Below are 144,179 nucleotides of genomic sequence, written 5' to 3'. Positions count from 1 at the left end.
CAGTTTTACAATTGTGCAGTAGCCATTGTAGGATTACCCTTTTTCTTGGGTTGACTATAGATATCTGAGGCTTATGAGCTCTATTGACGTATACAAGGTTGTCTGCACAAATATTGGTGACATTTCTTCATCTCTTATTATTTATTTCAGACAATTGGAATGTTAGAAGTAGTCACAGGACTATGTTAATCATGGAAAATAAAACTATAATGATTTTCTATTACTCTCTAACTGAAGTTTCTGAACATTTAACAGACACTATAACTAAAACCAGGAATTCCTAAAAGCACAATGGCCAAATAGAAAAATGGAAAAGACTGATTGATTTTTTTTTTTGAAGGCACTGAAAATATCAGAGATGGCTTATCCCATCCTGCTATGAACTGGGATATCAGAAATGGTGATCTGGGTTGGTCTTTTGGGGATTTTGGTGAAATAAGGTCAGGTTTTCTAAATCTATCATCATTTTTGTTGTCCTCTGGACTTCCGCCAATGTGTCCACATCTTTCCTAAAGTGTGATGATCGAAATTGGAAGATTACCCCAGCTGAGGTCTCACCACTGCCAAGTAGAGTGGGACAGTTACCGTCTATGTCTTGCATAAGACTCTCCTATTACTACACCCCAGAATTGTTAGCATTTTTTGCAGCTGTATCACATTGTTGACTTCTATTCAAATTGTGATCCATTATAACCTCCAGATCTTTCTCAGCAGCACTGTCACTAGCCAGTTATTCCTCATTGTGTAGTTGTAATTTTGATATTTTTTTCCTTCCTAAGTAAAGTACTTTGCACTTGTTTTTCTTGAATTTCATCTGGTTGAATTTAGACCAATTGTCCAATTCGTCAAGGTGGTTTTGCATTCTAATCCTGTCCTCCAAAGTGCTTGCAACCCCTTGCAGCTTGGTGTCATCTGCAAATTTTATAAGCATACTCTCCACTCCATTATTCAAGTCTTTAATTAAAATATTGAACAATACCAGACCCAGGCCTGTCCCCTGTGGGTCCCTATTAGATACATCCTTCCAGTTTGACAGTGAACCATTGAAAACTACGCTTTGAGTACGGTCTTTCAACTAGTTGTTCACCCTCCCTTTATTAATTTCATCTAGGTCACTTTTCTCTAACTTGTTTGAGAATGTCATGTTGGGACTGTGTCAAAAGCCTTACTAAAATCAAGATATATCATGTCTACTGCTTCCCTCCATCCACTAGGCCAGACAAAGAAGGAAATTAGATTGGTTTGGCATGATTTATCCTTGTTGTTGACAAATGCTGGCTATTGTTTATAACCTATTATCCTCCAGATGCTTACAAACTGATTGTTTGATCTATCCCTATGGAGTGGTACTCCAGTGGGAACAGAGTTAGGCCACTGCTGACTGCTTTCAACTATCCCACCTTATACTCAGATATGTTCATGAGAAGTGTGTCTTACCAGCCATCATAAATGATCCAATCTCACCTGAGTCTCTTGGAGTTGAAGGCACCGTCACCACAAATTGAGACAAGACATATTTACTGGCTGAGATTCTCTACCCTGTTTCATTCGGGAGTCAGACTAGATGGTCATAATGGTCTCTTCTGGCCTTAATCTGTGGCACTATTTCAGCTTCTTTGAACAAAAATGACCACAGTCACTCTTCAGCAGGTGACTTCCACATCCACAGCAGCAGATGGACAAGTCAGTAACTCAACCCAAACCTTTCTGCTGAAAACGTCTGGTGACAACTTCCTCCTTTCATCTTTTGTTCCCCTGTCCCTTCTCCCTCCCAACAATTGCTCAGAAATTTTCTGGATCAATCCAACTTACATTTCAGGCTTCTGATTGGTGCTCCATGACCAGAGATGGAATTGCTGATAGCCCAGCTGGTCCTTACTAGAGAGATCATGAGAGAATACATGGTGTGGGGTGGTAAGAAGGATTGTGTTAGCACTCAGTTGAGTTCACTGCATTACATGCATGTCAAAGGCATGAGTGGGGCAGGCCGGTCATTCTACTCTAAGGCCAGTAAAACACCATTCCATAATGTATTCCATATCTGCCATGTAAGTTTTAGAGAGTTTGAAAATTCCACTGGAACTATATTCTTTCCCCTAGGAAGCCAGAAGCGTTTGTTACCATAAGTCCAGCTAAACAGGACTCAGGCAGAGCGGAAAAATTGTAACTAATACATCATAGAAACCCTCTAAAAATTATGTAAAATAGCTTTTTGAGAGGGGGAAAAATACTCCGACTTGAAAGTCTGATTTCCCAGGACTGTCTGGCCTTAGGGTATGTCTACACTACAAGAGTAGTTCGATTCAACTTAATTCGAATTTGTGGAATCGACCTTACGAAGTCGAATTTGTGTATCCACACTAAGGACACTAATTCGACTTTGTGATTCCACACTAACGGGGCCAGCGTCGACTTTGGAAGCGGTGCACTGTGGGAAGCTATCCCACAGTTCCCGCAGTCCCCACTGCCCATTGGAATGCTGGGTAGAGCCCCCAATGCCTGCTGGGGGAAAAAATGTGTCGAGGGTGGTTTTGGGTAACTGTCATCATTGAACCGTCAATCACGCCCTCCCTCCCTCCCTGAAAGTGCCTGCGGGCAATCTGTTCATGCACTTTTCTGGTCAGTGACAGCGCGGACGCCACAGCACTGCGAGCATGGAGCCCGCTGCAGTTATGGCCGTTTTCACCTCCTCGCACCTTATCGTCCACCTCTTCCACAGTCAGCTGCTGAGAAATCGGGCTACTTTTCAATGGTGCTGCAAGCACTGGTGGAGCATAGGGGACATTTTATCAATGTCGGGTGGCCAGGCAAGGTTCATGACGCGCGTGTTTTCAGGAACTCTGGTCTATTTAGACACCTGCAGGAAGGTAGTTTCTTCCCGGACCACAAAATAACTGTTGGGGATGTGCAGATGCCTACAGTGATCCTCGGGGACCCAGCCTACCCGCTAATGCCCTGGCTCATGAAGCCCTATACAGGCGCCTTGGATAGCAACAAGCAACTCTTCAAGTACCAGTGAGCAGCGTGACCTGTGACTGTTCAGTTTCTTTACAGAGAAGCTGAACCTGCCCCTGTTTCTTTACCCGGTTACTGTTGACTATTCTCTGCAGTTACATACCCCGTTCACCCCGTTTCCCCCACTTCCAACACATGTGTAAAAATAAAATACATGTCCCATTGTAACTTAACAAAGGTTTCTTTATTAATGACTTTGCGTTAAAGGGTTGAAACTGGGATGCAGACTGTGCTGGGTAGGGTGTGCGGTGATGTAAAGACCGCCTCTGAACTCGAGGAATGACAGGCTCCTGCTCCTAGAGCGGTCCGCAGTGCCGGACTGGTTGTTTCAACGGAGCCTGCCATCCCTCCTTTTTGGGATTCTGTGTGCGGGGGCTATGTGACCTTGTGGCGGAGGAGGACGGATACAGATTCCTCTGCTGCGTGACTCAGCGGTCCAGGACAAGGACCGCTGCATAAGATCTGTAACCGCCCTCCTCCGCTACAAAGTCGCATCCCCCTCACCCACACAGAACCTAGAAACCACCTCCCATACCGACCAGGGTGCCTACTGACTGCACTGTGTGTGTGACCTGCTGCTGATCCTGCCCCCATGTCTGTACCCTGGTAAAGGTGACCGTCATATGCAATTAACACCCCCCTTCCCCACCCCACCCCCTTCAAACACAGTCTTCTGTGAAAAAACATGACGGAAACAGTAATTAACAGCAAAGTATTTTTAATAATTAACTAGACAGTTAGGGGATGAAACTGGGATTGGGGCTTGGGTGAGTCAGGAAGGGAAGGACTTCTCAAAATTTAGGGTAGGAGAGCTTTTGGGTACTTGAGCACTCTGCTGGGGTGCAGTGACAGTTTTCATGGCCCCTGGCGCCCCTCCTTCTGGTTATTTTGGGTGAGGGGGGTATGGGACTTTGTGGCGGGGGAGGGCGGTTGCAGATACACTGCAGGTGGGCTCTGTCCTCCTGCGGTCCTGCAGAACATCCACAAGGTGCCTGAGCGTGTCCGTTTGATCCCTCATTAGTCCAAGCAGCGTTTGAGTCACCTGCTTCTCTTCCTCACGCCACCTCTCCTCCTGTTCGCTGTGTGAGCACTGGTACAGAGAGAGGGTCTCCCTCCACTGGCTCTGCTGGTCCGCCTTGGCTCGGGAGCAGCCCATAAGTTCAGCGAACATCTCGTCTCGTGTCTTTTTCTTTCATTGCCTAATCTTTGCCAGCCTCTGTGAGGGGGATGCTGTGGCAGGTCTGGAGACAGTCGAAGCTGTGTGATGGGAAACAGGGAGTGAATTCCTTGCAAAGATACATTTTTGCGAACAATGAACACTGTCTAGTCTGTCTCTGTGAATTCTGGGTTGAGATCCCAGTGCCTGATGGGGCAAAAACCATTTTCGCGGGTGGTTCTGGGTAAATGTCATCAGTCATCCCTTCCTCCAGGAAAGCAACGGCAGACAATCATTTCGAGCCCATTTTCCCTGGATTGCCCTGGCAGACGCCACAGCGTGGCAACCATGGAGCCTGTTTTGCCTTTTGTGACTGTCACCGTATGTGTACTAGATGCCGCTGACAGAGGCGATTCAGCAGCGCTACACAGCAGCATGCTTTTGCTTTTGCATGACAGCAGAGATGGTTACCAGCCATACTGTACCATCTACCATACCATAAATTGGTAATAAGATGATCATGGTTACCAGTCCTTTTGCACTGCACCATTTGCTGCTGTCATAAGTGCCCCTGGCTGAGATCAGCCAGGGGCGCAAAAGCCAAAATTGGGAATGACTCCCTGAGTCAATCCCTCCTTTTTGGTATCTAAAAATAGAATCAGTCCTGCCTAGAATATGGGCAAGTGTACTAGAGAACCACTGTATCATAGAACCAGAGAGCACAGCTGCTCTGTGTCAGATCCTGCAGAAATTATGAGCTGTATGCTATTCACAGGGGGTGCTCCTGCAACAACCCCACCTGTTCATTCCGTTCTTCCCCCAGCCTTCCTGGGCTACCATAGCATTGTCCCCCCACTTGTGTGATGAAGTAATAAAGAATGCAGGAATAAGACACACTGACTTGTTAGTGAGAAATGAGTGGAAGGCAGCCTCCAGCTGCTATGATAGTCCAGACAGGACATTAAGCAGTGTGGAGGAGAGGAGCCCAGCATCCCTCTGCTAGTCCAGGGGCAACTGAATCTTTTCTTTACACATGAAGGGTGGGGGCTGATGGAGCTCAGCCCCCTGTTGCTATGATGAGGATGGTTACCAGCCATACTGCACCATCTACCAGGAAAAATTAGGACCAGGCGCCCTTGATAGACCTAATGGATGCTAGTCGGCATGGTTACCAGTCCTTTTGCACTGCCCCATGTGCCAATAGGCTGATGATGACGATGGATATCAGCCATACTGTCCCGTCAGCCACCCATGGGGGGGGGGGAGCAAGGATATTGGTGTTGAGTGCTGCAGCATCACATCTATCTGCAGCATTCAGTAAAGATAGGGTGACATGTAAAAGAGTCAACAGAGGATTGTTTTCCCTTTCACTTCTGGGGGTGGGTGGGTGGGGTGCGTACATTGCCGAGCTATGCCCTGATCCACCGCGGACACTGTGTTTGACCCTAGAAGCATTTGGAGCTCAGCCAAGAATGAAAATGCTTTTCGGAGACAGCAGGAACTGTGGGATAGCTTGCGTCCTCAGTCCCCCCTCCCTCCATGAGCGTCCATTTGATTCTTTGGCTTTCCGTTACGCTTGTCATGCAGCAGCGTGCTGAGTCTCTGCTACGCCATCTGTCTGGAGATTTTTTAAAAATACTTTGGACCAGGCGTAACATTACAGTAATTCCCCTAATTAGATGCAGGAGTCTCCGAGCGAGATCACCCTGAGGACGGTCACTGAAGAAGATAGAGAGCGCATGCTGCGTGAAAGCCGGCACAAACCAGGGGCCTATGCAGCCATGCTCGGGGAGGCAATGCTCCCTGAGTACCTCATGAAAGCCTGGCGCGGAAAGGTGTGCTACCACGGAGCACCCAATAAGGCAGCTCTCCCCAGGAACCTCCTGTGGAGGCTTTTCGATTACCTCCAGGAGAGCTTCGTGGAGATCTCCCAGGAGGATTTCTGTTCTATCCCCATATATATAGACCTCCTTTTCACATAGTTCAGATTCCTGTTCCATTAATAATAAAAGTTTACATGTTTAACGCACTTACCGACTGATCCTTCCCCTGATTCAGGGTCTGGGTTAACGGCCGGGAAGGGTTGGTAGGGGCTCTCCGTGAGGGTGATGAAGAGATCCTGGCTGTCGGGGAAACCAGCGTTGTAAGCGCTGTCACCTGCCTCGTCATCCACAAACCCTTCCTCATCTTCCCCGTCTGCGAACATTGCCGAGGAACTGGCCGTCGACACTATCCCATTGTCAGAGTCCACGGTCACTGGTGGGGCAGTGGTGGCAGGCTCCGGAGCGTCCGTTTGCCGCTTTGGTCTTCTGGTAGCCTTGTCTCAGGTCCTTGATTTTCAGGCGGCGCTGCGTTGCATCCCGGCTGGATCCTCTGTCTGTCATGGCTTTGGAGACCTTCTCGTAGGTCTTTGCATTCCGTTTGTTGGAGCGCAGCTCCAAAAGCACAGATTCATTGCCCCACACAGCGATCAGATCCAAGACTTCCCGGTCAGTCTATGCTGGGGCCCTCTTTCTATTCAGAGATTGCATGGACTCCTCTGCTGGAGAGCTCTGCATCGTTGCCGGTGCTGCTGAGCTCACCCCGATGTCCAACCAGGAAATGAGATTCAAACTGGCCAGACAGGAAAAGGAATTCAAATTTTCCCAGGGCTTTTCCTGTGTGGCTGATCAGAACTTCCACGCTCGGACCGCTGTCCAGAGCATCAACAGAGTGGTGCAGTGTGCTCCCGGAGCTACTAAGGTCGATTTCCGTCCACACCTAGCCTAATTCGACATGGCCATGTCGAATTTAGCGCTACTCCCCTCGTCGGGGAGGAGTACAGAAGTCGAACTAAAGAGCCCTCTAGGTCGAATTAAATGGCTTCCTGGTGTGGACGGGTGCACGGTTAATTTGAATTAACGCTGCTAAATTCGAATTAAAGTCCTAGTGTGGACCAGGCCTTAGAAGCAAGTACTGTGTCTCCTATGGAAAAGCTGGAAATCTCCCCTTTTGTATGGCCTGGAGCCCCCAACTCTAGGTCTGGGTGTTGTGAGAGCTTCCACCCATCAGCATGATAGAACTGATTATTGCCCATCCTGCACCATAGGCTAGGATACCTTTGGTGGGAGAATTCTACTTTTGGTGGGGAAAGAAGGAAACAGCTTCCTGACAGGAGTCTACTTTTTTATTTTTTTTTTCCCCAAGAGGAAGATTAAAAATTGCAGCTTTTTGGTGGGAGGAAGGGGCACCTGGCTTTGTCATGCCGTAATATGCTGCAAGTGTTGAGAGAATGTGGTTACATAACACCATATTTTTTAATCCGACTGACAGACTGTCTTGAGATTTAACTGGCTTTTGACAGTTTTTATGCACCTGTTAATTCAAAGCTCTTAACATGTGCCAGTTAAAAGGAGCCAGGCACTAAAACATCCAGCATTAGGATTTGAATGTGGCTCGGCTGCCGAAGTGTAGAGTTTGCACTCAAGATGGAAATTGGCCTCCTCTATGTGTCCAGAGGAATAACCAGTGGAGCAGCTCTGAGCCCTTGCACCTCCCATCTCTCTGATAAACAGCTCATCATCTCCACACGCCTCGGAGGAATAGATGCACGCATGCCTATCACTGGCAGTATGGTCTAACAGAAAGAGCTCAATGATTTAGGCCACAGTCCTGCAGGAGATGGCATGTGTCATAAACAGTTAGTTAAGGGTTAAGGTCTCTTTTACCTGTAAAGGGTTAACAAGCAGTACCTGAGGAACACCTGACCAGAGGACCAATCAGGGACAAGATAATTTCAAATCTCTGTGGAGGGAAGTTTTTTTTCCCTGTGTTCTTTGTTTTGAGGAGAGTCTCTCTTGGGAGCTAAGGGAGTCCAGACATCTTAATCAAGTCCTCCCAGGTTTCTGCAGTATTTTTCATCTATTCAGTCTAGTGAGTATTAGAAAGGCATACTAGTATTATAAGTTTATTTCTACATTTGCAATTGTGTGTTTTGCTGAAGGAATCTCTTTATTTCTATTGCTGTTACTTTGCTTTTACTGAGAAAGAAAGGGGGAGGGGGAATTCTCTCCAGGTTTATAGGTTAGACTCTGTGTATTGTTCCATCCTGGTATTACAGAGAGAGAGTACTTTCTTTTTGTTCTTTTTAATAAATTCTTTTCTTTTTAGGACTTAATTGATTCTTCTCTTGTTTGCATTTTCAGGGGAGGGGGAGGTAAGTCCCTCTTTGTGTTGAGTCAAGGATTTGACTCGGTGTGTATCTCTCCGGAGCAGGCTGGAGAGAGGGAAGGGGGGGAGGGGAACTGGCTATTTCTCTCTCTCTCTGGTGAGATTCAAGGAGTTTGAGTCTGGGTTCCCCAGGGGAAGTTTGGGGGACAGGCAGTGTGTTACCCACTTTAAACTTAACTGGTGGCAGCAGAACCGGATCTAGACTAAGATTAGTTTAGAAGAGCCCATGCAGGTCCCCATCTTGGAACCCAAAAGCTCCAAGTGGGAGAGAAGACCTATGACAGCATGATTGCTAGGCCTGCATGGAGCCATGTGAATTTCAACAAGCCTCTTTGTGGGCACAGTAGTCAGCATCTGAATTGCAGGATCAGGGCCTTAGATTGCAAGCTCTTTGGGACAAGGAATATCTTCTGTCGTGTGTGTACAGCGCCTAGCACACTAAGACCCTGATATTGGATAGGTGCTAATTATCAGTAATAATTCAGTGATCTGCTGGAAATGACTCCCAGGTGCCCCTTGTTAAAATTCTGCCACCTATTTTAAGAGGTGGTATGGATGGTTTCCCTGTCTTTAATGGAGTTCAGGTCCCTCCAGATAATATCATACCCTTTCCCAGCAACTTGAGCAATACTGTAGTGAGCAGCTAGGATTGATCTTCTCTGACCTCAGATGTCTGAGGATACTAGGAAAGGAGAAAGGTAGCCACAGCCAGTGTCAGACCCTGAACACGCTGCCCCCAGAGCTGACATGGTGGATCAAAGCCCTTGTGTGGATGACCCTCAGCACCTGTGGATCTGCTGGGATATTTGGGGATTTGCCAGGCTTGAGAGTGGGTTCCATGAGAGATTCCATGAGAGGGGAAAACTCAGATCTCCTTCCACCCCCATTGGAATGACTGAAGAGAACATAAGAACAACCATAGTGGGTCAGACCAATGGTACATCTAGCCCAGTATCTTGGTTTTTGACAGTAGCCAGTGCCAGATACATCAGAGGGAATGAGCAGCAGGGCGTAATTGTCGAGTGATCCATCCAACGTTGTCCAGTCCCAGCTTTGGGCAGTGAGAGATGCTAGAAACACCCAGAGCATGGGGTTGTGTCCCTCACCATCTTGGTTAATAGCCATTGATAGAGCTATCTTTTGATGGACTAGAGGAGCTTCTTAAGTGACCAGAGGAGCTAGCAGACAAGGAGTCTAGAGATGGAGGGTGAGAGACAGATACACCTAATACACATTTTCTAACCTTAGGCCAATAAACATCCCTCCCCCAAAAAGAGCAAACAACCCTGCAAGAGCAAATTAGAGCATGCAGAAGTCCAGCAGCAGAGTGGGCTATCCAGTTTATTGCACTGTACGATTACCTGCCTTGTGGGCAGGTGGTGTGTGTACATTCGATGCAAGCAGCTCATGGCCTCAGAGACTGCGTATAGGCTCTGGATACCAGAGTGACTGAACTGGAGGAGCTAAGGGAGACTGAGGTACACAGAGGAGACTTTCAAGGACATAGTAGAGTGGTCCCAACCCTAGTCTGACACCTCTGTGCTGTTGAATGTCTCAGGGAAGGAGACGATCAAACTGGAGTGGAGGGAAACAATTCCATAGTTGGGACCCTCCTTCCAGATGAAGTCCTGGTATCCTCTCACATTGAGGACAACTTTTGGGGGGAGAGGATTCCTGTTATTAGGACGAGACAGGTAATAGTGATGGGGGATTTGATCATTAGAAATATAGATAGTTGGGTTTGTGATGACCAGGAGAACCACATGGTGAATTGCCTGCTGGGTATGAGGGTTGTGGATCTCTCAAGACATCTAGGCAGGCTTATGTGTAGTGCTGGGGAGGAACCGGTGATAGTGGTATATGAAGGTACTAGTAATATAGAGAGATCCTGGAGGCCAAATTTAGGCTGCTAGATAAGAGATTAAAGTCCAGGACCTCCATGGTATCGATCTCTGAAATGCTTCCAGTTCCACGCCTAGGGCCAGTAAGCCGGCAGAACTGCAGGTGTCTCAATGCATGGATGAGACAATGGTTTTGGGAGGAGGGATTTTGGTTTATTAGTAACTGGGGAACCTTTTGGGAAAGGAGGATCCTATACAAGAAGGATGGGCTCCACCTAAAGCAAAATGGAACCAAATTGTTGGCATGTAAAATTAAGAAGGTTGTAGAGGAGTTTTTTAAACTAAGGGCTGGGGAAAAGCCAGTACAGAGGAGCGCACAGTTCAGACAGACACATTCCTTAGGGGAGCATTTATTAAAGGAGATTCTCTATATGCTAGTAAAGAGAAGAGGATAGAAGTTGGTAAAATATAAATAGGAACTGAAAACAAACAGTCAAGCAAAAAAGATTCCCATTCAATTATATCACATGAAGTCAGAGAGCTGAATATTGACAAATGTTATAAGTGCTTGCATACACATGCAAGAAGTCTAAATAGTAATATGGGTGAACTTGAGTGCCTGGTATTAAATGAGGATTGGGAGTATTTTTTTTCCAATGTGCACTACTTTGTGTTTATTGACATTGAATTTCATCTGCTGTTTTGTTGCTGAGTCACCCAGTTTTGCGAGATCCCTTTGTAACTCTAATTTTGTGTTGTCAGCAAATTTTGCCACCTCACTGTTCACCCCCTTCTCCAGATCATTTATGTATATGTTGAGTAGTACAGATCCTTGGGAACACCACTATTTATCTCTCTGCATTTTGAAAACTGACCATTTATTCCTACCCTTTGTTTTCCTATCTTTTAACCAGTTACTGATCCATGAGAGGTTCTTCCCTCTTCTCCCATGACAGCTTACTTTGCTTAAGAGCCTTTGGTGAGGTACCTTGTCAAAGCCTTTCTAAAAGTCCAAGTACACTGTATTCACTGGATCACCCTTGTCCACATGCTTGCTGACACCCTCACAGAATTCTAATAGAGTAGTGAGGCACAATTTCCATTTGCAAAAGCTGTGTTGACTCTTCCTCAACAAATCCATGTTCATCTGTGTATCTGATCATTCTGTTCTTAAAATTGTTTCAACCAACTCTGTAATCTACTCTCCTCTCCCAGCCAGATTACTGTGGAGGGGGCAATCCAGCCCTCACTAATCATGAGCCTGTTCACTTTGTACATATTTGTCCCATTGAAGCACATGGCCCAAACTCCATTAGCAGTAGATGAACCTGCCCCAACGTGACAAATCTAGAGAATAGCAGGAAATGTCTTTACTTTATTCAGCAACTTCCAGAAAACAAACAAGCAGGAGTCAAGGATTATTTTCCAGTGGCATGGAAATGTCTGAAAACACCATAGAGAACAGCTAGGCAAGCTCCTAGCTCACAGAGGGAAGCAAGCATCTTTGCCAATGCTGCACGTCTGTGAAGCTGTTAAACTCCTAATCCTACCTCTAATATCCCACCAATGTGAAAATTCCTAAAAAAAGAATGTGTGTGTAGCCAAAAGACATTAATTAGTTGGGTCTTTTTTTGAGAGGAATTTTGATGGCATATAATATTTTATTTCACACTTTGTAATTTAAACGCTACAAAACTTACAGCTTTAGTGGAGGAACTCCAAAACCAAATAAATCTGAAAACCACTGAAGAAGTCCAATTTACTGATCACGAAGTTCTAGTATCCGCCCCCCCCCGTCAATATACTTAGTTAAAATTTATATCCGCTGCAATGTTTATGCATCTTAAGCTTTGTTTATTTAAAGGATATGTAAATTGCAAGACCAATTTTAATGAGACCTGTTGAAATCTGTAAGGCACAGTGCAACATTTGTTCCAATGAGCACTAAATCTCTTCTCTTCACCTCTTCTGAGTTAAAAACAGTCATGTTGGTGAGGAAGGGGCATGTGTATATATAATATAACAGGGAAAGCATTGCATCTGATTCTTTATTGCCCTACAGTCATCATTTACATCACTGGAAACTCTTACATTGATTTCTAGGATCTGAGCCTCCTATAACAACCACTGATTGATTTTATCCATGCATCAGCCCTGTGAAATAGGGAGGGAAACTGAGGCAAAGAGCTAAACAGAAAAATGTTCAAATGTCCAAATGGTTTAGAAACCTCCATTTTCAAAAGTGACTTAGCCACTTATAAGCCTGAATTCCATTGGCTTTCAATGGAACTTAGGTTCCTATGGCCCAGATCCTCAAAGGTATTTATGATCTAAATACCTTTAAAAACCTGGCCCTAAATTTCATTGAAAGCCAATGGAATTCAGGCTCCTAAGTCTCTAAGTCACTTTTGAAAGCAGTATGCAGCTTCCTAAATCACTTACCGAAATGACAGTCACCAACATATAGGTAAGGAAATGTATTATTCCCCCCCCCTTTTTTTTTGACAAAACTGAAAAATGTTCTTTTTTTATCTACGTTTCTCCAGTTTCATTTGTAAACCATCAGATTTTCAGTTTAAAAAAAACTCAGTTGCCAAAAGCTGAGCACAAATTGGTTTCAATTTTTTTTTAAATATTTGGGTTTTTGTCAATGAAAAGGGAAATTGCCTTCCACAAAATGATCAAAAAGCCTTTTCTGGCAGAATATTCATCAGTTTCTCCTGAACATTTTCAGCCACCTCTGCTCAGACCCCTTAGCCTGGCCATATTGTTTGGAAACATGTGCTAAGTTTTCAGATCAGATATCCTAGATTTTCCCCACCCCCCTTCCTCAACACACGAAACCATTTCTCTTCCCTATAATTTCCAGGTATAAAAATTCCTTGCAGAGTAAAATGAATTCTTTGGGGGCGTGGGGCACGATGGAGTCTGTGGCAGTGAGAATATTTGCTTTAGAATGAAAGGCACTTGGAGAGAGGGAGTGAAATGGGACCTGGAAGTGCCTGATCAAGGAACTAAAAGGGGGGCTTGACTGAAAGGGGGAGCTGAATAATAAAGCACAGATTTACTCTAACAAACTCCAGCACTCGGCAGATTTTTTTTTTAAGACATATGGAAATCAAGTTAGAAAGAAAATTGCTTGCAGCAGCTAATAAAGGCCTAATCCAAACCTCATTGGAGTCAATGGAAAGACTCCTGTTGATTTCAGTGGGCTTTGGATTAGGCCCATATAGGAACCCAGATGCCCATTCAGCAAAGCACTCAGACATGTGCTGAATCAGGGGTCCCTTATTCACTCCAGTCAATGAGATTTCACTGCTGCCTGAGGAAAGGCAACTCAAGCAATTAAAGGGGTAGAAGCTCTGACTCACTGCAGCCATGACTAGCAATAAAGCCCCAGATCTTCAAAGGTCTTTAGGCACCTCCTAGTGCTTGGTTTTGCTGGAAGTTGAGGTTCTGAGCTCATGGGCTCGATTCAACACCTATGGGCACATGGATCACCCCAAAGCAATGCTGCCCTCTCTCCTCCTTCCATCCCTGTCACACTCCCTCACTCCTATCCATGGAAACCGTCTCACTCGAACGTGGCAGAGAAGAGAATTTGGCTGTGGTGTGATGTAGCTGTATGGACCTCTGCATTTTACTTCCAATTGATTGTCTGCAAATCAGATAACTAACACCTCAGCTTTGAACTGCTGGCTATGTTATGTTATCTGGGTGCATCTGGGCCTTAGCTTGGAGTCAAACGCAGCTTAAATCACGTCAGCATGCCAAGTGTATCCCCCAAGAAAAGCCAGAAAGAATGACTGCCTGTGTTCTGACAGCCAGAGGCTTTATTTATTGCTGGCTGTAATTCTTCGACTTTGTTGTGTAATTGAATGTATTGGACGTGCTTATCTGGTAATCAGCCCCCTTAGTCTGTTACTTCGGCACAAACACTCTGCTAATGTTGAATTGATACTCAGGCAATTGGGGGTCATGGGGAATCTAGCAGGGATATTTTCAGAAAGGGAAAGAAATAAGTTCTTTTGGAGTGCCCCATCCTGCCCTGCTCTATGGAGGCCCTACTCCCATTGACTCAGCAATAGAGCTGAGTCAATAACTTGATTTTCAGTTTGGTGCCAGGTTTTGGGGCAAAAAATGCTCAGGTTCGGGTGGAACCGAATCTGAAAATTTTGGGTGATTCAGAAAAATCCATTTTGAGTCTGTTCTAGAGCAGGGATCTGAACCAAGGTCTCCTACATTACAGGTGAGTGCCCTGCTCTCTGGGCTAAAAGTTACAGCACGGTAGAGGAGTGGGGCAAGGAATGTATGGTAACTCTCCCTTCTCTTCTGGCTCTTTTGTGACTGGCTGAAACTATTCATGTCAAATTTGAAAATAGTCTCAGGTAGACTGAATCTGCATTTTTCATGGAATAAACTATTTGTCCAGAAAATTTCACCCAGTTTTACTCAGGAAGCAGTAAGGAAGCTACCTAGTCATTTTCATCCCAACATTTCCTACCTCATCCCACCCATATCTACAATCCCTTCCTCTTTATTGTTGCAAATGGATTCCATCAGAAATAACTCCCTTTAGGATCCAGGATTCTTTATCCCACAGTATTTTAACCGCATCTTTTTTGCATCCAGGTTTCAGGAGGTTAAAGCAAAGGATGCAGGAATGGAAAATTACTGTAACTTTCAGGGAATGCTGATTTAGCTGGAGTTTGCATGAAAAAGAAATCTACCAGCAAAACACAAACTATGAGAGACTCTTTTAATCTGTGTCACAAGAGAAAGGTTAATACTAGGGCTGTCAATTAATCACAGTTAACTCAAGCAATTAACTTGAAACAAATTAACACAATTAAAAAATTAATCGTAATTAATTGCAGTTTTAATCTCACTGTTAAACAATAATGGAATTTCAATTGAAATTTATTATAACTATTTTTGGATGTTTTTTCTACATGGTTTTTCTCCCAGAATAATAGCATGTCCTCTGGAAGGGTGGTCAAAGCATGAAGTGGCATACAAATGTTTAGCATATCTGGCACGTTGGTACCTTGCAACACCAGCTACAACAGTGCCGCGTGAATGCCTGTTCTCACTTTCAGGTGACATTGTAAATAAGAAGTGGGCAGCATTATCTCCCATAAATGTAAACAAACTTCTTCTCTTAGCGATTGGCTGAACAAGAAGGAGGACTGCGTGGACTTGTAGGCTCTAAAGTTTTACATTGCTTGGTTTATTTTTGAGTGCAGTTATGTTAAAAAAAAATTCTACATTTGCAAGTTGACTTTCAAAATAGAGATTTCACTATAGTATTTGTATAAGGTAAATTGAAAAATACTATTTATTTTTTACAGTGCAAATATTTGTAATAAAAATAATATAAAATGAGCACTGTACACTTTGTATTCTGTGTTGTAATTAAAATCAATATATTTGAAAATGTAAAAGACATCCAAAATATTTAAATAAATGGTATTCTATTATTGTTTTAAGTGTGATTAAAATTGCAATTAATTTTTATCTTGCAATTAATTGCTATTAATTTTTTTAATCGTTTGATAGTCCAGTATTAACCTAATATACGCAGAAATGACAATTTCATTTGACAGTGCAGGAAATCGATATTTGTACCTTGTTGGGAAGTAATCACAGATGTGGAGACAGGGGGTGATAGGACACTGGACTGGGAGTCAGGAGTCCTGGGGTTTGTTCCCAGCTCTGTCGCTGACCTGCTAGTTGACCTTGGGCAAGTCGCTTTCCCCTATATTTCCCTTCCCACCCTTTGTCTGTCTTGCCGATTTAGACAGTAGGCTCTTTGAGGCAGGGCCTGTTTTTCACTGTGTATGTATACAGCACCTAGCACAACATTGTCCCCCAAACTTGGTTGGGATCTCTAGATGCTACTGGAATAACAATGTAGCTGTAATCTTCTATTCCTACTTTTCGATAATGCTGGGTGTGTGGGCACTTTTTTTTTTTTTTTCCTCGACCTCTCTGTAAAGTTTGTGAAGTTTTTCCCTGGCCAGTCTGGACAACCAATGTGTTCATTACAATGGAATTAAATTATCCACTTTAGAAATAAAGCGGTGTGGTTTTATCCTCATTACAAAAACAAACAAGGCTGATATTTATTACACTACAAGGCTATTCAGCAAGGGTTGGTTTGGACCCCTAATAAATTACTGAACAAACTTTGCAGCCATAGTCCTAAAGATGGGTTAGATTTCTGAGAGCCTGGGATACATTATTTGTTTCCTGTTTTATTATTTGAAAGATGAACCCACAGCATTGGGCGTTGTTAACGTTGTCCGTCCCGCTTTAACATGAATTCACACCATGCACATTCATCCAGGTCTGAAGCAGTTAACAGTTTCTAATTAAAAACATACCTAATTATTAGCTTGAAAAATGTGGGATGGATTTTCACCCTTCCCACTCTGAGACTGGTATTTAGTTGTTTTTGCGTCTCATTCGAGCCGCTTCAAAAAAAATGTGGCAAGTACTCCTTTTTTTTTTTTTAAACCAAATTCAGTTCCAGGTCTGCCAAATGCTAGCAATCTAAGATTCTGATCCACAACGTTTCATGCATGTACTTCTGAACTTGAAACGTGGGTGTAAAGTTGAGCATATTCATAAGTCTTTGCAGAATTGGGACCTAAAATCTAAGTATGCATTCGGCTCGGAGCCAACAAAGCACTTAAGCACGTGCTTAACATTAAGCACGCGCTGAAGTGTTTTCCTGGATTAGGGCCTTGGTATTTAAATATTTGCTTTTAAAAGAGCTCTAAATGCACTGAAAAGTTTTTGGTTTTGTTTTTTTCCCTTTTCAATTCATTAATAGCTTGCAAATGACATCATTCATTTGCAAGGTCCAAATGAGCATTTAAAAGAGATTTTTAATTAAATTAGATGCTATTTAATGGCCACTTACACCAGAGATTTATGGAGAAGCATAAACTCGCTTTCTGTGAGTGAAAGCTGAGCTTTTAAGAGTTACCTTCCTCTGTTCCCCCACCCCCTTGCAATATAATACCCCCAAATATTTGTAAGTTGTGACTAAACTCTGAGGGCTTAGTCCTCGCTTGGAAAAAGAAAAAAAGCACTGGTGCCAATTTGTCTGCCCAGGCTCTGATTATGGGATGCATTTTTTGTCGGCGAGAGGGGTTTGGTGGGAAGGTTTCTTCCTTCAGGGTTAGCGATATCTGATATCCAGTCTGAAAGCCACTACAGGGCCAAACTTTCATCTCCAATTGCAAAGAGCGGGGAGAAAAAATGTATGTGGACAAAAATTCTTGGCTAAATTTGCAGTTGGTCTGTAATTCCTGCTGAGCAATTACAGCTCTTTTAGCATTTCTGATTGTAAAGAACACTGATTTCTTTAAATATATAGATCACTTGAAGCGGGGGTTTAAATGCACTTATTTTATTTATTTGGTTTCCCTCCCCACTACTCCTGTCTCCTGTCTCAGAGTGCTATCCAGTGACCCCTGGTGCTGATGAAAGTTTCTGGATGACCCCTGAGTGCTTTTGCAATGCTGGCTGGTAATAAAAACTGTTTAAACTGCTGGCTTATCCAAACTCTGGTTTCTGCTGCAGAAAGCTTCCAAGTCAGTTTCAGGTCTCAGCCAAAGGGAATACGCAGAGCAGCTGGAGTGAAACGGGAACGGGATTAATTCTGCTCCCTTTTCTCACACCCAATAGCACCTCACTGTGCCATTGATTTCAGGGAGACTCCTTGTGGAGTCGGGTCTGACTCAGCGCAAGTGAGGCTGGCAGAATCAGGTGCTCAATGCTCACCTACATCAGAAATATAAAGTAAGGGTGGGAATTTGCCTCCCTTGTTCAGGCTGAGTAGTAACTTACCACATATGTCACCCTAGTGAAGTCCATAGTAAGGTTCCGCCCAATGAGAGTTAGAATTAGGCCTCCTGTGTAATCTGGGTACTGGAGCCCCTTCGGTTGTACTTATACACTCATCTTGTATTCTACCCCAAGTCTCTGATGCTCTCTGCCAGCTGACTATACTACCAATGACAAATCAAGAGACCCATCATCTCATGCCATGATCGGTGCTCAGCTTGCACTGATCCACACTCCAGCAGCTAGACAGTGGCCAATAGGGAGGCCATGCTTATGTCCCCTCTACAGCTTGTTGTCATAAAGAAGCAGATTTTCTGTTTTGGCACTTCCTTGTTTCGGGTTTCATCCAACTCCCATTGAAGACAATGGGTGTTGGGCCCACTATAGTAACCACTCCCAACTTGTGCTCCTTTGTTTTAGCAGTGTTTGTGTGCCTTCCCCTCATCCCCCAGGCATTTCTTAACGCTGAATGGGACAAGTCCTCGAGATTTGGGCTCTTTCATACAGAGATCCCATCACAGTTCTTTTCCAATGGACAGATCAGCTTGTGTTGAGGCTTTAAGGTGTGTGTGTGTGTGTGTGTGTGTGTGTGCGCGCGTGTGTGTGCATATTGGCATAGATAGACTGTTTCCCCTTTCCCCCCTGCCCAGCTCTACTGCTTTGCATCAAGTGTGTCTTATACCTGACTAAAAGCCCTTTTGTTGAAACCCCTAGGAAACAATCCATTATGCTCTCCCGCCTTAATTTTGGGCGGAACAGACAAGTGTGTGTGGGCGGGGGGGGATTTTATTTTAACATTGCTTTAATGCAGGTGTAAGATCCTTGGAGACTAAGGCCTGGTCTACACTAGGACTTTAATTCGAATTTATCAGCGTTAATTCGAACTAACCGCTCAACCGTCCACACCAGGAAGCCATTTAATTCGAACTAGAGGGCTCTTTAGTTCGAATTTGGTACTCCACCCCGGCAGGTGGAGTAACGCTAAATTCGACACGGCTAGCTCGAATTAGGCTTGGTGTGGATGCTAATCGAACTTAGTAGCTCCGGGAGCTATCCCACACTGCACCACTCTGTTGACGCTCTGGACAGCAGTCCGAGCTTGGATTCTCTGCCCAGCCACACAGGAAATGACCCGCGAAAATTTGAATTCATTTTCCTGTCTGGGCGGTTTGAATCTGACGTTCTGGTTGCACATCGGGGCGAGCTCCGCAGCACCTGCAACGATGCAGAGCTCTCCAGCAGAGGAGTCCAGGCAATCCCAGAATAGAAAGAGGTCCCCAGCATGGACTGACAGGGAAGTCATGGATCTGATCGCTGTGTGGGGCGAGGAGTCTGTGCTCTCAGAGCTGCGCTCCAGCAAGCGGAACGCGAAGACCTTCGAAAAGGTCTCGAAAGCCATGAAAGAGAAAGGATACAGCCGGGATGCGATGCAGTGCCGCGTGAAAGTCAAGGACCTAAGACAAGGGTATCAAAAAGTCAGAGCGGCAAACGGACGCTCCGGAGCACAGCCCCAGACATGCCGCTTCTACGAGGCACTGCATGCCATTCTAGGTGGGTCTGCCACAAGTGCCCCACCAGTGACGGTGGACTCCGAGGACGGAATAGTGTACCGGGACAGTTCCTCCTCAATGTTTGCCGATGGGGAAGATGAGGAAGGGTCTTTTGAGGACAGCGCAGGCGACAGCGAACCCACTCCCGCTTTCCCTGACAGCCAGGATCTCTTCATCACCCTCACAGAGATCCCCTACCAACCCTCCCCTGCCATTAACCCGGACTCGGAATCAGGGGAAGGATCAGGCGGTAAGTGCTATACACGTATAAACATTTATTTTTTATAACATTGTTATAGAAAAAATAGAAACAGTATTTACAAAATTCTAAATATTAAACTATATGAAGAGAAGGTCCACACAAATGGGGATAGAAAAATAATCCTCTCGCGACATTTCCACGAAGGTGTCATTCAGTTCCTCGCAAAGCCTCCGCATGAGGTTCGTCGGAAGAGGTGCCTTGTTGGGCGCTCCGTGGAAGCAGACTCTTCCACGCCACGACATCCGAATATAGAGTGGAACCATTGCCTCTACTAGCATTGCTGCATATGGTCCTGGTCTGTGCAGTGCGTCCCGTAACATCCTGTCTTTCTGGGCACGAGTGACCCGCCTCAGGGTGATCTCGTTCTGCAAATACTGCATCTAAGTAGGGCAATTAGTGTAGTGTTACTATTGTTAATGGTTTAAAATTAGGTTGCATAACAATGACCCTCGCCTAACAGCCACGTGCGAGAGGCCACAGAGAACAAGCATCCATTGATCGTTCCCGTGCACTGGCGGGAGGGGCTGCAAAAGGCTCATCCTTTCTGCTTTGCACATTGCCTTTAGCAGGAGAGCACAGCTAACCACTAACTGATAAGCAGTATGTACTGTAAGGCTTACCAGGACTTTGTGCAAGAGGGATGCAGCTGTCTTTCCTCGCTTGTGCGCTCTCCAGTGCAATGGCGCCGCCAATGAGAGCGTATTCCGAAATCTCGGACTAGTTCTGAGATCTCCTGAGACTTGGTGCCCTCTTTGGTCTTGTTAACTGAAACTGACTAGACTGTGTTCACTGTTGGCAAACATGTATGTGTTCAAGGAAATCACCTACTTTTTCGCATCACACAGCTTCGGCTCTTTCCTGGACTGCCCCAGCATCCCCCTCGCAGAGGCTGGCTCAGATTAGATGCCGAAAGAAAAAGACTAGGGACGACATGTTCCAGGAACTGATGGCCTGCTCCAGAGCGGAGGCGGCAGAGCAGAGACAGTGGAGGGAGACCCTGTGTCAGCAGCATCGCACACACATGGAACGGGAGGATAGGTGGCGGCAGGAAGACCAGCAGGCGACTCAAACGCTGCTTGGTCTAATGAGGGAGCAAACGGACACGCTCCGGCGCCTTGTAGATGTTCTGCAAGACCGCAGGCAGGAGGAGAGAGCCCCCCTGCAGTGCATCTGCAACCGCCCTCCAACGCCAAGAAGTCCTGTCCCCCCCTCACCCAAAGTTACAAGAAGGAGGGGCGGTAGGGGCCGTGAGAACTGTCACTGCACCGCAGCAGAGCGCTAATGTTCAAGACACCTCTCGCGCTGTAAATTTGTACAAGTTCTTTCCTTACAGCATCAACCAGTCCCAACTCCAAGTTTAAACCCCCCACTGTGTACTACATTATTAAAATCGGTTTGGTGTTACTCACTGTTTCCGTCACGTTTCTCGTGTCAGAAGACTTTCTGTGTGTGTGTGTGGGGGGGGGGGGATTGTAATTGCAGTGCATAGCCCACAGTACCATGGTACAGACTTGGGTGCAGGGTCAACTGCAGGGCACACACAGACTGCAGTCACTAGGCACCAGGGTCAGTCTGTGTGGTGTATGCTGCCCCGGGTCTTTCGTTGATGTGTATGCTTGTCCAGGGTCCTGGTGCCTGCCATCCCCGAATGTAAAGGCAGGCTTCCCTTCACATGCACTTCGACCATAGCCACGATCCTCCCCGGTGCCCTGAGCCCCAAAAAGAGCCCTCATCCAGGGGCAGATACTCACCCTTCCCCCACACCCCTCACCCCTTCCAACGCCCAAACCCACAGCCCACAGCCATCATGTAAACCCCTATCCAAAGACGGCACCCCTCGCCCCTTCCTGCAAACCCACCCATTCCTGCAACCCTCCCCCTACATGCACAACCACCGTAAACCACCCCCACCCCACAGACCTATGTAGGAGCAGGAGGCTGTCCGTCCTGTTTTGGACAAGCGGTCTGTACATCAGTGCACACCTTACCCAGCACAGAATGCTTCCATGTTTCAACCAAGAAACAGAAATGCAAAGTCAACGAAAGATTTATTATTAATTACTGTAACATTTCATTAGTTTTAAAACGTGCTTTGGAAGTGGGGGAAACTTGGAGAACCGGGTTTGTGAGCTCAGATCTAACTCGACACATACAGACACAGGCCCATGATCAGGCTCTCTTAAAATCAAGTGGACAGTCACAGGTTACCCTGCTCTGCGAGGAAACTCGCTTTCAAAGCCTCCCTGATGCACATCGCTTCCTGCTGGGATATTCTCTCGGCACGGGTGTCTGGCTGATCGTAAACAGCAGCCAGGCGATTTGCCTCAACCTCCCAAGCGGCCAAAAAGGTCTCGCCCTTGCTCTCACATAGATTATGGAGCACACAGCAAGCAGCAATAACTACGGGGATATTCTTTTCGCTGATGTCCGAGCGAGTCAGTAAGCTCCGCCATCTCCCCTTGAGACGTCCGAAAGCACACTCCACCACCATTCTGCACTTGCTCAGCCGGTAGTTGAAGACTTCCTTCTCACTGTCCAAGGCGCCTGTATAGGGCTTCATGAGCCAAAGCATTAGCGGGTAGGCCGGGTCCCCGAGGATCACTGTAGGCATCTGCACATCCCCAACCGTTATTTTGTGGTCCGGGAAGAAAGTACCTGCCTGGAGGCGTCTAAACAGACCAGAGTTCCTGAACACACGCGTGTCATGAACCTTGCCCGCCCACCCGACGTTGATGTTGGTAAAACGTCCCCTGTGGTCCACCACAGCTTGCAGCACCATTGAAAAGTAGCCCTTTCGGTTAATGTACTCGCTGGCCTGGTGGGCTGGTGCCAGGATAGGGATGTGAGTCCCATCTATAGCCCCACCGCAGTTTGGGAATCCCATCGCGGCGAAGCCATCTATGATGACCTGGACATTTCCGAGAGTCACTACCTTTGAGAGCAGTTGCTCAACGATTGCGTGGGCTACTTGAATGACAGCAATCCCCACGGTAGATTTGCCCACGCCAAAGTGATTCGCTGCTGACCGGTAGCTGTCTGGCGTTGCTAGTTTCCAGAGAGCAATGGCCACTCGCTTATGCACACTCAGGGCTGCTCGCATGCGTGTGTCCTGGTGCTTCAGGGAAGGGGACAGCAAGTCACACAGTTCAAGGAAAGTGCCCTTACGCATCCTGAAGTTTCGCAGCCACTCTGTGTCATCCCAGACCTGCAGCACTATGCGGTCCCACCAGTCTGTGCTTGTTTCCCGGGCCCAGAATCGCCGTTCCACACCATGAACGTGACCCATTGCCACCATGATCTCCACTGCCCGGCGTACCCTGCTTTCTGAGAGGTCTGTGCCACTCTCCTCACCGCGCTGCCGGAGCCTCCTCGCCCGGTTTCTCAGCAGCTGACTGTTGCAGAGGTGGATGATAAGGTGCGAGGAGTTGACAACGGCCATGTAGGCGGGCGGTACTCACCCCTGCCGCGCCTCCTGCTGGTTGGCCGCAGAATGTCCCTCGGTCCGGCCCTGGAGCGCCCCCGGCAGGCTGGTGACCCGCCTGTTCTCTGGCCCCGGCGTCCCTTCCTGGACCCGGTGCCCACTATCTATAATTGGGTCTCCCCCTCCCAGGGGAACCCCACGCTACTATCCCCGCCTTGCCTCAGTAGTGGCTACTGACAGTCATGGTCTAGCCCCACACCCTGGGGCAGACTGCAGCATCAGCCCACTCATCACAGGCAAAGGGGGTTTGGACCTGCTGCTTCGTCCTACCCCTGGGCTGCCCTCTGCAACCCACAGTACCTATGGCCCTTCGCTAGGCCACAGCCTGGGGCTGTCCTGGCTAGAGCTTCCCTAGCTCCCCAGTCTGTCCCCCAGCCCTGCTTCCCTCAGGTATCTAGCCTCAGCCTTTAAGCAGCCAGGCCCATCTCTCTCTGAGGCAGAGAGAGACTCTGTCTGGGCTCTGGCTTCCCTGCCTCTTATAATCCCCAGGGCTTCAGTTTGGGGCGTGGCCCCAGCTGCAGCCACTTCTTTAATCAGCCCAGCTTCCAGAGCCACCCCTCTCAAGCCCTGTCAGGCAGCATTTCAAAGCCCTCAGGGCCGGAGCAGGGTCCCCCTGCTACAGGCCATAAGTGCAGCGATGATCGCAGCGGGCTCCATGCTCGCAGTGATGTGGCGTCCGCACTGTAACCGACCAGACAAGGGCGCGAACAGATTTCCCGCCGGCGCTTTCAGGGAGGGAGGGCATGATTGACAGTTCAATGACGACAGTAACCCAAAACCACCCTCGACACATTTTTTCACCCAGCAGGCATTGCGAGCTCTACCCAGCATTCCAATGGGCAGCGGGGACTGCGGGAACTGTGGGATAGCTTCCCACAGTGCACCGCTTCCAAAGTCGACGCTGGCCCCGTGAATGTGGACTCAGAAGTTCGAATTTGTGTATTTAGTATGGATACACAAATTCGACTTCATAAGGTCGAATCCACAAATTCGAATTAAGTAGATTCGAAATAGTCCTGTAGTGTAGACAAGGCCTAAAGCCCTTTGGATAGCCACGAAACAGACATAACACAGATAGCAGCAAATCCCCCCATGTCAACATGCCACAGTTCTGAACCACAGCAACCACTCTTAGAGAGCACACAAGCCAGAAGACTTCTTCAGTAGAAGATAATACCTCCCAGGAGGCACTCAGCACCTGGCAGAGTCAGTCTCTTACAGGGATGATTCCAAATGCATTTAATTCTTGGCTGCGCCATTGAGGTTGCTGAAGAAGCTGCTAGCTAGCTGTCTGCTGTAATGGCAGTTTTCTTGCTGGAGGCTGGGCTGAGACCACCCAGACACATTTCACACACAGTGTCACCATCTCTTTTGATTTTTGATGATTGGTGAGGAGAAGAGTATTAAAGTTCCAGCTCCTGGAGCCCTGTGATTATGTGAGAATCTCAGCTGACATTTTTTAAAGTATTTTTCTAGCCCTTGGAAAGCAATGGGGATTGAAGATCTCACTTAGAAGGCACTGAGTACCTCAAAGGGTTAAGACCTAAGAGTACAGACCAGTAATATGATTTTTGTTAAGTAGGGGGAGGAACAGAAGAATTTTACAGCTTTTTAAACAGGATACCATGGCCATGAAGAGTGATCTGCTGCCTCATCCTGGCACTTTCTGCAGGCAGCATTGTCTAGTGGATTGGGCCCTACACAGGGAGTACAAAGACCTGGGCTCTAGCCCTGGTTTTCCCTTGAAAGTGTGACTTTGGGCAAGCCAATTTCTGGCTGGTTCCTCTTCCACCTATTATCTATATAGATTGTAAACTCTTTGGGACAAGGACTGTCTCTCACTATGTCTGTACAACCCATAGCACAACTGGGTCCTGCTCTCCTCTGGGGTCTGGAGGTGCTACTGTAATAACAGGGCAGGAGAAAGTGGGAAGTTTCCCCTACCACTGTCTGAGCTGTGCTGCTTCTTGTCTAGCTGTAAGAGGATCTTCAAGTGACTTCGCCAATGCCGAGGTTGTCAACCATCACCTTCTGTCTTTCACAGTCATAACAGACATGTAAAACTTCTGCTTTTCTTGGGATACCAGACCATCTGGTGGTGATTCCAGTGTAACTAGCTCTTTCTTCCTTTTCCTAGTTTACCTGTGATCTTGACGGATAGTATGAGTGCTGGAATTGAGTGGCTCTTTGATTGGCGAGTTGTGTGTCCATACTAAGATGTTTAATCTTTTACCTAGGGCAGGGGTGGGCAAACTTTTTGGCCCGAGGACCACATCTGGATGGGGAAATTGCATGCAGAGCCATGAATATAGGGCTGGGACAGGGGGTTGGGGTGCAGGAGAGAGTGTGGGATGTTCGGGGGTGTGTGTGTGGAGTGCAGGAGGGGGCTCAGGGCAGTGGGTTGGGGAGCAGAAGGGGTGTGGGGTGTGGCAGAGTCTCAGGGCAGGGGGTTGGGGTGTGGAGTGCAGGAGGTGTTCAGGGTGCAGGCTCCAGCCCGGTGCATCTTACCTTGAGCGGCTCCGGGGTGGCAGCGGTTTGCTGCAGGGCTAAGGCAGGCTCTGTGCACTGCCCTCGCCTGAAGGCACCACCCCCTGCAGCTCCCATTGGCCGCGGTTCCCAATTTCTGACCAATCGGAGCTGTGGGGGACGGTGCCTGCAGGCGAGGGCAGCACGCAGAGCCCTCTGCCACCCCCATTCCCTCAGAGGCTGCAGGGATCCTGCCTTAGCCCCACCGCACCATGGGGGTGGCAATCCCGCAGGCCAGATCCAAAGCCCTGCCGCAGTTTGACCACCCCTGACCTAGGGTCTCAGGTAGTTGTGCTCCTTTAAAATGCATCCTCATCATTTGTAGTTTTGGCTAACAGATAATTTTTAACATTCTTCTAGAACACAAAACTTGAACACTCTGAGTCATCTCTATTCCTTTGTAAGTGTCCTGCTCTCACATCCATACAGGAGGGTTGACCACTTCAGCAATCTAGTGTAGCTGCATGCTTTTAATTTTCTGGGACAACCCAGAAGTCTTTTAACGTTGTCAAATACACTTTTTTATAAGCTGTATCCTTCACTTAATTTCTTTGTTGCATCTTCTGGCTGATGTTACTAGACTCCCTAAGTAGGGGAAACTATTCATTTATTACAGCACTTGACCCTCCAGGTATAGATGTGGCCTACCTTGTGCATTGTTCTGTTTTCTTATTACCCTACTTTTGTCTTTGTAACATTGATCATTATTCTGTATTTCTTGCTGCTATTGTTCACAGCAGCAAATATGTTCTGAAGCTCTTTCCTAGTTGAAGCGCTGCCAACCAGGTTGTCGTCGTATCTGACTCAGGACAGGATAACGATTATTTCTGAATTTGTGTAACTTTTTGTATTCCTCTTTTCTATCTTTGCATTCTTGTCTTTATTTATTAGGGTTACACTTTTGTTAGTCATCCAGGGTTGCTTAACATCACATCCTTTCTCTCCTAGTACCAACATAGTGGCTATACGACTCCTGTCTTAAACTTTTTCCGGTTTTCTTCTACAGTGTCTTCATTGTAGTCATATGAGACATCCAGGTGTGGTTGACTTTTGAAGCGTGTTCCATGCATGAGTCTATCCAAATCAATCTGTAGTCTTTTGTGTCATTTAGGTAGCTTTTGAAGCATCAGTCTCAGATTCACAGCAAGCAGATTGAGATCACTAGTGCAGTCTGCCAGTGGAAATGTTCTAGTATCTAAAACTGCACTGTGAAATCTCTTTTGGATATTAAAACACAATCTATTAAGAGGATAAGAGTCTCAAAAGACATCAGTCTCAGGCCTGTTAATCCAGTACCTTTCACCAACATTAAATCTGTTTTTAAATAGAGTTTTTAAAAAGGGATTTAACTTAGAAAAGGAAAGGGAAAAAAAGTTTCCCTCCCCTGTTCCAATACAGGAATAATTACAGTAAAACAGGACTACTGTGCCATTATTGTACAATATTTATGGCAATCAGCTCAAGAGAGGGATAATAATCTTCAACGATAGTCTAGGATCTGGCCTGGGACTTGAGATCTGTTTCATTTCCTGGCTCTGCCAAAGAGTCCCGAGGCCCTGATCTGGTGAAGCATGTAAGCATGTGCTTACATTTAAGCACCTGAGTAGTTCCATTGACATAAGTGCTTTGCTAGAAAAGGGCCGACTGACTACAGGCTCGACTGCATCTTTTAACATGTGGCAAGTCCCATTGACGTTGGCAAAATTACACAAAGGCTCCGGGATCACACCCAGGAACAACAACAAAAAAGGGGGACACAAACACAGAGAACCACAAAACCCAGGCAGCCTTCCTAGGGTTGCATGGCTGTAAACTTCTGCCCAGACTCTGGTGCACTGAATTCAAACTGTATGATTGTGATTTGGTTCAGTGGCTTTCTCATTTTTGCATTTGTTAGTCTCCAAAGCTCTCTGTATTTGTTATCCTGCCTGCCCGACCCACAAAGCTAGGGACTTTGAAAGTCATTTAGCTTCAGTCTGCAGTAACTGAAAAATCTTTCCCAACCAAGTGTAGCCACAGTCTCCTAGAAGCACATATTTAAACAATAAGAAGAGTCAGCAGTGCATTTCTGAGTGATTATAATACACCTCAGGTAGTGTCATAAAACAGGAGGGCTCATTTTTACTACTTGACAAGTGCAGTGCCTGGAGTGTATCTTATTGCTGGTTTGAAATGGAATTTATATCTATAAAAATACAGGAATTAGACCAGTCAATGGGCATTATAGACACGGCTATGACATCACCAATGACCCATCAGAAGGCTCCAATTCTGTGTTCCAAAATCAAGGCAGGGTATATTGTTATCCTTCTGACCTCATCTTCTGCAATAATATATCACTTTTCTTCCTTTTCATTAAGATCACACTGTCCAATAATGCGCTATAAAAAACTGTAATTTATAAAGTGAAATCTAGGCCTTATGTTTTAAGCAGGGTATGCCATGAGGGTGACTCTAGATATATCATTTCTTTCCACTAGGTATTGATGGACTCAAATTTACTGTGGGGGCGGAGGATAGGGGAGTCAGGAGCGAATTGCAGTAGCCAGTGGCAGTGTTCCCTCTAATTTTACCCACCTATGTGCGGAACGAATTTTGTTATGTGCACCAATATGGAGGTGATGTGTGACACCTCACCTTCATATTGGTGCACATAACAAAATTCATGTTGTGGGGGTGAGGCCGAGGGGTTCGGAGTGTGGGAGGGTGATCAGGCTTGGGGCAGAGGGTTGGTATGCAGGGGGTGAGTGCTCTAGCTAGGGGTGCAGGCTCTGGGGTGGGACTGGGGATGAGGCGTTTGGGGTGTGGGAGGGGGCTTTGGAGGGGAGAGAGGACTCTCCCCAGCTCTCTCTCCCTGCAGTGGCACCTGGGTCCGGGCTGGTCACTCCAGCCATGCCTGGGTCCGGGCTGGGCTGCTCCACCTGAGTCTGGGCCGGGCACCCCAGCCATGGCAGGTTGGGGGGGGCGGTCTAGGCTGGGGAAGGGGTGGCAGATCCCCAGGCAGCTTCCCTGAGTGCCTGTGAGGTGCTAAATAGGCTGCTGTGCAGCCGCACAGCTTACAGGGAACTTAAATCAGTGGTACTAGTAAAAATATGAGCCAGGCCACTATTCACTGGTGACAACTGAGAGGGGACAGGCAAAATTGACTGCAGATTAGCCCTACAGTATCTGACTCCAGACAGGACAACAATTATCTCCGGGACCCTCCGTCTCTGCCGTGTGACACCAGGGTGGGTGGAATCTTGTGCTGCTTACATCAAAGCCACTAGGAGTCAAGAGTGGGCAAGGATTGCAAGACATCTTAAGATATAAGCCCAGATGAGTGAGAGGATGTACTAATCCAGGTGCTTAGTCTTTGCTGAAGGATTCTTTTATATCCAGGAACAGTATAGGTCTTGGGAAAGATTGTGGGAGATGGATAACACCAAGAAAGAGGTAGGACCTGCACTTTGCAAGGCCAGCAGATGCTGATCTAGTGGTGCATGAAGGCATTAGCCAAAGGACCAGAAAAGCAGTCTGGGAAATATGAACAGAGGAGAAGTGGACCTCCAGAGAGGAATGAATGGAAAGTCCAGGACTGGAGGAAGGGTTTTAGGCAGAGCTGCATTTTTACAACCCAGGAGTAGTGGGAATGAGGGGTGAGTTGGACAGTGAGCTGTCCCCGGCCCCGCTCAACTGACAGAGGCAGCTCCTGTCCCATGGGGCTGGGCTCGGCTCCCACTCTGGGCATTGTGAGCTGCCAAACAGGGTCATGGAGCCATCCAGGTTTGGCCCAGCCACCTCTCCATCCTGACCAAATTTGAATGTTGTTGCGATATGGTCCATGGGGTCACCACCATGACCCTTCGTACCACGTTGCAATGCCCAGGCACAGCTCCGTGAGACAGGAACTCCCACTGCCTGGTACTTGCAGCACAGGGGGGTCCAGCCCATGTGAAAATTGGTGTCCTACACCTCCTTTGGTCAATTGCATTTGAAAAGCCCACCCACACAAAACACGCAGCCAAAGCCCTGCTCCTGGTTTTAGGTGTTTTCTGGGCAAGATGGCAGCTGAAGACAAGGAGGGGAATCACGTGTTCAGCTGGAAGCAGGCTAGTGATAAGTCAATAAGTGCTGAAATTACATGTTCACGACCAGGCAAGTGTTGAAATAACCTGTTATTTCAGCATTTGCGGTGTCATTGTTCAATTACACCATATAAATCCTGTTATGTTCTCCATACTGCCGGGGAGCACACGGGGCAGGAGAGTCTTAGATTAAAGCTTAGGCGTCAAGAGAGCTGGGTTCTGTTCCCACCTCTGCTATTTGCTCATTCGTTTACTGAAGGCAAGACAGGTCACTGCCCTCTGCCTCAGTTTCCCCCACCTATATGGCCCACGGGGCTTGTGTCAATTAATATTGGTAAAATGTGCTGAGATCATTGTGCCTGGCCAGCGGCTTTATTCTGATGTATTATGGCAGAATTCGATTTTAATGTTTAATAATTATGCTTAAAATAATCAATATTATCTCATGTTTTTCAATTTGTATCTATTCAAATGTTCACACTTATGTGGAATTATGGATTTTAAACATGTATTCTTTTTATCTATTTAAATTTTCAGTTGCCGGAAATTAGGGGGAGGGGCCAGATAGTGGAAGAGTCAATTATTTAATAACAATGGATGTTGAGATTCAAAATGTTAAAGATTTCTTACTACAATAAAAGATATTCCCTCCCGCACCTTGTCTCTCTAATATCCTGGGACCAACATAGTTACAACCACACCGCAAACAAAATGCAAATGAAACAGGCAGGTTAAGCTACTCTGGTTTGTTTAGCCTTGACTCAAATTAACAGAAATGGCTAAAGTTTAGGGAGAGGAAAGAAATCAGGCTCATTTTTTGAGGTCCAGATTACATATGTAATTAGGTCTGTGGGCTGAGACTATAAAGTTACCGCCGTATATTCATTCCCCTCAATCCACAGCAGCCAACCAGAGAGATAAAGAGAGATGAAATTTGCTTGTCTGGTCCAACAACAGTTTGTAGCCCTTGGCAAGCTTTGAAGCATCCCCTGGGCAGGGCTGGGGTATAGAAGAAATGCAGGCAGGATGTGGGGGTGGAATAGACCTAGCTTAAACGAATTAGCTTTCACGTTGTGATGCATGCACAGAGAAACAAGCCAAAGCCAAAATAACTGCGCTGCCGAGGGTTTGTGAGTTACTTTCGTGAACTGGAGCGGAAGACAGGTGAAAAGAATGGGATGCCTAAATAGCTCCTTTGCACGCTTATTAGTTCGGGAGGGTGCTGTTTTCCATCAATTTACTTCTATTTTTGTACACTTCTCTGGAAAGTTTTGAGAGAGAACATTCCTTTCACATCTCCAAAGTTGTTTTGTGGAATTTAATGTTTCCATTTATAAAGGCTTCATTTTTGTTTCTTTTGCTCAGACAGATTTGAAAAGATTAATCTCTAGTCCGTTAAACGCGAAGGAAAAATAATCAGGCGTGTAGGTTAAATTTAAAGAAAAAAAACGGTGGGTACTGTTACAGTGCAAATATTAAATTTATATGAATTAATACACGGTGTTTATCCCGTTGAATAGGGTTTTGGTGTAGAACGCAGGACAAAGTTCGTAATAGCTTATTGCAATATGGGCAGAAAATCCCGAATAAAAAACCACCTTGACATTGATTGTATGTACATTTAATTATTGCATGTACCTGTGCCATGGTACTAACATGTCAACATGTTACATAGCTACGTTTACTTGTATTATCAGCTGCTTTGGTGAAAACACGTAAAATAACATTCAATAAATGTACTTTAATGAGGTAGGTTTGCGTGTTACCTATACAACGTACACCAAGATTAAATCTATACCTCGTTGTATATTATGGTATCAACCTACAACCATTTTAACTCACTAAGTTACGCCAAGTTTATTGCATACATGCGGCCATACATGCAAACATTAACATAGCAACATCTACACGTATGTATGCTACATGTTACAGATACACAACATACCATATACGTCTATGGGGCGATGTAAAACGTTTTGCATGTTCTTACCAGGATAAACGTACATTTGACATAGCACCGTGCACATTTATTTTGCAGGCTGGGGCTCATGGTAGCAACGTACAACCATTCGACCCCGCTACGTGTCCACGCCCGGCAGAGGTAGCTTAGGGAAACCTTTGCTCGTTCTCCCCGCGCCAGCCCCACTGTCCTATCTGGCTGGCCCGCTGAGGTGTCCCACCGGCGGGGCTCGGGCCGAAGCGGCTCGTGTTTAAGGGACGCGGCACGTGCGTAAGGCGCTGCAGGAACCCCAGCTCCTGCCTACTGGGGGGGCGCTCAGCAGCCGCGGGGAGCGGGGGATGTTCAGTTTCCCTTCCAGCTACGCTTGGGCTGGAAGTGGTCTCGAGCTGAGGGCCGAGCGGAAGGGGGTGATGGCCCCTTAGGAGAAGAGATCGCAGCAGCTCCCCCATCTTCAGCTACCCCCAGGCCGCAGCAGGCACTAGGGCCTCTCCCTCGGACCCAGCCGGTTCGGTGTGTTCAGCTCGCAGCGGCCCGCTCTCCTGGAGCAGCGATCACCGGGGGGAGCGTTCCTGCCACCACCCGCCCCGATTTCAGCTCCCGTTCACACCGCTTAACTCCGGCAGTGCGCACAGCTAAAACGGATCTTCCCTCCTTCCCACAGACACCCACTCTCCTTCTCTCCATCCCTCTTGGGCAGCTGGGGTGAATTGCCACTGTGAAACGCCAGGGGCCTGTGCCTAATACCCATTGATCCCCAGCTGAGGCTTTGGCCGCTAATATCTGCAGGGCTTGATTTGGTACGCATGAAATGAGCTAATTTCTTGTCTCTCCCCTCTGGCCTGTGTGCAATTCCAGCCCCCTTCGTCCTTCCTCTCCTAGATTAGGTGTGTACCTGATAGAGATCCATCGCCTAGATTTCTCTTTCCTTTTATTTACCACCCTCTCTAATCACAAGCTGGGGAAACCTGGGGCTGATTTGGGTGTCTCTAGCCCTGTTCGTTTTAAAGGGCGGGCCGGGACAGCGGGCTCTCCCACGACTGGTTGTTTGTCGCAAAGAGCTGGGTTAAATAAATCCAACTCGCCTAGGCAGTTGTTTGAGGGATTAATGAAGATTTCGGAGGATCGTCTTGTTCCTCTCCCGCGTGGGGGAATTTAATTCCGCGGCGGGGCATGAAAATCGCCCCCATTTCCGCTCATGTTATGCTGGCTGTGGGGAGCGGGTCACCTGGTACTGGTTCTGAGCCCTGGGAGGTCTTACAGGCCGCAGCCCGATCCCTGCGCGGAGCTGGGTGCGGTTTATAGTCCCCTGTAAATACAGATAGGAGCGAGCCCTGGGGCTGGGCGCGGGGACTGGACACGCCATCACTCAGATCCGACTGCAAACCAGCTCTCCTCCCGCATCCTTCCCATCTGGGGCACTGCGGGCGGGGCTGACCCTGCAGGTCCGGCGGAGGATCGCAGAATGGAGCCCAGGGCTCGGTGTCCCGGCCCTGTGTATCTGCTCTGGTCACAGGTTGGCTGCCGGCCCTAGGCAGGGGTGAGCTCCTCCCGGCATGGGGGTGGAGGCGACAATAATTCATCCCGAAGGCACCCGGCGCGGAGAAGCTCCAGTGTCCTATTCCCCTCCCCCCACCCCTGCTCCGTACTTTAAGGATCCCTCGTTTCTCGCAGCACCCACGCTGGCTCTCTGGCCTCAACCCCTTCGCCCGGTGCACCAGGCGCAGCTGCTTGGACCTAGCGCAGCCGGGATACTGCCCCTCGCCCGCAGCTGTCCCGGCCCGCGTGTCCCCCACGCGCGGCCTCTCTGCTGCCCCCCGTGGCCAGCCGCGGCAGCTCGGGCTGCCCTCGGGAACAGTAACGCCACCTCGCGGGCAAACCCGCACCACCAGGCTGTCCGGCCACTCCCTAGCGCCCGCGAGCACCAGCCGCCGGGCCAGGCATGGACAAGCGGAGCCAAATTCAAAGCGAAAGCAGCAGCACCGCGGTGAAAAGGCAGGGGTCGGGCTCAGCGTTGGGGAGCTGGCTGGGTTGTGTCCAGCTACCTGGCTCCTGAAAGGCAGACTCGAGTAAGGGAAACACAAAGCTGCAGCTAGACACAGGCACCCACGCGCAGATCCCCACATTCGTCCCAACACACCCACGCACAAATCTAGGCACACAGGCAGACCCACTCAGGAAGGCAGACACTCGTGTTCAACACACAGACACGCTCTGCCCCGAGCTTCCGGACGGACACACACACAGAAAAACATTCCCTCCAACCCCAGGACACACACGGATTCCAAACACGCATTTAATCACGCACACACAGGCCCGCGGATTCTCTAGCTAGCGCAGATTTGTCCATGCAAAGAGAAAACGCGGCGCTGGCACAGTTCTGGGCGCTCCAGGCTGGGAAGGGGAAACTTTGGGGGGAGGAGGAGGGGGGAGACCTAATGATGAAAAAGTCTCCTCTATCCCGGCTCCTTAATTAAATGCATGGAAAGAGCCGAGGAAAGCACATCTGGTTTCAATCTGCAGCCCTTTGATGGCATCAAATGTTCTTTTCCCAGATCAGGGGGCTGGAAATTCTGGACTGGCGATGGCAGCTTGGAGCCCAGGCTCCGGCCATTTAAACACATGGGTCTTTCTCTCTCCTGGGGAGTTCCCTCACTCAAAACTCACGCACCCTCTTGGTTCTCGCTGACCCCTCTTCAATAGAAAAGATTTTTTTTTGAGAGAGAGCGCGAGCCGCAATCTCTACAAATAAGCACGTCATATTTTACCTGCTGTCCGTGCAGTAATTCATCCCTTATGAGGCTATTCAAGCTGCTACAGCATTACACTTGGGGGCATGTCAGACGCCCCTCTCTCTTGGTTCGACTGTTCAAGTCGAGGACGGAAGTTTGTGAGTATATCTTTCTGCAAAACGGGGCTCGCGAAAACCTCTGAACTGGCTCAGCGCTAATTGAACGAATCAGACGTTTTCCCATTTCTCCACACAGCTCTCCCAGTCTATGGGCCCCCATTTCTTCACTCGGTCACAAGCCCCGTTGATGGCAAAGGGAGTTTTGCCTGGTTAGGAATTCAGGATCTGGGTTCAAGTTAAATGCCGTCGCCTACTCTCTCTGAGGCTTTAATGATTTCTGATCTGTCCAGAGCTGAGTGTCAGGGGTCGGCAACCTTTCAGAAGTGCTGTGCCCAGTCTTCATTTATTCACTCTGATTTAACGTTTCACGTGCCAGTAATACATTTTAATGTTTTAGAAGGTCTCTTTCTATAAGTCTATAACATAGAACCAAACTATTGTTGTATGTAAAGTAAATAAGGTTTAAAAAATGTTTAAGAAGTTTCATTTAAAATTAAATTAAAATGCAGAGCCCCCCCCCCCCACTGGTGGCCAGGACCCAGGCAGTGTGAGTGCCACTGAAAATCAGCTCGCCTGCCGCCATTGGCACCCATGCCATAGGTTGCCTACCCCTAGTGTAGATCGTTCAGAGTTACTGAATGGGTTTTAATTATTTAAATAATCTCTTCCACTTCCTATTTCCATGGATTCTAATAGCAAGGAGACCTGTTCTCCCACATGTTGCTGAATGAAGGCTCCTGAAATATGCATCCCACATCTTAAACAGATCGCCCTATCCATTAACTTTCATTAATAGTTGCTTGCTGATGCTTGTATTTAATAATATACTGTCTGGTTCAAATATCTGTATATTAAATCCAACCCCTTGTTTGGGTTCCTCTCTTCTTTCTTAATAGCCTGAAGCCAAACGGTTGGAACAGCAGGAAACGTTAAAAAAATAGGAGAAAACTTGATTGGAATGGACATGGACTGTTTCCAAAAGTTTCCCCTGCAGCTGTTATCAAAACATGCAGATGAGAGTCTCCAACAAGATTTAAAACAAATCAGGAGGAGTTAATGCTGAAGCAAAATAATCAGCCTGTTTGAAGTGACTGTGGCTTTCAGTTTGACTTTTCCGCCAGAGATCCTATTGCAAGATGGGGGGAGAGATAATTCGATCGTTATTTAAGAAACGCAAAGGGTCTTCCCCGCTCGCTTGCTCGCTACATCAGATGTTGGCGAAGGGGGGAGGGGAGTTCCTAATCAGTGTGTTTTTGGTGGTGGAGGGAGAGTTTGCGCTGGAGAAGAGGGGTCTGTAAAACGTCAGAAACAGCACAAAGACTTTGCCACGTAATTACAGGCCCCTATTAAGTCTCGAGCTGCCCTCCCTTGGGTCTCCAATTTTCATGTATTCCCTGCAAAGTCTCCCCTGTGTGCCAGACTGGCCCTTTTGAAGTGCCAGAGAGCGGCTTGATCCAACTGAGAGGGGTGGGGGAGAGCAACTGAGAGCGCGATCAGGGGAGGGCGGGGGGCTCTCTCGGACTCCTGAAAACCCTCGTCTTCCCTTCGGTGAGAGTTAATGCTCGCGAGTACATCTGCAAGACATCAGCACCCGTGACCTGAAACCTCAGTCACTCCCGGGACTCACCAGGAGCGCAAAGGGGGCAACGCGCTCTCTTGGAGATGGTTTAAAGCCGGGACAAGCCTCTTGCTGCTGGTGCCTGCCTGGGAATACGCCGCTTCTCCTGAAAGACACGTTTCGATTCCTCTGCCCCCCTCCCCCATCCCCTCCCTCAATTTCTCTCTCTCTCTCTCTCGCTTTCTGTGTCACTTTCGCGTGAGAACTGGGCAGAGGGAGGCCGGATTCTCCCCCTGGAACCTGCCGAAGGAAGCCCAGGGAGCGCCCCTGCTGCGGGGACAGCGTCTGAGATTTTGGGGAGGGTCCCTTGTATCCCCCCTTCTTGTTTTGCCTGCACTTCCCCTTTAAGACTTGGGGGAAACCATGACTTCCAGCTATGCCCACATCATGGAGAGACAGGCCGTCCTAGCCACCCGCTTGGAGAGCCCCAGCAACCTGGACAACTTACAGGCCAAAAAGAACTTCTCCGTCAGTCACCTGTTGGATCTGGAGGAAGCCGGAGACATGGTGGCGGCTCAGGCTGACGAGAGCGTAGGGGAAGCCGGCAGAAGCTTGCTGGAATCCCCGGGGCTAACCAGCGGCAGCGACACCCCGCAGCAGGACAGTAAGTGAGACCGGGGCTCCCCCGCGCGCGGCGCAGGGGCGCAGATAAAGCGGGCGGTAGCGCTCAGGGGACAGCCCGGGATCAAACTAATTTTGGGGGGGGGCTGCCATAATGACACTATCCCACAGCTCGAGCGGTGTCCTTTAGCAGAGGGATCGATATTCTGGGGGAATACTGGGCTTGAAAGGGACTGTCCTGGTCCTGGAAAGAGAGAGTCGGGTTGGGGGTTCATCCTGAGCTCTGCGCGCCTGAAGGGCTTGGAGACGGCCGGCTGGAAGTGAGCAGTTGTAGTTATTGCTGGATCAGGCAGAGGGGCCGGTATCTGGTGGGGAACGGCTACATGTCCCGGGAAATCAGGCGCTGGTGTCAGTGCCACAAGCTGGAGATCGGGCGGCTGGGCTGGGAAGGGACCGCGTGCGTCTGGCCGGAGAGGTTGGGAAGACGTGTTCACCAGGAACGCACGGTTGTTAATCGCACAGGGGGTGGCTGCAGCAGGGGTGCGCGTGTGGGTTAGGTACCCAGGGAGCGAGCGCAGACACACCATGCTGTGTAGGGGGGCTGGCGGAGCAGTGAAATCAGCATCTAAAGCTGCATACCGGGGTTCTAACACCTTTCCACCCTTGGCAATGACTGCCCTTGAAAAGGGATCCGTAATCAGAGCTCGGATTCAATCCGGATCGGTCTTTAATTAAGAAGACTTGTAAACTGAACTACAAAATAAAAAAAAAATTAGAACCCGAAGGGTTTTAATAAATCTCTGGGATTTGCCGGGGTGGTGGTTTGGAAACAGGGCCTTGGAGCAACCGGTCGCAGATACCTTCCCCACATCCACCCCAACACAAGCACCACAACTGAACACAAACACATCACTAAGATATCACACCAAAACCCAAGAACGTGCTTCCCTGTCTTCTCACTCACTCACTAAAAAGAGAATTATATTTTAGGGTCCCAATGTGTATTTAAATTTGAGTGGAAATGTAAAGGAACAAACCTGCAGACTTTGCCCTGGTGGGATGCTTAGTTTTACTATCATTTCTTCTTCTCAACTTCCCTTTACTTTATAGAAGGAGATTGGCTTTTCATTCCACCCTCAGTTAGTAAAACCTGACTGCCCTAGTACATTCTGAAAAATAAATACAAATAAATCCTTCCTCCTTTACGTAGTAAGTAGCTGAAAAAGCAGCTGCCCCATTAAAGTGGGAGACACGGATTTCTTCTCCCATATTGGCCAGTTTTACTATATGAGCTCTTCATTTTATTTCATACTGATTTAAAAACCTTTGTCCCAGGTCAGCTGTAGTGAGAACGCTCTGTGGGATGGGGCTAAGAGAAAGAACTGGAGCTAGGGGATGCCTCTGGTACTCTAGATACAGGACAAAGTACCTTATTTTTAAACACGCCTTCCAACGAGGGTTTGAAGCCCGAAAAGAAGGGGCAGCCAGCGGGTGGGGATGGATTTCCTAGTCCTCTGCTCTCACCTAAGAGCCGGATCCCTGCTTGACTCCTGTGGGAGCATGATCGGATCGCGAGTAGCGGCTACTTGGTGGCTCTTTCTGGGGCGCTTTGCCGTTGGGAACAGGATCGGGATTTCGGCGTTCAATCCAGATTCCAGTCTCTACTGGAGTGGAGTGGGGTTGCTGGCGGAGCGAAGCCGGCGAGCCCAGAAACCCTCGCTCCAGCCTGGGTTTACCGGCACTGCCCGATTGACTGGACCGGGGTTTAATACTGAGACACAGACGGTTCCAGTGCTGCTAGGCCAACTCGGACGTGAGGGGGGCAGGCCGGAGCTGGGGAGCTGGTTTAATCAGCGCTCCCCCTTTGCTGTATTGGACGCCCGGAACCGCCTCGTTTATCTGCCCGGCAGAGCCACCCCACTGGCCCCGGGTGGAACTGAGCATGGATTTAACCCGGGAATTTTGGGTTAAGGGCTGATGGACTAAATCTTGGGGCATCCCAGCCACAGGGTCCTGACGCTGCCATAATACCCATTCCTGTTATTTTCAAAGGGAATGGCTCAGGCGCAGGTAGGGCCATTATTTACTATAGGGCCGCCCCAGGAGCCCTAGTGGTGCCCCGTTGTGCTAGGCGCTGTACAGAGGCAGCACTGGGGCAGGCCAACAAGCGATCAGTGCGGCGGGTGTCTGGCTGGAGGCGATGGGCCAGGCGAGTTCGCTGATTGTAACGGAGCCAGGAGGGCCGTGGCTGCTAGGGAAGGGGACAGAAACAGTCCCACATTCCTGCACCTTTCTGATAGGATCCAACCGATCACCTTTCCCGCCGAAAGAGGCCCCAGCAACCCCCACCGCGCGGAGATGTGCATTGAAGCCAGCCAGCCATACGACTAAAGCTAATCCCAAAAGCAGTGCGCCCTGTACTCGGCTGGCTCCGCTATTCACGGGTGCATCCCCCAGCCCCCCTCCATCCCTGCACGAGGTACAAGCTTGAGGAGCTTTGCTCCCGTGTCTGCGACCCAGACAAACTACGTTCGCTTTGGGACGTGTTTGCACGTGAATGAAAAAAATGCAACTTTTACAAACATTGCATTTGACTGACGTGCAACACTGGAAACAAGAACAGTACAGAAGACCCCATTCGGGCGTACGGTTGCAAAAGCCAACTACCCACCCCCACCATCCCAGGCGTACATTACTGATCTAGCCATCCATCCAGACCTAAGTTGTGGTTGTTTCTTTTCAGTAGACAGGATCTTTCAGAAGTTCTGCGAAGCGCAATAGAAATGGACATACTGAGCTCTTCTCAGTCCTCTGCTATTTCATGGCTAAGGCAGGCTGCGGGGAGAGGGTCATGTTAATATTGGCTTACCTAAGGGGGGGCAATTCTACCGGTGGGCTTTGGGGGTAAACTGCACGCACCAGCACAGCGAAGGAAGCTAGGTACTGACCATATACGCCCGAGGGAAGCTTTCCTTATGCCCTCATCAGATAGATTTAAAATATCTCTTTAGAGTCAGCCGCCTGGGGAGGGCTTTAGGCCTTGACCCTCTGTGCCAAACTCCCTCCTAAGTCCGAGAATTCATTGTCAGACGGCAGAGAGCGAGTGAAACACATGAGAAAGCTGAGCCGTGTGTAGCTACGTGTCCTTAAACGTGTCTTCCCCATCGATCTCTGCGCGTGCATAACTTGCCCGTCTGGATCTTCCAGCACATTTATAAAAATAGCAAAGAATCCTGTGGCACCTTATAGACTAACAGATGTTTTGCAGCATGAGCTTTCCTGGGTGAATACCCACTTCGTGGGATGCAAGTAGTGGAAATTTCCAGGGGCAGGTATATATATTTATGCAAGCATTTATATCTCTAGCTTGCTTCTTGCTTGCATATATATATACCTGCCCCTGGAAATTTCCACTACTTGCATCCCACGAAGTGGGTATTCACCCAGGAAAGCTCATGCTGCAAAACGTCTGTTAGTCTATAAGGTGCCACAGGAGTCTTTGCTGCTTTTACAGCTCCAGACTAACTCGGCTACCCCTCTGACATTTATAAAAATGTTGCTGTTGGTATTAAAAGAGTTGCATTAGCTCTCATTGTGGCAGTGCTTTAAACAGTTCGTGGGTTAATTCCCCCCCCTCGTTGCTTTTCCTCTAACTGGGAGGTTTTATTGATTTATTTAGACTGTGTGAGTTGAAATCGTAAAGCTCATGGTACTGATCACATGTGACATAGCAGCTCACAATTAATCAGCTTCCCAATTGGCACGTGCACGTGCCTTGCTTTTCCTCAGACAGCTGAGTCCGGCAGCCCTTCCCCACGTGCGTCAGCTTTGCTCGGGCGAGTTCGCGTGGCGCGCAAGGTCTGGTACAGGATCTCTCCCTAGCTAGCCTTTCACGTGCTTCTTGGCGCTTCCCTGGGATCTGCGATGCGGTACGGGGGTTAGAAATGGAATAATCTTCTGAGGAGGAGACTAGTTTGCCTTGGTTATTTGATCTTAGGGACCCGATGCAGAGTGTGCAGGGAACCTTTCCTTCCCTGAATCCTCTGGAGTTGGTGGATCTGAAAAACCAGCCTACCTTCCGCCTTCTGTAACTCTCAATTAGTGAAAGCAGCTTGTCCTAATAAGAGCTTTGTGAGAAACACATGTCGCCACTAAAAGGTAGACTAGAAGTCAATTAGAGACACCAGGCCGAAGTAGGGGCCGGACTGTTCATCCCCCTACCAAGTCACACAAACAAATCGGAGCCCTGGCAGGAGAAATCGGTTAGTCATGAAGAAAGGGATTAAAGGGAAGATATTAATCATCTGAGCGCAGGGACAGCACGAATCGTAATTGAGTCTCTCCTGGGCTGACACCTTGAGTGAAATGACTTCCCCCAAAGCAGGGATCGTTTTGAGGTACAAAAATAAATGCATCAGTGAGCGGGACTTGTGCTTTGAGACGGAATTCTTGCAAAGAAACCAGATGATATGTAGTGCCCCAATCCAGCAGCACGAACTGTTGTCCGCACTGTGCGATAAATGCTTTATTACCTAGGAATACAATTCCTGAGATGCATTATTTTCCTCTAGAAAATTGCCATACGATGTGAAGCAGCCACAACCTACAGATCTGGTTTATAAATGCGATGTAGTCCACTTTATAATGTATCTGTTATTTGCCTCCACACTATTTCAAAATCTTTTCTAATTTCGGATCACAGGGCTCAGACTAGCAGACCGCACCTTAAAATACCAACCTCTACAGCAGCGAGAAATTCTCCTGTACGCACAAACGGATCTCGCAGACATACTCCCACTTTCGCCACGTCTGGTCGCTTATACAGAGAACATTCCTGCAGATTTCAAAGCCCCGATCCGTTTTTAAAATCCCCCAGCGTGTTATAATTAATGACACCGTGCGTCATTTATCCCCCAACGGGTATTTCCGTTAGCCGCTATTCTTAAAGGCTCGATCCTGCTTGTATTGGAGACTGTGCTAAAATTCCCATTGACTTCAGTGAAAGATGGAATATTTATATTTGGCAACTTTGTTTAGTGTGGTGTCATACTTCTTTGAATGTCTCCATACAGCTTTGCAAACGCTATTCGGGATAGTTAAATTAAAAACATAAAATAACGTTGTCTGGTTTCCAGGAACCATCTAACCACAGCATGAAACAATGTAGCACATTCCCAGTGTATCTGCTTAACTATCGTACCCAGGGAGGCAAATAACAACAGACAGGCACAAACACGGTATCTAGTTGCTGGGAGGTTGCATTTTATAGGCCTGTTTCTCAAACAAGCTTATCAAACACATGTATGGCGCTGTGAGATCATTGCAGTTAAATTTTTACTGAAGGGTGGAGAACGAACCCAGCAGCAAATAGACCCCGAGCCTGGAAAATGTTACAGCTCATGCGGAAAGGAGCCGCCTTGCAGGAATCCCGAGTGGAGAGGGGGGGGGGGGGGATTTACAACTCTGTCCCCAACCGCTGCGCGTTACCCCGATCTCTCTCCCCGGGAACCCAAAACGGCGAATGAGGGGGGCAGAGATCCACCGATCCCACGGGGAAGGGACCAAGCCCCTGACAAAATCCGGACCCTTAAGTCAGTTTGAATGCCCGGACTGCAGGGAGTGCTCCCTATGGGAGAAGCGATGGAATCGAATGGAACGCGGCTGGGCTCTTTCAGGGATTATTCCAACAATTCCCCAATCTGGCCTCCTAGAAGAATTGACTATCCACTATGAAACGTCAGATTTATTCTGATACTTGTGCTAAATAATCAGGTTGGTATCTGAATTTCAGCTCTTACATTCCCATGTTTCCGGTAGGATTTACAGACAAACACCCCTATCGCTACGAAATCGACACCATCAGACTAACATTCTGTTTATTCCACTTTATTTCTCGTTTGCTGTAAGAAAAGAAACGAGAGACATTGAAATCGGGGCGCGTGTCATATAATCTTGAGGTCAAACAAGTACATGACGCAGCTGCGCCGTAGTGATTTCTCGGTGCAGGAGAGAGAAAGTCGTCGAGCTGAATTTAGGTTGGGACCAAAATGCTTTTCAAAATCCGTTCTGTGCGGCGGCAAGAGGCTTGTCTGTTTGCCAGGAGCCCCGTTTCAGATTAAGTAACAAGGGTCATTAATAAGGCTTATGACAGGCTCATACAAAGCGTTCACGGGGCAGAGAGGACTGGAGGTTAAAAGACTGTTTGGATAAGGATTGCGTTTCCTCCTCCAGCCGGTCTCCAAACATTTACAAAGCGGGCAGGGATTAGACGGAACAGCCACCCCGGCCCAGATCAATGGAACCTCCTGCCAGCCCTGCTTTTGACAGCGCTAAAAAGTCGCTGGAGTTTTTAAAAGTCTAGTATCTCTGTAGTCAATCAGTCCTTACAACACCCCTGTGAACTCCAACGGGGACTGGAGAGCTAGGCCAGATCCTGGCTCCAGTGACGTGCGATAGGAGTTTTTCTATTTGGAATAGCAGCTAGTCTTTGCTATATAAACCGCAAGAGTCTACACATTAAATAGACAAACCCACAGTAACAACAAGAATATCTATCTATCTATCTATCTATCTATCTATCTATCTAGGGCTGCCCAGATGATTCAGGGGGCCTGGGGCAAAGCAATTTTGGAGGCCTCGTCCATAAAAAAAAAGTTGCAATACTATAGAATACTATATTCTGGTGGGGGCTCCTGTGGGGCCCCGGGGCCTGGGGCAAATTGCCCCACTTGCACCCCCTTTGGGTATCTATCTATCTATCTATCTATCTATCTATCTATCTATCCAATGGTCCCAATATTTCCATGTTAACGTTGTCATTTCTTACCAAATCTGCTACCTTTTTGTTTGCAATTGTTGACATTTAAAAAAAATGTACACTCTTTGGTTTTAAATAATTGTATGTATACTAATGTAACCTAATGTCTATGTGGTCCAAATATCTCGTTAGCTTTGTAGGGTTCTTCCTCCTGAAATTCTTCCTCCTGAAGCTATAAAAAGGGTTTGCTTAGCTTTAACCACACTAACAAGCAGATGTACCCAGCTAAAATGCATCCAGGTTGCGTGGATCTGCTCATATTTTATCCAGCACAGCAGCACAGAGCAGGGAATTGTTAAAAAAAAAATTGAATTTGATTTTAGAGGTGGCCAGATCTGAATAAAGCCACTGGTGTTAGTTCTGTACCTCTCATTACCGATCCGGTGAAATGAAATCATTTCAGAGAAAAACTGAATTCCTGTGGAGGGCCCAATCCCGCAGCAAAAGTACTCACAGCGACTTCTGCGGGACGCCTTTGTGAGCAACCTTTACTCCTGTGAGTAAGGCAATGGGGGATTTAGCCCTGAAGTCCATTTGGGGTGTCTAAGGAATAAATCGCGGAGTGAGGGTTTTCAAACGCGCTAAGAACTCAGGGGTGAACATAGTGATCTCACTCCCATCCCCCACCAGGCCAGTAATTAAAGGTTTATGCCTAACAGCCCTGTAGAACAAGAAACCTTCCTTTAAAACAGCATGTCCAGGTGCTTGCTACTTTATAACGGGCTGTTGTACGTAACCCCCAGTCACCTGGGTTTACAGGTTTGCTGGAGGTAGGCAGGGGGCCGAGGACAGACCTAAAAGCCCTGCTAGCTAAAGCACTTTGATGCAAATATGTCTCTGCTGTGCGGAACTCGCTAGCTGGGCGCGCGTTTGCTGAATCCCCTCACCACTGCTGCACCATTTCTCAGGACACTTAGTAGAGATTGCTTCCCATTCAGGGGGATGCACAGTGTCAGCCCCCAATTTGCCACTGGTTACTCCTCTGAGGATCCCCTGTGTGCATTGCATGGGGGCTGCCTGCTCTGCTGGAAAGGCCGGATCCAAAGTGCAATTGTAAAAATCTTATTAAAGTCAACAACCTTTGGATCAGGCCTTAAGTTTCTCTAGACTACTCTGAGCTCCAGGGTTCTGTCTGAAATCCGATTTAAAAAGGACTTTCTTTTTCTGGGAAAAATATGAAGCTGGATTTACCCCTGAATTAGCAGCTTTCTGGGGTGGATATAGCAGCAGCCCCTAACATGAGGGTGGAAGAGGTTGTAATATTCCAGCAAAACATTGCCCAGGATAGATCAGGGTACTAACTCTTCAGCTCAGAAGAGGCAAACTTGTGTAATCATTTAGTATTAGTGTGTTATTGTGTTTTGTTTTATTGAAGGTAAATCCAGCAACTGTAACCTGCAAATGTTGTTTACCCACAATGTTATCCTTATTTTCAATTGAAAGTCAAAAATCATCTATCAGCTATCCCCAGTCATCTGAACTTCCACACAAAAATCGAAGCCAAGGTGGTTGTTATCATTATTATTTATTTTATTAACTAGCTCTCGGATTGCGCTTCTCATTGGCAGATTTCAAAGTACAGAAAAAAGAGAATATTTATGTCTCAATGTTACCAACACACACGTGTTTTGCTGAGTCAAACCAGACTTGGGGAGGGAGACTTGGGGAAACACTGAAAACCAGCCTTTGGGTTTTCTTGCCCTTATATCCAAAGTAAACTCCTCTGAAGCTGTTAAACTAACACAGCTGATAGAGTGACATTTTGAGCTGATACTGGAGAACTGAGCTTCCCCAGAGTCCAGGGCTGTTGTTTTCTCCTTGTCGGGTGTATTTGAGCTTATGCTGCTGGCTGACTTTAGAATCAAACTGAGGCCTGGTGTACAAAGTTAGGTCGACATGAGCCGCCTTGCATCCCATCTAGTTGTGCATGTATCTGCTTTTAAATTCGTCTCCCACTGGTGTGATGTGAGTGCCTCATTTTGGTGATGCAGTGACACCATGTCCCTGAACTGCATCGAGCCCTGGCTGATGTACTGAGGTTGATGCAGCATGAATGTAGCCACTGCATTACTTCTGTCTATCCTAACAGTCCTCCAGCAACTGTCCCACAATGCCTGACACTGACCACTCTGGTCACAATTGTGAACTCCACTGCCCAACATCATAGAGACCCAAAGGACCCCTCCCTTTTAAAGCCCCACAAATTTTTGAAATGCCTTTTCCTGATTGTCCAGCTTGGTGAGCACAGCTAGCAGCTCTCCATTGTGTGCAGTTGCCCAGCTGGCCATGCTCCAGCCGCACCCCGGCTTGGAGCAGACAGGAGGTATTGGATCTCCTGGGCCTGTGGGGAGAAGAGGCTGTGCAGGCACAGCTACAGAACAGCTGTAGAAACATGGACCTCTATGAGCAGATTGCAGGAGGGATACAGGAGAAGAGATAGAACAGGGATCAGCAGCAGTACTGCATGAAAGCAAAGGAATTGTGGCGGGCCAAGAAGGCAAACAGTCAGTCTGGTGCTGAGCTGCAGACTTGTTGCTTTGACAAAGAGTGGCATGCCACCCTTGGCGGAGACTCCACCACCACTTCACGAACCACTGTGAATACCTCTGAGGAGCCCGAGTCACAGGCCCTTAGCATGAACAGCAAGGACGAGGAGGTGGAGGAGGAAGCAGAGGAGGATGGTCAAGTCAGGACCTGTTTGAGACTCCAGTCCAGTCAGTCCTGGCAGTGGAGCACGGGCGAGCCCAATGCAAGGGAAGGAACCTCTGGTAAGTGTGTAATTGTATTTCCCCTTTACAATGATGTACTGATGGCACTCCCAATTTAACAGAACACAGCTATCGCCTTGTCAATAATTTACTCGCACTAGAAGAAGTAGCAGTACAGCAAAGAGAGATGGAGTTGCTCTCTGCTTTTCATTCCCCTGTAGAGTTAGGTGTGTGTGTGCGGGGGTGGGGACGGACGGATCATGTGGAGCAGTTTGTTTATGTACACAGGGATGTCCCTTGAATCCTCCTGAGAGATCTTGATGAAACTTCCATGGAGATACTCTGCAATGGCAGCCTTATTTCTTCCTCCATGGCAGGACACTTTCCCATGCCAGTCAGCGATAACTTTGGCTGACACCATTGCAGTAAACAGGCTAGCAGCTACTGGCCCAGGCATCTTCAGGATGCCAGCAGCAGCAGCTGTGCTCTCTGTGCCTTGGTTATTCTCAGGAGTGAGATATCAGCTAAAATCACCTCTGCTGGTGCCAGTATTCAGTGCCATTGCCCTGTGCTCATAGTTTCATGCAGCTGAGCAATTCCCTCCCCTCACCCCTGGTGGGCCACACTTTCCGTGGTGCTGTGAATGGTGCTGTGCACAAACACTCCAAACAGAAGTGTCAATAAGGGTGTCCTGTTCAAAACTTTAGGGGAGCAAGGGAGGGGAGTTCTGAATTTTAACTTTTGCTTTTTGTGGTGACTATAATGACAATGGTACCTGTGTGTGTTTTATCTGCAGCTACTGCCATTGTGGCCTTGAGGGGCTCTCCCTCCACCCCCACAGAACACCTGAACCAGATAAGGAGGAGAAAGAAGAGAACTTGGGATGACAGGTTTAGTGAGATCCTGCAGGGGGTGCATCAGACTAAAGTCCTGGAGGGTGAGCATTGCAGACAGCCCAGAGAAGAAAAGAGTGGGCAGGACAAAAGGCCCAGGAGTCCCAGCAGGAAAAGGAGAGGGAGACATACCAGGACTTAATGGGGCTTCTCTGCAAGCAAACACAGATGCTGCAGACTCTGGTGGTTCTACAAGTTCAACAATCCCAAATTTGCCTCCCTTTGAAGTCCATGAAGAATTCCATTGCAGCACCTCCTTATATCCCCCTCAACATTCCATATGGCATCAGGGTCTGCATTCCTACTTTTACCAGTGCACCCCAGGGGACATTAAGGACAACCACAGCTTCACATACACTGACCTGTGAGAGCCACGGTTGATGTATCCTTGTGAATGTTTTTTCCTCCTGTTCTGTTCCATTAATTTATTAAGTTTTTAATGTATTTGCTTTTAAATTGCAAAGATTTTTCTTTGTTCTGGTTTTGTTACTGAATAAAATTCTATTATTTGGAAAATAATTAATCACAACATATGCTGCAGAGTGCCTAGAAGTTCTGAACACACCCACTTATTTGTTACTGAACAGAGTGACACAACTCACGTGATCAGTGAAAAACAGTGTTATTGTAAATGCACAGCAAGCACTGCAAAATTAATAGGTGCAATGACAGTGATATATTCATAGATGTACTCCAGGACACAGGAGGCAGCTATACCTACTAGGATATTTTTTTTCACTGAGGTCCAGTCTTATGAGTAAACAACACCAACATCCCTTCAATCTACCAAAAGTGCATTAAACTGTCATTCTACACTTGCTGAACCGGCAGTTGGATCATTCCTTGGTGCTGTTGAGACAGCTGGTGTATGACTTCAGGAGCCGGGAAGCAAGGGGTAGGCTGAGTTCCGCAGGATCACTGTTGGCATTTCAACATCACCAATGGAAAGCCGCTGGTCAGGAAAGAAAGTTTGTGCTTTTAGCTTTCTGAGCAGTCCTGTGTTCTTAAAGATGCACTCATCATGCACCTTCCCTGACCAGTCAACACTGATGTTGGTGAAGCATCCTCTGTGATGCACCAATGCTTGCATAACCATACAAAAGTAGTCCTTTATGTTGATGTACTCTGCAGCAAGGTGGACTGGAGCCAAAATTGAGATATGCATACCGTCTATCGCTACACCACAGTTTGGGAACCTCATTGCTGCAAATCCATCTGCTATGTCCTGCACATTGCCAAGCATCACAGTTCTGCATAGCAGGATATGATTAATGGCCCTACACATGTGCACGACAATCACCTCCACAGTGGATTTTCCAATTCCAAAATAATTTGCCACTGACAGATAGCAATTTGCATTGCAAGTTTCCACAGTGCGATCACCACTCACTTCTCCACTGTCAGTGCAGCTCTCAGTTTGGTGTTCCTGTGTTAGAAGGCCATGCTAAGCTTGGCACACAGGTCCAGGAATGTTGCCCTGCACATCCAAAAGTTCTGCAGCCACTGCTCATCTTCTCAAACCTACATTACAATTCAATCCCAACAGTAAATGCTTGTTTCTCTGGCTAGAAGTGGTGTTCCACCATCTGCAGCTGCTCCAGGAACACCACCAACAACCTTGAATTCGTTCTCAGAATGTCCCATGGCAATCTGTCCTCCAAGAAATCATGTTCCCTGCTGATCTGGTTCTTTGTAAGGCTCTGCAAATAACAGAGGATTGTGCATCCTGTGTTTGCAATGCTTATGACAATAGTGCATAGCTGTGCAGGCACCATGCTTCTGTCAGAGGAGTGCTGAGAAGATTCATAGGAGTTTTTAAAAAGATGCAAAAGTTATGGGAATTCGATGATATGATGGGATGGAGACAGTTGCATTCTGGGAAGCTGACCCCTTGCTCCCATTCACACACACGTGACTCCTTTCTGCTCCACCAGGCATTGCCAAAATGTCCAAAAAGACAGTGCACTGAAAGGTGGCGAGTTGCACGCTGGGATACCTACCCATGGTGCACCACACTGTACAGCGACACAAGCACTTCTGGTGAGTATATGCAGCTCCAACACAAGTAGCCTAGTATGCATGTGCACAAGTGATATACTAACTGTGGTAGCTTTACGTTGACATAACTTGCGTCAACCAAAGTTTGTACTGTAGACATGGCCTGGAGGAGGGTTTGTGCATTTCTCTGGGGCTGGAGCACCTGGATTTAGCTCAGATCTGGCTGCCGCGTTCATCCTAGGTACAAAACACTGGAGAATAGACCGTTTGAACTTTGGCAAATCCCTGGAGTCTGAACCAGCTCCCATTTAAGTTAATGGAAAGACTTCAGGGAAAGTTGGATCAGGCCTACTTAGAAGTGGGAATCAGGAGGGGCTGCTCTTCTCCAGCTCCTGCAGAGGAGTCCTTTCTCTGAAGGGCTGGAGCTATGTGTCAGCGGTGGTCTGGGTGAATGCAGAGAGGAAAGGGCTTCTCTTCTCCTGGGAAATCCAGCTTGAGAAGCAGATGTAAGGGGTTCACTGGGTCTTTGCATCTTCTCCCTGAAACATGCCCCCCCAACTGAGGACAAACAGAACACTTGTTCCTTCTACAAATACATATCTCACCCACCCACCCGAATCACCCATCATTGTTTTGCATTGATGTGGATTATCCGTATTTCCCTCTCAAAAGAGCTCACAGCTACAATTCCAATATGCCAGTGATTTAACATGTAAAGTTGCAAATGTTACCATTTGCCTGGGTAATTTTTATTCCACCTGAGCTTGTAGTGGAACTAGAAATGGCTATGAGGAATAATATAAATAACCTTTTTCTTAAAACAAACAAACAAAAACCCCAACAGTCTATGGTAGGTATTGTTTAGACTGAAATCTATCTAAAGTTTAATATTTAAAACTAAAGCTATTTTTTTTAATTTAGAACAAAAAAAGTTAAACAGCATATTTCAAAAAAACTTAGTTTTAACTCCTTCTGACTTCTAAATAATTAAAAAGCTTTACTTGTAATAATCCAGAAAATGGAATCTCCCTGGAAGTGATTGGGTTAATTATGCCTACAATTAACATCTGTTTACATTCCTAACAAAATTACTTAAACTCCACTTTAACTGAAAAAACAAATATAGCCTTAACTATAGCATTTCTACCAGCATTTCCATAATTATTTATATTGCCCTCTAGCCATACACATTGTTTTATGACCTGCAACTAGAGCAGGGCATAATTTTTCAGCTGAAACTATTTTTTGCAGAAAAATGCAGATCTGGGTAGACCAAAAGGTTTCTTGAATCTGTGCTGAAATTGCCAAATTGTTTCAGTCAAAAACCAAACAAATTCTGATAAAGTCAAAAAGCTTTATTTCTACATTTTTTTAATTGAAATGTTTTGACTTTTTGTTTCACAAGGGTCTTTTGCTTCAAATTTAACTGCAATTATAATTTTTAAGAAGGTTAAAAAAACCCGAAATGTTTTGATATGGGTCAAATGAAACATTTTGTTCAACTCAAAGTAAAATGTTTCTGACATTTTTGCTTCACGAAAAAATAAATTTAAAAATCTTTTCAGGTAAACCCCAAATGATTTTATTAATTTAATTTAATATTTAAGTTCAGCCCCCACACCGAAAAATTGATTAACAGCTCAGCTCTACCTGCAACATAGATCACACACAGAATATAATCCCTGCCGTCAAAATCTGATAATGTAAAGGCACAGCAGTTTCAGTAAAGTGGCCAGCTAGATCTGCTGTTGAAATAATAATACAGTTATAATTGAAGACCCAATCTTTCAGCTCTTATTCACATGAATAAAGCCTGCAGGACTGGGAGCATAATAATATAAAGTGCAATGTACAATAATACAGAGGAGTTGAAGAACTGGATTTTTTTTTCTGAAAGTTCTGTTCTGGGAATTATTTTCTGGCTGTTCTCTGGCCTGTGATATGCAGGAGATCCGACTAGGTGATCACAATGGTCCCTTTTGGCTTTAGAATCTATAAGAACAGCAAACACAATTATTAATAATCATTACTTTATTCCTACACAATCCAAAAGCCCCTACAGAGATGTATTTCACAAGGATACTATTATGACATGTTACTAGTAAAGACTTAACATACAATTTGAATTGAACCCAAGACATCTTTTTGCCATTCAGATTGCATTTCAGATAAACAGTAGCAAAAAGCTGTTCTGATTTGGGCTCTTCTAGCTTGCAAAGCAAGTCACATTAAAGGTAAATGGAATTGGGATTGAATCTATCCATTGCCGTGTCTGGCTCTGGTGAATGGCACAGTAAGTATTCCTATGAACTAGGCAGAGGGGAAGGTTAGAAATACCAGCTGTGTCCTTTAATTATCCCAGTCCTTCAGAGATCGATTGTTTTATGGGAGACAGATAGGAAAATGACAATCAAAAACTACCTGGGTTTGGAAGTTGCTTGCTCCTGATAAAGGCTAATTTGGAAATGATTTTTTTTCCTAGTGAAAAATCAACAAAAACAAATATTTTTCTTAGATTTTTTTTGGGGGGGAGGTGGTTTGTCAAATCCCACAAAAATCATGTTTCATTTTTCAGAACCCAAACCAAATTTTTTGGGGAGGGTAAAACTGAAACATTTTTGCACTTCCATTTTTTGACGAATACCCAAAATATTTTGATGAAAATGGACATTTTGCATAGAACTTCCTTTTCTATCAAAAAGCCGATTTTCATTGAAAACAATATTTTGTTGCCTAACTGTGCACCTATGTATAGATATGAATAACTAATCTCCACTAATGCCCAAATCAGCTCACAGTAATAGCAAGAAAATGATTGTCCCCCAAACTCAAAGGTTTGATTCCTGAAGGAAAAGGACCAAAAATATCAGATGGTTCCTTCCTTGCTGAAGGGAATTTTTTTTTTGTGATTCCAAATATGGTGATCAATTTGACCTTGAAATAATGGTCCTGCGGCAGCAGACATTCCTATAAGGTAGAATTTAAAAGTATTTTAAGGTAAGAAAAATATACTGGAGATAATGGAATTATCTTTTCTCCTTTTCTGAAAAAAATCAGATCCGTTTTAGAGGACAGATCTATCTATCTATCTATCTATCTATCTATCTTGGATTCACTGTTGTATACATTGCTTAAGGACGGACAGTAAGAACCATTCAGAGAAATTTTTGAAGTGGGCAGAAAAGATCAAAAATTGATTTTTCTATGTTGTGGGAAATTCCAATATTTTGGTGTTTATTTTAGTCCCAAATTGTGAGGAAAAGAATTGAAACGGTTTGTGTAATGAAAAGTTACAGAAAGTTTTGAATCAGAAATGGTGAAACATTTTTGTTCAGACGTTTTTGATTGAAATGAAACATTTCAGCTGAATTTGATTTTTTTTCCACTGAAAATTTTAATTTCAATGAAACATCATTTTCCAATGGGTAAATGTTTCATTCATTTTTTCCCCATTGTAATAGTGTATAGAATCTGACAAAGTAGTGACTTTAATCTTAATGTCTATCAGGAGAACATTGTCAGCATAGTAAAAGGCTGATTTTCAGGGTTGTTGACTTGAGATGGAGTTGCAAATGTTCAGCAACTCTGAAAATCAGACCCTAAAAGAATAAAAGCCGATTTAATGTATAGCCAACTGACCCACATCAGCAGCTGAACTGGAAGGGTTTTAAAGGCCAAGTTCCCTGACAACATAAGACAAAACACAACCAATGTTCAGTTTAAGATGCTGTTGTTTCATGAGTCTCCTGCTAAAGCTGAGGTGGACCTGTATTTTGATTTTCAACAGGGGCACTGACCTCCATTCCATAGAGGACAACCCCTCCCATTACAGATAACCAGCCATAGCTCCCATCTCATCTTCCCTGTGCACTTCCTTGGGAAAGTTCTCTTGTGCAAAAACCCAGCATTACTTATCTTTGAATGTCCTTTGTATTCTTCCTTAGGAGAACACCCTAACAGAGGTGGCATGGCTTCTTCAGGGTGGGGTCTCTAGACGTCCTGAATCAGAGTGCTGCTACAGGATCTCAGCTTTAGAGCTGATCAACAGTTTTTTGGCTGAAACTTAAAAAAACCTTTCTACTGAATTTTTTTCTTTTTTAAAAAAATGAAAACCTATACAATTTTTGAAGAAAAATGATGACAAACATGAGAAAATATCTGTTCACTGAATTTTTTTATGGGGAAAAATAATTTCCCGATCAATTCTACCTGATTTATGTACAAATCCCTTGCATCTTTATTTATGATAGTTCTTTTAACTGGCTTAGGACTAAAGCATCTTTCCCCAGGCTAAGTGGTTAGATTCAGTTGTGTCTATGGGCTAATGGTTAAAGCACAGGACTGGGAGTCAGGAGTCCTGGCTTTTCCTATGTCTTGTTGTGTGATCTCAGCAAGTTACATAACCTCTCTGTACCTTTGTTCACTTCTATGAAAGCCAGAACTAAAGTAAGGGGAGCAGGTAGGAACACAGCTCGCTGCTCCCCATCCTCTCCTGGGCTTGGTAAGCAGGGCTCTCCCACAGCTCTCCTCTTCCCCTTTTTGTTGTTCCAACTAGAGCATCCACTCCTGGTTTGACCACTTTATGTGCTGGCTGTAAATTAAGCTAATGCTTCCATATGAAGGGGCGTTTGTAGAGTTGTTTGAGATTCTCAGATCAATGGCACGATAGACATGTGGGGTGGGATTCACAAAAAATATTTAGGTGCCTAACTCCCACTGGTACTACTAAGTGCTCTTATTTGCATAGACACCCCCTTAAAACAACTTCCTTTTGAAAAGAAGGTAGAACATTGCGTTCTGCCTGATGTGATAGCCTGCCACCAATATGAAACATCCAATCTCTCCAAAGCTATACGAATGAAAACTTGCCTTATGGATTGGGTGAGATGCACAGACCGCAGATGCAAGATAAGGGGCAAAGATCATCCAGAGATCCCATTCAAGATCTTTCTTTGGAAAGGTTTATTTTAGCATTTCTGATTTTAGCATCTTTTATTCTCAAAACTCAGGGTTTTTCCCCAGAGATGTGGAGTTTATGGACTTGGGAGGGACAAAAAATAGGAAAAAATAATTAGGGACTTTACATTGACTAGAACTAGCAGCTGTCAGTGTTTTTTCCCTATTTTCTGTAATAGTAGGCAGATGGAAATTGTACAGAAATGGTTGGCTGGTTACATCAACAGGTTACAGACCACGTAAACAAGGCAGACCGGTCAATGCATTTAACTCTTGAATGTAATTGGGCATCCCCAAAGGAATGCTGTCAAAATAGAAATTCAGGGTCCAATGCTGCTCCTATTGAAGTTAATGAGAAAACTCCTTTCCACTTTGTTAGGTTTAGACCAAAATTATTTTTAAAACATTAATTACCTCTATTTTAATAACCACAGGTGATAGATCCTACAAACTTTACTCATCTGAGTAATAGTTGTTCGGGTGAGTAGTCCAATTGACTTAACTGGGACTTCTTGCATGAGTAACAATTGCTCATGTGAGTAAAGTTTGTAGGGCAGGACTTAGATAATTAAAAATGAAAAAAAATCTGTTTAAAGTCTGATTTACTTTTCTCCATTTATGTTTCTTGTGCATTTTTTGCATGTCACTCACAGTCCTGTGAGTCTTACAGTATTTGGTATTTATCTAAAAGCCCCAACTCCTGGAGTATATGTGCATTTCAGCTTTCCTTTCTTTTAAAGCAATTTTCTCGCTCTCATGGTTGCAGAGGAAAGCTAGAAAATGTGACCCAAGTGCAACCTGAAGGCAAAGAAAAAGACTCCAAAATGTATTATTTTAAAAGAAGTCTGATGGTTTTCTGGAGCTTGATTCATTATTTTTGAACATTGCCCTTATTTTGGAGAATAAAACTAGACTTTTCCGTTTATAATCAATTTCCCTTCCCGATTTGCAGTAAAGTGGTAATCAAGGTGTTAAATGAGTTATTCAGAGTATAATAGGTTGGAGCCAGGCACCACCCCACCCTTATTTCCTGTTTACTTACTGGGTGTTTTGACCCCCACCCCTCTGTTTTTATGTAGCTCAGTGGGTCTCAGCCAGGGGGTGTGCACACCCCTAGGGGTACAGAGATCTGTCAGGGGGTACTCAACTCATCTAGATATTTGCCTAGTTTTACAACAGGTTATGTAAAAAGCACTAGCAAAGTCAGTACCAACTACAATTTCATACGAGCAATGACTTGTTTATACTGCTCTATATACTATATACTGAAATGTAAGTACAATATCTATATTCCAGTAAGTTGATTGATTTATTTGATAATTATATGGTAAAAGTGAGAAAGTCAGCAATTTGTCAGTACTAGTGTGCTGTGACACTTTTGTATTTGTATGTCTGATTTTATAATCAAGTAGTTTTTAAGTGAGGTGAAACTTGGAGCTATGCAAGACAAATCAAACTCCTGAAAGGGGTACAGTAGTCTGGAAAGGTTGAGAGTCACTGATTAGCTGAATAAAGCGGCATGTTCTCTGTCTGCAGTACTATAAGTAAAGTCTCTTTTCTTGTGCACTGAACAAATTATTATAATCAGGTTTCAGAGTGGTAGCCATGTTAGTCTGTATCAGCAAAAACAACGAGGAATCTTTGTGGCACTTTAGAGACTAACAAATTTATTTGGGCATAAGCATTTGTGGGCTAAAACCCACTTCATCAGATGCATGGAGTGAAAAATACAGTAAGCAGAATATATATATAATAGCACATGAAGGCAACTCCCATCTTTTCATGTGCTATAATATATATTGTCGGAGAAAAACTCAGTTCTCACTTTTTGGTTGGGTGCAGCAGAGTCAGATACTTTATTTTCTCTTTACAATTGTATAGAGGGAGGGCGTGCCCTAGGACACAGGGTTGCCCCAGTCCTAGGCAGGTCTCTCTACAGGTAAACAATTACAGCAAGCATTTATACCTTTTGTTACATACAATAACTGACAGAGGTTTCCCACAATCAGCATGTTGGAGGTGCTTCAGAGTATATGGAGGGGACGGGCATGAGAGAAGGGAAGAGCTGGGAAAGGGTGTAACAAAAAAAGTTACGTGCGGGAGAAGATGAGATTTTAAAACACCTATTGACTAAGCAAGTGCTGAATTACAGGGTAAGAATTCATTCTGTGATTTTCTGGCCATTTGAAATTTGCTCCCCTGGTTTATGACATCACCAGAACCCCTTGATGGGATTACAGCCAGGTAGTTCAGTGCTGCTTGTTGTTTATTCTATTCTTAATCATTTGTGATTTACATATTAAGTACACCCTAGGGGTTATGTGGTTATTTTCCTGAAAAGTTTTTTTGTTGCATAATTAAGCACATCATGAGTAATTTACAGTGTGTCACAATATTATATACTCTGGCCTCTATAAAGTCTGACCTGACCCATGGTGAGGTTGAATCCCTGTGTTTCTCCTTCCCTGCCAGAGAAACAATTCCCAAATGAGGTTTGGCTCCTGGGTAGGGATGTAGAATGGTAAACATCCCTGCCTAGCAGGAGGTAAAGTGCCATTGGTTCACCTGCTGTTATCTTCCCTGCCAACTTGAAAGAACAAATGCTATGAGGGAAAAGGGTTGGTGTGGAGCAGGAGGAGACTGCACTGCCTTCTGAAGTGTTTCTTTGGGTCTGTCTTCGCTGCAGAGTTAGTTTGCGCTATCTACACTTGAGTTATTCCTCTCAAGTTAGCCTGGCTTGAATAAGAACAGCCATGTTATGAAATAACTCCCCAGCTCTGTGTCCCCACTGGTGCTGCCCTCATGTGGGTGTGACGCTAAGAAGCTATCCCATGGTTCTTTGCACCGCGGTAAACTGGTGGGATCTGTGAATTATTTCTCAGTGAATTGTGGGAGAACTTGTCTGTCTTTTCTGGATGCACAGAGGGAATTGTGGCATGGTGTTGGAGGACTAGCAGCGCTTGAGTGGCACTAGCCTGCTTCAACATTACATATCAGTTTTGGCAGATTGTGCTGAGCCCAGTTTTAGCTTCTAGCCCCTTCAGAGTCAGCCAACTCCTTTAAAAGTACCACTGCACTAGAGCTCAGGATCTGTGTGTGGGGATGGGCCTCCATATCGGGATAACACTTGAGCTCGAATGCCAGTTAACTCTGTGGGGAAGGCAAGCCCTTGCTGTTAGTTTTGGGATCCGACATTTTAGAAATGGCTGCAGTTGCCTTGTGAGGCCCCAAGTTGCTTTTCCCACTGTGAAGCCTGGGCTATTTTCTTAAGGATCTTTATGACGTTGCGCTTTCATATGTGGAGGCCTGAATAGAACGTTCTAACCATTATCACTCTGCATTCTGAACGACGATATGGGATTCTCCTCTCATTCAGGCAGGAAGAGCTGCTGCTTTTTATCTGTAAACCCAGTGGGGAAGTCACAGCTTGGGACAAATTATTCCCAAGCCGCATGTCATTATGGAAAGTTAGCAAAAATGGGGTCTGTGGCTCCCAAATATTTGTGAGGACTTGCTACTGAATCCCCCTGAAAAGACAATGTTAGGACACAGAGCAGCATTTCCATGGGATGTTTAGCAAACCACTGAGCACTAGATCCTCAGTGAGTGCAAATCAGAGTCGCTCCATTTACTTCATCTCAACTTCGTCCCTATAGAACGGCCCCTCACTGGGGTACCGGGCCAGGGACTGCATTTGTGCGTTTCAGGGATGGAGAGATGTGAAGGTGTATGGGGCTACTTGCATGCACCATCCGTTGCTATAACTTATTTAAGGTCACTCCCATGTGCCAGGATTGCAGGACTGAGCCCTAAGTGAGGTTGTAATGGATGTGCATGGAGGAAGACTTCACTGTAGAAATCTTAGTGCCATAGTAGCTGAGCTTCCAGAGAGCTTTGTGAGGAGGCAGAATAGGGGTCACACTGCTACCCCCTGGTTCCTGTTATGGGGTGTGTTTGTTTTCTTCCTTGTTTCCTTTTAAAAAAAGTAGTCACAAAATTGAAATGCAGGTGGTGGAAAAGAAGGGCCTGCTGCACTGTATTGTTTGAGAAATAGTATGTAAGCATACAAGCAAAGGGTGTATTGCACGGGCACAAAGGAAGCAGAGATAAGGTTACACATGCTTTTCATTGCTTTCAATTGCTCAACTGTGCAACCTTAGTGTCCTTTTACCAGAGTTTTTTGTGTGGAATTAATCTAGATAGCGTGAAGGTAGAAGAGAGGGGGAGAGATTGTCGGACAGTGAAGGACTCTGTTTATCCACGGAACAGGTACAGTATGTTGCTTCCCTTACACTGCCTGCACCCTGAACTGGAGGGAGGGCCCATTGCTAGGGGTCAGAGGGCAGTGCAGTCTCCATGGCTCCCATTCAATCCTTGGCTTCTCCCTTGTGATTGCCATGGATAGAGCTGATTGTGGGCACCTCTCTGTGAGAACGTGGAAAAAGGAATAGATTCAGAGCGGGCCAAATCCATATCCAAGATAAAAGTGCCCCCATACTTTGAGCACAGTTGGCTCCTTTCTCTATAATGAACTGAACCAAAACCTGGCTCCAAACCCAATGGTCTTTGAAGGGGTTTCGAAATCCTGACCAAATTGTGTGGCTCAGGTCTATTATATTTCTATAGCTGGGTAACTGAAAGGGGAGTTCATCATTCTGTTTCCTGTGCACTGCACCTTCAAGTGGAAAGGAGTCCCTGTGTCTGATGTGCCTGCATGACTCCACTAATTAAGTGGGTGGCCCTTGTGTGGCCACCCAGGCATGCACCTTAGAGGGAACTATTGCGGCCCACCTGAATGGAGCTTGTGGACCACTGGTGGTCCATGGACCATAGTTTGAGAACCTCTGGCCTAATGGATATATTGTTGAACTAGGAGCCAGGGTCCTATACATACTACTGGCCTGCTAAGTGACCATGGACATGTCCAGGCACACCTTGTGCCTCAGTTTCCCCATCTGTAAAATGGGCATAATGATACTGACCTCCTTTTGGAAAATGCTTTGAGATCTCATGAAAAGTGCTATACAACAGCCAGGTATTATTAGTGACACAGTGAGGTTCATTGGTTTCTCCTCTGGCCCTTGATTATTCTAAGCTGGTCCATTACTTTCCAGTGTCTTGATGGTTATATTTTAGCTAGAAATAAGCCTGTGTTCTTCTCCTGGAGCTGAGATAGTAATTTGCAGCAAATAATTTACTGTAAAACATACCCTCTTTCTCTGCTCATAGAATGCGACTTCCTCGAATGTATTTGAGTTCACTCAGCATGTTTTGGGTAAGTTTTATTTTTACCCAATGGATTGATCTGTGACAGTCTTTCTTATATGATATTCCGAATTTGAGCTGTGTTGGCTACAGGGCCGGCTCTAGGCACCAGCACTCCAAGCATGTGCTTGGGGCGGCACTTTCCAAGGGGCGGCACTTTCCAAGGGGCTTGAGGTGCAAAAAGCCGGGAGCCGGCCCTGAGCGGAGGTGAGCTGCAGCGGTGGGGGGGCATGGGGAGGGCCGCAGGAAATAACCCTCCCCCCCAGCTCACCTCCGCTCCACTGCTGCCTGCTCAGCTGTTTTGCGCACTCAGGGGAGCAGGCAGAGCGGAGGTGAGCTGCGGCAGTGGGGGGCGTGGAGAGGGCCACAGGAAGTAACCCTCCCCCCCAGCTCACCTCTGCTCCACTGCCACCTGCTCAACTGTTTTGCGGCAAGCCTGGGAGGGAGGGGGGAGAAGCGGAGCGGCGGCGGTGCGCTCAGGGGAGCAGGCAGAGCGGAGGTGAGCTGAGGCGGTGGGGGGCACGGGGAGGGCCGCAGGAAGTAACCCAGTGGGGGAGGGCAGAGGAACCGCTCCCCCCCAGCTCACCTCCGCCTCCTCCCCGAGTGCACCACTGCTCCGCTTCTCCGTACTCCCTCCCAGGCTTGCCTGGAAGGGAGGGGTAGAAGGGGAAATGTGGCGTGTCCGGGGAGGAGGCGGGGCCGGGGATTTGGGGAAGGGATTGGAATGGGGTGGGGAAGGGGCGGAGTTGGGGTGGGGCCGGAGGGGGGCGCGGGAAAATTATTTTGCTTGGAGCGGCAAAAAACTTGGAGCCGGCCCTGGTTGGTTAGGTGTGGTCACTTATATCACACCATGGTATGGTTTTGGTGGTCAGAATCAGTGAGAGTTACAGAGAGGGCTGGAGGAAAGCACTGAGGATTTGACTTTGTAAGTTGGTAATTATTGTAAAACCAGCGAACCATATCATCAGCTGGTGTTTATCGATGTAGCTTCATTGAAGCTGTAACTCCAGGGCAGGTCGCCGACATACATTCATATTTCCAATAGATTTTGATTTGGCCATGTTCTTTCGAATGGCTAGTCATTCTTCATGAATATTTTTGCGCAATGAATCTTTGTTCACAGTTTGTTTTGTATATGTGGGTTTTCCCATGTCCTATAGTCATATGAGATTAAGGGTATTTGTGCATGAACAACAGTGGTCACTAGTCAGTAGTGCTGATTACTCATCATTTGTTTCTCATTACACCTTAGTCTCCTTTTTAAAATAAAAGTTTGAGACATCCAATCAGGAAACAGAAACAATATCATGTGGGGGTCAGACCAAAGATCTATCTAGCTCAGTATTCTGTCTTCCAAAAATGGCCAGTGCCAGGCGCCCCAGAGGGGTTGAACAGAACAGGTAATCATCAAGTGATCCATCCCCTGTCGCCCATTCCCAGCTTCTGGCAAACAGAGGCTAGGGACACCATCTCTGTCCATCTTGGCTAATAGCCATTGATGGACCTATTCTCCATGAACTTATCTAGTTCTTTTTTGAACCCTGTTATAGTCTTGGTCTTCACAACATTCTCTGGCAAGGAGTTCCACAGGTTGACTGTACATTTGGTGACCCCTAGTTCTTGTGTTATCAGAAGGAGTAAATAACACTTCCTTATTTACTTTCTCCACACCAGTCATGATTTTATAGATCTCTATCATATCCCCACGCTTAGTCATTTATTTTCCAAGTTGAAAAGTCCCAGTCTTATGAATCTCTCCTCATATGGCAGCTGTTCCATACCCCAATATTTTTTGTTGCCCTTTTCTGAACCTTTTCCAATTCCAATATATCTTTTTTTTTAGATGGGGCGACCACATCTGCATGCAGTATTCAAGATGTGGGTGTACCATGGATTTATATAGAGGCAATATGATATTATCTGTCTTATCTATGCCCTTCTTAATGATTACCAACATTCTGTTTGCTTTTTTGACTGCCACTGCACATTGAGTGGATGTCTTCAGAGAACTATCCACAATGACTCCCAAGATCTCTTTCTTGAGTGGAAACAGCCAATTTAGGACCCCATCATTTTATGGGGTTTATGTTTATGTTTTATGTTTTCCAGTGTGCATTACTTTGCATTTATCTACATTGAATTTCATCTGCCATTTTGTTGCCCAGTCACCCAGTTTTGAGCGATCCTTTTGTAGCTCTTTGCAGTCTGCCTGGAACTTAACTATTTTGAGCAATTTTGTATCATCTGCAAATTTTGCCACCTCATTTTGTTTACCCCTTTTTCCAGATCATTTATGAATATATTGAATAGGACTGGGTCCAGTACAGACCCCTGGGGGACACCACTATTTATCTCTCTCCATTCTGAAAACTGACCATTTATTCCTACCCTTTGTTTCCTACCTTTTAACCAGTTACCAATCCATGAGAGGACCTTCCCTCTTATCCCATGACAGCTTATTTTGCTTAAGAGCCTTTGGTGAGGGACCATGTCAAAGGCTTTCTGAAAATCTAAGTACACTATATCCATTGGATCCCCCTTGTCCACATGCTTGTTGACTCCCTCAAAGAATTCTAATAGATTGGTGAGGCATGATTTCCCTTTTACAAAAACCATCTTGACTCTTCCCCAACAAATTATGTTAATCTATGTATCTGACAATTTTGTTCTTTACTATAGTTTCAACCAGTTTGCCTGGTACTGAAGTCAGGCTTACTGGCCTGTAATTGCCAGGATCACCTCTGGAGCCCTTTTTAAAAATTGGCGTCACATTAGCTATTCTCCAGTCATTTGGTACAGAAGCTGATAAGTTAGTTTTTCTGCGGTTTCACATTTGAGTTCCTTCAGAACTCTTGGGGAAATACCATCTGGTTCTAGTGACTTATTACTGTTTAGTTTATCAATTTGTTCCAAAATCTCCTCTAATGACACCTCAATCTGGGACAGTTCCTCAGATTTGTCACTTAAAAGAAGCATGCTGAGCTAGCATGGTTGCCATTTCTAAGATCCTTTGGGGCTCTGCTCCATTTGGTCTCATGTGGTTAAGGAATGGCTAGTTGACCCTTGACAACATGGGTCCATTGGCTAAACACTTCTGTGTGCAGGGGGCTGGGAGACTGGATGAACAGCCTACACTGGAGCTCCATAGATGTATTCCCTTTGGCCATCTCCCCTTTGCAAACCCTACTTCATTGGTCTTTGTGCAGGGAAAGAGAATGTGGGACTTCGCTATTGTGAAATGCTTCATTTTGATGGGCGGGGGCGGAATTTCTTCCTGATCTCTGTGGTGATCAGTTTGTGCCCTGAAGCTTGTGATCTGATTACCCTTAGCAGGCAGATCAATGAGCATCAGTCTCCAATTGCTACCTCCATCAAAACAGGAGAGCCATTTTCCCAGCATGGGATATTTTTCTTTCCCTTTTGGACACATACAGAAGGCTGCTGTGCTGGGTGAGGTCAGGCGCCCAAGAGACACCAGGAAGGCATTACGTCATGACAGAACAAGACAAAGCATGTGGGGGGAAAATGGAAAACAAATTCTTTGAGACTGAATCACCGCTGGGGAACTGGACAGCAACTGTTTGATCCAGAACTTTGTGTGTGTGTGTGTGTGTGTGTGAGAGAGAGAGAGAGAGAGAGAGAATCTGAAAGAGCAGAGATTTTGCAAGATACAGACACAAAGTTGTTAAGAAGGAAAACTCCATCTCCATCTCCCACACCACCTTGAGATCTGCCAGGACTGGTGCTTTATGTGAGAGATGGTTTTGTTACTGTCTGTAGCACCTGGAGGCCCCAGCTGAGATCAAGGTCCCATTGTGCTGAGTGCTGTACAAACACCCCGTAAAAGACCATCCTTACCTTGAAGAGATTACCACTGAAATAGCCAAGCGAGACAGAGAGCGTTGTTATCCCCATTGTACACAGTGGGGAATTGAGGCTCGGAGAGGTTAAATGATTTGCCCAAGGTCAGACAGGGAAGCTGTGGCAGAGATGGGAGCTGATCCTGAGTGTAGTGCCTTTAGCCACACGATCCTCCTTTCTCTCCATAGATGTGTATTGTTTGTATAATTTGGGGCCTGATCCCGTCACCTCTTGTCTTAGCTCTGCTGACCATGCCAGCCTAGATTGCGCTGCTTCCCTGACAACTACTTTCAGGCTTTCTCCAGCACCAGTATGAAAAACTCCCAGTCCAAATCCATAGAGTCACTCCCTTGTCCTCTTTCAAGACACCTCTAATGGAAAACACACAGAAAACTGATAATGGCTGGGCATGTGGGAAGTTGCAATCACTGCTACTGTTCTCTGTCTGACACTCACTGTAGATGAAGATGGTGATTTTCTTACAGGAGGCACTGAGCTTTTGGTTTGTTCGTGAACTCTTTGATGTGTTTAGTGTTTCAAGTATTCCAGAGCTCAAACTCTGAACTGAGAATGTTTCGATTTGGCATGTGCTATGTTTGTGTCCTTAGACAGGATGAGTGTTACTCTTAAAATGAGGTTTCCCTTGCAAATACTTATCATTTTGAATTTGAAATTTGCTTTCCATGAATATCTCTAGTGGTGAAAGGCGGGACAAGAATCAATGGCTGAGAAATTAAAGCCAGACCAATTCAAATTAGAAATAAGGCACAAAAGGTGAACAGTGAGGGCAATTAACAAACTACCAAGGGAAGTGGTGGAGTCTCCGTCTCTTAAGTCTTTAAATCAAGACTGGCTGTCTCTCTGGAAGAGCTGCTTTGGTCAAACTTAAATTAATGGGCTTAATACCGGAGTAATTGGATTAAGTTCTATCGCCTGTGTCACAAAGGAGGTCAGACTAGAAGATCTAGGAGTCCCTTTTGGCCTCAGAATCTATGAATGTTTTGCAACATTCACTTACAATTTGTGGTTTCAGTGAACACTCCTGCCAGTAAACTTATTCACTGGAATGGCTGCAGAAAGGAAACACATTCAGTGCAAATTTGTTTATAGGTTTGAACAAAAGACAGCATTTTTTTTTGCATTATTTACTAAGCTCTGATGATAATGCAGGGGAAGATATCCCAGTCCTTCCCTTATTAGAACCAGACTCCATACTCACTTACGGAACAAAACAAAACAAAACAATCCCACACACCCTGTTAATGGTGATACTGGGAAAGCCACTAAAGATATAGGGTTTAGTAGGCAACTAAATGGATATCTCTATGCATCTTCTCTGAACTATCTGGATTCCCTGAGTCCACAAAAGTAAATTGGAATTCTTAGATGAACAAGATTTCACACAAGATTTCTGGTATTTCTCACTTCTGGCCGAATATTCCGGGTGAACTGCCTTTCTGGTAACTGTGGTGCTTTTGATCTTATTGAACCTGAAAAAAGGTTATTTAAACATTTTCTAGCCTCAGAAAGGGTTTCAAATTTGGAGTGAGTGTGGGTTTTTGGTGAAATTCTGGGTTGGTTGCTCAATACAATGGAGTCCTGGTCCAAGAGGATGTTGTGAAGGTCAAGACTATAACAGGGTTCAAAAAAGAATGGCTATTAGCCAGGATGGGCAGGGATGGTGTCCCTAGCCTCTGTTTGCCAGAAGCTGGGAATGGGTGACAGGGGATGGATAAGTTGATCATTACCTGTTCTGTTCATTCCACCTGGGGCACATGGCATTAGCCACTGTTGGAAGACAGGATACTGAGCTAGATGGAGCTTTGGTCTGCTCAGTATGGCCGTTCTTATATTCTTATAATAAAAATATTGCAGAACAATTGCTGTGAACTTTCAGTTGGAAATTTAAGCCAGTTCTTCAGCTGTCCGCACTCCATTTGGTGTTCACTTTCCATGAATATCCTAGCAAACAAGTTTACTAGCAAGATTGTCTATGAAAATGGAAAAATGTAAACAAATCTTGCAGATTGGTCCCAGAATCAAATCCTCAATTCCTAATCATGAGTGTTTCAGGCTGGTAAACTGATCCTACGATCTCCCTTCATCACACTGGGGAACAAAAACAATCACATCAGTCCTGTCGAAGCTGATTGAATTTTGAATTTCTGATATTAAATCACACACAACTAACTGCCCCCATGTTTCTCATCTTCAAAGACCTTTCATAAATCCACTACATGCAAAGGATAATTTGCAGAGGGTGGTATTTTCAAATGCATCTAGCTCCAGTAGGCACTTTGGAAAATCCCAGAAATTATTTTGCAAGTAGTAATAACTGCATTTTCTTCAAATACGATCTGCTTATGGACAATTCATAAACAGGAAGGCAGAGACCACTGTGCCTGCCAATAGTGTGTCGGGGGGACACAGAGTGAGGGCAGCTGGCTTCAGCAGTGTTACTGAGCATGCTCACTCCAAGCTAAGCAGCAAATCTGGGGGACATATGACCTGCATGCCGCCCTTCCCCCCACACATTGGGAGGGGGGGGAAGGCAAAAATCATCAAATAAATTATTGTGATAAATTATTTGCTGGAATCTACTCCAAATACACCCCCAGGCTCATGCCAAACTTCCCCTGGGAGTGCTAGTAGGAACTTGGTTCAGACATACTCCAAACTCACCCCAGATGTACCCCAAACTAGCTCATGTTGGCTGAAAAAATCACAGCCCTCAGTAACTATAATTGTTCTTCACAGTGTACATATCTTGGATACTTATCTGGTATCGGTTACCCTAGCATTTGAGCACCTCACAAGCTTTAATATGCTACCCCAGCCTGGTAACAGGGAAGTGCTAGTGTACAGGTGGGGTACTGAGGCACGGAGAGGCTAGGTGACTTTCCCAAGGAAACCTGTGGCAGAGCAGAACTTGAATCTGGATCTTTACCTTCCAGGATAGAGTCCTAACCAGGTAGCTATCCTGGCTTGGCCTAGCCTGGAGCTTCCATTGTTGGTTTCCATCAGGGCTCTGTGTGTCACAGCTGAACAAAGTATCAGATGAAGTTTAGTGGCTCTGAAAGGAAAATGTGGCCCTCATTACTAGGTTTAGGATAGGTAACCCTGTGCCATAATCATCATTGCCCTACGTGGCCAGTAAGAAGAATTCAGTTTATTCTGGCTGATTGGGTTGTGTCGAGGCTGAAGGGGATAATATGTTTGTTTGTTTTTTAAAAAGGGTCTTCATCTTTACAGACATTTTAGTTTTGCTCTGCCATAAATGGAGACTTGCTCTGTATGCCAGTGGTTCTCTGCCTCCACCTGTGCCATAGCAGCCTATAAGGGCCTGGGCAATGCCCACTGATGTCTGTGGGAATCTTTCCACTGATTTCAATGGACACTAGATTGTGGCCTAAGTCAAAGGGAACCTTCCCTGGATTTATCGCTAGTCATCAAGAAGTCCCAGGTGTGCACCTCCTTCAGTAGGTGGCTTGTCTCTCCCTCAGTGGGTGGGAGAGCCCCCAACCATCTTGCTCCGCCTTCCTAGCTCCTCTCTTCAAATCCTTCCTCTCTTCAAATCCTGCTCATCTCCCCAGCCATCTTCTAACTTTCTTCTTGAGAAAACAGGCAAATCCTACTCCTGGCCGCTTGCCATTCTCCTCTCGTGCTGAGTCCTCCTTGACACTCAGCCATTGCAAGATGGAATGCAGCACTAGGGGCTCCTTGCCTGACACATCACTATTGGTCTCGACTGTGAAATGCTTATCGAGGCATTGCTTTTCCCTGGACAGAAATATTCTGCACAGGATCTGAACCGGGGGGGGAATGATGTCTACTGGTCAGTATAGGACCCTGGGGGCCTGAAATCCTGACTCTTATTCCCACCACTTCCACTGACTCATCCAGTGTCCTTTGGACCAGTTTAAAGCAAAGCTTTGCTACATCGGGGCTGGAGTGCTCAGCACCTTTCAGGATTGAGACCATTGGTCCCACTGGTGTAAATCAGGAGTAATTCCAGTGAAGTCAGTGGAGTCACAGCACTGCCAAGCCAGTGGAGGACCAGACCTCTGGGTTCTACTGGCCTCTCAGGGCCGGTGCTGCTTGTTAAACCTTTCTGGGGCTTGTATGACTCTCACGCACCAGAATGAACCCTGTTGTCCCTATGAGATCAGAGTGACCAGGTGTGCGCATTGCAATCACTGTGAGTCACTTTTCTCCAGCTGTTTCAGCCCAGCCCCAGCTGCTCATTCTGCATGCGTGTTATTGAGACGATAATCCACCAGCTGACTTGGAGCTGGCAACTGCTGCACTTCATAATCATGCTGACAGTCATGGAGGAGGAGGGGAATTAGCAAACAGGAGCTCGCTTTTGGGAACAAAGGGGAGGCAGGTTTGACTTTCCCAATGGCTCCTTCTGCATTAAACTGCTAGTTATACAGTTGTGTGTGTGTGTGTGTGTGTGTGTTCTGTGAAGAGTTACTTGACTCAAGGAATTAAAAGGATCATTTAATCTATTAAGTGTTGGGCTAACAAAATTTTGGGGTGTGAAATTGTCTTGTGAGAGGGAGGACAGAGCAATTAATTGGAGAGCTGTGGGAACTCCCAAAGAAAAGACTTGTACGAAGGACTCAAGCTTCCTATTGAACTTGAAGAAGAAGGTCAAGAGTTTCCTGTGAGTCCACCTGTGACTGGCTTTACTAAAGGCTTTCATAATGGCTATCATCTAATGATAAATAGTACACAGGGTAAGATAAAGGTAATCAGCTCCTGTTTCAGGGCACCAGTTGAGCACAGTAGGGTTCCAGAAGGTAACTGTGTTTACCATGGTACAACAGACTTGTCATTATGAGGTATTTCTCACCTTCCTGTGAAGCATTGGATACTGTCTGCTGTTGGGCACAGGATACTTGACTTTCTATGGTCTTACCCAGTCTGGCATCTCTTCTATGGAGGGGGATTCCAGATTTGAATCAGAACTTTCCAAAAGTTCAAGGGTGTTTGTATTGAGGATTTTGGTTTTGGCCCATTATAGCAATAGGTATGAGACACAATGTACAGATCCAGAGCTGGCCTTTCCCAAAATGGAGGGTGAGGGAGAGGCTGGGGGTGGGGTGGGACTGATGTTGGGTTCTGGTTTGGGCTTATCTTGCGTTCCTTTGGTATTAACTCCTCAGTGCTGCTGCACCCGGTTGGTGTCTCACCATCACTGTGAACAGAACAACTGTTCAAAATGACTGGGATGAAAGGCATTCTGGGAAAAGGTGCTTGCTTTCGCATGACTGCCAGGTATGCATTGCTCTGTTTCATCGGTTTGAATGAATGGTCTCTGGGCACAGCTGCAAAAGCCCAAGCCACGTGCAGTGACAGGGAATGGACCAGATTGGACCTGGGCTCTGGAAACTACTTTAAGAGACTGTCCAGTCAAACTTGGGAAATACAAGGACACATGCAGCATACCTGGCAGCCCTGCTGGGCTGAGCACTTCTTTACCAAGGTGCAGCCACCGACTCCTTACAAGGTGTTCACTGATGTTTCTAGAGGCCTGTATGATGTCATGGAGTGGAGCTGGACTCAGGAGAACAGGCCAGATAGAACAACCAGTAATATAACTCCTGTTGCAAATAGATGGCTGAAGGTAATACGTGAAGATGGGAGATTCTTTGGGTAGAGACGGGTTGGAACGGTGAGGTTTGGATTCAGCCCTGGATCTAAAGATCAGAAGGGTTCAGGTTCTGTGGGCCAGTTTGATCTCATCTTTAGATTAAAAGTGAGACTACCCAGCCCATCCCCATGTCTGTGAACAACCTCCCAAATGTCAGAAGGTGCTTGACCTTGCAATGTCCTTCCCAGAAGGACTAGTCAGCTAGTGCTATGGAGCTGCCCAAGGGAAGCTGAGAGAAGAATTTGGCTCAGAGAAATTAATATGGATTGTATATAAATAAACATTGCAAAAAGTCCCACACACCCCAGCTGCCCCTGACACCCTATGGCTGCAGTATACAGGGCCAGATCCAATGCCGACTGAAGTCACCAGAACGACTCTGCTGACTTCAGTGGGGATTGGGTCAGGGCTTCTATTCAGTAAGGCACTTAAGCAGTGAACAAAATGGGATGCTTCTTATGGTTGAAGTTAGGCACATGCTCAAGTACCATACTGAATCAGAACCGCTGTCCTTATGGTCACGTGCTTCTTATTCACAAGTACTCCAGCCCATACGTGCTCCTCCATTCTCCTGTCACAAATAAGCTAAATGCTATTACAAATTGAATGTACAACACAGCTTATCCCGACCAGCAACAGATAGGTAATGAGCAAACACACCCTCATATATTAAATCGCTCCCAGGGTACGTCCACACTACTCACCGGATCGGCAGGTAGCAATCGATCTATCAGGGATCGATGTATCGTGTCTCGTCTAGACACAATACATCGATCCCTGAATGCGCTCCCGTCAACTCTGGAACTCCACCAAGGCGAGAGGCGGAAGTGGAGTTGATTGGGAAGCCACGGCCGTCTATCCCGTGTCATGAGGCCGGGAGGTAAGTCGAACTAAGATACATCGACTTCAGCTATGCTATTCTCGTAGCTGAAGTTGCGTATCTTACATCGACCCTCCCCTCCCCCCCCCCCAGTGTAGACCAGGCCCCAATGTAACAATTGCGCGTGAGAGGTGAGAGTTTGCTTTTTCGGTAGAAAAGTACTGGACTCAGTGCAGAAGTGGAGGCTGTGAATGTAATTCTGAGTAGAGCTCAGAAAACACTTTTTCAATACCATCCCAGATGTAGGACTAATGTTCGGCCTTTAGATAGTAAAGCAAGAGGGAAGGTTGCTAGAATGGGCTAATGTTTGAACAGGGGAAAGGACAGGAAGAGACTGGGAGACCATTTTTTTCATTACTTTAGTGCCATCTACTGGTTAAGTTCAATTATGGCTAGACTTGGGCAAAATACTTTGTGTGAAACTCAGGTATCAGAGTGGTAGCAGTGTTAGTCTGTATCCACAAAAACAACAAGGAGTCCAGTGGCAACTTAAAGACTAACAAATTTATTTGGGCATAAGTTTTCATGAGTAAAAAACCCACTTCTTCAGATGCATGGAGTGAAAATTACAGATGCATGTGCCGCCAGACTCCTCGTTATTTTTGTATGAAACTGTTTTTCAGCGAAAAATGCAGTGGCAACGACACTGAAACATTTTGTGAATTTGTGTCGGTTTTGTCGCATTGTTTTAGTTGAAAAAGCGGAAAAAACCCTAAAAAATTCTGAAAAAAATCAAAACATTTCATACTGACATTTTGTGAAACAAAAGCTTGTGATTTTTTTTTTTTGGCTTGAAACAACTTTTTATTTCAAAATTTCCTTTACATTTCTTTAAAAAAAATCAAAAACACTCAGAACGGACACAAAACATTTTGAGTTTGTTAAAATGAAGTGGTTTGTTAAACCTGAAATTTTTACTTTTTGATTTTCTGGAATGTTCTAACGATACATTCTTGGTTCGGATTGAAACTAGTATAATTTTTTTTCCAGAATTGTCAGCAAACCAAAAAGTCCATTGTTCACATGGGATGTAACCATGACAACAGGAAGTAACATACAGCGAGATTTGCATATTAAGGGTCTGTCTGTCTTCTGTGCCTATATGACTGTACAGTAGTACCTGTGCACCTCACAGTGCTAAACATATAGCAGGGGTGGGCAATAATTTTTGCAGGGGGGCCACTCCATGAATTTTGGTAAGTCTTCACGAGCCGCACATTTCTACTATATTAATGGGGATGCGGAGTCTGGGACGGAGTTTGGGTGCAGGAGGCGGCTCCAGGTTGGGGCAGGGGATTGGGGTTCAGGAGGGGGTGCAGGGTCTGAGAGGGAGTTTCGATGCAGGAGGCAGCTCTGGGCTGGTGCTGAGTGTTGGGATGCAAGAGAGGATGAGGGTTGTGGGCTCTGGGACAGAGTTTGGTGCAAGAGGGGGTTCTGACCTGCGGCAGGGGGTAGAGATGCAGGAGGGGATGTGAGGTGCAGGTTCTAGCCAGGAAGCACTTACCACAGGCAGCTTCCGGACAGCAGTGCAGCAGGGCTCAGGCAGGCTGCCTGCATGCCATGGCCCCACGCCGCTCCTGGAAGTGGCTGTGGCCGGCTGCTGCTGGCACGTCTCTGCGCGCTCCTTGGGGAGAGGTGGGCAGTGGGGCTCTGTGCGCTGCCCACATCCACGAGCACCGCCCCCACAGCTCCCATTGGCTGGTTTCCAGTCAATGGGAGCTGTGAGGACAGAGCTGGGGGCAGGGACAGCATGCGGAGCTGCCCCTCCCCCACCCACCAGGGGCGCAGAGATGTGCCAGCTGCAGCCAGCCACTTCTGGGATCAGTGTGGGGCGACGGCAGGCAGACAGCCTGCCTGAGCATCCTGCTGTGTCGCGGGACTTTTAGCGGCCCAGACTCGGAGCTCGCGAGGGGGCAGAGGAGGCCAGACAGAAATGTTAGTCATGGCGGGCCGGACAGAAATGTTAGATGGGCCAGATCTGGCCTGCGAGCCGTATTTTGCCCACCCCTGACATATAGCTCCCTCTTGCACCTGAACTCCCTCCCAGACCCCACACCCCCTCCATAAAAGACCCACAACATGGCTGGCCCAGTTAAGCTGACTCAGGCTCGTGGGGCTTGGACTATGGGGCTAAAAATTGCTGTGTAGACGTTTGAGTTGGGGTTGGACCCCGGGATCTAGGACCCTGCAAGGAGGGAGTGTCCCAGAGCTCGAGCTGAACCTGAATGTCTACACAGCAATTAAACAACTCCTTAGCCTGAGCCCTGTGAACCCAAGGCAGCTGGTACCAGAGAGTGTCTAGTTGCAGTGTAGACATACCCAATGAGGCCAAGTGTTACACAGGAAATCAATGCCAGACAGGGAAGCTGGTCTCCCAGGTCCCAAGGACCATCCATCTTCTCACAAGGAACATTCTGAGTTGTGTACAGTTTAGGCTGAGATAAGCGAGCAGTATGAAACCTACCCTCACTGACTGATTTCTGTAGAGGGTTCTTTGGCTGGCTGTGCTGTGCAGACAGCCAACTTGCTAAAGAAAGAGGCCAGACAGCCTGGTACTTGCCTAACCAGCAGGTAAAGGCTTCTCACTGTAAAGATGTGACTAGTAAAGGTCTCTTTCAGGAGGCGGTGTGGGCTTGCGGACAGAACATTGGGCTGGTACTCAGGAGATTTGGGGTCTCTTCTTAACTCTACCACTGACCTTATATGTGACTTTGAGCAAATCACTTCCCCACTCTGGGCCTGTTTCCCCTCTCACCCTTTGTCTGTCTTGAGGGTTTAGACTGTAAGCTCTTTGTGGCCTTCACCTTAGTTGGGGTCTTTTAGGTGCCACTGTAATATAAAATCTTGGGAACCCCTGGGCCAAATGACCCCAAATTTGGATCACTAACACTGCCCCATTTCAAGTCAATCTGAGTGGTTGTGCAGGCAAGAACATAGATGAGTCAAGCTTTAAAGAGAGAGATGGTTTTGACCTTAGCTATGGTAGATCTGGTCGTCCACTCTAATCATGATGATAATAAAGGACATTTAGGATGGGAGAACAGAAATGAGGCAGCAGCTTCAAACCTGTGTTTGTTCTCTTGCTGTTTAACATGACAGAGGGGAGAGTCACATTTTAAAAGTGATTAAATGGGAATAAATGCAAAGATAGAAGAACAATGCTAGTTAGGACAGCAACCAACTACAGAGTGACCAGGAGATAGACAATTGCACTGGAGATGCTCAGGACAGGACAGTGTAATGTCCTGGGGGTTAACTGCTTCACCCATGAAAGCTCACGCTCCAATACGTCTGTTAGTCTATAAGGTGCCACAGGACTCTGTCGCTTTTTACTGATCCAGACTAACACGGCTACCCCTCTGATACCTGAAAAAGACATAGGATCTGCACTGTGCACTCAAGCAATAGTAGGGCATGCTGGGAGTGCCACATGACAGATCCCTGTTCTGTTCACTCCTTCAAGATGAGAGTCAGGGCAGGAATGTAACACGTGAGAGGCCTCCATAAAGCTCGCTTATCCAAGACTAGGGGGCTGGATTGAAAGAGCCCAGGTGCCTTCCCCTGTACACTGCTGTTGTTACTCGATTTAGCTCCGATCTAGCTAGACCAAAGCTAGCTTAGTTATGTCTACACTTGCTGCAATCACACCGCCCCAGCTGAAGTGTAGATATACCCTAAGGGTGAAATCCTGGCCATAGAGAGGTCAATGGGAGTTTTGCCATTGACTTAAATGGAGCCAGGGTTTCTCCCTATATTCCTCCAGTGCTGTAGTCTTACGGTGAGTAGATTGTTTGTTAGTCTGCCAGAGGACAGGAGCCCCAGGGACTGCAGCTCTCTAGGGATGGTGGTGGGAATAGGGATGAGGGTACTGAGGCATAAGGAAGTGGGATGGAAGGTGGAAAGCTTAAGAATTTAGGCCAGGATATTCAAGGGAGCCTAAGAGAGTTAGACACCCAACTCAATAGGATTTCATTGGGCAAATCACCATTGGGTAAATTCTGCTCCTCCTGCACATACCCAACTCTCACTGAAGCCAATGGGAGTTATGGCTCTTGGATTATCTCTGTTTCTTGCTCTCTTCTGGAATGCATTCCCCATTGGCCTGATTTTGTCCATGACTCCGGACAGTCCCACGCGGTGTTTCTCCAGGGAGAAAAGGCCTTCTCTGTTGTGGCTGCTTTGAAAGTCCCAAGTACATTTCTACAACATGGCAGGCAGTGCAGAGAGCCAGATGCCAACAGTCCTGAGTGCAAAGCCCAGGAAGAAAGGGGAAGAAATGTTTAGGTACTCTGGTGCTTTTCAAATTTTTTTCCCACTCTCCTGGTATGTTATTAAGCACAGATCTCATTTTGCTGCAGTTTAAAGGTGCAGTACAGAGAAACCCAAAGGGGTCATTGACACAGATACAGTGCACTCCTGTTTATCTGAATAGCCAGGACGATATTGGAAACTTGGATAACTGAATGTTTGGATAAAGGGTAGTGCTATTAACTAACTAGGGTTACATGGGGGACACCTTGGATTCAGATAACTAGGATTTTCAAATAACTGGACTTGCACTGTACAGACACTCCCATATAGCTAAGGTTGCGAAGATTTTTCCTTTCTGTCCCCCAGTTTTCAATAACCCATAACTTTCTGAAGCATTCGTATTTGAAGCTGAAATTTGCCAGGTTTGTTCTCTGCCCCTAGGTGAATAGTTTGGAAAAGTTCAGGCCAAAACAGTTGAAGGACTTTTGAGTGAGAGGAAGGTGGAAAAAATACACTTTTTCCTGAGGGGATCTAAAAGCTGAAATGGCTCAACTTTTAAAGTTGCAAGTTGCCATGGAAACATTCCCCTCCAAGGCGCAGGACCCGGCCTTGGAGGAAACTGGTTTTCATACGCCCCAATCACAACCATTTGAAAACATAGTAATATTTGTAGCTAGTTTCATTCAGTATGGAGGAAGAAGCATGGTCCAGTGGTTCCACAGACTTCCTTTGTGAATTGGGCAAGTCACTTTTTTTTCTCCATGCCTCAATTTCCCATCTGTGAAATGGGGATAATAGCACTTCCCTACTTCACCGAGGTGCTGTGAGTGTAGATACATTGCTGATTGTGAGGTGTCAGGCCCTATGGCAATGGGGGGCCCAGGTATGTACCATGGAGAGATTTCCTTAAGAAAGGATACACTGTATATGCATTCACGGGGTGCTAAGAGCCTGATCCAAAGCCCATTGAAATGAATGGGAGTCTTTCCGCTGGCTTCACTTCACACCCTAAACTCCTTAGGTATGTACTTGTGAACAAACTGGTGACAGGTAGAATTCATTCGGAGTTGAGTGGAGTTGCAATGAGTGTGATTTGGACTATTCGCTCATAACTAGTCACAAGAAGTAGAGGTGAGGAAGTTGTGTTTGGAGTAACACACGGGTCAGTGACTCTGCTAGATTAACTTATGTAGCCTGTTTTCTTTGGATCTTAGGGCAATAATGTTTTCTGATTCTGGGTATTTTGCATGGTGCAGTTTTCTTGTATTTGGGGAATTTGTTAGGTACCCTATAAATCAGATGCTGCTTTGATCAGTTGCTTCCACAACATTGAGCTGAAAATCCCAGGAAAAGAGCTCCCTGGCAGCCTCCGATGGCTTCTGTGAGCTACAGTCCGAATACACAGAGGCAGCAACGAGAAAGAAAAACAGCAGCAAAAGTTATTCAAACTTTTTAAGTCGGGGGGAGCAAGAAGGCTTAGTTCAAGTAAGGAATGAAACTCCAGGGAATCAGGATTGTTTTATTTAATCTGCTCTGTTTCACCATTCCTAGCTGGACTTGACCTATAACAGGTCTGCACACCTCCCTATCAATCTAGCTAAAAGGACAGTGGGGCGTGGCATTACACATCAAATTGCCTCAGTGCAGAGCTCTGAGTACAGTGGAAGTTCTCCGATGGGAAGCAGCAGCAGAGCTAGCTCTCTATAGATAGCATTTATCCCACTAGAGTAAAGCTGGGATCAAGTGTTCTGGCCACAATTTTCAGATGGGACTAGTGATTTGTGGTGTCCAGCTTAAGGCAGCTTAAAGGTCCTGAGCATCTGCTCTCTCAAAAATAGGCTAAGGTGTCTCAAGTTGAACGCGCAACATATGGGACACCCAGAATCACTGTCTTACGTACTCATATGGCTTTATAACTGTTAAAACACAAATTGTCCAGATCACATGTTACAATGTACACAGTAAATATTATTAAATCAAACTTTAAGTTCTGCAGCAGCATTTTTCTTACTTTGCCTATCTGTACATTTTGATTATTATCAGTGGAACTATTTTTTCATCAGTTTGTGTGTGTACAATGATATTTACTGACATTTACCAATACATATCACATCCTTCCAAGCCTACCTATAGTTATTGTTCTATAATAAAACAACCAAGGTTAGTGAAATACAAACTAAGAGGAAACATTTAGTCTGTCATAATTTTAATAAAAACAGATTTCTTGGGAAACCTTTACATTCTATAACTGTATTATACGACTGGTACATTATCTGCAATTAATTGATGGTCACCAGGAGTATTTTTGCTTCTTTCAATGTATTCACAGAACTGCCAATCCCATTAGCTAAAATTAAATGTAATATCAGTTTTCATAAATGTTAATTCCTTTATTAGGAAATAGGAGGTGGAATCTGTAATTTAACAGAGGCTTTTCCTCTCCAGCAACTGGGATTCTAATATTGTGAGCAGAGTTGGTCAAAATATTTGTTGGGAATAATTTGTGTGATGAATTTTTCCTTTACTAAGACCTGATTCAGGGAAGCATCCCTGTTCAGAAAGGGCACCTAGACACATGCTTAAAGTTGAGCTTGTGTGGAATAAGCATCTTTCTGAACTGGTGCCTAGATCATTTGCAAATATATCTTTAATTATTTGATCAATTTTGATTGATGGTTTGATTAGGTGAATAACATTCTGATACATTTGTTTACATCAATTGTTGGAAAAAATAGATTCAAATGACTGTTGGTGTTATTGGCCCTGCTCTGATGGTGACCACAAGTCTCTTCACTGATGTGTAGCAGAATGAACTTAAAAATCTACTTCAACGGGCGCTTTACCTGAATAAGAACTGAGAAAGGACTACAGGATTTGCCTGAGTGAAAATACTATGTATTTGGCCAACATTTTCAAATATTGTTGCGTAAAGCTAGTAATCTAAATCCATATTTAGGCACCTAACTATAAAGGAACTGATTTTTCAGAGGTGCTGTGCTTCCATTGGCTTCAGGTTTCTAAATATGGATTTAGGTGGCGCACTTTAGGCACTGAAAATTAAAAATTTGGCTAAACTAGCGAACCACTGACTGTTATTAATGGGATCCCACTCTTTGTGTGGCTTGCTTATTTAGACTGTAAGCTTTTTAGGGCATGGACTGTCTCTTACTACGTGTATGTACAGTGCCTGGTGCAACTGGGCTCTGGTCTTAGTTGCAGTGTTGCCAACTCTTGTTGTTTTATTGTGAGTCTTGCAGTGTTTGGTGGTTCTTTTTCAAGCCCCAGCTCCGGGAGCCATGTGAATAGGTGAGAACCTTGGCTTTCATTTTTTTTTTAAATACATCAGTCTCTAGCTTTCATAGCTGGGGAGTAATGCTTGAAAATGTGACCCAAATGCAGCCTAAAAGTGTTTAAAAAAAACAACAACAAAAAACCCAAACAGGAGATCAATAAAAATAACCTTCAATGTGTTGTTTTTTAAAACATCTCATTATTTTTAAGCTTATCTTATGATTTTGGGAGCTTGACTCATGATTTGTGAATGCTTGGGGTTAGCAATAGTTCTGCCATGTTACCAGTAATAAATCATAATAAGAATAGGAGTTATACAACCTATCAAGAAGGGAATAGGCCCTATGGAGAATTATACGGCCACATCGAGAAGAGCCCTAGACCCATAAATATTTCTTCGTCCTTTGTCCTCCATCCTGTAATCAGAGCCACCCATTTGCAGGATTAGGGCCCTAAACTCAGATGGTCTAATTTAGCGATTTACCCCAACTGATGATCTGTGCCCTCAATTCATGCCCAGAATGCAATGAATTATTATAGCCATGATGCAGCACAGCTAATATCTCTCCCCCTGATCCTGCAAGAACTTTCACATGTGCTTAAATTTCATGTCAATGAGACAACTCACTTGCTTAAAGTTAAACCCATTGGTAAGTCTTTAGGATCAGGGGCTAATTCAAGTGCCATGTGGAATGTGCTAGCATTTTAAAATCTGTTTCAAACAGGACCAAATAACATAAGGCCCTTTTTTATTTTCTTTGTAATCCTATGAATTTCCAGGAGTGCTTCCAGCAGAAATACTGCTTTAGCACATGTTCCTCTTGTGGAGGTAGATGAGCTGCCCTTTGAAATCATTTTAATCCTCCTGCCCCCCAAACATTTTTTCTGTTTTGAAAACCCTATAAACATTTAAATATCCCACCCCAGCAGCTTAAATTAAGGGTCTTTGTCAAATAAAACTGGTCTTTACAGGTTGTTATGAGCTGCTTTCTCTGAATCAGAGCGTGGTCTCCACCAGAGGAAGGAAACAGTAAAGTTCTCACAGAGAGAAAGAGAACATTTACCACTCAGGAAAAGGGCCTGGGGTTTGCTGGATGAAAGCTTTAATTTAGCTCAGGCTCACTTCTTGTGAGTTCATTCCAAGAGCCAATGGAAAGAGATTATTTTTGGACTGAGAATCGGCTTCGGTCCCTCTTTTAATTTAACAAAATTAGAGATATCCAGAGTGGTGTGATTCTTGGAAAAGGATAGCACCAAGTGACAGCTCATTGATTAACTCACACACACACTTACCTACCTCCCCCCGCTTCCCCCCGGAAATATCAGAAGTGTTTTAAAAGAACCGTGAGGTTTTTCCTTTGCAAAGCTCTCAGCAGCATAACCTCTAATGGTAAGGGTTGTGGGGATGCACTTTCTCCCTGCCCCACAAATCTCAGTGGGAAAGGAACCACCCTTCTGCAAGAGGCAGGAGCTGTCCTGCAGGGACATCTACCTCTTAGCTGTCCCCCTCTCCATGGCTGATTTGACTCTTGCAGGATCTATGTTGCAGATGGGTAGATCCTCCAGGTGCTGTTCAGTAGCAGCCACAGAAATGACCCAGAGGAAGGTAATTGCCACATGGAAACCCAGGTGCACAGCAGGGGATGGAATGCAGCACTTCCCCTGCTCCATGCCCTGTCACCCTCAAGCCCCTCATGGGGCTCCATGTGCCCCACCAGAGGAACAGGTAGGGAGAGGATGCTGTGGAGGAAACATCCTTCTGAGAGGAGTCCCTCGGGATGTAGCTCAATGCGGGATGGGCCAGGGTACAGGAAAAGAGAGACATGCACATGCAACCTTGCAGACAGAAAGGGTAATTCTCATTTAAAAAAATGCAGCTCCTTGCCCTTCTCTAGTGTTTGAAGATGCTTGTCCTTTAGTCTAGTGCCACACAGTTTGAGGTCATCAGAGTGCATGAGACAAAGCTTGTGATAGGGGTATTCAGTCTAGAAAATATTGGCTGCAAACTAAGGGCCAGCTCCTCAGCTGGTATGAACTGGTACACCTCTGCTGATTTCACTTTACACCCACTGAAGATCTGGCTGAAGTTTCCTCCATTAAGTGTGAGCAAACCAGTGCAGACAGATGAACAGCTCGTCTAAACCTTCTCCTAACACTCATCCCAAACCTGAGAGGAACCTTCTTACAGGCCAAAAAAGTTTGGATAACATTTTTAATGCTTATTTTTCATTTATTCATATCTTCTGCACTCAATCTGCAGCGGCAGTCAAAAAAAAGCAGTCAGACTGCTGGGAATCCTTAAGAAAGGGATAGATAGTAAGTCAGAAAATATCATATTGCCTCTATATAAATCTATGGTACACCCACATCTTGAATACTGCGTGCAGATGTGGTCGCCCCATATAAAAAAAGATGTATTGGAATTGGAAAAGGTTCAGAAAAGGGCAACAAAAATGATTAAGGGAATGGAACGGCTGCCGTATAAAGAGAGATTAATAAGACTGGGACTTTTCAACTTGGAAAAGAGACAACTAGGGCGGGGGGGTGGGGGAGATATGATAAAGGTCTATCAAATCATGACTGGTGTGGAGAAAGTAAATAAGGAAGTGTTATTTACTCCTGATAACACAAGAACTAGGGGGCACCAAATGAAATGAATAGGCAACAGGTCTAAAACAAACAAAAGGAAGTATTTCTTCGCACAATGCACAGTCAACCTGTGGAACTCTCTGCCAGAGGATGTTGTGAAGGCCAAGACTATAATAGGGTTTTAAAAAGAACTAGATAAATTCCTGGAGGATAGGTCCATCAATGGCTACTAGCCAGGATGGGCAGGAATGGTGTCCCTAGTCTCTGTTTGCCAGAAGTTGGGCCTGGATGACAGGGGATGGATCACTTGATGATTACCTGTTCTGTTCATTCTCTCTGGGGCACCTGGCACTGGCCACTGTCGGAAGACAGGATATTGGGCTAGATGGATCTTTGGTCTGACCCAGTATGGCTGTTCTGGCCTCTCCTTGCTCTAGGGAATACCCTGAAAAAGACCTTTCTCATGAGACTTCCAGTGCAGTTGGGTAGTCAGGCGGTTTAAGTTAGTTTGTGCCAGTATGAAGATGCCGGTCACTAAAGGCAAAACTTTTCTCCCTTATGCCAGTATAAATCCAGAGCAAACAACTCTATTGACTTCAAACCGAAACATACAGAGGCAGTCTTTCAGTTGGGATAAACTGGCATAGCTCCATTGACTTTGATTCACATTAGGTGAGAATCTAGCCTACAGACTGCATTGGAGTTACTTTGGATTGCCACTGTTTGAAGTGAAATCAGAACCCAACGTATTCAGCATTTTAAATAATGTACCCCTTTAACAGGCTTAATGTTGCTTTGTTGCTAGGGGGTTACTTCGCAGCCTGGTTGGAGCCAGTGGCAAGAATTGGTTATCAGATTGCTGATTACCTCTGACAGGCTATTCTAAAAGGAAAAATTAAAAAGCATATCAGCCTGATTGTAGCTCGATCCAAATGCTCTGAATTTGTCAGCCACACAAACTGAAGGAATGGGGTTGAGGAGAGTAATTTATTGCAAAATCTCTGAAGAAGGGGCACCAAACATCAACTTCTTAACTGTCCATCCTAAATTAGCTGCTCACTGCCAAACACATTGAAGCAGAGTATGTGAGTGTGCTGTTTATGGTGCATAATCTGCACGGCAAATTCCTTACTTTGCAGCCGATGATAAATAGATCTTTTAAAGGTTGTAATTTTTCGTTTAACTGATGCCAGTTGCAAATACTTTGTGCTGAGGAATAATCCTTCCATGCCAAATAAAATACAGTGGAAGTCTGTGGCATGTTTTTCAACGTATTGTTAGTTACAACCCCCTGACAGAGCACATTCTATGCCAAAGATAAATGCTTGGCAGCCCCTTGCCAACTTCAGTCCAAAAGGGCTTTTCTTGGATGTCCTCTTCTGTATGGAAAATGCTTTTCTGTTTTTCCAGCACACACTTAATGAGCTGCATTTTAAAAACCCCATTTTAGGATCAGACGGCCAATTCTGTAGTAAGGGTTCTCTCCTGACTGGATTTAAGGCCCATCAGCTCTCCAGTTTTTTAAATACTATCACCTAGCATTTAAACAGGACTTTGAGTGTTCCAGGAACTGTCCAAAATTTAATTAATCTCCACAATGCCCCTGTGAAGCAAGTATTATATACCCAGTCTACAGGTGTGGAAACTAAGGCACAGAGCAGTGCCATAACTTGCTCAAATTCACTGAGGAAGTCAGAGAAGAAGGATAGGAAATTCAAGATGGAAAAGGCTGGAGATGTCTCATAGGGTTGCCATTAGTAGAGCTCTGCAAATCTGTGGATATCCATGGACCATGTTTGTGGATTGCGGATCAGATGCGGATACAAATTTTGTATCTGTGCAGGGCTCTACCTGTTGGCAGTAGAGAGGTAGACTTGGAGTTGATTCTCTGCTAGCTTCTTGATTAGCTTGCTCAGAAATGGGAGGGACACTGAGCAGTAATTTGTGAGTCAACTATATTAAGTAATGGTTTCTTAAGTTCTGCTCAGGGTAGTTCATGTTTCAAGGCAGGAGGCAGATTTCCTTCTTCAAAGGAAAGGTTGGTGATCCCATTTACGAAGGGTTCCAAATTCTCTAACCTCTCTCACTAGGCAGGACATGGCTCAGATTTCTATTAGTGCTTCCTAAGCATACATGGACCAAATCCTTGGAGGGAGGAGGTTACTGAGCCCGGCTTGGCTTGCTGCCCCTGAAGTCCAGAGAGGCCATCGCAGGTGTGGGTGATCTCAGGGAAGTGGGCTGGTAGCTCCTCACAACAGAGGGGCTGGGTTCTGGAGTTCAGGACAAGCATTGCTGGTTGAAGTTAGTTCTGTGGGGTGTGACTCAGTGAGTGACGGTGGAAGAGAAGATCTTTGTCTCCTCCACAGCAGGAATGTCGACTTGTAAGAATCTCTTCTGGCAAAGCCTATTTATGCCTGTGCTGATGCCCCTTCCCACTTCTCTGATTGGGTCATACAAGAGCTTTGGATGTTGCCGTGAGAGGAAGGAGTGTCCATCCTACAGTGATTGTAGTGTCTGACTGGTTCTTCTGTCCCCCTGAGCCTATTGGCTGGGTAGGATTTTCCTAAGAACATTTGGGAAAGAAAAAGGGCCCAGGATGTGCTTTCACGAGCAGACCACCACAGTGGTTCCTTCTTGCCTAGAGACAGGAACAGCTCTGCCTTCCACCTGAATGAGCTGGTGATCTGCACAGGACAGAAGGGGGAATAGCATTATACGCTCTGTCTATGATCAACCCAGAGATGAGACCTAGGGTGTGACTGATTGTGTAGTCCCAAAGGCTATCTATGAGAAACCAAGTTGGTTCTGAGCCCAAGTGGCAGAGGTCTTGACAGCAAAAATGCTGTGCTCCCTGCAGGCAGTGACAATAATGGCTGTCAGCAACCAGGAGAGCCCTGTGTGGATACAAAGTTTGTATCTGCATCTGATCCACTAATATGGTGTGTGGATGCTCTAGCAATCAGGTCCTCAAGGGAACCTCTGCCATTTGGTAATCTTAAAAAATGAATGGCATGCCCATCATGGCCTGTTGCACAGGCTAAATGGAGGTATTTAGTTACCTTTCCACTAAGCTGGCAATTCACTCATTTTGCTCACCTCCTGAATGCTGAGCTGGTACAGGCCAACACTGTCACTGACACCTAGTTTCTAACCACCCTATGCCCAGCATGTAGCCTTTACCTTATCATTTATGCCACTGCTGAGTTTGTCCCACTGGATGAAATTCATCCCTGGAGTAACTCCACTGATGTTGCACTGAGAGGTAACTGGCCGCCTATGTTCATCTCGGTCTAGATCTCTGATTTGTTGCATCTGCCTGATGTGCGTTTGGTTAAGGTACTAAAGACAGAAAAGACCCTGCCAGTCATAGGGCATGCCTGCCCTGTAGTGCCCCCTGCTGAGTTAGTGTGGTGATGCAGCGACTCCCTGCCTCAGTTTCCCTTCTCAGGAAGCCAATAAATCCACTTCAGGCCATCTTGATGCTTGACTCAATAAATACCCTCCTGGGAGGCTGGTTTATTGTAAAACCTCATACAAAAGGGTCCATAACAAAATCCCAAATAAATTTAAAGGTGCATCTGGCTTTTAGGGTTCCCCTGAAGCCTGTCCTGTAAGCTCTGTTCCCAGTCCCTTCATAGTCATTACTCAGTCTCCGTGACTTCTCCTTATGGCAGAAGCCCCAGCCCTCCTCTTGGAGCTGGGTCATTCAAGCAATTATTGTCCCTCTCCTTACCAGGGCTCCCCAGCTGTACTTCTGGAGCTGGGGTTGTAGCCAGCTTCTCCCTCAGCCAACCCCAGGGCCGGCTCCAGGCACCAGCTAAAGAAGCAGGTGCTTGGGGCGGCCAATATCAAGGGGCGGCACTCTGGCCACTATTGGGGCAGCACATCCGGGTCTTCGGCGGCAATTCGGCAGCGGGTCCCTCAGTCCCTCTCGGAGCAAAGGACCTGCTGCCAAATTGCCGCCGAACAGTGGAGCGGTGCGATCACGCTGCCGCAGTTTTTTTTTTTTTTTTTTAGATGCTTGGGATGGCAGAAAACCTGGAGCTGGCCCAGCCAGCCCCACTTGGTCCTCAGGCTCAGAGGGTTTAGCAGTCTTCTGCAGTATTTATGCTGGTCCCCTTCTCCCAACTCATCCCTGATTGGTTGGGTGAGAGGGGAGTTTTACTCCACCCCTTCTGCAAGGCTCCAACTCTTAAAGAAGCAATAATGGGATTTCCTCCCAACAGGGCGGGTGCAAGGATGTTTCGCGCCCTAGGCGAAACTTCCACCTTGCATCCCCCCCGAGCCCTGTGGCAGCTCTCCGCCCCACCCCTCCGCCCTGACGCGCCCCTCCTGCGGCAGCTCCCCCCCCTACCCTGTGGCACCCCCCCCGCGGCAGCTCCCCCTGGCCCGGGGAGCCGCACAGCAGCTCCCCTCCCCAGCTCCCCTCTTCTCCGCCTCCTCCCCGAGCACGCCGTCGCCGCTCCACTTCTCCCACCTCCCAGGCTTGTGGCGCCAATCAGCTCTTTGGCGCCGCAAGCCTGGGAGGGAGAGAAGTAAAGTGGGGCGGTGTGCTCAGGGGAGGAGGCGGAGCAGAGGTGAGCTGGGGCAGGGAGTTCCCCTGCGTGCTGTCCCCACCCCTTACTTGCTGCAGGCAGCCCTCCCCGTGCCCCCCTGCCCCAGCTCCCTCTGCCTAAATGCCAATGACAACCGGGGCGGCTGAAGATCCAGCTGCCGTGGTCACCACCGAAGGACCCAAAATGCCGCCCCCCAAATGCTAGTGCCCTAGGCGACCACCCAGGTCGCTAATGGGTTGCACCAGCCCTGCCTCCCAAATACTTCTTACTTGCAAGACTGCTTCCTCTCTTCCAATATCTCCCACGTTCTTGTGTCTACAATCAGATCTTTCAACTCATAAAGAGCCATGCCAGATGGCAGGATGGACTTACCATTAGCCAGTAGTGCCTTCAAGGGACAGAGTACCCCACCACACTGACCTTTGGTGGATATAAGTGAGGCCAGGGCACTAGATTATCTTTGGGCAGTTTGGTGACATCTTTCAGTTTCTAGGTAGCACTAGGACTTGTTCTGTTTATTCCCTTTTGTGGCCTTGCATAGTTACAACAATCTGATACTTAAATACATTCGATTTTAGCTTCTGTTTCTTGCCCCTAGCCTAGACATTCAAACGTATAGCTGGAAGTCTGCTAGGAGAGATTTGTGAACTGAACGGGTGTGGGAAACATACGGTTCTGCTGCTTTCCATATCTCAAATAAAATTAGCTATAATGGCCATTCACAAGAGATAGTCAGTAGTAGTTTGAGAGTTGACACATGCGGCATTGAAATGTTTACCTTCAGAGAGAGAGAACATTGGTTAAATTTTATTGGCTGTTAAAATTTTCAGGTTTCTGTTGCAATTGTCATTAACATTGTCATTTTTTGGTTTTCAAACGCTGATTTTTTTGGAAACAAAAATAGTTAATTTTTTCAGTTTTTGCTTTTTTATGAAAAAAATTTTCTGAAGGAATTTTGGAAAAACAAAACAAATGAATTTTAAAAATCTTCGCATGCAAGAATTATTGGCTTCTTTTGGCCAACTCTATGAAATTTATCCAAGGTGCCGTACTGCCAGCCCTGGAGGCAGAAATTCTCTTTCAGCAGAACACAAGAAGCAGGGAAATGGCAATATAAATCCCTCAGCACTGCCCTGCCAACATGTCTAGACAGTCCATAGCCAAAGGTGAGAGCGTAGCTTCCTTTTTGGCCCATTCAAGTGTTGGCCTCTCTGACGAGACAAGCATACTAAGTGATGTCATCATCTACTGTGATGGTGGCTTTGTATCCAAGATCCAGATTTGTGGCTGAGCTAATTGACTGACTGCAAATAGCCCGTGAAACAGTCATCGCATGACTTTTGTTCACTGAGACACCATGGCCTAGTGGTTAGAGTAGGGGGGCTGGGGCTTCCATCCCTTGTTCTTCTAGCTATGTGACTTTGGGTGAGTCGTTAAATCTCTTTGCTTCAATTTACTCATCCATAAAATGGGGATGATGATAACATGCCCTAACAGGGGTGTGGTAAATTGTATGCCTTTAAAGTGCTTTGAGATCCTTAGATTAAAATGCAACAGAAGGGCGAAGTGCTATTACTGCTCTGAACCAAATTTAAAGTAGTATACTAGGATGCAATGTTCTGCAGCTCATTACTAATCCCTTGAATCATCCAGACTTCCAGGTTGGGGTGTCAGCTAGTTATGACTGATTAAGGGCAGTAAAGGAGAATTATTTGATAATATATTCATTACATGGAAGTGAAGATCATTATGCAATATTGTACAGTGTCGATTCCAACATATCACTCATTCTCCCCAATTCTCAAAAGCTCTGATAATAATTACCCTGCCTCGTCTACTGGGAATGTATAGGTTTCCATTTCTCATCCTTTTGATTTCAAATCTCTAGATAGCTATTAGACTTTGGCAGAGGACCATTCAAAATACATTCCAAATATTCATCATTCCAAAAGGTTACGAGACATAAGATGGAGCAATTTATTAGCTAATGTGAAATGCATTCAGTGTATATAATAGGCTAAGTATACAAGTTGGGTCAGATTCTGATCTCTGTTTACACTGTTGTAAATCTAGAGAATTCCAAAGAAGTCACCAGAGTCACTCTGGATTTACACCATTATAGACCAACTCTGAATCTGGCCCATAGTTTTGCTAATTCTGCAGAATCTTGTTATCTTGTATGAGTTGCAAGTTGTACCTAAGAAAACACAGACTCTTCCTTTCTCCAGTCCTATCATCTTTCAGCTAGAACCAGCTAATAGCAGGCTACCAGTTTCAGTTAAAAGAATGAGGAACAAAGTTATTTTTTTAAGTAGCTCTAAACTCTCTAATCCCACAGACTCGGTACTCTAACAATGTTAGATAAAAAGATTTTTATTCAGCATCCATAGAACACAGTGCCTCTTTGGATGTTCCATTCTTGGATGAGGCATGTAGCCTGGAAGCTAATAACCAGGCTCAAGTTCTGTTGTTACTGGATCTCCTATGCCATCATTTTTCCAGGCCAGATCAGGAGGGACCCATAAAATGCTTTAGTAGTTTAGATCGGGATTTCTAAATGAAAATCTGCTAATGGTTCCAAGATGCATGCGTTACTTGGGGGAAATCATCTAACTGGGTCAAAATACATTTGGATATGAATGAAAGGAAAATGACCTTTTCAGAGATCTGACCATAATGTTCTTTTTCACATTCATTTGCATCTTATGTTTTCCCATAACATCCTGTCAATGCCGTGAATTACAGCACTATTGATCCAGTCCTTGGTAACAAGAACTAACAGGATGTGGCACACTAGGTGATCTGTAGCTGACATTCTTCTAGCTGTCTGAGGTCTGCGTGTTAAAATTATAAACAGATGAAATATCTACTGCAAATACCATTCTTGTTTACTGGGGAGACCAGCTGGCATTCATATCTCACAGGCCATTGACTGTGGGTCCACATGGGCCATACATACAAAATAACATGTCAAAGTGAATTTCCAGATACAGGTGGGGCAAGGCTATGTAGTAATGACACTTCCCAGCAGCAAAGCCAGCTCGCTGTGGGACCCAAACAAGCAAAGATATTCATGAATCAAGTAGGAATGAGTAAATCTTTGCCAGTGCAGGCTAAAGGGAGTTCTGGGTGGTTTTGCAGAGCATTGTAGTTCCCACAGAGTTTGGAAAAGGCTGTTAGGAATGCACAAAATGCCAAACAATTGGTTTGCAATTATTTTTTAATTCTCCTTGCAAAAATATTTTTAGTAGCCCTGTGCAAAATGTCTTTCATTTTTCCATTCTTTCCAATTGAAACTCACATGGATTTTTGCAGTTTTCTGAGTACAAAGTAAAAACAAGTGAAGCCGCATGTGTTCCTGGCCGCAGATTGGCCTGTTTGAGAGAGAGGCTGGAAGGCACAATGGGCAGCAACCTCATTGGCCTCTAGCCAGTACCACGATATAAATGAATAATAATTATGATAACAGGTGAGATTCTGTGTGTAACCCACACACCTCCTGGGTGTGGTGTTCTGTCCCGTCTAGTGGCACCCAGCCCACTTAGAGAGAGATTAATGAGCCTGCTCTACAGCCTTAGCTAACAGTCATATGGCTTTTAGCTCATCCACTAAGCTCCCGAGGTCCCAGGTTTGATCCTGCCCGCTGACGACCGTGATCTGTCTGTATTACATGTGCACCACAGAACTCACAGCCCAGGGGGATGCAGGTTGAGCTGGATTTAAGATACCTTTGTGCCTGCCGAAAACTGAGCTGGTCTCTAGAGCGCCCCCTATCCTAAAGAATTGCAGTGCTACCTGGAGTCTCCACAGTACTGCATGTTCCGATCCTGCCTCTGACACACCCCTCTCACCCTCAGCCCCATCCTCAGCTTGCTCCTACACCAGGGCTTGCAAGAGGGTCCTCTGACAGCAGCATTACCACTCTCTCCTGCAATGCCTATGCCCAGGGAAGAGATGGGGCTTTAACAGACCCTTCACATTGCTCCAGCCCTTTTATGTGATACACAGGGACCAGAAAAGGGCTGAGGATCTTGGGTAATAATCTGTAAAAACACACTATATTTTGCCATACTGGAAAAAATGTAAACGACGAGGGATACCCTCCAGGTGTTCTGCTTTTTATGAGTACGGTCCAAGGATGATGGGTTACATTCTGCCTAGATATGCACCACATGCAATCCGTTAACTTCAGTGGGGTCACTGCAGATTTAAGAGGGCAGCAGTATGGTCTGATGGTTTTTTTTGCTGGTTTTCCTCAGGGTGCAAGTTAAAACCAGACAGGTATTGGGTACTCTCCTCCCTCATAAGTCATATACATCATAGGCTTTGAATAAGGAGAATGAGATCGCTAAGAATTCACCAAGCCAGAGGGATGTTGCGAATTCCATCCTGTTTTACGATGACTCCAGGAATTGTGGGACGTTTACCACCTATCATGGCTCCTCCACCAAAGTGTGAGATCTAGTGAGGGCTGGAGCACTCTGCCAGGATAACAGATAGGAAATAATATCCCCAAAGATGGTTTTACTAGGGTTTTATTCTTCCAGCGGTCCAAAAAAACAACAAAAAAACAAAAAAATCAACCAGCAGTTTGGTCCCTGAAATGCCAGGGCATCCTTAGGAATACTCTGTGTTTCTCTGCTGATTTATTTTTACACTATGACTTATGGGGGTCTCATGTGGCTTTAAACCTGTGCACAGCTTCAAGATGTTTGTGGGCTTTGTCCAGTTAAAGTGATCAGTCAGGCACCCCTTACTCTTGCCCCATACAAGGAGAAAGGTATCCAAGTACAGGAAATAGAGGGCACCAGCTAAAACTTTAAAGGGGCAGCAACTGTAAAAGAGATATCTGGAAATACTTTTTGTTGATGCATTTTACAATTACCTTGTGGCGCTTACTGCTTCTGGATACTAATGAGGCAAATTGATTAGTATAGTTTGCTTGTGAGTGGGATATTTCCTCATTGCCTTTTCCATGGTATTTTGCTCCTTCTTCTGAAGCATCTGTTACTGGCCACCACTGGAGATGAGATACCAGACTAGATGATCACTCATTGGGGTCAGGAAGGAATATGACGCTAACCCATTGATGATCCAGGAATTTTCACAATGAATGAACAGAGGGAGAATTTTTTTAGAGGGAAAAAGGAAAAGTTGTTTTGGAGTGAAATGGGACGGTGACAGACAAGGAAGCAGACATGCAGACACGCTGCAGAAGGAAGTGAAAACGGAGTGTAGGCACTTTTAAAACTGTTATACAATATTTGATTTCAAACAGTTGCACTAAAAGATATGAAAGGTTTTTGGGTAGCAAGAGACATCAGCAGACATGACTGAGGGGTTGAGGAACAGATGGCCAGAGATGCAGATGTTGTAAACCTGGCTTTGAAGCCGGCAAAGATTTATGCCCAGACTTATATTTTCACTCTTGAGTAGTGCTATAGACTTCAATGTTAAACACGTGTGTAAATTTTGGCAGGGCCAGAGTCTTGTGAATGTGAGGTGGGCAATGGAACCCAATGTTTCTATATATAAGGGAGGGGATATCTATTGACTTTGTAGTGCTGGCTTTGGGATTGTTTTGCATAGTTTTATGTCACTGCGTGCTCTTTAAGAGATGTGACGACAGGCACCAGTGGATTGGGGTGTGTTGACCAGTTACAAACACAACATAAGGTATGTCTATATTGCAGTCCGAGGTGCAATTGGAGATTGGGTAGAAATACCTGTGCTAGCTATATCTGTGGTAGCATGATTAAAACTAGCACTGTAGATGCAGGGCTTCCAGCTTCTGCAATGCAAATACATGCCATGGGTACTGGTGGACTTACACATCTTGTGCTGACGCCTACCCAGTCATACCTACAGTGCTATTTTTAGCTGTACTAGTGCATGTAAACCTAGTGCAAATACATCCACTGGAGCTGCAATCACACCTCTGATTGGAGCGTAGACATGCCATAGATTCATAGTTTATAGAGCCAGGGGACCTTCGTGGTCATTTAGCCTGACCTCTATAATTCGCCACTGGCAAGCCTTTTTACAATGTGTTTGTTTTTGATTCATTTCCCAAGGACCAACGTGATAAGTCACATACAAATTATAATATGTAAAATAAAATATGAAACAGACAAGGAATTCCAAACACATGCCTTGGAATCTGAGATCCATAGAGGACTTACTATATTATGGGAACCATCTGACCTGGAGCCCTGGTTGAAAACTCTGCTACAAAAGGAGAACTAACCATTCTCCTTAATAATCGCTGAAGGGTGCAAAGGGCTGGGTCCGTGCACGTGTGTTGGGTGTGACAAATCCCAACTGAAATCATATCCAGAGTAAAAGGAACCCAGTTACAGCAGTTTAGTCTTGTCTGTGGCATCTAGTGAGATGCTCATTGGCTTTATATCAAATTATAAATATGATTATAGGTGTATTTTTCCAGTAAATACTTTTTTCGACGGTTAGCATCTAGTGACAATTTTTCCAAACTACTGGTATGAGAGAATCTGTGCCCTTCTTCCAGTTCTGTCAGGATTACATTTGTGCCCAACATCGGTGCTACATTGCGGTCGGAGGTGTGACTGCAGCGTGTGCAGACATAACTAGATCAAAGCTAGCTCAGGTAACACAGATAACAAGCGCACTAAAGCTGCAGCAGCACGGGCGGCTGCATGGCTGCTCTGATGGAGTACATACCAGGGTCCCAAGTGAGCTTGTACAGCTTCACTGCTCTTGCTGTTCAAAGCTAGCCCAGGCATGTCTATACTTGCTACAATCACACCACTTATTGTAGTGTAGACATAACCTTGTTGGTGTGGTGTCTACACTCCAGCTAGAGGTGTAGTTTCCAGATCAGGCAGACATACCCATGTTAGCTCTGATTGAGCTAGTATGCTAAAAATAGAAGAGTAGTCATGACATATATGCATTTGGCAGCTCTGGTTGCTCAGGAAATAAGACATACATGTATCCACACACATAAGTTCATTTTACATTTAAAAAAGGACTCGGTCTTTGTTTTGAATGAAAAATACAACAAGTGCTTACTGCTTTCCAAACTTATCACCCTTACTCTTTTGAGGACAAGTGACTTTTCTGAGAATTAACAAGGAAATCTGTTTTTTTTTAGTTTGAGTTAAATTAAATATAAACTGGGTCCTTTAAGACATTTAACATCTGACTCAGTCTTTTCTTTGTCCTGAATGACTTTAACAATGGTATAATGTAGAGCCAAACTTTCTATATAGTTAAAATCAGTTAAAGTCTTGTGCACAGGCTATATCTGAAAAAAACAACCTATCAACTAACTTAACAATGATAGTGTGCCATGAGGGGGGAAAATGTGAAAAAAAAATTGATGTGTGTTAAAAATCAGTACAACCTGATCTGGGATCACAAATATTAAACTGTCTTAATTATAATTAGAGAGACAATGTGGGTGAGGTGATATCTTTTATTGAGACAACTTCTGTTGGTGAAAGCTTATCTCTCCCACCAACAGAAGTTGGTCCAATAAAAGATATCACCTCACCCACCTTGTCTTGTTTCACCCACACAATTGTTATTGGGGCATTTAGAGCACTGGATGAAGTACACCACATGTTTCAATAAGTATGTTTAGGAGCCATGGATCTTGAAAGATGTGTTCTGGGGGATGTTGATCATTGTAGCAGTGGAGATATGTCTGCAGGTTTTGCATCTGTTTTTCTGGCACGGTCTGGTGCCACTTTGAGTGTCCTGGTCTGTGGGGAGCTTGCTTCTGATGAAGTTGGAGGGTTGTTTGAAGGCCAGAAGAGGGACTTTAGAAACTATTTCTTTCAGAATGTGGTCCCCAGCAAATATGGTTGTAATTGTTTAATGAGGCCCCCTCTGGGTTCCAATGTGGGGTAGTAGGTCTTAGAGGGGTGATTAAGAAAAAACAGAAAGCGTACAAGGAGTGGAAAATGGGAGGGATCAGCAAAGAAACCTACCTTATTGAGGTCAGAGGGTGTAGGGAAGCAGTGAGAAAGGCAAAGAGCCGGGTGGAGATGGCCCTAGCGAAGGGGATTAAAACCAATATCAAAAGGTTTTTTAGCCATATAAATAGGAAGAAAACCAAGAAGGAAGAAGTGGGACCGCTTAAAACTTTAAACGGAGTGGAGATTAGGGATAATCTTGGCATGGCACAATATCTAAACGAATATTTTGCCTCGGTCTTTAATGAGGCTAATGAAGGGCTAAGGAATCATGGTAGAGGGACTGATGGGAATGAAGATATGGGGGTAGACATTACGGTATCTGAGGTAGAAGCCAAACTTGAACAGCTTAACGGAAGTAAATCGGGGGGCCCGGATAATCTTCATCCTAGAATATTAAGGGAATTGGCGAGTGAAATTGCAAGCCCGTTAGCGATGATTTTTAATAAATCTCTAAACTCGGGGGTTGTACCGTTCGACTGGAGATTAGCTAATATAGTTCCTATATTCAAGAAGGGGAAAAAAAGTGACCCAGGTAACTACAGGCCTGTTAGTTTAACATCTGTAGTATGCAAAATCATGGAAAAAATTATAAAGGAGAGAGTGGTTACGGACCTTGAGGCCGATGGCAACTGGGACAAATTACAGCATGGTTTTACGAAAGGTAGATCGTGTCAAACCAACCTGATCTCCTTCTTTGAGAAAGTAACAGATTTTTTAGACAAGGGAAATGCGGTGGATCTAATATATCTTGATTTCAGTAAGGCGTTTGATACGGTACCGCATGAGGAATTACTGATTAAATTGGAAAAGATGGGGATCGAAATGAAAATCCAGAGGTGGATAAGGAGCTGGTTAAAGGAGAGACTGCAGAGGGTCGTATTGAAGGGTGATCTGTCGGGTTTGAGGGGGGTTACCAGTGGAGTTCCTCAAGGTTCGGTTTTGGGTCCGATTTTATTTAATCTATTTATCGCTGACCTCGGAACCAAAAGTAGGAGTGGGCTGATAAAGTTTGCGGATGACACCAAGTTGGGAGGTATTGCCAATTCAGAAAAGGATCGGGATATCCTCCAGGGAGATTTGGATGACCTTGTAAACTGGAGTATTAGTAACAGGATGAAATTCAATAATGAGAAGTGTAAGGTTATGCATTTAGGGATGACTAACAAGAATTTTAGTTATAAGCTGGGGACGCACCAGTTGGAAGTAATGGAGGAGGAGAAGGACCTAGGAGTCCTGGTTGATCGTAGGATGACTATGAGTAGGCAATGTGATGTGGCCGTTAAAAAAGCTAATGCGGTCTTGGGATGCATTAGGCGAGGTATTTCTAGTAGAGATCAGGAGGTGCTAGTCCCGTTATATAAGGCGTTGGTGAGACCTCATTTGGAGTATTGTGTGCAGTTTTGGTCTCCCATGTTTAAGAAGGATGAATTCAAACTGGAACGAGTACAAAGAAGGGCCACTAGAATGATCCGAGGAATGGAAGGCCTGTCATATGAAAGGAGACTTGAGGATCTCGGTTTGTTTTCCTTAACCAAAAGAAGGATAAGAGGAGATATGATTGCACTCTTTAAATATATCAGAGGGATAAATACCAGGGAAGGAGAGGAATTATTTCAGCTCAGTGCTAATGTGAACACGAGGACAAACGGATATAAATTGTCAGTTAGGAAATTTAGGCTTGAAATTAGACGAAGGTTTCTAACCATCGGAGGAGTGCAATTCTGGAACAGCCTACCGAGGGAAACAGTGGGGGCGAAGGACCTCCATGACTTTAAGATTAAGCTGGATAAGTTTATGGATGGGATGGTATGATAGGATAACGGGTTTAGTCAATAGGTCAATAACGTGCCACACTGGTAATTAGTATAAAGGGTCAATGTTGGGATACTGTTAGCCTTTTCCAGAGGGTCTGGCTGGAGAGTCTTGCCCGCATGCTCGGGGTTCAGCTGATCGCCATATTTGGGGTCGGGAAGGAATTTTCCTCCAGGGTAGATTGGCAGTGGCCCTGGAGGTTTTTTGCCTTCCTCCGAAGCATGGGGCAGGGGTCGCTTGCTGGTGGATTATCTGCTACTTGAAGTCTTTAAATAATGATTTGGAGCATTCAACAGCAGAGTCAAGGGAGAGAATTAGTTCAGCAGTGGGTGGATCGGCTTATGTGGCCTGCATCTTGCAGGAGGTCAGACTAGATGATCATAATGGTCCCTTCTGATCTTGAATTCTATGATTCTATGATTCTATGACACAGTCTCTTTAAGGTTGCAGTTGAAACCTTAATGTTGGCATTTTCTAACCACTGAATGTTAGAAGATGTTCTCTTAAAGAGACTTTTTGAGAGAATATAATATTCATTCACATGAGGATTTTTTTTCCAGTTTCACTGACTCACAGAGCAACTCAAAAACATATGCACTCCGCTCCTGAAACTGGCACTGCCTCTCCAGAATTTGTCTGTGTTAATGGTTTTTGCCTTCAGCAATTTGTAAAGGGAAAAGTAACTTCTGTTGATAATTTGGAGCTGGATAGATTGCTATCATGTTGTAAGGATTGCTTTCATGATGTCTTTGTTAATTTCTTTTCATAAACAAACCCAATGCTATTTTTGAATTCCTTTTCTCAGCCCTTTCCGCCTCTAAGTTCCCTGTTCTGGAGTGCACAATGTGTTGGGGTGGGGGGGAGGAGGGAGGGCTTGCGGACGGTATTTCAAATATAAAAGGAAATGTCACTAGGGCCAAGCAAGGACTGAACTGGGCAAAGAGTTATGGCCATACACCAAGTTTTACTTTGGCAAGGAAACTCCTGGAACTCCTGGAAGTAGGTTGCTCAAAAATTTCCCATCAAACCTTTTTTTTTGGTCTGGAAAATTTGGATTTTGATTAAACAAAAATTTTCACAGCAAGTATCTATCTCAAAAAAGTGTTGCTTTTTTCTATTGTCAAACACCAAACCTGAATTTTTTTTGTTGGCTTTTGGCAGAAAACTTTCAGTTTTACTTTTTTCTACCAAAAGTCAAAATTTTCCACTAAATTTTCCCACTCAGTATTTTGAGGCCTGGGAACATATTTCAATGCTCTTGTTTTCTTGCTGGAATTAAGTCATTGAGCTTCCAGCTTACACAACTGATGTGAAAAATCTTTCCTGGCGCATCCTATGCTTTGTGGTTAAATGTCTTGGGTTGAAAAAGCCTCATACCCTTCTTGGATTAAATCAAACTGTTTAGTTTCAATGTGGATTTGATTATTGTGTTTATAATAATCAGTAGCTGTGTCTAAATGATTCCTCTTTTGCTTCAGTTTCTGACATTATTATAATTGCAGTGGCTGGAGCACCCTACAGAGGACAGGAGCCCATTGTGCATGGTGCTGTACAAACATATAGTCAGAAGCAACCCCTGCCTCAAAAAGCTTATTGTCAGGATCCCGGGCAAAGTCAGGTAGGACTAGTGGCAGGGTCTTGGGAGCCAGGAACTGATGCCAGGGATCAGAGCTGGAGTCGGAGTCAAGTTGAGGGTCAAAGCTAGAGTCTCAGGCTAGGTCTACACTGAGGTGGGAGTCGACCTAAGATACGCAACTTCAGCTATGCGAATAGCGTAGCTGAAGTCAGTGTATTTTAGGTCGATTTACCTGGCCATGAGGACGGCGGCAAGTCGACCACTGCTGCTCCCCTGTCAACTCTGCTTCCGCCTCTTGCGCACGGTGGAGTTCCGGAGTCGACAGCAGAGCGATCGGGGATCGTGTCTACACTAGACGCGATAAATCGATCCCCAATAGATCAATCACTACCCGCCGATCTGGCAGGTAGTGTAGACATACCCTCAGTCAGGAGCCAAGGCTAAGGGTCAGAGACAAAGTCAGGAATTGGGCCAGGGATCAATACTACATATCGGAATCTTAGTGTTGGGGTTGAGGGGGTCAATCAGGAATCAGGATCCAAATCAGAGCCAAGGTCAGTACCAGGAGTTCAAAGGCTGAGAAGCAGGGTTGTCATGGCAGCTAGCTGGTAATCCATATTGTTGCCTAGACACTTCCCGGTAAGCCCCATGGGCTTATGTAGGATCAAGGAGCCAATCAGGGGTCGCTAAAGACAGCTGTCCATCAGTCCCTGTGGATTGTGGCTCACAGGGAGCATCCAGGTTGCAGCTGCCACCGGCTGGCAGTGTGGGGGTGTTGGTTGCGTGAGAGGCCTCCAGGCTTGCGTTCGAGTCCTGACAATCCTTTTACTTACAATCTAAATAACACCAAATGTTGACCCACAAATCTTGTGTCCTATTATAGTATTTCTCTCTTTCCTATTTCCCCTCTTTCTATTTCCTCCTCTCAGGCACTCTCTATGGTATTTATACAGCCCCTATCTCCACAATATCTGAGCATCTTCCACCACCCCTGCGAGGCAGGGCATTGCTATTATCTCTACTGGGGAACTGATGCCTATAGAGAATACATGATCAGTCCCAGGCCACGCAGGAAGCATATGACAGAACAGGGAGTTTAAGCCAAGTCCTAGGCTAGTGCTCTAAAAAATGGATGGTTCTTCCTCTCTCTTTTAGCATGTGCTGAGTAACCTGGACAGCAAAGTGCTATATGCCCTGTACTGCTGTTTAGATCTGGGCATGTGTCTACCCTGCAATGTTCTCCCCTTGCCCTCTGGAGGGATGTCATGGGTCTAGTCCGGAGATGGGGTGGGTGTGGGTGCTTGGTAGGTAGGGATAGGTATGGACATGCAAGGGGATCGGACCTTGGAGGATGTGAACCAAATTGAGTCATGATATATTTCCTGTTTCTGAACTACCAGAGAGCAGCAGTCAGATACTGGTTTTGACCCCTTTTTGCTATTCAGCAAATGCAGGAAAGGATGAAGAAGAAAAGAAAAGGGTGTTCCAGGCAATGAAATGGTGATAGTGGTGGAGGGGAAATAGAAATCAAGGTGCTGAGGGTGGTTGAGATTTTTCAAAGCTACCTAAGAGATGATTTAGCCGCTCATTGACGTTACTGGGAGTTGTGTGGCTACACCCTCTGGTCGTCTCTGTCCCTGTAATTAACCCAAGCCTGTGGTCAAGGAAAACCACCACTGGGCTTAGCTGCCTAGCAATCTGTGTCCAGATACTTCCCGTAATAGGGTGAGTAATGTCCACACTCCATGCCAATTGATGGCAGAGGTGAATTGGCCAGGGGTGACCTTCACATGAGTCACTGGAATATAACGATTGCTCATAATTTTCCATTCAGTGCGTGCACCAAGTCACCTTTTACTGACCTTTTGTTTTTTGGATCCCGTCTGTTAGGCGTGAGCTGTGAATCACTGGCATCTCCCTTCATGCCAGGAAGAACCAAGCAAATTGCGATGGTGCTTTTGGGGCTGTTGGCAGGATGCACATTTATTCTTTGGCATTTTTCAGGCTGTCTCCTTTGCTCTCCCATCCCCACAGCACTGAGCTCGTGGCTCCTCGTGTGTAACAGTCACACAGGAATGTAGCAATTGCCAGACTGGATCAGACCCACTGTCTACCTAGTCCTACATCCTGTTTCTGATAGTGGCCAGTACCAGATGTTTCAGAAGATGAGGTATGAAACCCCAAGAGAGCCCTTAGGAGCTAGCTTCCTTCTGAGAAATGTTTGGGAGATGAGAAAGCAATGATCCAATGATGCAGCTCTTCAAGATATTTAAGGGCCTAACTCCCATTAAAATCATTATGTTTAGCATCTTAGAACTGGTGTATACAGTTTGGGCTCTGATTTGTGACCCCCCCCCTTAGATACTCTTGAATCTGATTAAGAGAGGCAGTGTGCTTGGTGGATAGAGTCCTGGACTGGCATGCAGGAGACCTGGGTGGGTTCCATTCCCAGCTCTGCCACTGGCCTGCTGGGTGAGCGTTGGCAGGTCATGTCACCTCCATGCCTCAGTTTCCCCATCTGTAAAATGGGGATAATGACACTGACACTCCTTTGTAAAGCACTTTGAGATTTATGATGAGAAGCGCGGTATAAGAGCTGACCCAGTGTAAGAAGTCCCCCCACTAGGATCTGTACTAATTTAATTTTAGCCATGTTTCTAGCTAACCCATATTCCCATGAATATTAAGAGAAACCAGTGGTTTCTCCTCTCTATGCTGGTGTAAATTGGGAATATTTCCACTAAAGTCAATGAAGGCACACTAATGTAAAACTCCTATAAGTTGGAGAAAAACAGGTCCATTGTGTCTAGAAATGACCAACCAAGATAGAAATAAGGTGTCCATTCACTATGGTATCACAGGAACAAACAATCTGCTTTTTGGCATTGGACCAATGGGCCATCTAATTCTGTATCCTGCCTCCAGCACTGGCCAAAAATTGGTTCTTCAAAGGAAAGTGAAAAGCCTGTAATACACTTCTCTAGTTCGTAGGGTCCCAGATGGAGCAATGAGTCGGAGGTAGGGTAACAGATAGCAGAACAGGCCCCTTGGTATGCTGAGCTGAGCTGTTCCACTCTAGGAGGAAGATCAAGCACTAAGAGGAGGAAAGAAGACCAGAGTCCATCTGGGGTGTATGGAGAGAGATATCCTCAGGTGGCAGGGATGCTAAGCTGAAGTATGTGTGGATTTGGATCCCTTTTATTGTTCCTCCATCCCTAGGAGTTAGCAAACCCCAGATTCTGGTCATAAAGGGCAATGAGCTAGAATCTGAGCTCAAACTCAGAACCTTCCCTCTTCTGGGTGCTTAAAGCACAGGACATTCTGGGCCATCAGCACAATGTGATGATGTTTGCAGCAATGTAACCCAATGGATGTTGTGATCCAAACGCCATGAAGTTGTGGTGAAGCTATGCCTGCCAAAATCATAACAACTCGGGCCAGGTTCGGGGGATGGGGTGGGGAATCACACAACACATGTGGTTCAGCTGGGCGGGGTTCAGAATCCTTCCCAAACTCCCTACACAAAACAGTCCAGCTCAGGCCCCAGGCACTTGGGTTTTCCACTTGAAGAGTGAGGTGGTATTATTTGAACATTGACCCAACCACCTATCCACAGTGCCGCTGATTGGAAACAGCTGCTTGTTCCCACAGACATACTGGGGAAAAAAACCAACCTGACCCTCCACAGATGACTTACACTGAACCTTCAGCCCTTATGAGGGTTGCCCATCTTTTGTCAGTGTTGTACTAGGGTTCCTCTGTGGAGTTTATGCTTCTGTTCCATTGCCCTTACTTCAGGCCCAATCCAGTGCCCACTGAAGTCAATGGAAAGACTCCCTGATCTGACCCTCTTATCCTCCGCTGACCCTGTATTAATAGAGACATTCATTTGGATTCCAGAGGAAGCCGTAAGTGGACACCTCCCTCAAAAGCCAAATCTCTAACTTTGTATTGGCACTTACCATTTTCATGGATTTTTTTAATGCCTCCAGGAACCATTTGTGGGGCCCACAAAACCACAGCAGCTGGTCTTGCAGTGTTTCCACTGTCCAAGGAACTGAAACACTGTGAGACTGATTCTCCCCTGCCTTGCGCTGTGTGCTCTTAGTGTAAAATGCTACCCTGTCAGAACTGTCCCCTCACATCACTGAGTGAGTTCTCTCCCTCTGCACAGGTTTCGGTGACTACACAAAGTGGAAGGCAGTAAAGCATCATCTCCTTCATATATCAACCCCATCACTGTCTGAAATAAACCCATGAAAAGCATAACCAGAAATGCCAACACTACACTCAGCACAAGTATTAATTAAATTGTGTCCCACTCTCTCCCTCACTCATCTTCCTGTAGCCTGATCAGGATGACCTGCTGTTACCACGTGTGGCCATACTTTAATGCTCCAAAATTCCTAAACACACTTGCTTTTCAAACACATTCCTGCCTTTCCATCTTGGCTTAAAGATTCAAAACTCCTGTTTAAAACTAATCTCCAAACACTTCCTCTCAAATACAAGGAAATCAGGGGCATGTTTGTATCCAGGCATTCCCAGACTGGAAAGGAATCTGTCCAGGGATTGGCTGTCTACTGAGGAGAGAAGATATGGGAGCTGTAAACCTTTTGGAATCTGAAAACTGCTTTTTAATTTAAGTGGAATGTCCCTTTGTTCCCAATTGTATGGACTTTAGGTGTTCAGGTGCAGTAACTGTTACCAGATGGACAGCGAAAAGTATCCCAAATGGGTGCTCAGAAAAAAAACACATTTTGGATTTCATTTTCTTAATAAAAACTTTCCTGTTTTGGGACTGCATCCTTTCCCAGGGACACTAGGGAGAAGGCAGTATCGCTATGGGAGAGGCAAGGCAGGGTTACTTCACAATGCTTTATTTTATTCTAAATCTATTGGGCCAGATCCCTAGATGGGTGTAGCTGATGTATCTCCTTCGACTTCAATGGGTCCACACTGATAACATTAGCCAAAGATCTGGTCTGTTATATTTAAGAATGTTAAGGTCCCAATCCAGCAACATACTTAAGTAGCTGCTTAACTTTAATCACATGAGCAGACCCATTGATTTCAGTGGGACTATTCGCATGCTTAAAGTTAAACACATGCTGATGCTTAAGTGCTTTGCTGGACCCAGATCTTTTCCTCGCTCTCGCCTTCCCCTACATTGCATGGAAACATATGCTGACCTGACAGACAGAGGTGCTGTGAAACTGTTCATGCATGTTTGAGCTCCTCAGAGAGAAGATGCTGTCAGTGCAAATTGTTGTTATTAATACACCTGTTCAATTAGGAGCTCAATTCCCTTTGGAATTCCATGGCAGTTGGGTGCCAAACTCCCATAGACATCTCTGAAAGTTCCAGCATAGGATACGTCTACACTGGGGAGGAAAAAGCCCACAGCAACAAGTCTCAGAGCCCAGGTCAGCTGACTGTGTGTTGCGGGACTCACACAACGGGGCTAAAAACATCAGTGTAGACATTCCCACCCAGGTTGGAGCCCAGGCTCTGAAACCCAGCAAGGGGGTGGCTTCTCAGAGCTGGGGCTTTAGCCGGAGCAGGAATGTCTACACTGCTGGTTTTAACGCTGTAGTGGGAACCTCATGAGCCAAATCAGTTGACCTGAGCTCTGCGGCTCGCTGCTGCCAGTTTTTGTTTTGTTTTTTTCAATGTAGAGTTACCCTTAGAGTTGAATAATATGAAGCCAGGCGGGGTACAGATTACAGGAAGCAGCTGTGTCAAACTATTACACGTCTGATTCTCTACTCCGGGACACCATGTTCATGCAGGTGCAACTCTACTGATATTAGTGAAGTTCCCTTGGTATAAAACCAGTGTAAATAGGCAAAGAATCAATCCTATTGCATGGTGGACGTACGCCTTGTTATAAGGCCAATGAGCGACATAAAGAGGAGAAAATAATTCCCCAGTGTTTTTGTTATGACCAGTTCAGCAGAAACAAAGCCACTGAGAAGAGGAAGGCATCTCAGACCATGTTTTACATGGTCTTATTGCTCCAGCATCTTGGATAGTTCCCTACCTAGCTGGCCAAAGGTTTGACTACCCAGTATATAAACATATAGCTCCCTAAATGCTTTGGGGGACATCTGGAGCCACACCGCCACATTACTGCATCAAATGCTAAGGGTTCTGATGGAACTAAAGGGCCCTGTAGTCTCTGACAAAGCAGGAACAGTGATGCTGTTATGGAAGAAGTAATGAGGGAGCAAAGGGAAGGACAGTTTGCCGAGCAAGCTAGTTTGCATAAGGTGGAGCAGGGAGTAATGGGAGGAACCAAACTCCACCTTTGCCTGGGATGCCTTTGCACTGGTTTGCATTGGAATCTGGTGAGCAGGATAATAATGATCTTCCAGTGCTTTCCTGAGAGAAGCAACCAATCAATGAGTTCTTCAAGAAGTCTTCATGTTTATAAAGTGTGGCTCTTCCAAACTGGGGAAAATGGAAACCCAACCATGTGAGTTAGGTGACTAATCACGTAGGGCAACCAGTGACTCGGGAACAATGCATACTGGCAGCAGACATTTTGTGAACAAAGCCTAAGCTGAAATTGGTTCATGCTCAGAACTCATCCAACAATGCTGACGAGCAAACAAATATGTAAAAATTGCCACCCGTCTGTGGACAGTTCACAACAAGGGACTAAATCAATAAATAATTTGGTGGTGAATTGTTCATCCAGATCTAGGTCAATTTCACAAAACAGCAGAGGCTGGGCATGCCCATGACTAGCTGCATTGTGGCAGAACAATGGGTCAATTATGCACGTGGGAATAGGATTGTCATTGCATTTCTCTATTAATGCAGTGAGCATGGTTTTTATCTTGGTGGTGCTAAATCCTCAGTTCAATACTTGTGCTCTGGCTTCAGTGCAACAGGGTAGGTGCTTGACATGAGTGGTGCTAGTACAGCTGGTCCTTTGCTCAGCCATGTGAACCAATCACCTCTGGCCATAAAGGGATGGAGGAGGGGGAATATGCAGCGGCCGCTATTTATGGTAGGTCTCACTGGCAAAGCTTTGGAGCAGAAGAAGATGGCCAGTCAAGGAGGCTCCTTCTAAATCATGTGGAGTTTAAAGGGCTTTGAGGAATCCCAGTCCAGACCTGATGGACCTTGGACATCTGCTGTAGCAGCGTAATTTCTCTGTATCAAGGGCCCTACACACTGATGGTGAGCTCCCTAAGCTGAATAGATCCAGAGTTCCTATTTTCTTTTCCTAAAATTGATTTAAGTGAAGATTTGCTGATTTACACAAGATGGGGATGTGGTCCATTGACTTCAGTGGAGCTATGCCAGTGTATACCAGATGAGGCTCTGACCCTCTTTCTGCATTAAGTTGTCTGCGCAGAAGGGCTTCTATCAGCACTGGGCAGAGGGAAGCATTCAGTCTAGTCTCCACTTCCCTCCACGTTTCCTATCCAAACTTTGGAAGGTTTTTATCGGTTTGTTCCCCTCTGCAATGTGGAACAGAGGGAAACATTTGTATTAGAAAGACAGCTTCAAGAAAGGGGACAAATAGGTGAAGAAGGGGACCTGAAGCCATAGGCCCAGACTTCCAAAATCAATGTTGAATCTCTTTTTAAAAGGTCTGTTCTAGCTTAGCCAGAAGTTATGGGTTTTGATACAAGAATCACTGGGGGAAGTTCTCTGGCCAGTGTTCCAGAGGTGGTCAGACTAGATGATAAGGATGGTCTATTCTGGTCTCCAAATGTATTAATTTATATGAATCTATGAAAAATGTGTGTCTCAACTTTGATCCAAGTGTCCAGGATCTTGGTTTTTATCTCTCATCCAAATGATGCAGAGATCTAAATTAGGTGTGTTTAAAAAAAGAAAAAGAAAAAGTAAATGCTGATGCTTTAGAAATATGAGTAATCTAGTTCCAGCATTTCACCTGTCTGATTCTCTCCCATTCTAGATGATCAGCTGAACTCAGAAGAGAAGAAGAAAAGAAAGCAGAGAAGAAACAGGACCACCTTCAACAGCAGTCAGCTCCAGGCATTGGAGAGAGTCTTTGAGAGGACACATTACCCAGATGCCTTTGTACGAGAAGACCTTGCACGCAGAGTCAACCTCACTGAAGCCAGAGTTCAGGTAAGTAATGCCAGAAGTCAATCTTCTGCCCATCTCATCCAGGTACTGTCAGCAAGCCATGGCTTTAGCATTCACTCAGCCAGCAGGATGGCTGTAGAGATAGAGGATTGTTAAAGAACATGGGCCTTAAAATCATTACAAGAATATAGATCTTACTGTCATTAAAGCTCTCAAACAACTAAATGCCATAGAGATCCTTCTGAAAAGCTCTATCATATTTAATAGGTGAAACATTAGGGTTTTCTAGAAATCAAACAGGACAATAACAATAATTTTATCACAGTAGAGCCCCAGAACCCCAGATTGGGATCAAGGCCCCATTGCGTTAGGTGGTGTACAAATCCATGCAAAGACAAGGGCCAAAATTTTCAGAAGTGACTTAGAAGCCTATTTTCAAAAGTCTCACTTAAAGTCAATGGGATTTAGGCTCCTGGGTGCATGTTACTTTTGAAAATGGGAGCTTCTATGTCACTTAGGTACTCTTGAAAATTTCATCCTCAGTCCCTGCCCCCAAATCTATCTGAAAAATCCAAAGAATTTAATAGAGAATAGGATCCTTTCTGTAGAATTTTTCAGCCAGATTATGGAATTCTATAGCAGGGAGAGAATTCACTAAATTCTGTAGGAAATGTGCCATGAAATAAACACAACTGCAGATCTTATCTGCTTTAGCAATCAGAGACAACTCGGCAGGGGTTTGGAAGTGATGTCTATTTATGTAATCAGATTGACGACACAGGCAAAAATGCCAAGCCTTCTCCAAAGTGAGCTGTATGGGTTATACACTGTAGACTGAGTTTCCTATGGAGGCATTACACCCAATATTTAATTATGGTGGCAAATGTATGCTATTTTGGGGGGTAGAGAAGAAGGTTCTGGATCATGATGAGGGAAACCTCAAAAGGTTGAAACTTTCGGGTCAGATCCCAAAGTTGAGTTGTGCATCATGGCTTTAGCCTTCTGGTCTTGCTAAGGTGCACTCTGTGTAGACCCAGTATGGCAAGCAAAGGTGAGTTTGAAGCCCCCTTGTGCCCCTGTGCAAGATGAAGCAGCCTCAGGACTTGTGGCAGCAGTAACAGGCCCCAAAGGGCTATTATGTTGGATGGGAGCTGATGGAGTGCAGCATCAGTCTAACCATGTGCCGTTGCTTAGAGGTCCTGCAGAGAGGGAGGCAGAGAGAGCTGGTTATGCCAGCTTTGTGCACCCAAGGAGTCTCATCACACCACCAGAGTGCCACAAATGGTCCGCATCAGACCTAAAGATCCCCTTGACTTGTTCTGAACCTCAAGAGATTTCAAGATCAGGTAGAGAATCACAATAGGATAGATAAAAGCAGCAAAGGATAGGGTTCTTCATGGGGTTGCCAAGGTTTCCTGCTTCTGCTCAGGCTGGAAACACCCTGTGAGTGACCTTTCTTAATCCTTGCCAGAGCCCAGAAACACAGAGCTGTATGAAACTGAAAGTTACAAGGAAACAAATTGCTCACAGCCTTATCCAAGTGCCAGGAGACTTGGGTTCCACCAGAGGTTCTGATGAAGGTTTGAGTTAGATTTTTTTAACCAGAATGGATACACCCACTGCCCAGTGAGTATCCAGGCCTAGAGTGGCATTGCAGGGAACAGTCCACCTCCCAAACCTCTGTTCACATCAGTTGTCACCAGAGTTATAACAGCATAAACTCTCTCTTGTTCTTACATTGCTAGTTTAGCCGAGCAGGATTTCCCCAAGATGTGTGGAGGGTGAGAGTAAAGCCCTTGAGCAGTTTGAGAGCGCAAGAGTGGGACAGGTCAGGGAATGAATGAAATTGGCCTTTTAAATTCTGATGGTTCTTGGACTGAAGGGGAAGAGCTTCTGGATGTGTGCACGCGTGCGTGTGAGAGAGAGAGAACACCTGTGTGTATGTGCGTATGTTTGTTCATTGATAGATTCAGAGTTTAAAGCCAGAAGGGACTGTTAGATCATCTAGTCTGACGTCCTGCACCACACAGGCCATTCAAATTCACCTAGTACCCCTGTACTAAGCTGAATAACTTGCACACACGTGCGTGAGTGTTTGTGTGTGCGCATACATATGTGTGTGCATGCATGGGCTAGCAGCAAAGGTAGGTGTGTTGTATTTTAGGGCAGGGCATGAGTACCAGGCATAGTCAGGGGAAGGGATCACCATGCATTAGGACAGCAGGGCAAATCCTAACATAAAAGCAGCCGCTTCTACAGCTCAGGGCAATGGATCAGCAGCAGCTTCCCAAGAATCCCCCTCATTCAGGAATGAGGTTCAAGCAGCCAGCAGCCTCTCCCAGAGCAGCTGTGATCTTAAAGGCCAGACAGGACATCTGCATCTTCACTGAGAGGATTCTTGGTGCTCAGGCACTGGGGTGGAGACATGAGGCCACCAGCATCATCCTGGGTCCTGGAATATCCAGAAGCAGGAGAGGTCCAGCTCATGAGCATCTCTCCTGTGGGTCCCAGCTTGGAAGTACATGACCCACCACATGCTGCTGCTTCACCTTGGGTAGGGAAGATGATTAGCTGCTCAGGCGTAATGGAAGCTCCTCCTGCAAACACAGTGCATCAGTCCACTGCTGGTCCTTTCCTCACAACAGGGTTCTGTCTCTCCAGGCCACCATCATACCAGGGTGCCTGGGCCCCCGAGTATCTAATAATGCAGGGAGAGTAGCAGAACATCAATGGATCAGGTTATAATCTCTGGCCTGCCTGTCTTTCCCCCTCCTTCTAGGTGTGGTTTCAGAACCGAAGAGCAAAGTTCCGCAGGAACGAGAGAGCCATGCTGGCCAACAAGAATGCCTCCCTTCTCAAATCCTATTCAGGGGACGTGACTGCGGTGGAGCAGCCCATAGTACCTCGCCCAGCTCCAAGACCCACTGACTATCTCTCCTGGGGAACAGCCTCGCCTTACAGGTGAATGCATATCCCATCTCTAGGTGATCAGCCTCCTCTGGCCTTGTTCAGCCATCACCTTCAGAGCTCCTTCTTCATCTGACAGTGACGCTCACCGGGAGCACCCTGTGAGAGCCATATCTTGGGCCAGATTTCCTGTTGCTCCTTTCCCACACCCAGGCTTTAAGTCACCTTTGTGCCTCCCTAATTCTGACCTGTGAGGCTTCCTGGCACAATTTAGAGCAGCCCCAGCACTGCTCTAAGTTGCACTGGCTTGTAACAACACCCTCTAGGCATTGCACAGCTGGAGCACATAGCATTCTGGCCAAACCCCTCCTGCCCTGGCCCATCCTCAACACATCCCCTATGCCTGGGGCTGCAAGTGGGGCTAGCATAGAACATTTATGTCAGCCTTGTGCCAGGCAAGAAACCCCCTTGCAACAGAGATTCTCTAGGGGGCTGTTTCTTGTCTCTTTGTGGCCCCTTTATGCAGTTCAGACAGCTTAAAGAAAGAATGGAGGGAGAAGGGAAAGGCGGAGCCGTTATATTTTGTGAGCTTGCTTAAATAAAGAATCAAATTTAATGCGACTAATTTCTGGCTTGTTTCATTTGAAATACAGCATCTAGATTAAATGGGGTCACCACAAGAACACCCACGTTGGTAAGGGGATGCTGATACAATAGTAGCCTTTGTTGAGCTCTTTAAGGACCTGGCCACTTTTGTTGTTAAAAAACTAGAACCGTTGTGCCCTGGGCTGGCTGGCAGGAGTGGAGAGGGAATGCCGAGTCTTTCCTCTGGGGGATGCTTGTTTGAACGCAGGTGTGGGTGGCACCAGTCTCTGAAAGAAGTCGCTTTCTGGTGGCGAATATGAGATTAGTGAGTGGTTCCTCTCTCTTGTTCCTAGTGCACAGGCATTAACTTGTTGTTGGCAGTCTCAGCAGAGAGGCCAAGAACTGACGTGACTCTTCCATCTCTAGGCAGGTTGGGAAAGTTCCAGGAACTTCCCGTACCCTGATCTAGCAATAGGCTCAGCTGGGTCGTCCCAGCATTGTCTGGTCAGCTCTAGGGCACAGGGGCAGGGCTGGGTAAGGAGACAACAAGACTCAGCTGTTGGGCCCCAGAGCACCAGCCTGAACCTGCTCAGTTCTGGGGCTTGCAAGCCGGCGAGCTCTCAAAGTCTCAGGTCTTTTATTTTAACTAGGACAAGACTAAGCCAAGGGGAAAACGTGAGCGGGCGAGGTTCATTGCTGCCATGGAAAGTGTTTTTCCTGGCACTGACGTTGTTGCTCTGGTAGGTCTGGTTGCTCCCAAGGTGACCTGCCAATATTGGAAATACACAAACAGGGTAGCAAAACAGGGGCCCAGCTTCCCTCTCCGCTGAACCACATAGCAGAGGGAGCTTTCTGGAGCGGCGGAGGGAGGAAGTGATAAATACGTTGCTAAAAGGAGCAGGTTCCTCTCCATGAGTGGAAGCCGGCCTGATAGCATGTTCTGGGAGCTACTGGGCCAGGAGAAATGCTGCCAGCGTAAAATCAGAAAGGGAAAAATCTCCTTAGCATTTGCGCTTCATACAATTCACAGCCCTCGCCTCCCTTCTCTGGGCAGTCCCCAGCCAGCTGGGGCCTGCTCTCTGGGGGATGGAGGGAACTCAGGTTGTGCTGGCTTGTGGGGAGGGGTAGGTGGCTGGTGGATGTTTTTAGCACTGTGGCTTGAACTTAAATGAAAGGCCTGAGACTCTTGGCCATTGCTCCATCCTGTCACAGCTCAATGTCAGCCCAGCTAAGCCACATCCCCTGTGCTGGCCTTAGAGAGCCGCACCCGATCAAAGGTCTCTGCTGCCCAAAGTCAATCAGGCCTATTCCTCGCAGCACTCATGCAACAAACAATCACTCGCCACGTGGCATCCCCGGTATGATGGTACCTTTGCTCAGTGGTCCTCAACCACGTCCACACCACAACCTCACGTTAGAATAAAGAGGGAGTTAGGACGCCCCTTCTGTACAGACAAGGAGTGTGGTCTGGTCATGACACTGGATGAACTCAATGAACCCACTTTTTTGCCCTGTACGCTGGGGCCAGGCCTTGCCCTCTCGTGTTTACCTGCCTGGCTGGCAAAGCCCCTTCCCATGGGGGTTAGCTCCCAGCATGCATCCTGGCTTGGGGGCTTTGCCCGCAGTGTTGCTTGCTGGGGAGGAGTGGGGTGGTGAGACGGTCCAGGAGAGATGAGTGCAGATGGCCGCTCCCTTCCCACCCCCTATAGCTGTTTTGGTCACAGTAACAGGGATCTGTTGAACTCACGTGGCTCATTTCTACCTCTCACACTTTTAAAAATAGATCCTCGTCCCTCCCAAGATGTTGTTTACACGAGGGGCTTCATAATGGATTCTAGAAGACACTGCAAAGGTAACTTCCAGGGGGTAGGGGGCATTCTGTATGGGCTGTATGGGGCGGAGGCAGCACGGTCACTGGAAAGGCAAGGAGGAGACTGCCAGCTGGCTAGGCTGGTCTGGGCTGCTGTAGAGAGGAGGGACTGAAGTGGGCTCAATCGCGAGCCATGCCAGGCCCTGGCAGTGAGCACAGAAGGGACGGCAGCAGGAGGAAACCGTCAGGCTCATGGATTAGGTGGGTGGGTCTAGGCCAGATGCAGTGTTTAGAGGGGTGCCCCATGCTGCTCCAGGTCCGTGTGGATGGGTGTGCTCCCCCCCCTCTAGGTCACAGTGTTTAGGAGTGTTCTGTCCCTTACAGGCCATTGTTTATGAGTTGACTCAGGGTAGGGGAACCCTTATAGAGGTTCCCCCTCCCACCATATGACAGTTGATAGGGAGACCCCTTTCCTTTCAGGGTCACAGTTCATAGGGCTGCCCTCTCCCCTTCAGGGTTGCAGTGTGTACACAAAGTCTTATGGCTGGCCCAGAAATACATGGCAAGCATGTGGCCTACAGAGTGCTCAGTGATTTTGGGGTCCAGCTCTGTCAGCACCCACTCCCAGCACACCCCTACATCCTCCAGCTTCCTGCTGTGACCCCCTAGTTTGCTGTGACATGGAGAGCTGGACTCCCAAGTTCATCTTTCAAAGACAAGCAGCCCTGTTCCAACCTGCCCACCCCCGATCACTGATCTTCCCCTTCTCTGCGCCCCCAGCGACAAGCCCCTCTGCGGGCTACTTGGGCTACTGAAGCCCAGGTGTCTTAGTTAGCACAGAGTCCCGCAGAACACAGAGCTATGCCCTTTGTGCTCTGGGGCCATCCCTTCTGCAGGTGCTAGAGCTCTGCTGGGTGGAGTACAGGCCCAAGGCAGGATGGCAGAGCAGGGGAAACCTGTGGTCTCTGCTGCTCACACCTGCAGGCAGTGGCCATGGGCAGATGTAAGGCGAGCAAAGGTGGGAGATCCACAAAGATGATCTGCTTTCCCTGAGGTAGGCGTGCTAAGGGCTAACGGCTTCCTTCCCACACCGCCCTGCCCTTCACCAGCAGCAGAGCCCATGAGACAGAGGCTGGCGTGATCACAAGAAAGCCCTATAGGGGCTTTCTTCTGGGAGGAAAAAACTCTCAGATACACGTGTGCAATTACTTCAGTGGGTCTTGGAAACACCCGATTGAGTTTTAAATACCCTTGTTTCTATTCTATTCTGAAAAATAGGTTAATGGGCTGCTGTCAACTCTTGTGCCATCCTATAATGGAGAAAGGGAAGACCCAGGAGCTTATAAACTTCATTGTGCTTAGCCACACCACATATCGCTGAACTTTGAGGTGGTTTGCAACCGTTAGCTCACCCCGTCTTACAGCACCCCTGTTAGCTAGGGATGTATTATTCCCATTTAGGAGACAGGCAAAGTGAAGCAGAGAGATTAAGGGCCAGATCCTTAAAAGTATTTTGGCCCCTAAATTCCACTGGAATCAAATGACTTGGCCAAGGCCTCAGAGAAACACAGTAGCAGAGTCAAAATTAGAACTAAATTGGTCTTTGCTTCAAATTCTGTGTCCTGGCCTCTTGGCACCATTTTACAATGTATGCAAACAAAGCTTATTAATGTTGGTGGGAGTTAAATGTAACATCCCTATTTTGGAACCAAAAGAAGACAGCAGTGGGAGTATTAAACTATTGATCTTTTATAGGCTACATTTCTCATGTGTACTGCATGTATGTACTGGGCCCCTGTTTTGCTACCCTGTTTGTGTATTTGCAATGTATGTAGACAGGACGGTTAGCACTGAAGCCAAACCAGCCTCTACCAGGAGCCACTGTAACAAAAAGGCTGAGGCCTGGCCTACACCTAAAACTTATGTCAATCTAGCTACGTCGCTCAGGGCTGTGAAAAATTTCATGGCCCCCAACCCACATGGTAGGTGCAGCAAAGCTGATTTTAGAATTCTTCTGTCAACTTAGCTTCCACATCTCAGAGAGGTGGATTATCTACATCGATGGGAAAAACCCTTCTGTTGATGTAGGAAGCATCTACGGTCCAGTGGCACTGCTGTAGCACCGTTGCTGTGCCGCGGTTGTGTAGATGGAGCTTTTCAAAGGAGTTTAAAGGAATTAGATGCCCCAAATCCATTGAATGTCTAGCCATTTCCTGGTGAGGGGAGATGAAATTTCGCCAGATCTGTCATATAGTTGTGCATATGAAGTTGGGATTTTTAACTGAATGAAAAACAGAAACCTTGAGTTGTGCTACTAAACGCTACAGTATTTTTCCATTCTCCAAGCAGACTCTTCCTGTTTGGGATTCTGGGTCGTGTAATTATTATTCACTATCTGTATTGTGGTAGCTCCTCCAGGACCCAGTAAAAGATCTGGGCCCCGTTGTGCTGGGTGCTGTATGCCAGTATAATGAAAATATGGTTCCATACATCTTACAATCAATGTATAAGACAAGAAGAGAGACAAGTACAACCCAGCAACAGGCTCTTTCCTGTACTAAGAAGTACTATCATGAAAATGACCACTAGAGGGCTTTCAAAACTTTGAGGATGACATTCACTTCTATGCAGAGAGCCAGCACAAGGATCAGGTGGGCTGGGGTGCAGGGCAGAAGGGTAGGACAGAGAAAGGGGAGATATTGAGACTCAACATGGGGTAGGAGGGATGGCAGTTGGTTCCAGGCTGGGAAGAAGGATCCCGGGGGATCCTATCTGCTCCTGGGCCCATTCCAGACCCTCCAGATCCCACTCTCTGCTCCCCAGCCCAAGCCTGGGTGCCACTCCAGCTTCTGCAGGTCCCCTCCATCACTCCCCCAGCTGTACACAAGTTTACATGGGAGCAGAACTCCCAGCATATTTCCATTGCAGGGATGGTAGGCCTTCCTACACTGCTTCCCCCCTACCCGCCCACCAGGTTTGCACCCATCCCCAGGCCCAGACACCACTTAAGTCTCATATAAAATGTATTTTAAGGATGTAAGTGGTGCATGGCCTTTTGTGCAGGGGTTAGGGTGACCAGACAGCAAGTGTGAAAAATTGGGACAGGGGTTGGGGGTAATAGGTGCTTATAGAAGAAAATACCCTAAATATCGGGACTGTCCCTATAAAATAGGGACATCTGGTCTCCCTAGCAGGGGTGTATCCCAGCCTATTAGCATAAATTACATTACAATATTTAGATACAGCTAAAAATCACAGAAAACTGGGATCAGCCTTGACAAAATCCCAAACCGAATTGATTTCCTGATACTTTTCAATTGTCTGCAGTACACATGAGAAATGTAGCCTGTCAAACTATTGGGATTCTTTTTAAAATTGTGTCACTCATTCAGTGCACTTTATTTCCTCGGGGTCTTTAAATCAGCATCGGGCAATCATTGCAAGTTCCCCAGTTCAGATTGAGCTTTTATCTGAATGACCCACACTTGTTGTTCCTGAAATGTCTAGACTGCAATCATGGGGTACGACTGCAGCTTGAGCTGATGTATCCGAGTCTGCCTTAATTTGGCTAGCTCAGGTATTGGAGCAGTGAAGCTGTGGCAGCATGAACTAGTCCTTGAAGTGATTACTCCAGGTTCCAGGCAGGATCAGATACGCTGCAGCAGCGTGGGCTATCTGATCCTGCCTGGAACCCAGGGTAATCACTTCCAGGGATAGTCCATGTTGCCACAGCTTCCCTGTTCTGGGACCCGAGCTAGCCAGATTCAAGCTAACTTGGGTATGTTGGCTTGAGGAGTGTAGGTATACCCTTAGATTGCAAGCCCTGTGGGACACAGACCATCCTTTTGTTCTGTGTTTGTACAGCACCTAGCACAATGGTGTCCTGGTCCATGACTGCAGTTCTTTGGCGTTACCACAATACCAATAAATATTAATGATAAATTTAACCAAACATTATTGAGCCTCAGGAAAGCTTCAGGGTTGAAGGTTTAAATTTACAATACAGGACAAAGGTGCAGGTGGGTTTGTATTTTATTCAGAGCTGTTCATCCTTAATGCTGTTTTGACCTCTTCCCCACATTATTTCCCTGCGTCAGGCTGGATATCTTTCCCATTCACAAAGTTAATATGAGTCGAAAGCAGTTTGAGCATTTCTAATAAAGACAGTTTGGAATCCTCTTGATTACAGTAGGTTTTGAATTGGGCCTTATTAGAGATGACTGTTAGATCATGTATGTGCTGTCCAGTGATGCTTAGTGGCAGCTACTGTCACACTCTGTAACACCTTGTGCATTTGTTCTCCAATTAGTGCTAGACGTCTCAGGTTACAGCCATACAGTGGCTGTAAAGGGATATGCCACATCCATGTTCACAGTTACTGATCAGCTGTTAAACAGGAAAAGGGACAACAGAGAAAATGGAGCAGGGCCATGGGAGTAAAGTGTCCCAATAGGAATGCTGCTGAGGTTTTATCCAGTGATAAAAGTCCATCTTATCCCACAGCCAGGGGCGGCTCCAGGCACCAGCACGCCAAGCGCATGCCTGGGGCGGCAAGTCACGGGAGGAGACCTGCCGGTCGCTGTGAGGGCAGCAGTCAGGCAGCCTTTGGTGGCTCGCCTGTGGGAGGTCCGCTGGTCCCGTGGCTTCAGCGGCAATTCAGCGGTGGGGATGCCGATGGCGCAGCACCGGCGGATCTCCCGCAGGCATGCCGCCGAATCCATGTTAGCAGCGGACCCGCGCTGCCAAAAGCCGCCTTACTGCCGTGCTTGGGGTGGCAAAAAACATAGAGCTGCCCCTGCCCACAGCCCCACCAAAAGTGCAAAGGAAGTATTTAGAAAACAAATGTCTGAATGGATGTGCTGAGTCAAATAATTTCTGTAGTCTAGGAGATGGTGTTCCCTAAAGCTAAGGCATGGCACTGCTACCGTGCCCGTTTCTAGGCTGGGCAGCGAGAAATGCAAGTGTTCATGATCTGTTCTTTCTGTTTCTTGATGGCGTTTGGTACAAAGCTCAGTTTTGTCTCCTTGGCCAGGCCACTCAGGTGATGTAACAATGAATGCTAGTGACTGACAAAACTTGGCTGGGACACAAGTGACAGAAAACTGCTTGCCATTCCATACAGGAAGTGGCGGCACGGTCCATCTGGGTCTTTGTGGCAAAATGGACTTTCCTGAGTTTATTTTCCTGTGAAATGTGTCTGGTAGCTGCTTGGCCTGGAATAGGGTCCGTTCTGGATCATCTGAAAGTTTCTGTCTCGAGCAGCAAATATAACTGAACTGCATGTAAAATTCTAAGGGTCCAGCTCTGACTTGTGCAGCCACTTAGAAATATCACCAGCAACTTGGAATATGTGCAACACACTGGCAAAACCTTTGCTCCCTTACCTGTAGTAAACCCCCAAATTTTCCCAAGGTAGACTTGCCATTAGAAAGAATCTCCAACCATAGAAATCAGAGGTGGAAAAGGGCTGTGTCTAGTCTATCTTCCTGCTAATGCAGGCGTGTTCCTGCCAGTATATTCTAGAGCCAGGACCTCAGACCTGAGCACCCCTGACCTTTCACAAAGATTGGCTCCATATGTGAGCTTTGCATCTGGTGACTATTTGTAGTACATTCTCATGTACTTTGGTCGTTGTGGGCCTGGTTCATAATCCTTTGACTTCAGCTGGCTTTGGATCAGCCTGTAGTCTGGGACGTGTCGTTAGATAGGGTGACCCATCAGTGCGCTAAAAGAGAAATTACTAAAATGTCCAGTCATGGTAAGGAATGTTGCACCCAGTAACTGAAACATTATACATCATGATGTATGCCCATGTCAGCACCCACTCATCTAGCGACTGTTTCCCGAGTTCAGTGCAGCCCTGATTTGCAGCTGGATTCTGATTTTGTTTTTCTTTCTTTTTTCCTCTTCTCTCCACCCCAACAGCGCCATGGCTACTTATTCTGCTACGTGTACCAATGCTAGCCCTGCCCAGGGCATGAACATGGCCAACAGCATTGCCAACCTGAGACTGAAAGCAAAGGAATATAGTTTACAGAGGAACCAAGTACCGACAGTCAATTAAACACTGTCTCAAAGAAAAAGTAAAGCAAAATGACACCTGTCCTGCTTAGCAGTTTGCTCATGCTGAAAAAGTAAACCCTGAACTGACTATTGGGACAAAAGCAGGAGAAAAATGAACTGCAAATTAGTTATGATGTTCCTCTTTCATTGTGGGATAATGCCACCACTTTGTGTCAGGTTTATCGCTTCTGCTCAGTATACTATGAGCTTCTTCAGTTAAGGACAATTCCATCCTTGTTGTTTATTTTATACGTGACTGCAAAAGAAACCCTATCAATCCAACCTTTGAACTTCTCCCCTAGACTTTCCTGAGGTTCAGCACCGGGTCCCTCACCTCCTATGCCCCAGTTCACTCTAGAAAAGGGAATTCTGAAGCCAAAGCCCTCTCCATTGTATCTGGATGAGATCGACGTCTCCTTCCATCGCTCCAGACCAAGGCTGCAGCTGCAAAGTCATTATCATTAGCCTCTGAGGAGGCTTTATGAGCAACACGGTGGGTTCCTCTCATCCAGTTGCCTGGAATGTTCAGCGTTTCATTCACACCCATCTTGAGTTTAGAACTTATTCGCCTCTTTCTGATTATTTCCGGCCCAGCCTCTTTGAAAAGCCAAAGAAGAGAAGATCCTTCTCAAGCTAGAGTGCGTGTCTGCATGGAGGAGATTGCTCGGGAGCTCAAAGATTAGGACTTTGCCTTACGCTTCTTTCTATGCCTTATGTTTTGTGCCACAGGTAAAGGTGTTGTCCAAACGCATTTGTTTTATATATACTGTATATATTTATATATATAAGATATACATACAAGCTTGATTGGTGTTTTTTATTAAACAAAATAAAAATACATTGCAAACTTTCAGTATGTGTGTGCTCCAGCCAAGTTCCTATAGAGACAGATACATATCGGAGTGCCAGATTCCCATTTATGGTCGTACGCTGCCCTCAATCATAGCAATAATAAATAGCTTACACTTAGAACATTTCATCTCACAGAAGGCCACAGCACATTACAAGCTGTTGGCCAAATCCCCATGTCTTTAGTCAGGCAAAACTCAGGATCCAGTTGATCCAAATCAGGAGGTCAATATTCAGGGCTAGATCATCTCTTCCTATGGGAAAACCCATCCGATGTGGCCCTGGGGGAAGAAATATTGTGAAGTTCCCTTTATGGAGTGAGTAAGGTTTGCTCCTCCAGAGAAGTGAGGACTCTGGCCCTCCAGCACTTCAGATCCAGTCAGATCTTGGGAAATTCACCGAAGACACAGGACCATCCACTGGGTGTGGTGCCAAGCGATAGAGGGGATTCTCCCACCATGAAGGGATTACACACCAAGGTAAGACAGCAGGGGCCAGCAGTGCTTTTTCCCCTGAAATGTCCTCCCCCTTCTGAGACTCAGATAGGGATGAGATTCCTATCAGATCCCCTTCTGTACTTCCCCCAACACTGTGTGGGTCTAGAGAGAGGAGGGACAACATTATGAAGCTGCAAAGAATCCTGTGGCACCTTATAGACTAACAGATGTTTTGGAGCATGGGCTTTCGTGGGTGAATACCCACTTCGTCGGATGCAAGTCTTGCATCCGACGAAGTGGGTATTCACCCACGAAAGCTCATGCTCCAAAACGTCTGTTAGTCAATAAGGTGCCACAGGATTCTTTGCTGCTTTTACAGATCCAGACTAACACGGCTACCCCTCTGATATTATGAAGCTGTCTTGGATGTGTGCCTGGAAAATTTCCCCCCCGTCCATACATCCTGAGGGAAAGATGATCCCCTTGTGCTTTTACTGCTGCCAGTGGGAGTACGCCTGAGTGAAATCAGAGGGCCTGCTCCTGCCAGCTTTTCTCACGCCAAGTAGCACTTACGCACAGAAGTGGAGCCATTGAGGGCCAGGTGCTGAGACCACTGCTCACGCTGAGTAGAACTTTGCTCCTTGAATGGCCCCACTGAAGTCAATGGACTGTTCAAGGTACTACTCGATGTGAGTAAGCATTGGGCACTGATCTGATGATTATATATACACAGAGCATTTCTCAAACACTACCATAGATCTATATCTAGGTGTTGAAACAGGCACCTTTTGGCTGGAATATGGCTTTGGTCTGGCAATAGGCCCCACTATTCTAAAACCAGGCACAACCATTTAAAATGAAGGTGAGATGTTATGTAGGCAGAATATGAATTAGAATTTAGCCCGAGCATCAGGCTTAACACTTGCAAAAAGCATATGAACCAAGGGCCAGATCCTCTGCTGGTCTAAACGGGTGTCGCTCCACTGACTGCAGTGCTGGGCTGATTTGCATGAAGTGATGAGCATGCATCCCCCATGCAGCTGGGATTTTGGTTGTATCTAAAAGACGGCGTGTCTGTGCGCTCTGGCGTGGATTCATTCAGGACTGAATCCAGGGGATGAGCGCCTTCTGCTGAGTCACCAACACCAGGGTGCAACTGTGCTGCCCAACCTTACAGGCCGGTCCATTTAGGAGTCCACATGCCATGCCGGACAGATAGACTTGCCTTCCCTCCCTCCGACTTGAGTAGAATTTGCCCTTCAAAACAGATCAACTTTTTAAGCAGATTGGCCCACCTCTCTAGTTCTCTATCTAACTCTGCTTAGCTTCTGAGCTCTAGCTGGCAGGGTCACATGCAGTTGCGGATGTCCCTTAGAGTTCTGTGCATGGCATGAAGATGTCATAATACAGCCAACCATTGCCTAGTTGGCACCAGCATTCCACTTCAAACTTCCCACCATTGCATCAAGGTTGCTGACCCTCATGATTTTCTTGGGATATTTGGTGGGGTTCCTAAAGCCACAGGTCCTGGAGTTGCATGATTGCAAGAAAATCTCAGCTTTCATTTAGCATCCCCCTACTGCACACCCCCAAAATTCTAACCCTTGTGGTTGTGAAGAAAAGCGAGACAGTGTGACCCAAGCGTCACCTAAAAGCGGCAAAGAGATCTGTGGCACCTTGGATGCATGTAGTGGAAAATAGTCAACGCATCTGACAAAGTGGGTATTCACCCACGAAAGCTCATGCTCCAATACCTTTATTAGTCTATAAGGTGCCACAGGACTCTTTGCTGCTTTTACAGATCCAGACTAACATGGCTACCCCTCTGATCAGTGTCACCTAACGACTCAAAAGTTAGACAGTAAAGAAAAATGACTCAATATTTACAGGACCCAATGCCCTCAAGTGCAGGGTGAGGGACAAACCAGATGACCTCTTGGAGTCCCTTCCAGTTTTACATTTCTATGAACTATTATTTTTAAGTTGATCTTATGATTTATTGGGGGTGGCTGACTCATGATTTTTGGTTACCTGGGGGATGACACTATTGTTACACTACCAAAAGTGCCGTTCTGCCGGTGGCACAGCAATCGACAACTACTGGTGTTCAAACCACTGTGGCGCATAGCCCTCAGAGCAGACTGAGGCGACACAGTGGTTAAAATATATGGAGATATACCTATCTCATAGCACTGGAAGGGACCCTGAAAGGTCATCAAGTCCAGCCCCTGCTTTCACTAGCAGGACCAAGAACTGATTTTGCCCCAAAGTGGCCCCCTCAAGGATTTAACTCACAACGCTGGGTTTAGCAGGCCATTGCTCAAACCACTGAACTATCCCCCCCAAATGACTGTGACTGGCCTACACTCAACCTCTGTCTGCTGTTACCATCAGTCGATGGTAGTGCAATAGGGAGAAATTTAAAGGAAAAATGTTAGTGTAGCCACAACCAATGGGATATAGATATGTGCCAGGACAAAGACACCCTTTAATTATCCACTCTTTCCAGCACCAAACTACAGATACATCCTTGAAGGGGATAGGAATAAATTTACAAGAAAGTATAAATATTGGAAAGCATTTAATGTTATCTCCAGTTTTCTGAGGTGCATTGTATTATCTAGCAGGGCACTAGGAGTCATGACTCCCAGGCTGTGCTGCTGTGTCTGCTGCTGACTCACTGCGTGACATTGACCAAGTTATTTCGCCTCTCTTGTGCCTGGCTCTCCTACTCTGCAATATGGAGAGACTAGTACTTACCTACCTCACAGGAGTGTTGTGAGGCTTCATTTATGGAGATGTTCAGATGAAAGGAAATAGCTCAGCACAAAATACTATGTGGTGTCTTAAACTATGAATTCAAAGCTGCATTTTCCCAGCAGAGAGAAATTGCGTCCTTTCGAATAACTGTGTTTCTGTGTTGGGGTTAAGAAGGGTGATGGTTCATCTTCACAGAACTCTTGAGATCAGACGTTGTGTGGAGAGGTCCAATCACCATAGCAGACTTCTAGGAAATGGTGCAAAGAGCTTCCACTTTCCTTTCTTTCTCGGCTTTTAAATTGATACTTGGGGTACTTTCCGCTCACCCAGTCCTGTGCCAAGCAGAGCTTGGGGGAGGGGATTCACATCTGAATTAAAATCAGGAACCATATCTTCAGTGTATGTGTATTGGCCTGGCTTTGATGAAGTCACTGGAGGACAGATGCTAGCTGAGAATCTGGGCCAAAGTTTTCCATCAATGAATGCTGCATTTTTGTGGTACCCTAGCCCTTCTCCACTTTTTGATACACCACGAGGCATCTTCTGCAGGCAGAAATCACCTTGAGTCTCAGTAAAGGAATCAATTTTTTATGCTGGTGGGAAAACAGCTCAGAAAGGACAAATGTGCAAACTCCCGGGACCAAAGTTGCCCAATTTGTGTTCCCTGAATTGTTGTCTCTTAAACTGAGATTTGCCTGTAAATACCAGACTTAACTAAGGCCTGATCCTGCAAACACTTATGCACATGCTTAACTTCACTCATGACAATAATCACATTCACTACATGTCAGTAAATTTATGCATATGTATAAGTATATGCAGCAGTGGAACCATAGAAATGTCTCCAGGTTTTGCCTTATTATTTAGGTGGTGATGAGTTTATTTTTGGTGAAGTCATCCCGTCTGCTGGATTCTCACCCTCCCATTGGTAAACTTCCACCAGGTCAGAGTGGGAGTATCCTGACAAGGGCCAGACACAAAACCACCACATCCAAAAATGCACCCAGCACCCACTAGCTTTTGTAAATATAGTCCACGGACAAAGCTGATCAGCTGCAGGTTTTCACTGTGGATGATTTCAACCAACAAGCAATTTTCTATTCATCTACCCAGCAAAAGCTCAATAGTGTGATCACACGTGTTTATTCTGTATGTTATAAAACTGTATCAATATACATGCAGATCAGGGGCCTGATTGTGAAGGCATGAAACTCTCCACAGCTTTAGTAGAAGTTCCAGGTACATTGTGTCTGGGCTTCTTAGATGCTACCTAGTTAACTTTTGGTGTCATAAAGTTTGGGGACCCATATGGTAGAACATGTTCATGAGACATATCCCCCTCTGACCCTCATGGACAAATATTGATGAGCAACTCTCCACCATTGGTCTGTCCAGAAACAAGGTGGTGGTGGACTGTATGAAATTTTAAGTGTGTGTGTGTGGGGGGGGGGAGGTGGGGGGAATAAAAACACTGTGAAGATGATGGACTGGAGCAAACACCACTGAGCGGTTTTGAGATCTTGTGGAAATATATTCTGTAAATTATATCCTGCTTTGTGGTGTAAAATATACTATGTTTGCACTAGAATAGAAATGATCATTTTAAATAAATGGAGCCCCTGCCTCCCTTTCCATTTGTTGTCATGCATTTGTGTCTGCTGTGCTAGTCTGGAGAGAGCACCAGGGGCAGGGCACCGGAAGAGTGGCAGTCAAACCAGAGCCCAATGTCACTTTTCTTTCCAGGGTCTGCTCCTGGAGACTGAGGCCTGGTCTACATTTCAAAACTAGATTGACCTATCAACGTTGGTTAGGGCTGTGAAAAATGTCATGCCTAACCCATGGTGTAGACATGGTTAGTTCAATAGAAGAACTTCTGTCAACCTAGCTACCACCTCTTGGAGGGGTGGATGAACGTCATCAACAGAAAAAACGCCTTCTGTCGATGTAGGAAGCATCTTGTCATGGGCTGGCCAGCCCTTGGAGGCAAGCAGTGCTCAGCCTTGCCCCTGACTTAGCAGCTAGCCCTCAGCCTCACTGAGAAGCTGGCAAAGTAAGGGCTAATTAATGACCCTAGCCAGGTGTGATGAGGCTTAGTTAGAAAGACTGACCCCAGCTGTGGTGGTGCAGTAGGTGAGCACTACTTAAACAGAGCTGGGAAGTAAGTAGAGGGGGAGCCCCTGGAGGGAGGAACAAGGGGAGCACCCTCTGGAGGAGCCTAAGGAAGTCAGGGTGAGTCACTCTCTGGGAGTCCTCAGTTAGGCCTGTCACAGGAGAAAGGGACCCACTGGGAGCACAGCAGGGTTCTGTGTGGGGAGCCCTGAGATAGGGCCTGTGTCAGGAGCTGGGAGATTCCTACAGACAAACTGCTAAAGTCCTTGGTGAATGGAAGCAGCTGGGGAATCCTGCTGGGGAAGAAGCAAGACAAGAGATGCTCTGCCAGGGCTAAGAAGCAGAGGGCATCAGTGGTGCCTGAGAGGGGGACAGAAGCACTATTAGTTTGGGCATGTGATTTGGACTCTAAGTTGGACCCTTGTTACCCCAGAAGGGGAGTGATCTGTTGCATGACTTGGCAGGAGGGCTGAGCCACAGAGAGCCCAGGGAGGGAGATGGGTGAAGACATCAGCCGTGAATGGCCATTGTGGTAGGGTTGCCAGTTGTTCGGTTTTTGACCAGAATGCCCAGTCGAAAAAGGGCTCTGGTGGCTCCGGTCAGCATTGCTGACCAGGCCGTTAAAAGTCCAATCAGCAGTGCACCAGGGCTAAGGCAGGTTCCCTGCCTGCCGGGCTCTGTGTGGCTCCTGGAAGCAGCAGCAAGTCCCCCACTCCGGTTCCTATGTAGGGGCAGCCAGGGGGCTCTGCACATTGCCCCAGCCACAAGTGCTGGCTCCACAGCTCCCATTGACCAGGAACTACAGCCAAAGGAACCTGCAGGGGTGGGACCTGCAGATGGAGCAGGCCACAGAACCACCTGGCCGTGCTTCCGCACAGGAACTGGAGTGGAGACATGCCACTGCTTCCGGGAGCTGCTTGAGGTAACACTGCCCAGAGCCTGCACCCCTGATCCCCCTCCTGCACTCCAACTCCCTGCCCCAAACCTGATCCACCTCTCACCCTCTGAACCCCTCAATCCAAGCCTGGATCACCCTCCTGCACCCTGAACCCCCTCATCCCTGCCCCACCTCAGAGCCTGCACTTCCAGCAAGAGCCCTCATCCCCACCTCTGTGCCCCAACCCCCTGCCTCAACCCTGATCCCTCTCCCTCTCACTGAACCCCTCGATCCCAGTCCAGAACACCCTCCTACAACCCAAACCCTTCATTCCCTGCCCCACCCCTGAGTCTGCACACCCAGCCAGAGTCCTCACACCCCTCCGCACCCCAACCTCCTGCCTGGAGTCCCTCCCACACTCCAAAACCCGAAGCCCCCTCCTGCACCCCAATCCCTCATCCCTGGCGCTACACTGGAGCCCACATCCCCAGCCAGAGCCCTCACCCCCTTCCGCATCCCAATCCACTGCCTTAGCCTGGAGCCCCCTCCTGCAGCCTGAACTCATTTCTGGCCCCATCTCACAGCCTGCACCCCAACCCAGAGTCCTTACCCCCTCCTAAACCCCAACCCCCTGAGCCAGCCCAGTGAAAATGAATGAGTGAGGGAAGGGAGGGGGGATGGAGTGAATGGGGTGTGTGGCCTCAGAGAAGGGGTGGGGCCTTGGAGGAGTGGCAGGGCGGGGCAAGGACATTCGGTTTTGTGCAAGTAGAAAATTGGCAACCCTACATCATGGCCAAGGATGTGGCCACAAACGGGAGTACAAGAGGTGAAGTCCCTTTCAATGCCATGCCCAGGCAAAAGGGGGCACCCTAGATGTGAGGACATGTGCTTCCATGTCTGCACTACAGGTGCCGTGCTGTAGCTGTGCTGCTGTGGTGCAGACATGGCCTTACTATTATGGTTTATGCCACAGAAGTGCCTAGGGGCCCCAGTTGAGATCAGAGCCCTGTGGTGTTAGACGCAGTACATACACACAGTGAGAGGCAGATCCTGTCCTGAAGAGCTTACGGTCTAAACAGATTAGACAGACAAAGGATGGGAGAAAGGAAGTGTTGTTATTCCAATTTCACAGGTGGGGAGCTGAGACACAAAGAGATTAAGAGGGGGATTGCTACAGAGCTCAGCCTTGGCCTATCTCTGCTCTCATTGAAGTCAACAGTTTTACCCCGGACTTCAGAAGGAGCAGAGTTAGGCCAACACTGGGCACTTTGGAAAAGCCTGCTCTGTGTGACCTACCCACAGTCATCACGTGAGTTCACCCATTGAGCCTGGGGCAGAGACAGAAATCCGAGAGCTCTGGAGTCCCGTAACCACCTCATCACCCTTCTTCTCAAGATGGTTGTAAGTTGATTAAAAAAGGATGGGCGATAGGACACATTAATGAAGGGGACTGTATTCCTTCTACAGTAAAGGGTGGACTATCTGGTGAGCGGCATTTGACATGCAGTAGCCCCTAACAAGTCCAGGTGTCAGCCAAGCTGGCTCAATGTTGTGCTCTGTCCTCCTCTACTGGTAACGAGGCCATCTAGAGACTGATCAGTCTGCTACAGACTAGGTCTCTCAACTCAGAGAGCAAAGGCTCATGGTTTAAGCTCCGGTGGGCCTAGGTTTGATTCCCCGCCACCAACAACACATCTAGGGGTGGTGGGGTTACAAATGGTCTCTTAGCCAAGTTTGTAGCAGGATCATTGATCTCTACTTGGCCTGGCCACCACTAGAGATGGACAGAGTGCCACACTGAGCAGGCCTGCCCAACTTACATTCTCCTCTGGCCTGGGAAGAGCAGCCTGGAGCTTCAGAGGCTCCCCAGTGCAGGCTACCGCTTGTAATGCCAACAGCCCTGCGTTGTTACCCAGTGAAGTCAGTGGAAGTCTTTCTAATCACTTCCATGAGTGCTGGCTCAGACCTCACTGGGTCCTTGATTAGAGTCTGTAAGAGACGCACACCCTAATTTCTAGAGTTGGTCAAAAAGAGGGGGGAAAGGAAAGATACCAGCAGGTGGAGGAAAGTGGGTGGGGGAGCCCACTGGAGTTTTGGGGAGGCGTCAGGGAGGGGAGGAACCAGCAGGTGGGAGAGAATAGTTTGGGGCCCTCAGCAGATGGGGCAGGGGGAGAGAATGGATCAGTGGACAACATGGTTAGATGGGCATGAGGGCCAATAACCTAGATGGGGAAACAAAGGCACTCAACAAGAGGAGGGCATGGTAACAAGCAGGCAAGTTTGCCTCACACACCCACCTCATTCCCCAGGAGCGAGCTAGCTAGAAAGGGTAAAGGGGGTGATGACTCATTGCTGCAGCTGGTTTCTTAAGAGCTTGTTATAAAGGAGGGGAGGGAGCTGAAGGTGAGCCAAGCCTGGCTGAGCCTTTCTTGTCAGGATTATTTTTTTGATGAGGAAGTTTCTGTGTTAATAATCCAGGAGGATTGACAGTATTTTGGATTTTACTAGGTTTGGTTTTATTAACTCAGAGCCAGAAGGGCTGGATCCATGTGGCGCAGAGGTGCAAATGGATAGAATTATTCTGTAGCAAAATGCAACACAATCAAAACCCAACAAAATCAAAACCCACAGCTGACAAAGAGAGAGAGACAGACAGAAACATGCTCCTCTTGACTGCCCTGAATGCTAAATTGTTTTTTGTACTTTCTCTCGGTTTGGATAAAATAAGTGCTGCAAATTACTCCCAAAAATGTGACCCAAAATGTTGTGACTCTTGAAACAGTTAAAACAATGAGGAGTCCTTGTGGCACCTTAGAGACTAAAAAAATTATTTGGGCATAAGCTTTTGTGGGCTAAAACCCACTTCATCGGATGCATGGAGTGGAAAATACAGCAGGGAGGTATAAATACCTAGCATATGAAAAGATGGGAGTTGCCTTACCAAGTAGTAAGTGGTAATGAGCCAACTCAATTAAGGTTGAGACTTCCACCTTAATTGAATTGGCTTGTTAGCACTGATCCCCCACTTGGTAAGGCAACTCCCATCTTTTCATGTGCTGTGTATTTATACCTCCCTGCTGTATTTTCCACTCTGAAACTTGAAACAGTTAGGGTAACATATTTATTTTCTTACATTTTCACTTGTCTCTGTGGTTTAAGTCTAACTCAGCCCCGCCCCCCCTTCCCTGTGAGAATTAGTCATTTACTCCTTTGTAGATGAAAAATTATATTTAAATGCAATGATTAGCGAGCCAAAAGAAGTGTAATGAATATTGCAAACTGATCTCAGAAAATGTCTAAGTTGATACTAAGACCAAAGTGCTTAGGAATGAATTGGAATGAGCCTCAGAAACTCATCCAAACTTTTGGCTGCTTATTTGAGGCAAAATAAACATTTTGACAGTTGCCCACCTCTGCCTCTTTTACTACTAGATTGAATTTCTGTCTCTGTCTGCATGTGTGTCTCTCTCTCAGGAATAATGCTGTTTGGAATATGGACTTTCCATCCCACTCGGAATGACAATATTTCGCAATTGGGTTTGTCCCAAAATGAAACAAAAGGTCAAAATAATTGAAAATTTCCATGGGGTGAAAAAAATTCCAAAATATTTCTGTTCGAAAATATCAAAAAGGAAAAAGTTGTCATTTTCGATTGAACTGAAACCTTTCAAAATGTAGATTTAAACTTCTGTTGGTGAAAGCGACAAGCTTATGAACTCTTCATTAGCTCCCTGAAAGTTTGTCTCTTTCATCAACGGACGGTAACCCACTGGAAGATGTTACCTCACTCAGCTTGTCTCGCATTTGAAGTGTTGACAATTTTGATATTTTCAACATGTCAATTCAAATTTTATAATTAGTGTTTGTTTATCATTTTCCAATTGAAAAATCAGATTTTCTTTTTGTCAAAATAATCAACATTTTCCTGTGAAAAATATCTATTTCTAAGAAACTCCGTCATTTGTTAGGAAAGTTTTTTAGTCAAAAATGTTAACCAGCTTTACAAAAATGGAGCATGATTTATCAAGTACTTTCTTTTACATTTGTCACCTTCCTCTCCTGGTCTGCAATTCTCAAAGAAGCCCATGGGAGTTAGGTGCTCAAATCTGATTGGCTTGAATCCTTAGGCAACTCTGAAAAGCCTTAGACCAAGAAAATCAAGTGTGGAAAGACAAGTCCAGTGCCTATGAGATGGTTTCAGTGAGTATAGAGTTAATCTGGTGGTGTAACATTTTCTCAGGCTCATGCAAGAATAAATCCAGACCTTTAACTCCAGCCTTAAGAGGCGTCAGATTTGTTTTCAATGGGAAAGCTTTAATGGGAAACACATGTGCACATGTACAGGGAGGCAACAACACGAGGCTTCTTGATTATGAGGTCTCTGCCCAGTAAGAAAACCTGAGAGTCCCGGAAATACTAAAACGAGACTCTCAATTAGCCTAATAAAAATGGAATCTCATCCCGTGGTAATGTATTCTGATTATATAAATAAAAACTATGCAGCATAATGTGCAGAGGGAGTCAGAATACAAAGGACAGATGCTACACAACAGCCCTGAATGGCACTGTGCCCCGAGATGAGGCATTTCAACAAGCATGCTCCAGTCCACATCCCCTAGAACCTTTGGCTTCTCCTGGAAGGGGAAAAAAGCTAAGGAAAGTAATTAATCCGTGTGTTACCTGTTCACAGTCACATGACTTAGCTTTGTGACATAGGTCTATTGTTATAGTCAATGGCCTCACCTGGCAGATCATCTTTTAGAAAGCCAAGAGGCCATGTTACTTGCTAGGATAATTCCACTGGCCTCAGTGGCATTACTCCAGCAGACAACTTGTCCCCAGGAGCCTTTCCCAAGGGAAGTCCATGTCTGGATCACCCTGTCCTTCAAACATTGATATGACTTGTCCTGCACTTTGCAGTCCACTAGAATGTATTTGAGATCTCCAATGCTTCTGGGCTGCCCATATGTAGCAGGGGGGAGAATGTCACCCTCTCAGATTTCCCTGTAGTACCACTGGCTTCCAGGAAATCATTGAAGTGCTGTAGCTGCATTCTCTGCCAGCTTCTCTCTTTTATGAGGCTTCATTTGCTCCATCTCTGCCATAGATGTTTTCCTCTGATCCCAGTACTCAAGGCATGGCACACAGGAGTGCTGGGAAGAGACTGGTCTTTCTTTTCCAGAATTAGTTACCTGCCAGGTTCACAAAAGGCTGTGGGTGGCACTTTCAAAAGCACTTGAAAGTCAGATTCATGCTTCTTATTCACCTTGGTGCTTATTAACATCTTTCTGGTAGCCCTGTCTCGGTATCCCAAGAGAATCCTGCACTGGGGCTGCAGCTAGAATTCCCCCCGCCACACACACATCCTTGCCCTGGAAAGAAAAGAAAAGGCCAAGAGGATGTCTCCTCTGGCTTCTCCTGCTTGGCTTTTCTCCTGCCAGGTGGAGATTCAAGGCAAAGAGGCACCTTTGCCTTTGGGGGAGAGAGAAGGGATACAGACTGTCCTGGTTTTCCCATAAATGGGGAATGTGGAGAAAGGGGCCCTTTCTTAACACCATCTCCAACCACCCAGGAAACCAGAAGGTGACACCAAAATGTACCTCTCAGAGGGAGAAGCAGATGACCTAAGTGGCCCATTGGGGCTGGAGTCATCATCAGAGAAGCTCATGTGCACAGAGCTGGGAATGGCATTCTGGCTGGCAAATCGGGCATGTGTTTGTGATGTAGGCTCTGATCTGGCTGCATGGATGTAAGACAGCTGCTGTTGCTGCTTCTGGGCTCATATTAAGACTAGAAGGCATGGGGGAAATGGAAACATAACCTTTCCAAACTCAGAGGCGGTTTGGAATGTGCATTGAGGTTTGGGATGGTGGTTGTTTTTTGTAGCCCAGTGGCTGGCCTGTATCCCCACCCTCTACATTGACTCAGTGCTAGTGGGAAAGTGCAGCACTCTGAAAACAGCCATCAAGTAGCTGTAAAGTTCTATTATCTTAGGAAAACACTAAGGGCTCGGCTATACTTGCAAGTTAGAGCACATTAAATCAGCCCAAGACACCCTAACTCCTGGTGTCCACACTGGCAAGGCATGTAGAGGGCCTGGACTCCATGGCTGGAGTGCCCCTGGTAATCCACCTCCACGAGTGATTGGCATCCAGAAACGTCTCATAATCCCTTGAAGTCAAGTGGCCACTGTGGTCATTGTTTGAACTCAGCTGCAGGCATGCCAATATCCCCTTTCAAAGCTCCATTTCTGACAGCCCTCATGCTTATCTGCTCTGGGACACAAAGCAAACGATTACTGTGGAATGCTGCTGCTGCTTGAAGCAGGCGTTTGTGTGTGTGTGTGTGAGAGAGAGAGAGAGTGAGCGGGAGGAGGAAGGCTGATATCAGGGTTTCCCCTGCTGCTGTCTGAACTTACAAGACAGCATGCTGATACACACTCTGCCCCCCAAAACACACTGTCTCTCCCCCACATACACACAACACAACACACACACTCCACACCCTCCCCTCCCATTTGAAAAGCATGCTGCAGCCACTTGCACCCTGGGATAGCTACCAAAATGCACTGCTCTCTGTGGCATTGCAAGAGATGCTAATGTGGCCACTCCACTCCGCTTGCAGCTGACAGTGTAAATACACGGCAGCGCTTTCCCTACTGCTGTCTCCGAGGGCTGGTTTAACTCCCAGCCCTCTACATCTGCAAGTGTAGCTATAGCCTAAGCAAACATGCCCAATGTATCTTGACTGTTGGACTTAGCACACTGTCCGTTGAGTCAAGGCAGCAGACTGCTCTGCCATATTATCTGCAGGGGAGCAAGACAGCTCTGCTCTGGGACATGAAAGAGGTGTCTGCCTGGGCTTGGGTTTCAGAAGGAGTTTTCTGCAAACTCTGCAGGATTTGAACCCAGATTCATGTGCACAGTTACTGGTAATCGTTCCACAAATAGAGCACTTAACTGTGCAACATCATTCCAAAGGACACCGTGTAGAGCTGAGTCTGGACCTCATCCCTTTCTGTGTATATCACCCTTTGAGTTTTAGGCAAATTTTTTCAAAAGCGCTCAAGTGACTTCAGTGCCTAAATTCCATTTTCGAAAGCGACTTAGAGTCTATCACAGGGTGGCTGGGCCTCTCAGGGGAGATGGGATCAGCCCCACATGTGGCACACCTAGCTCACCTCCCTAGGTGGAGAAAATGAGCCAAGACACATGACAGGGAGGTCATTTGGCTAAACCAGACCTTCGGGGCTGGAGGTAAGGCAAAAGCTTGTGGAGAACAAATGGCGGCTGCTGTCTGGAAGCCCCGAGAGCTGCTGCTCAATGGAGAGCAGGGAGAGCCTCAAAGGAGCCCAGGAAGAGCGGAGGAGAGGAGTCAGGTTCTTAGGAGGGAGGGGTGAGGCCAACCTTGGACTCATCTATGTTTGTGTAACCCTTCTGCTGGGCCGAAACGATAGCAGCAAGGGCCAGGTTCAATACATAGGGGTCCCTTCCCCACAACATAATGCAAAACCAGCTCGAGCCCCCACCCAGTGACCTGGGAAAATCTTACACACACCCCTGGGCTCCTCGAGGAGGCAATACTTCCCCTCTCGCAAGCACAGACTCTTGGTGTAGCAGAAAAGGTTTAATACATGATAAACAACAAGCATTAAATTGGGAAAATACCTCAGCCAGAGTTCATAGGTCAAACCGTGAGCAAAGACCCATCCCAGCAAATTGGGCCATGTCCTTCTCTCAGGGCCCTTGAGTCCAGCAACCCCCAAATCACCCACAGTCCCAAAAGTCCCACAATCCAAAAGTCTCTGTCCTGGGTCAGTGCAGCCCCAGAGTTCAAGAGTCTCTCTGCAGAGGTCCCCCTCCCCAGCCTGGGTAGAAAGGGGCACCTTATGTGGTTTCGGGGCCAACTGCCCTGCCTCTTCGTGGGGTTCTGCTTCCACTAGTCGTCCCCGCAAACAGCTCAGCTTGCTCTGTGGGCTGCTCTGCTCTGATCCACCAGCTGTCCTGTGAGCCACTCCAGCCGTCCTCACGAGCTGCTTGACTCCACTCTGCTCCACAGTATTGCTTCAGGCTCCCCCACTCATTAGCACAGTACTCAGTGCTCTCAGCTCAGCAAGTCCAGCTCTTCAGTGATTCCAGCTCATAGTAGGGGCGCCCCAGTGCCAGTGAGGTCAGCTCAGTAACCTGTATCTAGATTCTTAAGGGAATCAAAAATTAACTCTGACATTCTACAGTGGAGAGAGGCACAGGTGGAACTGGTGCTTCTGGCTCACACAAGAAGCCTCCACCACCCAGTACAGACATCTGTCCCCAGCCTCTCTCTTTTCAATGGGTTTTGGAACCCATGTGCCCCATCTAGCAAGCGCTATCCAGCTGACAATGAAACCCCCCATCACAAGACAAATTTGTAGTTCCCCATTTACCCAATCAGGGTGACAACATTTCATTCCTCCTGCCCCAATAACAACAAAATTGGGGCTCCCACAGCTGTGAAAATAACCATCCCATGCTGCTTTGCGGTATGCTAAGTGGGCCTGGGAGTGCCCATGCAAATAACTGAAATGCTAATGCAAATACTTGAAACTTCCACTCTGCACTCCCCATAATCTACCACCAGATGTCAGGGTAGAGCTCATCCTGACTCTGCTTACATTTGTTTTGGACATGGATACTTGGAAGGGCTGGACTTTCTCTTTAATGACTTGGGCGGAGACTCACATCCCTGCAGCAAGTCTCTGCGCTACCAAGCCAGGTTGGGAGAGCCAGCCTGAGGGTATGGCTACACTTACGAGTTGCAGCGCTGGTCATCCAGCTGTGTAGGAACAGCACTGGTGTGTAGCCACACTCACAGCTACCAGCGCTGGTGTGTGGCCACATTTGCAGCACTGTTGGGAGTGATGCATTATGGGCAGCTATCCCAGCATTCAAGTGGAAGCAACGTGCTTTTCAAAAGAGCGGGGTGGGGTGGGGTGTAGTGTGACAGGGAGTGTGGGGAGAGAGAGTGGATTTTTGGAGCCAACACTGTGTGTTAGCTTCCTGACTTGAAAAAATCAGAAAATGTTTCTGACCCCTTAGTCTTAACTCTTAATTGCAAACAGCCTGCATCTTCTCTGTCAAGCAAACACTCCCTGCCTGCCTGCCTCATTCACAGGGGTTATCTCATTTGATTGATCACAGCAAACAGGAGCTGTGTTGGTTTTTTAGATAAGCAGCTCCGGTAGCAACGAGCCGGAGCTCCGAGTTCACAACAAAACAAAGAGAGGCTGCATAACAAAACAAAGAGAGTAATTTAGTTAAAAGCATTCTGGGATATCTGCTAATACCCTGGAGGTCAATAACAGCGCTGGTGTGTGTCCACACTTGATGAGCAGAGCTGGATCACCAGCGCTGCAATGCTTATTCCCCATGCAGACCCAGGTGTACGGCCAGCGCTGCAGCCAGGGAGTTGCAGCACTGGATGTGCCCTGCAGGTGTGGACACTTACTAATTGCAGCGCTGGAAAGCCTCCACCAGCGCTGCAAATCTCAAGTGTAGCCATACCCTGAGTGAGGGGAAGATGGGCTCAGTGACTAGCCTAATGCAGAGAGGTAGGTGGTGCTGCTACCGGCTCCTAAGGGTATGTCTACACCGCAGTAAAAGACCCACAGCTAGCCTGGGTCAGCTGACTTGAGCTCGGGATGCGGGGTTAAAAAATTGCCGTGTAGACATTCGGGCGCAGGCTGGAGCCCTGGGACTGCAACCCCACAAGGAGGGAGGATCTCAGAGCCCAGGCTTCAGTCCAAGACCTGATGGCTACACTGCAGTTTTTAGCCCCGCAGCCTGAGTCAATTGACCCAGCCTCTGAGAGTTGATGCTGTGGGTTTTTTATTGCAGTGTAGATGTACCCTAAGTGTCTAAATCACGTTAGTATATAGGACTTAGGTTCCCAAGTTAGACAGGTGCTTTTGGAAATTTTAGCTGTTCCCTATTTTCTTTTGTGGGCAACTTTTCCTCATTTCCACCCCCACATATTCTCTTACCAACACTTTCCCACTTTGCTCTTTCACCCTTGTCTACTCTGGTTCTCTTCCTTTTTTCTCATTCACCCCCCCCCCCCATTTTGATAACCTCCATAGTGTGACAAGGGACAGTGGGCAACTGTTGCCAAAGTTACTTCGTTACTATCTCACTGGGCAGCTTGGATTTCATAGCAGTAATCAGGTAGGCGGATTTAATGTATCCATCGTTTATTGCCAATTTCTTTTAACAGGAAGTGTATGTGTGTGCAGAGAAAGAGCGAGAATATGGCACTGGTGAAAAGTGATGACTTATTTGATCTCCATTTTGACAGACATGGCCTCTGAAGGAAGCCTCACCCATGGACAGAATGGCCTACTCCCCCCTCCCCCAGCCACAGGGGAGGGCCAAAAAGGACCCAGGGCAGCAGAACATGGGGAACTAATCAAAAAATGCATGGACTGAGGCTAGAGGAATAATAAAAGGGAACCAGTGAGAAACACTGAGCATACCCTCCTGGACAGCAACCACTGCTCCAAGAAGATGTCAAGGGAGTCAGTGGATGCTGCCCCATGGAACTCGGCCTGGATGTGTGCATGAACTAGGCCGAGGAGCACAGTCCCACAATTGCATGGTGAAAGGTGCTAGACTGATGTCCTCTCTTTACCCATGGGCCAGGTACAGCGTGGGAAGCAGAACAAGTTTCCCCCACGTTGCTCAACCAATGAGCCTCCACTTGGCCCGTATGCAGCCCCTTGTGCTGAAAGGATGCAGCCCCTACGTGCTGGAAAAGGAAATGCAGTCCCAGTTCTTATCCCACCCCTGGTTCCAATGCAATGAGGATACCAGTTGGCAGGGTTTGAGTGTCATCTCCCTGCCCTCATGCTGAAAATTAGCCCTGAAGAATGGGAATGATGCACTTCAGGGAGGTGTTGATAATCAGATGATGAACAGCTTGCCCAAAGGAACTTCAGAGGCCTTTGGAACAATCCATACTAGGCTTCCTTGCCAGGCACCAGGGACTCCTTCAGTATCTGGACCAAGAACTGACCCTCAGCCTGCATGGAACAGCAACTGTTGAACATGGATGCAAGACCAGAAAAGCAGGAAAATGAGCAAATCCTGAGTCTCCTGCTACATGGTGTATGATTCCAGGAGTTTCCAAAGGGCATCTGCCCCCCTTTGATAGATCTCTGTAATTAAATCAATATAGTCATCTTGCTTGTAGTACTGGGGCAGCCCTATAGTTGTGGGAGTTCAAGTAATGGAGAGGCAGTATAAGTGCTTTTCCATTGCTGATGTAGCTGTGCCAGTGTAAGTAGTTCTGCTGCTGTCCCACACGGCGCTGGTCAGTGAAGAAGTGCCCTGACTGTAAAACTCCATTGCCCAGGAGTCAGCTTGATGGGAAATCACCCCAGCTTTAAAAGCTCTTGACAACACATGCCAACCCCATTCAGAAGCCACCAGCACAGTGAGCAAGCGCCAGACCTTTTGATAGCATTGTGTATCCTCCCGGACCTGAAGGAGATCACTGCCTTCTTTGGGCTTTGTCTTTCCCTGTCCCTCTTTAGGGCTTCATCAGTTTTCCCTGTCTCGCTTGGCATCATTACTGGTTGCTCAGAATCTTAGATCCTTGTCTAGCCCCCATGATCAGAGTATCTGAACACCTCGCCATCTTCACTGTCTTTATCCTTCCAACACCCCTGGGAGGTAGGGCACAGCTGTTCTCCCCATTCCACAGAGTGGGGAACTGAGGCACAGGGAGGCTAGGTGACATGACTGCCGGTCTTCCAAGTCCTACCCTAGCACCTTAGTCACTTGAACCATCCTTCCTCTCTAGAGGTGCCCTGGATTTGTCTGTCCTGCTGGTAGCAGGCAGAGAAGTTTGCAGCAACTAGTATTTTTTTCCAGTGGCTGTGAATCCTAAAGCAGTCCACTCACATGCCCCGCAAGACTGTACAAAACAGGATGGTTTTGTTTTTCCAGAGAGAGACTGGAGCGTGAAAGGGGCTTCTTTGAAAAGCGGGAGTGAATAAGCTGGACTGTAGGCTTCATCCTTCATCAGGGTGCTCTCTGGAATGCATTGGAAGAGCACATTTGTGTTGGACACTGGAGAAAGTGGTGCAAAGTACAGTCCATGTATGGAATTCAGACCCTTGATTTCCATGCCAATACCCACTGGAATGCTGATTTGAGTGGAGTCTGATTCTGGGTTAGAGTGCGCTGTTATCCTTGGATTCCCTTTTGTAGGAATGATGTGAGGGATAGATGCATCACAACCTCACATCCCCAATTAGTGGGCCATATTGTGCCCCAGTTACCCCATACAGCCCCACTGAGCTCACAGGCAGATTTTGTCACACCGTGTCTGCCTTCATGACACGTTTCTTCCAGTGGCCTTGACCGAAAAACTCTCTTGTTTGCATCCTGCCAGTTTCTTGAGAGAATTGATTTCTTGGGGCTTAGACATTATTATGTTGGCTCTATAGCAGCGGTTCTCAAACTGCATTGCACTGTGACCCCCTTCTGACCACAACATTTACTACACGACCCCAGAAGGGGGGACCAAAGCCTGAGCCCGCTCAAGCCCTGCCACCCTGGGTGAGGGTGGGGCCAAAGCCGAAGCCCAAGGGCTTCAGCCCAGAGCCGGGGGCTTGTAATGTGAACCTCGCCACCCAGGCTGAAGCCAAAGCCTGAACTCTGCCACCTGGGGCTGAAGTCCTTGGGCTTCGGCTTCAGCCCTGGGTGGTGGGGCTTGGGCTTCAGCTTCAGCCCTAGGCCCCAGCAAGTCTAATGCCAGACTTGGCAACCCCATTTGTGACCCACTTTGGAATCCCACCCCACAGTTTGAGAACCGCTTCTCTATGCGAAAGAGATGGACAGATCACTTAGAGCCGAGCAAGTAGTTGATTTTGGTGATTCAGGGGCTGGACAGAAAAATAAGTAGAAAAAAATCAGTTCAATTCAAACCTAAGCTGAATTTTTTGGGGACTTAAAGATTTGGCATTAAAGACAGTGAGATACTATGGTAATCGGGGCCATGTAAGATTTTAAGATAGCTTCTGGTCAAAATATTAGGTTCAACCGAAAACAAAACTTCTTTGGTTTTTCATTTGGGGTCCTTTTTAGATGTTTCCCCCCTTTTTGAAATTAGCTACGTTTTTTAATGGAATGCCTTTCCAAAATGAAAGGTCAAAATGTTTCATTCTGAAATGGCTCAAACAAACTGTTTTGACTTAATAAAAAATGCAATTTTTTTGGCCAAAACTATTTGTCGAATTTTTGTGTCATTTCCATGCCCCGAAAAATGCATTTTTCAGCAAATGTACTACACTCCCCCCCCCCCCCAAAAAAAATTCACCCACTTCTATAATAAATAGCTAGGACCCAAGCCACATAACTTAAAACTACCCTAATACAGAGCATGCATTTTGTAGGGGGAGATGAACCTGGAAACATTTGGGTTTTGCATGTTTGCTAAAAACCCAACCTCCTCCCTAAGCTCTGAAAATGGACTCCCAGAGTGAGCAGACCTTCTGGGCCAGCTGTTTGGAAGCGATAGTTTCCCTTGTTGTGAGGATGGAGGGAAGGAATTCTTTAATTCACTTTAATTCTTTCCCATTTATTAAAGGTTTCTTTTGCCCTCAAGCATTCACTTACCTCTTCATCTTCTAACATATCTCTTCTTAGTCATGCTTGCCATAACAGAGCTCTTGTGTATTCCTCTCCACAGGTTCTGGATGTTCAGCAAGTGCAAGGATGTCATCTGCAAATCCCGCATTAAATAGGAACAGCAGCAGAAGAATGTAAAAACAGTCCCCTTTCGGGAATCCAGAATATAATTATGTTTTACCAATATGTGGGTAATTATAGAGTTAGCTATGAACTATCAAATACATTCAAGATCTGTTTCAGAGTAGCAGCCGTGTTAGTCTGTATCCGCAAAAAAAAGCAACAAAGCCCGATGCCAGCTCTGTCCACATATCCATTCAAGTGACACCATCATAGGACCTAATCACATCAGACACGCCATCAGGGGCTCGTACACCTGCACATCTACCAACGTGATATATAACATCATGTGCCAGCAATGCCCCTCTGCCATGTACATTGGCCAAACCGGACAGTCTCTACGCAAAAGAATAAATGGACACAAATCTGACATCAGGAATCATAACATTCAAAAACCAGTGGGAGAACACTTCAACCTTTCTAACCACTCAGTGACAGACTTGAAGGTGGCAATTTTGCAACAAAAAAACTTCAAAAACAGACTCCAAAGAGAAACTGCTGAACTTGAATTAATATGCAAACTAGATACAATTAACTGTGGCCTAAACAAAGACTGGGAATGGTTGGGTCATTACACCAATTGAATCTATTTCCCTATGTTAAGTTCTCCTCATACCTTCTATGGGCCATCTTAATTATCACTTCAAAAAGTTTTTTCCTCCTGCTAACGATAGCTCATCTCAATTGATTAGACTCTGCCTGTTGGTATGCATACTTCCACCTTTTCATGTTCTCTGTATGTATAAATATCCCCTGTCTGTGTGTTCCATTCTATGCATCCGAAGAAGTGAGCTGTAGCTCACGAAAGCTCATGCTTAAATAAATTTGTTAGTCTTTAAGGTGCCACAAGTACTCCTGTTTTTATTCAAGATCTGGGCCATCACCTCTGACCTGCAAAGGTCCCATTCTTGAAAACACACAGGGAACAAGTTGAGTGCATAAAGTTATGCATGTGTTTGAAGAATCCGGGCCCTAGCAGGGTTAGATCAGGTCATTATTTGGACAGAAGACCTATAAGCAAAATCCATGGGATAGCAGAGAGTACTGTGGATGATGCAATAGGTGGCCACTGAAGTCATTGTCAAAGCTCCAACTGATTTCAGTTATGTAGGATCATGGCTTTACAGACCCAATGCTGCCATATGGTGGTAGGGGGCCTTGTGTTGTTGGAGTTAATATCATATTGGATGGGGGGTGGGGAATGGCAACCAAAGTTCTCTAGGATCCCATGTCATTTTGTGCCAGGTCACTATTTACAATGGCTTGTCCAAATTCTAATTTCTGTCCAACTATAATCCCTCAAATATTTCAGACTGATGCAGTGTTTTCCTTCACTTCTTGCCCTAGCCTGTAATATAGTGTTGGTGAATGCTGTCTGACAGCAGCTGCTTTCCATCCCAGAAGTGGGTTCATCAGTGATGGGAGAAGCAATCCTTTGGAATGGAAGGTACCATAAAAAGGGTATTATGAGTATGTTTCAGGACACTATATAGTGCAAGCTTCATAAGTTCTTAGGGCCAGGAGGGGTCATTATAAGCATCTAGTCAGACCTAGAAATGTGAATTGGTTTAGTCCAGTTAGTAAAGAATGAAAAGAACAAAAAGCAACCATGTGTTGAGCTCCTTTGTCTGAATCTAATTAAAAGTAATGAAGACAAGCTGTATTGATCACTACATAGAAAAAAATCTCTCTTTTCCCCAAACCTTAGTCTAAGACACTACTCACATAACCACTGTACAAAATTAAGACTCACTAACAAAAATGGTGTGAAGAGGAACGTGTTTATTTTATTGTTTTTGTGGTGTTGATATTCCTGTAGCACATAGAAACTCCAACAGAGGTTTGGGCCCCATTCTGCTTGGCACTGTACAAACACATAGTGAGAGACAGTCCCTGTCCTGAAGACCTAAATTTAAAGAGACAAGCTAGGCAGAGGGTGGGATTGTCATCTTCATTTCGTGGGCGAGTGCGGGGGGAAGCTGAAGTACAGTGAGATGAAGGGTTTGTATAAACTCACACAGGAAGTTTGTGGTAAAGCTATGAATTTAACCTTGAACTCCTGAGTATGTCTGATAGTATGTCTTCATTGAACACTTAACCTGGGTTTTAACCCAACCTTCCCTACCATTCTCACAGAAGACCTTTAAGCCGGGTTAGCTGGGCTAGAACCCAGTCTCTCCTTCAATTTGGGCTGGAACCCACCCACTCTGCAGTGAGTATTCAGGTGAAATCACTCAAGTGCTAGTAGTCCTCCAGTGCCGTTCCACAATTGCCCTCAAAGGACAGACAAGTTCTCCCACAACTGACCAGGAAAGGATCCTAGAGCATCTCAGCACAAAGAACCATGGGATGTGCCCCAGACACACAAGGGCAAGTGCAGAAAGCGTGAGGACCTGGTAACAAAGGTAGGGCTTTGCTGTGGGAATGCTCAGACCTGGGTTAAGCTAGTCCAGGGGCCTGATCAACCAGCTTAATGGTGCATTGAAGACAGAGCCTTAGTTTGTCCCTTTCACAGCAAAACCATCTGTCTTCTTGTGGTCAGGCGTTGGTGTTGGTTGTGTACAGGCACTGTATCTGGAGACATCCTTCTCAAACCAAGTTAGCTTGCCTTTGGACTGAAACCCAGCCAGGCTGCGGCTCAGGTTGATTCATTCTGGCAGAAGCGGAGGTCGTGCCACTGCAGCTGCGCTACCCTGAATGCCTCATTATCTAAACCAGGTTCTTTCCAGATCCAGTGCCCCTGTAGAGTGTAGCTATCCTGGAGTTTTCGTGGCCAATGAGATATTTTCTGAGGTAGCTGGCTCTATGTCTGCTTCGTACATTGAGACGATAGATTGATTCATTTCTGAAATGAAGAGGGAGCCTGTAGAATTTGCAGAGACCAAGGATGATGTGTTCACACTTGCCTTTGTCTCCTATGAGGGGTGCTACTATGGGCAGTACCAACATCAGCCTGTTTCTGATTATTTCATTCACTCTTTGACAGAGATGCCTGCAGTCATCTGAGGTCAGGGGGATGACAAGGTCTGACAGGAGGGCACATAGTTCTCCTGACCAGTTGAAGACGGAAGGATTCTGTCCTGTGGCCATGGCTGTAGCAATGCACATCCCAGAGCTGGTCAGAAAATTGAGTTTCTGTCCAATGGGAGATTCCAAGATTTGAAAATGTGCTTGCGTCCTGAAAAAAAGTCAAAACGTGAGAATTTTCTGTGAAATTACATAAGCAATTGGTATGTTTGTTTTTTAAAGAAAACAAGGAAATTAATGGATAAAATACTTTGTTGTCTTTTATGTTAAAATTGCTCCTGTGTGTGTATTAGGGAATATTCCAATTTAAAAGAACCTAAGCATTGTTTTAATAAAAGAAGAGATACACTTAAGGGAAAGCACATAGTCACATACACTCAAGATTCACATAATTATTATATTTTATTATTGTAGTAATGCCGAGAGACTTCAGTTGAGACCCAGGTTCTGTACATACATATAGTGAAAGCAGGGCCGTCCCTAGGGGGGTGCAGGGCCCGGGACAAATCAGCCTCCCCACTAGTCTCCTCGCTGTCCACCTGATGTGCCCTCTCTCTGCCCAGCTGGCACTTGCCTTCTCACTCCCCCTCCCCGGCCCCGACTTGCCTCCTCAACTTCCCACCCACCCTCCCGCTTGCTGCTCGCCTCCCCGCTAGTCTTCTCGCCTTCTGTCCAGCGCGTGCTCTCCCACCCCACCCGACTGCTGTTCTCCTCCTTGCTGTCCCTCACCTTCTTGCCTCCTCACCCCTCTCCTGCCTGCCCGCCTCTTGCCTCACCTCCGCACCCGCCTCCTCACCTGCATATTGGGACAAACGGCATCCCAATCGTACATCGGTCGGGTTGGGGGACAAAGGGCTAAATATTGGGACAGTTCCAATTTTATTGAAGCAGCCCCCCAAAGCGCAGTCGCCCCGATTCGCCCTACCCAAGGGATGGCTCTCAGTGAAAGACAGTCCCTGCCCCAGGAAAATTAGTTTACAGTCTCTAAACTAATTGTGCACATACAAGTGGAGCTGCAAAGAACAACCTTATTGCTGATCCAGCCATTCACTGTCTCCTGCACTGGTGTCTCACTTGCCACCCATTCTACTTTTTGAATGAGACAGGGACTGTGAGGAAAAACCACATGACATCACGTAACTTATGACCGTACTGTATTGTAATGCATATGCACTGGGGGGCAGAGTTAAGGCTGTAGAGGCATTTTTCACTTTGACATTTCCTCATTTATTTATTTATAGAAACTTTTTTTAAGGCAAAGTTACAATAAGACATTAACATACTACATTGTTTATTACTTATTCAGAATGAGGTTAATATTCAAAGAACCTGGCTAAAGATTATGGCTTGCTGGCTGGGGAACCCTCCTCCTCTGAGGATGTTAAAAAGGGAGAGCACATTTCTAAATACCTGTCCTCTTTTTGGCGCTTCTCTTGTGTATGTACTTGGTGTGAAATATTTTATTTATTTATTTATTTATGAGTGCTTAACTGTGCAACCACAGGGTCCTTTTAACACACGGTTTGTTTTTGAATGAATTTTCCAAGGTTGTTTTTTAAAAAGGGGGGAAATCATGGAATTCCATCATGTGGAGTGATTGGCTTGGCCACAGTAGATAGCTCTGTCCTGCTCAAGATGTTCACCCCGTCAAGCCATGGCTTCCATGGAACTTAGCTTCACTGAATGTGCAATTCTGAGCATTTGCACACATGAAGAGATTTTGCACAATGAAGCGAGGCTCCTTTGGGGTCTGATCAACCTCACTAACGAGACCACCGCCAAAATTAGGGAGGATCAGACTTGATGTCCCTGATATTTCAAAAGTAAAGGACCACTAAATTATAAAACAAAACCAAGCTTCACATCTTTTAGGCCTTCTTTATATCTGGTAAAGAAGGCTAGCTCCCTCTCCCCCCAACCAGGCATGTTACCTTTCGAACATAAATGACAAGTTATAAAGGCACACAACCCTCTCATTGTGGATGAGAGTTTCAGAGTTGCCTAGGGGCACTAAGGTGCCCAATTCCCTTTAAAATTAGTGGCAGCTGGGTGCACAAATCCTCCGGGCTGCTTTGAAAAATCTCGGGTTGTGTTTTCATTGCTTTGTTTGTCTTAACTTCCATGGCACAGAAAAACTGAATTCCATCAGTTTGGTCGCCATCCTGCAGGTGCAGGAAAAGGGAATTGCCCACTGTTTTCTGCACAAGCAAGGTGACCCACCATGTGCACATCGGGTAGCAGTGCCACTCATGTTTGGCCCAGCTACCCCTCTGTCATGATGGAGTGGTACTGAGACTCCAAGTGCCAGGTCTCAACACAGGGAGCCCAGCCTCATGGGACCCGAGCTACTGCTGCATGGGGCAGGCTTGCTCTTTAATTCCTCTCTGCCAGGGCCCTCTGCACCAGGCCTGCATCCAACCTACAACCTTCCCATGACCCACTGTTTGGGAAACACTGTACTATAGAGGCTCAGCTGGCCCTTCAGCATCTAATTTGGTGTTGCCAGCTCTCATATATTTATCATGACTGTTGTGATCATAGAATCATAGATTCTTAGGGTTGGAAGGGACCTCAAGAGATCATCTAGTCCAACCCCCTGCTCAAAGCAGGACCAATCCCCAAATGGCCCCCTCAAGGACTGAACTCACAACCCTGGGTTTAGCAGGCTAATGCTCAAAACAATGAGCTATCTCTCTCCCCGCTCTCCTTAAAGCTCCAGCTCCTGGACTCAGCTGATTATACCAGTCTCAACTTTCATTTTCAAAAGAAATTGAGTTTCTGGGCCTGACGGTTGTGACAAAAAGTGTGAAAATATGACCCCTAGATAATCAGAAACAAGAAAGCAAATAAAAAGAATCCCGTGAATTACTGGTTTGTGGAAATCTCAGGATTTTTAAACCAATTTTGTGATCTTTGGGGGTGGGGTGGGAACCCTGACTCATGAATGCCTGGGGACTGGCAACACTGTTAAATCTTCTAATAGCGTGTGCCCTTGTATATAGATTCTATTACCCATGAAGCTCTGAGCTATGACTTCCCCCCACTTCCTGTCGCCCCTGGTTGGCAAACCTGCTACTTTATGGGGGAACCATAATTTTCACTCACTTGTCTTGCCAGGGAGCTTTTCGGTCTCCAAATATGGCAGCTTCAAATAGGAAAAAGAGTCTGTCTTTAATTTTCCTTGTTTTTTTCTTTTAAGCGACAAATTGACCCATTTCCAAAGCTCTGGAGGAGAAGCAGCTGCTGATTGGGAGCAGGGTGGTTCTGCTGAGGTTTATTGTTTTAATTATGGCGTAAGCGAAAGTGACAGCAAAGATGAACTATCTGCTGAAAGGCAATCCTAACGCTGTGCGACTCCACTTAGCTTAATGCCTATTAGGAATGTATTTTTGTTGGACTCAAAGGAGCATGATTTCAGTCTGCTCCTTGCTCATTTACTTCTAAACACATCTTTGACAGTGTTAATGCTCTTGGGTTTTTAACTTCTCCCTGCTACTCTAATAACAGCCCGGAGTCCCCTTTGGCCGTACTCCAGTACCCCTTGGGTGCTCCTGAAATGGGAGTGTGTGGAGGTAGATGGTGTATAGAAAGTTGTGGCTCACAGCATCAGCTCCACTCTCCCCTTTAGAGATGGGTCTGCCAGGTCAGGTTCTAGCATACTGGCAGGGCAGTGTGGAGATGCACGCAAGGTTCTGCTTGTTCTGGGGGTGAGTGAAGGGTGGGGACAGCACTGGATGAATATGTAGGAGACTGGGAGGTCAATTTCTGGCTCTGTGGTGATTCCCTGCATGCTATGGGCAAATCTCATATGGGCTGGTCCTGCTGAGTGCTCTGGCCCCAAGCCAGCAAAGCACAGGCGTAACTTTAAGCACATGAGTAACAGCATCCCAGTTGCAAGAACCGCTCATGAGTGTCAGTGCTTTACTGGTTGGGTCCAGAGTGCTCAGTGCTTTCATGATCCCAGCCCTTCATCTTGCCAGGCTTCAGTTTCCCATCTGTATAATGGGGCTAATAATCCTTCCTTTGTCTGTCTAGTCTACTTAGCCTGTAAGTTCTTCAGGGACTGTCTCTTACTCTGTGTGTGCACAGTGCCTGGTACAATGGGGCCCTCAGCTTAATTGCTATTGTAACATAAATAATAACGAGAGTTCTAGTGATATTCCTGCTGCCCCAGGTCATGTCTGCAGTGTGCATCAATGCAATGTTTTCACCCCCTGGGGTTGGCTACTGGCACAAATACAGATTTCACCCAGCCGTGAATGATTCTTTTCTGTAGTCTTGTTTTACATGGCTGGTTTGATCTCGGGTCACCTGCTGCATTACTACTGCCAGTCTTACTCAGACACAAGAAAAAAGATGCACTTAAGACTCCTACTGATTAGAGAGACAAGGTGGGGGAGGTAATATCTTTTACTGGACCAACTTCTGTTGGTGAGAGTGACATGCTTTTTTGCTACATAGAACTGTTCTTCAGGTCGGGGTAAGCTCAGAAGTTTGTCTCTCTCACCAACAGGAATTGGTCCAATAAAAGGTAGTACCTCCCCCACCTTGTCTCTCTAATATCCTGAGCTACAACAACATAATTGTAAATCATCAGTAATGGATCTATGATACTGAAAATGGCACTCATGGTAACAGACTCAGGGCTAGCTTACACTGGCAATGCTAAAGCGCTGCCACGGCAGTGCTTTAACATGCATTGTGTGGTCATGGCGCTCTAAAAAACCCACCTCCACGTGGGGCGTAGCTACCAGCTCTGGAAGCGCGACTTTACACTGGCGCTTTACAGCGCTGAAACTGGCTGCGCTCAGAAGGGTGTTTTTTCACATCCCTGAATGAGAACGTTGCAGCACTGTAAATTGCCAGTGTAG

The 144,179-nt window shown here is 46.2% G+C and overlaps 1 protein-coding gene across 6 annotated transcripts; it reads left to right on the top strand.

Moving 5' to 3' along the window:
- The first annotated feature begins 32,048 nt into the window (after window positions 1-32,048).
- PRRX1 (paired related homeobox 1) lies at window positions 32,049-116,205 on the top strand. Of its 6 annotated transcripts, none has more exons than XM_039483239.1 (6): window positions 32,049-32,065; window positions 32,586-32,721; window positions 35,669-36,994; window positions 103,964-104,139; window positions 106,877-107,058; window positions 115,325-116,205. In XM_039483239.1, exons 3-6 carry the CDS (start codon window positions 36,754-36,756, stop codon window positions 115,461-115,463), a joined length of 738 nt encoding a protein of 245 aa, XP_039339173.1. In that variant the 5' UTR covers window positions 32,049-32,065; window positions 32,586-32,721; window positions 35,669-36,753; the 3' UTR covers window positions 115,464-116,205. The 6 variants fall into 6 exon arrangements, with proteins under 6 accessions (XP_039339173.1, XP_039339174.1, XP_039339176.1 ...); XM_039483242.1 differs by lacking the exons at window positions 32,049-32,065; window positions 32,586-32,721 and adding exons at window positions 32,980-33,461; window positions 109,373-109,441 and having other exon boundaries at window positions 115,325-115,456; XM_039483240.1 differs by lacking the exon at window positions 32,049-32,065 and having other exon boundaries at window positions 32,281-32,721.
- The last annotated feature ends 27,974 nt before the right edge of the window (window positions 116,206-144,179 follow it).

Source organism: Mauremys reevesii, linkage group 8 (genome assembly GCF_016161935.1).
Source record: "Mauremys reevesii isolate NIE-2019 linkage group 8, ASM1616193v1, whole genome shotgun sequence".
In the NCBI taxonomy this organism is placed as follows: Eukaryota; Metazoa; Chordata; order Testudines; family Geoemydidae; genus Mauremys; species Mauremys reevesii.
Note: the sequence above shows the minus strand (reverse complement) of the source record. Positions and strands in the feature narration are given on the sequence as shown.

What these genes read in the sequence shown, in the direction of transcription:
- PRRX1 (XM_039483239.1), top strand. Translation starts at nt 36,754, where the DNA reads ATGACTTCCAGCTATGCCCACATCATGGAGAGACAGGCCGTCCTAGCC. An exon ending in CGACACCCCGCAGCAGGACA is followed by an intron (nt 36,995 to 103,963) that starts GTAAGTGAGACC and finishes CTCCCATTCTAG; the next exon opens with ATGATCAGCTGAACTCAGAA. An exon ending in TCACTGAAGCCAGAGTTCAG is followed by an intron (nt 104,140 to 106,876) that starts GTAAGTAATGCC and finishes CCCTCCTTCTAG; the next exon opens with GTGTGGTTTCAGAACCGAAG.